The sequence below is a fragment of the Elaeis guineensis genome, chromosome 2 (assembly GCF_000442705.2).
Source record: "Elaeis guineensis isolate ETL-2024a chromosome 2, EG11, whole genome shotgun sequence".
NCBI classification, from domain to species: Eukaryota; Viridiplantae; Streptophyta; class Magnoliopsida; order Arecales; family Arecaceae; genus Elaeis; species Elaeis guineensis.
The window spans coordinates 17045600-17189778 of NC_025994.2; the positions used below are offsets into that span (position 1 = coordinate 17045600).

A 144179-nucleotide genomic window follows, 5' to 3' on the forward strand; every position below is an offset into this window, starting at 1 on the left:
GAGCCCAAGTTTAGGCTAACCTATTCAATTCTAATTGATCAATTGGTGTCTAAAGTAAGTCTTAATCATGATTTTTAATTGGGATCATACTTATCTAGCCATAAACAAATGGTATCTAAGACAAGATCTACAACCCTCCCCATGATCACACTTATCTGACCAACTTGGTCGATTAAATTTTGAATTAGATTGCTTAATAATTCGAACTAGCCCATGCCACTAGGTTAGTCATAATAGTTATGACTAAGTAAGGATGAGACCTAAATCTAAATCTTTCTATTAAATATTAAATCTAACAGTCTTTCACCATTGTAGTTATGCAGGCTCTTTTCAAGATTGATTGTTTCTGACTGGTCACAGTGGTTCAATTGCACCAAAAAGATATAACCACACTATTGGCATGAGATGCTGTAGGGTAGAGATGGGATTGAGCTCAATATTTTGGATACGGTGAGGGTCCCAATGACGAGTCTATTTTACAAAAATGGTGGGTCTGACTTAACTAATAAATGAGCCAATATTCCGGGCATGGTGAGGCTTCATGAATTAGAGATCGAGGTTGGCTACAACATGCTTGAAGAAATATTGGATAAGAGTTGTCCACTCATCAGCTAACCCATTATCAATAACTATTTGGTAAAGTGGTGAGTCAATCAGTGAGACCGTAGCATCCACTAAAAACTCTTAATCGTGGAAATTTTTGTTTCTTTATCTGAAGAGTGTAAGAGATCCAAAAAAATAGTAAGAGCCCTAATTTATTTTAAAAATAAAATTTTTAAAATAAATTAATCAAGTCAATTATAAAATCTAACTAGAACTTTTGTCTCTCTTAGAAAATAACTTCTTCAAATCATCATGTCCGGATCCTAGAGACCAATCGATTGATCAGACCAAACTTTAAGGATTGGCTAGAGAATCTTAAGATCATCTTGAATTTTGAGAAGATAGCCTATATACTTGATCAAGACCTTGCCCCTCTTCCAGCCTATCTAATTATTGATCAGAGAGCGTCTCATGATAAGTGGTTAGATGATGACAATAAAGTAATGTGCTATGTGTTGGCCTCAATGTCTAATGAATTGCAGCACCAACACGACAACATGAAGATTGCTAAAAAAATTCTAACTCACTTACAAAAGTTGTATGATGAACAGAGCTATGAAGTATCCAAACGACTCTTCAAGATGAAAATATGTGATGAATAGTCGGTCCATGAACATGGTCTGACAATGATCAAGGATCTAGAGGAACTTGAGAAACTCGACATGTCTATAGATCAGAAGTTGCAGATTGATCTCATTCTACAATCTCTGACTGATTCATATACACAGTTTATAGTAAACTTTCATAAGAATAAGATCCAGTACACCATAGCTACATTGGTCAATATGCTGATGACCACTGAGGGTACCTTGAAGAGTTCAAGGGGCTCTATTCTCACTGTGGAGCAGATTTCTTCTAAGAAAAAATCACGAGAAAGAAGAAACCCATAAAGAAGCAAAAGGTAGAGAACAAATCAAAGAAAGAAGTTTTAAAGAAGAAGGCTATCGAGAAATGAAAGTATTTCCACTACAACAAGGATGGCCACTGGAAATGAAACTGCACAGTTTACCTAGCGAGCCTAAAGAATAAGGAAGAAGGCAAACCTTCTGAAGATATGCTCATTATAAAAACAAACCTAATGATTTCTTCTACATCCAGTTGGATGATTGACTCTAGATCTAGTGCTCATCTGTGCATTTCTTTGTAGGGTCTTGAGGATAACAGGAGGTTGAGGAAGGGAGAAATGATCCTACGTGTCAGGAATGGAGCAAAGGTTACTGCTGTGGCCATGAAAACATACCTTCTTCGACTACCATCAAAAAATATTTTATTTTTAAAAGATTGTTATTTTATACCTACTGCGAGTAGGAATCTAATTTCTATCTTTTGCTTAACGTAAGATAATTATGTTATTAGTTTTTATAAGGATCACTATAATATTTATTTTAAAAATAATAAAATTAGAAGTGATTTTTTTATTAATGATCCCTTTCAGTTACATGTCGATGTTTTTATGAACTATATCGAGTAAAATGTGAATACCATAGAATCTAAATGACCTAAAGATAATGTTAATGAAAAATACTTGGGGCACCTAAAGCTAGGTCATATAGGAGAAGACAAGATTAACAGGCCAAAAAAATTAAACTTTTGAGTCCATTGACTACTGAGTCATATCCGATCTGTGAGTCATGCCTTCAAGAAAAAATGACCAAACTTTTTTTTGTGGGACACGAAGAAAAAATCACAAAGATACTTGCTCTAGTACACACTGACGTGTGTGGCCCATTTGACCTACTAGTTAGAGAAGGTTATTCCTACTTCATAATTTTTATCGATAATTTTTTATGATATGGGTACGTATCTTATGAAGCATAAGTCTGAAGTCTTTGAAAAATTCAAAAAATTTAGAAATAAAGTAGAGAAATAAATTGAAAAGTTTCTTAAAATTCTTCGATTAGATCAAGGAGGCGAATATTTTAGTAAAAAATTTTTAGGTTATCTCAAGAAGCATGGCATAGTCTCATAATGCACTCTGCCTAGAATGCCTCAACTCAACGAGATTTCAAAATAGAGAAATCGGACCTATTAGGTATAGTTCGATCCATAATGAGCTTCACTGACCTTCCTATTTTTCTTTAGGATCATAGTCTATTAATTATAATTTATTTACTGAATAGGGTTCTATCTAAAATCATTCCTATCATACCATATGAGATATGATATGGCAAAAAATCGACTCTGAGTCATCTCAAGATTTGAGATTATCCAGTCCATGTCAAATGACAATAAACGGATAAATTAGAAACAAGGTCCTTTAAAGCTCATTTTATTGGATATCCTAAACAATCTTTAGGATATTATTTCTATCTTCTAGAAGATCATAATATGATTGTGAGTCGATGTATAGTCTTTCTTAAAAAATAGTTTATTCAAGATTGATGCATGGAAAGACAAATTGGGCTCGAAGAGAAAGTCTTTGAAGAGCTGTGAGCTTCGAAACCTATGGAACTGATTTAGTTAGAGCCAATTTGCACATCTCCTCCTCCACCTCATAGGTCGAGTAAAGTTTTTCATCCTCCTGAGAGATACTTAGGTATTATCTCAAAAGATGTAGAAAAAATATTCCTCATAAAAAATGGGGTACATGGAGATGATCCTAAAATCTATGACGATATAATATCAGATATCGACTTCAAGAAATGGTTAGAGACAATGAAGTCAGAAATTGACTCGATGCACTCAAACCAAGTCTGGACCTCAATAGATCTACCTGAAGGTATTGCACCTATTAGGTGTAAATGGATCTATAAGAAAAAAATTGATATAGATGGAAAGGTAGAGATCTTTAAAGATAGGCTCATAGCAAAAGGTTATAATCAGTATGAAGGTATTGACTATTAGGATACCTTCTCGTTTATGGCCATATTTAAGTCCATTCACACATTGCTTACCGTTGCAGTATATTTCAATTATGAAATATGACAAATGGATATGAAAATGGCATTCCTAAATGGATATCTTGAAGAAGATATCTATATGGAACAACCTCTTGATTTCACTTCCAGTGATAATGATCCCAAAGTTTGCAAACTGCAAAAGTCTATTTATAGACCCAAGCAAGTGTCTTGGAGTTGGAATGTATGTTTTAATGATGTAATCAAATTGTTTGGTTTCAATAAAAAATGAAGAAAAATCGTGCATCTTCAAAAAGGTCAGTGGAAGTACTGTCATCTTCCTCCTACTATACGTGGATGACATACTCCTTATTAAAAATGATATTCTCATGCTGACATCGATCAAATTATGGTTGTCCAAAAAATTTTTTATAAAGACCTAAGGGAAGCATCCTTTATTTTGGAGATTAAGGTCTATAGAGATAGATCTAGAAGGATGCTAAACTTTCACAAAAGATGTATATTGAGAAGGTGCTGAAGAAATTCAGCATGGAGAACTCAAAGAGCGGACTTGTATCCTTCAGACATGGAATCCATCTCTCCAAGAAGATGTATCCCAACACATTAGAAGAGATAAAATACATGAGCAAGATCCCATATGCTTCGATAAGTGGAAGCCTCATGTATGCCATGCTTTGTACACGACCTGATATTGCCTATGCCGTGAATGTCATGAGCAGATATCAGTCGAATCTAGAGGATAAACACTGGATTTCTGTGAAATATATCTTTAAGTACTTGAGAAGGATTAAGGATATATTTTTGATTTTTGATAATAGAGAATTGAGGGTACAAGATTATACTGATTTAGATTTTATGTCTGACATTGATGATCAAAAGTTGATATCAGATAGTATTTTTTCATGCAATGATGGTGCTGTAAGCTGAAAGAATTTCAAACAGTCTGTTATTACGGACTCCACTATGAAAGCAAAGTATATCGCTACATCGAAAATTACTAAAGAGGCATTTTGATTCAAAAAGTTCGTTGCGGAGCTAGATGTGATACCATCAGATGCCGTGCCACTCTTCTACGATAACAACAGCACCATATCTCTATCTAAAGAGCTGCGATTTCATCAAAAATCCAAGCACATCGAGTGACGATTCCACCTTATATACGATTACCTCGAGAAGGGATACGTCGAGATGAAGAGAGTTGATACTGCGGACAACATTGCTGACCCACTGACGAAGCAATTGAGCCAGTAAAAAATTGAAGTACACCTTAAGAAGATGGAACTTAGATTTATAGCTAATTGACTTTAGGTCAAGTGGAAGATTGTTAGATGTATGTCCTAGAAGTCAGATTAACCAATACTTGTAAAATTTTTTTAGGACACATTTTGTAATATTAAATTATAAATTAATAAAATTGAATTTATTTCTATTCAAATCTATGTTATTGTCTCCGAATTGTCCATTAAGTTAATGGGTATATGATACATATTCTCAAAAGTTGTGAATTTGAAACATATATCATTATAATTAATTCATAAATTACTCTTCATCGTAGAATCATCATGGGGATGGTATTTCATCTAGAGAAATTGGTGCACAATCACTTTCTTAGGATAGATGAGTCTTGAATCTACAGTGTGAAAATACTGAAGTGAGAGTACAAGTGCTTGTTAGAAATAAAGATACTGAGCGTGATCAATCACGAGTAGTCACTAGAATGTCTACCTACTCATCAGTGACTAACTCGATGCTATGGTAATGTGACTAGTTCTTTGACCTGCGGTACCTCGGCTGTTCACAATGAGGTTGTTGTAGTTTGACTACATTATAACTCGATCTCCTAGCCATACAGAGTCTTGAGATGTAATTAGCTGCAGTAGACTCACTGTAGGAATAGGGTATACACCAAGATGGGATCTATCGACCTCGGTAGATGAGGAGTAGTCTTATATAAATCATGAGGCTGAGTTCTAAAGCCTATGGTCATGGCAGTGTGAAAAATAAAAAGATGTTTCTATTGAATTTCACATTAAACTCGAGTCAATTGCTTCTAACATACGATAAAAATTAGATTTGATGAGTTATCCTTAACCTATGTCTTGTCAGAACTTATGATAGAAGAATCGAATCACACAGTAACTATACCTAGAGGTTCATCATTCAGTTCTACTGGATTGCCACCACATACTGCTAGGTATCACTGATGGATTATGAGATAAATTAAGAATCATTTTAACGATCAATGATTCTTAATTGGTTGAATTAGAAAGAGTTCTGATCCATCAAAAAAATTTTTGATGATGTTACTGATAGAGATCACAACATATCTCACTATCTGACAGAATTGAACCTATGGGATCACACAAATAAAGATTTTGATCTAGGATTGCACAATTGGACAAGTATAGTCTGATTGGGTTAGGATTAATTAAATTCTAGCTTTGAATTTAAGGAAGCCATGCTCGCATATGGTTAAACCCATTCTCTCCTACTTGATTTGGGTTTCTTATTAGATAGGGTCTAATCAAATCTAAGCAAGCTTATTAGGACAACAAGAGTTGGAGTCCCTGAAGCCTTCCATCATATAAAAATTAAAAGATGGGGGCGCCAATTGTTGGCACCCCACTTTTCTACATGAAATATTTGAGAGATATTAGATGGGACGCCCCAAATGGATGAGATCAAAAATGGATGCCACCTTATGGATAGGGAGCGAGGATAGGGATAAAGCTCATCTGAATTTGAAGAGTTCAAATTTAATTTGAAATGATAAGGATAAGAAGGAGGTGGTTATATCTGAATTCAAGTTCAAATTTAAATTTGGATTTGAATTTGAAGCATTCGAATTTAAATTGGAGAGGATTGACTTAGGCGACAACAACCCTTATCCCTTGTGCTCAACACATCTGAATTCCTCGATGATTTTGTGCTATAAAATGAGGGGAGAAATCAGATGGGGTAGTGTCTTAGCAGAGTCCTTCTGCTTCAAGGTATTTGATCCGATCAAATGTCTATAAAAGGGTCCTTGTCAAATGGTTTGACACTAGTGCCCATCATAACAAAGTCTCCACGCCTTCTCTCCTCTTCTCCACGCCATCTTCACTCTCCTCTCTAATTTTTGATCCTCTCCCACATCCAAAGGTGTTGGGCATTCCATCTGGTAGTCTCGAAGTGTCGATATACGTCCAATCTACGCAAAGAAACAAAAAGGCTGTGATCAAGCACTGATCGAAACCCAGTCAGAGATCAGATTCAAAGCTAATCCAGGAGCTTGCAAATTCATCTAAGAGTAGACAGATTGAAAATGGAGAGAGCATCCTAGTCCGAGCCTGAGTAGATACTTGTGGAGGTCGGGCACGTGCATGGCTCAACAGTGAATCTCAAATCCACGGATCACAATACCTTACATGGACGGGTTCTATCAAAGTACCTAAAATGTCGCTTTTAGGAGAGATACAAACACTCAACATTGATTTCCTCTTGTGTTAAAACAAGGAGAATGGGCATTGTTTTCCTCCACCCAAGAATGGTTGAAAACCCATTGGGAGACAAAATATTATGTCCTAAAGGCTGTTTTTGTCGAGGGAAGCTGATCACCATTCTTCCAAAGCAATGGCACCCTCAAGATCCACTTTTGCAAGCACCTACTCCCCCTAAAAATTACCAAGTCACCTAAAAAAATGCTTGACAATGCCATTGCCAGTTAGCTGCAACCAACTTCCAACGATATGAAGTGTCTTTTTAGCCAAACCATTCTCTACTTTTACTTGAGAAGTGAACTTCTGCTGATTGTGAAGGAACCAGATCTAAGATTTTAGGGTTAGATCTTGAAATTTTTTCAAGATCAGGCAGCGAAAGATTAAAATAAATCAAAATTTATCTTGTAAAATCAGAGAATTCCTAGATCTAAGATCCTATTATATGATTATTACATGGCATTAAATCAAAAATTAAAATATAAAGAGTAAGAACTACATGTTGATCATATCAACATGTTTCTATACTACATCTAATATATGTAAAATATAATAGATCAGATCTATGACCTTGCAAGTTAGATGTTCTAACTTTGCTGATCCAGACTTGAGAATGATGTTGCGAGCCGCACATACGTCCGACCTCTAGGAGTCGTCTACACGAGTTCACGAATCACGATCAGAAGTCTTAGTCCAAGAAATCAGCATAGTATGCTAGTACTGCACTGATCCTTCTTCGATGGTCGATCAGATGCCTCCTTCTTCTTGATTTGGACTCTTCCAAAGATGAGAAGTAGGAGAAGGAGTTTTAGATGAGACACTCTCAAAAAACTTACAGATGGAGGAAGGAAAGAGATGAACCCAGCAACTCTAGAAGAAGACCCTCTTCTTCTTCTCTTTGCTCTAACCCAGACACCTAGTTTTGAGTCTATTAGATCTCTATGCCCCAAGTCTCTTTCTCCTTAATTTTTGGATGCCCAAAAGGTCTCTCAATGCTCTATAATTTATAAAAATTTAATAAAAAAATTTATTTTAAATAGAGAGATATGAAGAGTTCTTATCTAGATCAAATACCTAGTCAAAGATTATCCAAACAAAGCAAGACAAGGGGTGCCCAACTCTTGGGCGTCCCCTCTTTCTTTTTCTGCCGTGGACCACTAGCAAAGGGTGCATATTATATACCATAAAAGCCAAGAAAATCTCAAAAAAATTTGAATAAAATCAGTACCATAAGAAAAAAGTTTTGGTTTCCTAAAACTCTATCTCATAGAATTTGAAATCCAAACTAATTCCTACTTTGACTTGATCCACAACCACACTCCATGTAAGAGAGAAACAGACGAAAGTTTTGGACATATGTGAAGACCTGGGAGAGAGAATTTTATCGCACAAAATAAGAGAGAGTGGGCATGGGATAAGAGAGAGTGGACGTGGGGGGCTAAGGTGGCACAAGGTTGAATCCTAGTCTTACTAGGATTCAATCTATGACTTGTTCAAATTTGATTTCTCAAATCGAATCAAACTAAAATCAAATCAATCTAACTAAAATAGGTCTTAACCCAATTAAGAGCCTAATTTAATCAGATTAAATTAGATTTGAATCTGATTTAATTTTTTAATCAAATTAAAAAATAGGTTGACCCATCCTATTTGAACTAGGACTAGTTTTTCTTTACACTTGGCTTATCTAATAAACCAATTGAACTTGATCCAATCAAGCTCAAACCAAAATTAATTAAATCATATTTAATTAGACTTAATCTCAACCCTTTGGCTTAATCAAATTAAGCCAATTAGCAATCAAATTGCTAATCGATCCTCCTGTAACACTTGCACTAGGTTAAATATCAATCGTATTGATTATTTAACCCTAGAATGATTCTTAATCGTTGATCAACCATCCGATCAGATCGTGAACTCTAATGTGTATGACCTCATAAGTTCGAACCTAAGTCGGTAACACAGAAATAAATTTTTGTACCAATTGAAGTGACCATCTAGCAATGGTATCCGACGGTCGGATAGGTCGAATGTATAGAACAACATCCTTAGAACCCATACGGATATAGTTTTCATATAATTCATCCTCTTGACCAAAATGCTTATAGGACACCTCAGAGTTCAACTGTCAACTCTGATCAGGTTGTCCACATTGTGTTTCAAAATATCAAATCCATCTAATGGATTACCCTGGTCAAGATTTTGCTAAATTAAAATACAGCGACTCATTCTTCTCCAACTCTTGGAGTGGTCAATCCCATCTCGATCACACTCTGACTTCGCAAGTATTTGACTATGTCCAAAAGTCTTCCGTCACTGAATTAGAAATTCAGTTAGTCCAGTATCAAAGCACAGTGAGTTGCTTGCAAGTCACTGAGGCAATCTCAGGTCTAAGGGACACTTATACCTATATCCCATCAGAGATATTTTCGACAGCAGAATGCTCTGAAGTTGGTCACGTTCAATGATGATGTACCCTTACATTTCATCTGTATGCCATACCAGTACCTCCACACTCTTTGGTTGAGAGGACAACCAACCCATATGGCCTACAGTGACCTATGCTCGATAGAAGCTGTCATCCTTATTAACAGTCCATCATTTGGTCATGAACAGTTTTAAGGATTAATCGATAAATTCTCTCTTTATTGAACCTAAATAGTCCTAAGGACTTCATCACAATAACGGAGTTCATTAAAAGATGAAAACTTGTAATGAAAATGTCAAAAATATATTTTATTTATTAACAAATCAATTACAATACAAGGTTGCTCAACTGTCAATAGGTTGACGATTGGCTTTTGGGATATATTTTTCAACATTCATAGCATGCCTCTTCACAGCCTAGTCATAGCCTATAGAGCTGTGAATCCAAGGCATTCATGATACCACTGCAATATATCTCCCTACTCTTGAGTCTGAGAATCAGACAAAGAGAGTACTATTGACATGATACCTCAGACCTAGAGATGTCCATTCACATATCCTATTAAGGTATTAATACGGATGATAGAAGCAATTGAGATAATGATCCTGAATTTTGAGCCGATCATAGGCCATTTGGAGCCAGGGCCAATGAAGAGCCGTTGATAGTTAAGTTGAGGGTTTTTTTGGTTAGCCTTTGTTCGTCTAGAGATTTGAGCCCGAATGATGGTGACGGACTGCTCGAAAGAAGAAGCTCAATGGATTCGGAGGAATACTTGATGGACGACCCAGAGGAAGAAGCTCGATGGATCCGGATAGAGATCGACGGGCTTCTGGAGGTCCTATGGGTTGTCCTCAGAAAGAGATCGGCTCAAAGGAGACTCGACGAGCAGGCCTGGATAGAGATAGATGGGCTATCAGAGGTCCTATAGATTATCCTCTGCTTCTCATACGATTCAAGCTCTATAGGAGTCTGGTAAGTTAGCCCTACCTCAGAGTTGTGGAGATCTTCTTAAGGGTCTAGTAAGTTAGCCCTCGCGAGTGGCATTGTGTGTCTATGGTGATCTTGTGCTTATAGCATCTAGTACTTCTTATCTTCGCATGAGAGATAGTGTGTGCCAGCGGCAAGCTTGTGCCTATAGCATCTTGCACTCTCGACGGTATTCTGAGGGTCTGATTAGTTATCCCTCACTAGTGTCATTGTATGTCTGTGGTGATCTTGTGCATACGGTATCTAGCACTTCTTATCTTCGCACGAGAGGTAGTGTGTGCCAAAGCGAGCTTGTGCCTATGGCATCTTGCACTCTCGATGATATTCTGAGGGTCTGATTAATTATCCTTTTGGAGGTTTTTTCAAGGATCTCCCTTCACTTCTCGTGTGACTCGAACTCTGGAGGGATCTGATAAGTTAGCGCTTCCTTGGAGTCATCGAGGTCTTCTCGAGGGTCTGATAAGTTAGCTCTCACGACTGGCATTGTGAGCCTGCAGTGATCTTATGCCTATGGCATCTAGTACTTCTCATCTTCACGTGAGAGGTAGTGTGTGCCAGTAGTGAGCTTGTGCCAATGGCATCTTGCACTCTCGGCAACATTCTAAAAGTCTGATTAGTTATCCCTCCAGAGGTTCCCTCAAGGGTCTCCCTCCACTTCTCCCATGATTCGGGCTTTACAGAAGTCTGGTGAGTTAGCTCCGTCTCGGAGTCGTCGAGGTCTTTTCGAGGGTCTGGTAAGTTAGCCCTTACGTTAGTTAACCGTAATTATAGTTCAGGGTCCTAAGTAGAAGGAGGAGGCAATTCTTGGAGGACTCGGGCACCCATTGTAAGTTGATGGCCCTGCAAATTTTATTTTCATAGAAAGTATCGTTACATCATTGGTAATACATGCTGAGGTTCATCGAGTTTTATGGTCTGAAAATTGGAGCCCCGTCAAGCTGCTTTAGCTTATAAGTTCTTGAGCGTACCATTTTATCCACCCGATAAGGACCTTCAGTTGGGTGATAGCCCTCATCCTAGCACTTGCCCAATAAGCTGTGAGACTTCGGCTTGCCGTAGCACCAAATCAACAGCTTGAAACTTTTTTAGCTTAATCGAGGCAAAACTCTACTTCTTTTGCTTTATCAATCGATGGATTGGGTCCACCCCTAGATGATGGGATATCACCTCAGAATCGATATCGGACATGTCTGCAATAGCCCAAGCAAAAAGATCCATATTTTTTTGCCAAAGATTAATTAGCCAGCATTTGGTTATCTCATCTAGTCGTGAGCCAATTTTCACCATCCAGCTCGGATTCTCCTTCCTCAACGGGACATCTAAAAGGTCGTCCCTAGCATCCAAGCCTATCGAAAGCTCGGGCTGGATCTCTATCAGGGCCGGTTGATTCTTTGCTTCTTAACTTGGCAACAAAGCATTCATGAGCCATGACTTGGTTTCCTCAGATCTACCCCACTCTTTGATTGAAAACTTTATCATCACATGGTAGCTTGAGACAACAGCTTTCAAAGTCCACAGGCTAGGACGGTTGAGGATGACATTGTAAGTCGAGGGACATTCCTAACCCAGACGACCCCCTGATGATCGTGTAGATTTTTTCTCAGATGAGTCACTCTTCTTCTGCCATTTGCCCTTTGACTTGCTATCGTTCCCGCCGCGCTGGCATTTGCTGTGGCTGAGACAGAGGGAGAGGCTGCTGAGACAAAAGGAGTGGCTGCTGACCTCTCAGAGCTCAACGTTGAGGGACCACTCTCCGAACAAAATGATTCAGCTGTCCCTACCTGACAAGCCTCTTGATCTCATCGCGAAGCTGGTGGCAGTCTTTAGGATCATGATCATGGTCACGATAGTAAAAGCAGTATTTATTCAGATCTCGACGGTGCTTCGGTCTTGTTCTCATCAGCCGAGACTCAAATAACTCAGACCCCACTTGTAACAATACCTCTCTCTAAGGAACAATCAGGGACATGTAGTTATTGTACTGCCCAGGAGGTGATGGTTGCTGAATCTTTCTCGAAGGATAGCGGGATCGATGATTTTGAAGGATCGAGCAGGGGTTTCATGCATGCATTTCAAAATTTTTACAGAAAAATATTAGATTAAACTATTTAATCTATAAATATATGCATAAGATCTAATCTTAAAATTTCTACAAATAGATTTATAACATAAATTTATATGCATAAAAAACTGAATCTAATATTACAAGCATTTGAACAAGAACAGCAATTAGTGATAGATCTAATCTATCACTTCTAGGGTTCCAAATCCAAATCTGAGCATGGATAGTCAATCTCCATAATTGAGAATGTAGATCTAAAAATTTTCTCTGATCGCTCATAGCCGCACAAGCGTCCAGCCTCTACGGATGGTCCACTGAAGTCGTCAAACTGATCAGCCTCCACGGGAGTGCTAGCTCGCGCAGTCGGCTTCTGATGATAGATCTGATTTGATTTCTTTTTTTGATCACCTTAGATCTTTTCAATATCGAAGATAGATCAGAGAGAATGTTGGATGGTAGAGAAAAATCTGATAAAGACTCGCTTCTCTTTGATTTTTCTCTCACCCAAAATCCTAGAATAGTTCTAGGTTGCTCACCCGAGAGGAGATCGGTCTCCTCTTTTGTTCACACCAAAGAAGAAGGAAACCCATCCAAACCTCATGCCCCAAAGAAGTATTTTTGACCCTCTTTCTCCCTGATATCTCACAGTAAAAAGCTCTCTTAGTTTGGCACACAAAATTATGGCATTTTTATGATTGTCTCATAAACCAGATAAGACAGGATAAGGGCTGAAGTTTGTAACAATTCAAATTATTTTGAATTTCAATTTGATTCTAACTTTTTCTCACCCTTATCTAACTTAAAGAGGGACTTATCAAAAAAAATTAGATATAAAAAACTATCAGAAAGATTTTCTTTTCTCACATATAATGAGCTCCTTCAAAAATAGCCAATGTGTGGAAGGATATGGATAAGGTTTTAAGTTCAAATTCAAACCATTTTGAATTGAAATCAAAACCAAACAATTCTTATCCTTAATGGTTGACAAAAGAAGGGTAATTTTTTGATTTTCTTATGTATAAACTAATTTTATATGGTGAGAAATGGTGTGAGATAGTTTGGGTGGCGCAAGGGAGAGAGTCCCACTCATTTGGGACTCTAAGGTTTAACCAATTGAATTTCTTTCAAACCTAATCCAATTAGACCTAAATAAAATATGATGAACCTATCTAATTAAGCTCCTATAACTTTAATTAAATTTGATTAAATCAATAAATTAATTGAGCTATAGATCCGATCAAATCAGAATCATTTCTCTCTTACTGATTAGGTCATCTCATAACCTAATCAGACTTGATCTGATTGAATCCAATTCAATCAAACTTGATCCAGACTTTAATGCTCAATCAAATTGAGTTAATTAGTGATCTAATCACTAATTAATTTTTTATTAATGATAGAGTCCAAGTCTAGTGAGACTCTTCTCTAGAGTCTCCATCCAGTGGGACTCTCCAACAGTCTCCATCTAGTGGGACTCTTCAGCAGAGTCCCCATCCATTAGGACTCTTCAGATTAGCTATGTGATCTGAGAAAACTTCTAATGTATGTGATCTCATAGGTTCGAACCTAAGTCGATATCACAGAAATTGATTCTTGTACCAATCGGAGTAACTATCTAGCAATGGTGCCCGACGTCCGGATAGGCCGAATGTATGCAAAGCAACACTCAAGAACCTAATTGGATATAGTTACCATATAATTCATCTCTTTGACCCTTGATGCTAGGATGACTTAGAGTTTAAACTGTCAACTCTTAATAGTACATCTATTATGTGTTTCAATGTAATAAATTCTGTGACTCCTCACAAAGATTGTCCTGGCCAAGGTCTTACTAAATTGAAGCACAAAGCATTCTCTCCAATCTCTTGGAGTAGTCAATTCTATCTTGACTCATGTACCAACTTCATAAGTACTTGATTATGTCCAAAAACCTTCCAACCTAAATTAAAAATTCAGATAGTCCGGCACCAAAATACAGTGAGTTGCCTGCAAGTCACCGTGGTGATCTCAGGTCGGAGGGACACTTATACCCATATTCTTTCGGAGTGACTCTTGACAACAGAGTGCTCTGGAGTTGGTCACGTTCAGTGAAATATACTCCTACATTTTACTTGTATGCCATACTAGCATCTCCACGCTCTTTGGTTAACAGGACGATCAACGATATATGGCACACAACGATCTATACTTGATATGTCTATCGTCCTAGTAATAGCATATCATTTGGTCGTGAACTCATTTAAGGACTAAATGATAAATCTTCCTTTATCGATTTAAAATAGTCCTAAGGACTTTCATCATAACACAAATATTCAATATAGAAGATGTACCAGCTTATGATGAAAATTATCAAAAAAATATTTTATTAATTAATTCATATACAATTACATCAAATAGAACAACCGTCAACAAGGTGACGATTGGCTTTGGAACATATTTTCTAACAACTCTCACTTGTACTAAAGTCAATTGGAACAGTATCATATATCCATCATCATTTTATGATCTTCAAACTCCTTTACCGCAAGGGCTTTAGTTAATGGGTTGCCAGGTTCTCCTTTCCATCGATCTTCTAAAAGTCAATATCACCTCGATCCATAATTTTTCAGACCAGATGGTAGCGACACAGAATATGCTTGGTCCGTTGATGAGACTTCGATTCTTTCGCTTGAGCAATGGCACCAGTGCTGTCACAGTATAACAAGACGGAGCCATCAAGAGAGGGTGCCACTCCAAGCTTGTTGATAAAGTTTTGTAACCACACAGCTTCCTTCGTAGCATCGGATGCCGCGATATATTCCACCTCACAAGTAGAGTCGGCCACAGTGTACTGCTTAGAACTCTTCCAGCAGATTGTTCCACCATTCAGGGTATAAATATATCCCGACATGCTCTTGCTATCGTCATAATTTGATTGAAAACTAGAGTCTATAAATCTCACAAATTTTCAGTCGGATTCTTCATAAATAAGCCACTGATCCTTAATATTTTTCAAATATTTAAGGATGATTTTTACAACCTTCCAGTGGTTCTCACCTGGATCGGATTGGTATCTACTCACTCTCCTTAGTGAGTATGCCACGTCCGATCACATACATGTCATGGTGTACATAATAGATCCCACTACTGAAACATATGAAATTCTACTCATACGCCCTCTCTCTTGAGGAGTTATCGGACAATCTCTCTTCAAGAGAGAAATTATTTGGTCTATCGGAAGATAGCCTTTCTTGAAATTCTTCATACTAAATCTTTTCAGCACAGTATCAATGTATGTCGACTGGGATAATCTAAGCAACCTTTTAGATCTATCTCTATAGATCTTCATCTCAAGGATAAAGGATGCTTCTCCCAAGTCCTTCATAGAGAACTGAGATGACAACCAAACTTTTATTCCTTGTAATGCAGGGATGTCATTCTCGATTAAGAAAAAATCATCCACATACAAAATAAGAAATACTATTATCGAGTTATTAACCCACTTGTATATGCAAGGTTCCTGTCCATTCTTAATGAAGCCATACGTTCTGATCACTTTATCAAAATACATGTTTCAACTCTGAGATGCCTACTTAAGTCCATAAATGGACTTCTGAAGCTTGCACACCTTTGACTCATCTGTGGATATGAAACTTTCAGATTGTATCATACACACCTCTTTTTCCAGCTCTCCATTTCAGAAGACTGTTTTCACATCCATTTGTCAGATTTTATAGTCCAGATATACTGCAATCGTAAGTATGCTCTGAATGGACTTGAGCATTGCCACAGAAAAAAATATCTTGTCATAGTCAATATCATAACACTGACGGTAATCCTTAGCAACCAGACGGACTTTATAGATCTCCACATTTTCATCTGTGTCTCTCTTCCTTTTGAAGACCCACTTATACCCTATGGGTTTTACTCCTTCAGGTGGGTCAACCAATGTCCATACATTGTTGACTTTTATGAACTTCATTTTAGATTTCATGACTTTCAGTCACTTATCAGAGTCAGACCTCTGCATCGCATCCATATAGGTGATCGGATCCTCATTATTTTCATCGAGTTTAATTGGATCATTGTCCCGGACTAAGAAACTGTAGTATCTATTCGATTGATGTGGTACTCTACCGAATCTTCTTAAAGATGTTTCTATAATAGATTTTGGATTTGATCTAATCAAGTTCAACTCAATAGGTTTACTAGATTGTATCGATTCTTTTATTGATCGAACTTCATCAAGTTCAATCTTTGAGGCATTAGTTCCTTCTCCAAAGAACTTCTTTTCTAGAAAGACTGTCCTATTACTGACGAATACCTTCTGTTCATCAGCAAGGTAGAAGTAATATCTCTTGATCTCTTTTGGGTACCCTACAAATAGACACTTATCAGACCTAGATCCAAGCTTGTCAGTTTTCAGACGTTTGACATAAGTCGGACATCCCTAAATCCTAAGGTGAGAGAGTGCTGGCTTACGTCCTGTCCACATCTCATGTGGTGTTTTACTTACAGATTTACTCAAAATTTTATTTAAAATATAACAAGCCGACTCGAATACATATCTCCAAAAAGAGATCGACAGACTTACAAGCCCATCATGGATCGAACCATGTCTAACAGGATTCGATTCCTCCTTTTTGATATGCCATTATGCTGTGGTGTTCTAAGAGGGGTCTATTGTGAGAGAATTTCATTTTCTTCTAAGTATGTCAGAAACTCACTAGAGAGGTATTCTTCTCTTCGATCAGATCGAAGAGTTTTAATACTCTTCTCAATTTATTTTTCTACTTCATTACGAAATCGTTTGAACATTTCAAATGATTTTGACTTATGTGTCATTATGTAGACGTGTCCATACCTCGATAGGTCATCTATAAAAATAATGAAATAATAATATCCACCTCTAGCACTGGTGTTCATCAGTCCACATACATCAATATGTATGAGACTTAGAACTTTACTAGCTCACTCATCTTTTTCAGTAAAAGGTGACTTGATCATTTTTCTAAGAATATAGGACTCATAGTTTGGAAGTAATTCACAATCACTGACTTCGAAGATTTCTTCTTGTGTCAACCTATTTATTTTGTTTTTGTTAATATGACCTAACCTATAGTACCAAAGATAGATATCGGAGACATCACTAATTCTAGGACATTTGCTGGATGTGTATATTACATTAATAGATTGTGACAATATGTAAATACCATTATTCAGTTGTCCATTCATCACATTAACACCATTCATAATGATATTAAACTTATTTTTTTTATTGAAATTTTATAACCGTTCATGGCCAAGAGACCTACAGAAATAATGTTCAATAAAAAGGAAGGACAAAAGTGACATTCACTAAGAACAATTATATTTGATTTGAATACAAGCTTAATAATTTCTAACGTTAAAATTGAAACTGATCTTCCATCTCCAACATTGAAAAATTTTTTGTCTTCTTCAAATCTCCTACTGACCTGCAGGCCCTGCAAGGAATTACAAATATTAAAAAGACTTTCGATATCTAATACCCAGATAGTAGAATTACAAATTGAGAAATTACAAGGTGTTATCATATAATTATCTTGTGCAGCAACAACTTGCTTCTTTCTCGACCTGTTTTGATCCAAGGAGGCAATATACTGAGGATAATTTCTTTTCCAGTGCCCCTTCATCTTGCAATAGAAGCTTTCCGCCTGACTCTGATCGAATTTAGATTTTTTGGTCTGATTGGGTTTGGGTGCCCCAGCACTTTGCATCCTTTTTCTTGTTTTTCTTATTCTTCTTTTCTTTCTTAAAGAATCGATATCCAGAAGAAAACCCTCCCATTACATTCACCGACTCCTTTTAGAGCTGGTGATCCTTCTTAAAATTCTGCAGTAATCCCAGCAAATCATGGTAATTGATCGCAGGCTTTATCATTCGAAAATGAGTAAGAAAAGGGGGGTAGGACTAGGGCAGAGAGTTCAGAATGGTATCTTTTTCCAACTACTCATGCAGAGGAAAGTCAAGCTTGCTTAAATGCTCAATCATTTCGATCATGTACAGTACATGATCGGTGACTGATGCTCCTTTCCTCATTCGAGTATTGAAGATAGCATAACTAGTCTTGTGCCTCTCAATATCATCGGGTGTGCCAAAAGACTCGTTCAACATTTGTAATATGTTCTGTAGCTGAGCATTCTCGAAACGACAGCTAAACTCATCATTCATTGCCACCAGCATAATGCAGCAAACTGTAGTTCGATCGTTGAGTCACTTCTGATAAGTATCTTTGATCGTGCTATGCGCATTGGGAGCTGGCTCCTCGGGTGTCAGATATGTCAATACATATAAGATCCGTTCGTGCTTCAAGACTATTTTGAACTTTCGATATCAGCTATCGAAATTTAGTCCCATCAATTTATCACTATCTAATAGTGATCGGAGCGACAAGATGGTGATCATAACTGTAAAAGAAAAATCAAAACCTAATTAGTATATGAATTGATTAAGCCTAAAGATATGATTTTTAGTCTAAAAGTTTTCTCACTATTTTATTCGAATTGATAGCCTCTACCTTCAATTTAAGGAATTACACTAATTCCTTAGTAGGTACTAGAATTCACATGGACTGCACATAGGCCCAAGTGTGGTTCGACCAACCCTTGTGCACACATGGGTAGGTTCTTAATCAATTATTTCATCAAATAATTTATAGTATTTTAATTTTATCCCAGCCACCTCTTCAGCAGATGTGTGGCACCTCCACTGAAAGTTCTGGTTAGGTCCAATCATTAATATGTCAGAATTTAGTACATCTAACAAATGAGTAATCAGGCCCAAGTATGGCTCGACCAATCTGACCATCATCAAAAAGACAACTAAATTCACATATTATGAATGATAATTCTGACAGCCAGATGAGCACCAGGCATGTGGCGCTTTCAATGATCATCTAAACTGTTGGACTCATTATCATCCAACTTAATGGGAGGCTATGATCTAGTTATCACCATAACTATTTAATTTTAGGGACCTAATAATTTTGAAGCATTTAATTGGTTGAATTGAGAGATGAGAAGAAACTTGATCAGTTAATCTTAATCCTCCCACTAACTTTATCAAGTCAGATTAAAAAAGATCAGGCATAAGCAGATCCAGCCAACCAGTCATGAATCCTCCCACTGACTTCACCAAGTCATAAAGAGGACTTAAGACAAGTTAAACTAGGGACATCTAAATCAGTCATACTGATTTTCTAGTTAACATGAGTCAACCCCAATCATTAAGTGATCTAATCAAAATATGATTCACCATGTTGGTTAGGTAAGTAAGATCGATGGGAGGAATATGCCATTAACTCGACATAGATTCAATCTATGCGAATAGCTTTCAATTAATGACCACCGATCAAAGCTGCCATACTTACCTTGGACACCAACTGGTTAGTCATTTTCAATTTGACCAACTTATAGACTTGGATTCGACCACAGAGCTACGATCAAAGTCCATATTGGTCTAATCAAAGATATAAACTTGACCAACTATAACTATTGAAATAGATCAAGAGAAAAAATTGATCCAATCAGAATTAACTTTTAATTAGATTTGATCAATTACTAACATGGTCCATTATCAATGATTTTTAACCCTAAGTCTAATCCAGTTAAATGGACTTGACTCGAGCTAACCTATTAACCCATGAATTATAAAACTAATGCCTTAGATTTTTTATTCTCAAATCTAGATCGCTTAATTCTCAATTAAGTTTTGGACTAACATGGATTCGGATTCGTGTTTGAAAATAGTTTTTAATTTTATAAAATATTTTCACAATCAATTGTCTAATGATTAAAACACTAATTTTAGATCTAATATACATTATTTCAGATCTAAAATAAAATTTTAAAATTTTTTTCATTATTCATCATCATGAAAAAGATCGCGCAGCACCCTTACACGCCATAGGAGATCCCATCTAATGGGCAAATAGAGTTGTGATATCTTAATTTCTCCTATGACCGGATGACTATGAGGATCTATCCAATCAGATTACTACATTACTCAGATACTAAATTAATTATTTAGATCTAATCTAATAATTAAAATCAGATTATATGCAAGAATAAATTCATATTATAAGCAACCTGGCTCTGATACCACTGAAAGATCGAGCAGGGGTTTCATGCATGCATTTCAAAAATTTTTTAAAAAAATATTAGATTAAATTATTTAATCTATAAATATATATATAAGATTTGATCTTAAAATTTCTATAAATAGATTTATAACATGAATTTATATGCATAAAAATCTGAATCTAATATTACAAGTGTTTGAACAAGAACAGTAATTAGTGATAGATCTAATCTACCACTTCTAGGATTTCAAACTCAATATCTGAGCATGGATAGTCGATCTTCATAATTGAGAATATAGATCTAAAAGTTCTCTCTGATCACTCACAGCCACACAAGCATCCAGTCTCTATGGATGGTCCACACGAAATCTTCGAACCGATCAACCTTCTGCGGGAGTGCTAACTCGCACAGTCAACTTCTGATGGCAAATCTGATTTGATCTCTTCCTTGGATCGTCTCAAACCTTTTTGATATCGAAGATGAATCAGAGAAGATGTTAGATGGTGAAGAAAAATCTGATGAAGACTCTCTTCTCTTTGATTTTTCTCTCATCCAAAATCTTAGAACAGTTCTAGGTCGCTCACCTGAGAGGAGATCGATCTCCCCTTTTGTTCATGCCAAAGAAGAAGGAAACCCATCCAAACCTTATGCCCCAAAGAAGTATTTTTCACCTTCTTTATTTTTCACCTTCTTTCTCTCTGGTATCTCACGGTGAAAAGCTCTCTTAGTTTGGCACACAAAATTGGGGCCTTTTTATGGTTGTCGCACAAACTAGATAAGATAGGATAAGGGCTGGAGTTTGTTGCAATTCAAACCATTTTGAATTTTAATTTGACTCCAACTTTTTCTCACCCTTATCTGACTTAAAGAGGGACTTACCAAAAAAAATTAGATATGAAAAACTATCAGAAAGACTTCCTTTTCTCGCACACAATAAGCCCCTTCAAAAATAGCCAACATGTGGAAGGATATGAATAAGGTTTTAAATTGAAATTTAAATCATTTTGAATTCAAATCAAAACCAACCAATTTCTATCCTTAATGGATGACAAAAAAAAATAATTTTTTAATTTTCTTACATACAAATTAATTTTTTACAGTGAGAAAAGGTATGAGACAATTTGGGTGGCTCAAAGGAGAGAGTCCCACTCATTTGAGACTCTAGGGTTTAACCAATTGGATTTCTTTCAAATCCAATTCAATTAGATCCAAATAAAATATAATAAATATAATCTAAGTAGGCTCCTACAATCTTAATTAAATTTGATCAAATCAATAAATTAATTGAGCCATAGATCTGATCAAATCAAGATTATTTTTTTCTTACCGATTAGGTCATCTCATAACCTAATCAGACTTGATCTGATTGAATCCAATTCAATCAAACTTGATCGAAATTTTAATACTTAATTAAATTAAACTAATTAGTAATCTAATCATTAATTAATCCTTCATTAATGATAGAGTCCAAGTCTAGTGGGACTCTTCTCTAGAGTCCCCGTCCAGTGGGACTCTCCAGTAGAGTCTCCATCTAGTGGGACTCTTCACCAGAGTTTCGATCCAGTGAGACTCTTCACTAGAGTCTCCATCCACTGAAACTCTTCAGATTAAATATATGATCGAAGAGAAACTTTTAATGTATGTGATCCCATAGGTTCGAACCTAAGTCGGTAGCACAGGATCTAATTCCTGTACCAATCAGAGTAACCATCTAGCAATGGTGCCCAATGTCCGGATAGACCGAATGTATGCAAAGCAACACTCAAGAACCTATTTGGATATAGTTATCATATAATTTATCCCTTTGACCCTTGATGCTAGGATAACTTAGAGTTTAAACTGTCAACTCTTAATAGTACATCCATTATGTATCTCAACCTAATAAATCCTATGACTTCTCACAAAGATTGTCCTAGTCAAGATCTTACTAAATTGAAACATATAGCATTCTCTCCAATCTCTTAGAGTGGTAAATTCTATCTTGACTCATGCATCGACTTCACAAGTACTTGACTATGTTCAGAAACTTTTCGATCCTGAATTAGAAATTCAGGTAGTCCGGTACCAAAGCACAGTAAGTTGCTTGCAAATCACCATGGTGATCTCAGGTTGGAGGGACACTTATACCCATATCCCTTTGAAGTGACTCTTGACAGCAGAGTGCTCCGAAGTTGGTCACGTTCAGTAAAATATCCTCCTACATTTCACCTGTATGTCATACCAGCATCTTCACACTCCTTGGTTAAGAGGACGACCAACGATATATGGTATACAACGACCTACACTTAATATGTCTTTCATCCTAGTAATAGCATATCATTTGGTTGCGAACTCATTTAAGAACTAAACGATAAATCCTCCTTTATCGATTTAAAATAGTTCTAAGGACTTTCATCATAACACAAACATTCGATATAGAAGATGTACAAGCTTATGATAAAAATTATTAAATAAATATTTTATTAATAATTCATATATAATTACATCAAATAGTATAACCGTCAATAGACTGACGATTGACTTTAGAATATATTTTTCAACAGATTTCGACCCCCATTATTCTACCTCGAGGGCGGGGACTGGGAGCGCTAGCATCTTTTCTCCTCTCATCTTAGATGGCGCTCCTTACTAGGTCCCACTGCGACTGAACCGACAGAAGTATCTTCGACAAAGGCCTCTTCAATGTGGGCATACTTCTCCGCACAGATAAGTATATCTGAAAGATCCCAAAGATAAGTCTTAATTAATGACTTTTTCAAATCGTTCTTTAGTAGACTGCTCATCATTATGGCCATCGCGGTCGACTGGTCTAGATTTTGAACCTTCAGAGTCATCATGTTGAATCTATTCATAAAAGAATCGATTAACTCGCTCTCTTTTTGCTTGATAGTATGGAGGTAGTCGAATCGCTTCTGCTCTCATTAGCTGCTGATAAAATGATTGATAAAAGACCGGCATAAGTTTTCAAAGAAATGGATAGACGTCGACCTCAAACTCGAGTATCACTGTCGAACGGTCCCCTTAGGGTTGGAGAGAACGCTCGATAAAAGATTGTATCCAATGCTCCCTGAAGGAGTATGGCTGCTTTGAAGGTCTCCATATGATCGATGGGATCGATGGTCCTGTCATAGACCTCCAGCTGAGGCAGTTTGAAGTGCAGGGAGAGTGGTTCCTACACAATCCTTGAGATGAAGGATGGCTGGCCGTTATACCCTTCGTAGGGCAGCACCGAGGAGCCATTATTGTTGAGGATCTTTTCTATTTTCTGACCCAATTGCTGGTCGAACTCCTAAAATCATCTTTCAAAATCAACTTCATGGACAGTACCATCCTCGAAGCGTAGAGGAGATCGACGTCTGGGGATTAAGTCATGGCCTGACTATGGGCTTGGAGATCACCGCCTGACCAGCTACTGGGCCCTAAGGCAACTTTGATGAGTCAACCTTTTCTCCAAACTTCGAGAATGCGCCTGTAGCTCTGGTTGAGGTGGTGGCTGTGGAGTCGCAGTCAAAGCAAGATTCTGCAGGGGCGTCACTGCGGAAGATACAGACAGCACCACCGAGGAAATTGTATGATGTACCGCTATAAGGGGTGCAGGTACAACCTGGGGAGGCTATGACAGCATCTGAAAGAATGCGAGAAAGATTTGGACCGCTTGAATTGTGGTCGCCAAATATTGAACTTGCTGGAAGAGCTGATCGAATTAATCGATCGTGACTGCTGTCTGCTGGATCGATTGAACCGATGGAGGGACGATCGATTGAATCGACGAAAGAATTTCTGACTCTAGCGGTTCAACTTGATTGTCAGCTTGGCTGGCTGTTTGTCGGAGAGTGGCAGCATTAGAAAGTCAGGAAGATGTCCGTCTTGGAGCCATGAATGCGAATATAGGCCCTTCCTCTATCTATTACTGTTGAAATCGATCAAGATCGAATGAGGACACCTGATCATCGTGCAGGGACACTGGTGCTAGAGTGATATGCAAAACAAGTCCCAAACCAGAGATTATGGCTCCGAGAGGATCCTCCGACGTTCAAATCAAAAAAGTAGGAAACAAAAGAGCAGCAACGGATTCTTTGAGGGAGATTTGATTGAACTTACCTGGGTCTTCAGAGCTCTAGTTGTTTATATAGAAGGATGCCGGACAGTTGGATTGTTAGCTATGAGATCGCACGATCTCGAGATTGTCGAATCATTGGACATGTCAAACTGGGTGAGATAATTCGGCCCTTAATTACTCTCATGAAGTGAGGAGATCGTTACTAGTAGCATATTGAGTGGGAGATTTGAATGGCCCTTTTGAATAACCTCGAAGATCATGCTTAATCTTTTGACTTTGTTGAATGAGTGGTGTCACCTCATGACAGATGAAGGTCTCACTTATTAATCGCATAGGTTGTCAATCAGAAGAGATTTTAATCTTCATGTGCTCTCTACGTGAGGATATTTATTACTTTTAGCCTCAGTTCATATCAGCATAGATTCTCAGGATACCTCGTTTCAGCATAGAGGAGCTCATATCAAGATCCGCTCAGCTTATATCAGGATCAGCTCAGCTCATATGAAAGTAGCTCTTCACAACATGCATATGACTCAGCTCTTCACAGCATATATATAACTCAGCTCTTCACAATATGCCTCTTTGCAACATAATCATAGCTCATAGAGCTGTGAATCTGAGGTATTCATGATATCACTGCAACAATAATGATAGTTTTCATCCATTATTATGAGGATTGTTGAAGAATGATGCACTTGTTAACTCTTTTGGGTGTCTCGTATATTTATGGAGAAGTCAATAATGTCCGGATAGTCTCTTGCGTGGTTAATCATTTAGAAACAACATTATAAATATTCAGCAAGAATCATTCTTTTTAATTTTATAATATTTTATTTTTAAATTTTTTAAATATATTTATTCACGTGTAATCTAATCTAATACATCTATTTTATCAAAGAAAAAAACAAAACACGGCCTGCATATTTTTCCCAGCCGTCCATGTGACGCCTTCCACTTCCACTCCACTTGCGTCGCACTAATTTACTTCATCCTCCGTGCGTCGCCGAAACCCAAGACATGCTAAACAGGCAAAAGAGCAAAGAAAGCCTCCATCTACCCTCCTCATGGCACCGAACCCGCCTACGTTCCTTAAAGAATTCAAGGACAATCTTCATCGTCGTGCAAGCGCTGGTCCAATGGCCGCACGCAACGTTTCTCCCAGCAGCTGTTCCCCCGTGAACGGCTCGCAGAGAATAACCAAACCCACCTCCCCCCGGGCCCACGTCGCGTGTTTGCCGAAAGTCCCGACAGACCAAACCCAACCCCACAGGAAAGAAAGCTAAAAGCCCGAACTGAATCAAGAACAAAAGGGACCCAATCTTACCAAATTACAAGATGGGAAACATCTAAATAAGAAAGAGAGAGACTCGGCACAACATCTCCGAGAAACCCCCTGGCATCCGTATATATTTCCAAATTTCTTTCCCTTTCCCTGATCAGGCATCTCTAAAGGGGTTTTCTTTGTGTTTGGAGAAGAAGAGCAGCGGATCCAATGAGTGCGACCAAGAGACCGTTGCAATGGATTATGAGAAGAGCGATTGGGGCGAGGAGCATGTGCGCCCTTCCCCACAAATCCGCTCCCTCCTCTTCCGAGGAACTGATGAGGATGGAACACCAGCATAGCGCTCATAAGTAAGCTATGTTGCTGTACCCCACCCCACTCCCCTTCTTAGATCCCAGATTCTTGTGGCCTTGCTTTGATGCTTTCCTTGCTTCGATTCTCTGTTATTTATAGATTTACTGTTATGGAATCTTGTGGGATTTAATTGTTATTCGTTTTGAATCGCAGTTTTTTTTTAATTTATTATATGGTTTCGTTGATTCGGTCAATCTTGCTTTTTAAGCTGGAAGAAATGTTTGTTTGTGTTTAGATATTCATCAGGAATCTTTGTTAATGTTTGTGTGTTTTGTTTATGGGTTTATCGATGGTTTTGACTGGGCTTGTTGGTGCGCGATGGTTTGCTGATTGAATTGCGGGGTCGCCATGGCTTTAAGAGTTAGTGATGTTGATTTTGAGCTGATGCTAATTTTTGATACGATAAGAATTGGTGCTATTCTTTCTTTGTTGTTTGGCTTTTTGCTGAGTAAACTTGAATTTTTGGGCTTGATTGGATCTGCTGCTGTAGTTTGTGGTGGTTGTATAAACCAGTGATATATCAAAGCTACGCTCTTGTATACAACAGTACTACCTGTTGATGTTATTGGTGCCTTAGCTTTAAAAATTGCCTAAGAGTCTGCTCGTGGTTCTTTAATAGTAGTTTAGAGGTGCATTTTGCGATTGATATCTTGGTATAGATGGAAGAGTCCTAACTAAAGTTCGAATTTTTGCTTAACCACCATTTTGTGGAGTTTCGCATCATATACTTTAGAGATGGCTTTTTGGCACCATATATCAAGCCTTGCCTACTTCATTATTCAGAATTTCTGGGTATAGAATCACATTCAAGAGTTGCTCCTGGATTGTACAAGTTGTTTTGTGTAACCAAGTAGATTTTTTCCAGGTAGCCTTTTGGATCTATAACCTTCCCCTTCTTGCTTGAAGTTTCCATGCACCAAATTGACATCAGCCCACAAAGGTCGGCATCATTTAATAACTAGGTATAAACTTCTTAGCTTAAGAGGTGATACTGGATCCATAATACAAATGAAATGTAGCTGGCATCAGGCATGGGATTTAAGGTAAATGTAGTATGTGAGCCCAAAACAGAGGAATAAACCAAGTTTTACCGTGTTTTCTGATTCTTTTAATTCATTTCATCTGAAGCACATCTAACGTGGGAGTTAAAATCATCTAAAACCAAATAAAGCCATCCAAAACTGAGTTAAATAAACAAAAGCGCACATATTTATACTGTGGACTATGTCCGGTTTCATTGAAATGCTTAAATTTTTACAAAACTTTTGGACCTTTAGATAACCAGAATATTTTATGATCATATAAATCCACATTAATCCATCATTCACCCAATGTGTTACGTTACTCACTGAAGCCATAATCTGACATTTAATCTGATCATGTTACCATGAAGGATGAAACACTGATGCAACAAGGTACGCATGCACAAATATGGAAAATCCTTAATTTTCTTGTTGATCCTGAATTTTTATGTGTATTAAACCAGAAAAATGATTTTTTATAATTGACAGATCTATTTACTATCTTTAAATGATCCACATAAGCAGGTTCCAGGAGAAAATTGTTTTAAACTAAAACAATGTTTGCTAGCCAGAAACTGGGTGATTGACTGATTGAGCTATTGCCACCAGAATGTGTAAAAATTGTCACTTAGGGTTATCGTGTAAAGAAAGTGAAATCATAATCAACTTTTTGCGGTAGGGTCTTTACCAGTAGCTACTATAGAGCAATCTCTGAAAACTGTTGAATGCTGCATACTCCCATTACCTAGTTATTATTATTTCTGATTTGCTACCTTAACATCTGTCGTTGATAAATACATTATTATCTCATAGTTTGTGATCAATATATTGTCCAATTTATCCACTTTTAGCTGTTTTTATGTAATTCTTGTCCAACTAAATAATAGAATATTTAGTTTAATGTTGTATCTCTTCAATCTGATATTTGGTTCTTGACTGTATCACTGCTTTTCAATTTATGACAAAAAAAATCTATGGTCTGGACCAGCTTCAGTGAGTCAAGCATGCCTTGTTCACTTTATTAGTGGAATTTTATTAGTTTTTGATGATTTTCTTAGTCATAATTGTGCATTTAGCACTCATGATATTGTCACCCTTGCATTGATTCATTGTTGACAATTGTTAATCTTTGACACTACTCTGAGTTATTCTGTGATTAATCTGCAGTTATCATCCAATTCCTATGGTATTTTCTCAAGGGAAGGGAGCTTGTGTATGGGACCCTGAAGGCAACAAGTATATTGATTTCCTATCTGCTTACTCTGCAGTCAATCAGGTCTATAGTCTTGCGAAAACCCATTTTATGTGCTTCTACTAACCAATATTCAAAACTTTGAATCTGTGAGCAAATTAATCTTCCTACACATCGAGCTTAAAAGTAATTTTCTCAATGAAAACATGTTTATGTCTTGACAATATTGATTGTTGTTCTGAAATTGATTTTCATCTTTGGAGATGTGCAAGCAGCCTATTTGATTTCTATTCCAAAAACTCATTTGCCCCTCCCCCCGCCCCCCCCCTCCCTGGCTTTGCTTTTCAGGGACATTGTCATCCAAAAGTCATGAAAGCGTTGATTGAACAGGCAGAAAGGCTTACTCTTAGCTCTAGGGCCTTCTACAATGATAAGTTTCCAATCTTTGCAGAGTACCTCACACGCATGTTTGGTTATGACATGATGCTGCCAATGAATACTGGAGCTGAAGGTGTGGAAACTGCTCTGAAGTTGGCACGTAAATGGGGTTATATGAAGAAGTTAATACCCAAGGATGAGGTAATGCAATTAAACAAACTAGTGAGTTTAGCTTTTCCTCAAGTCTGTGTTTTGGTTGTAGGGCATTCATACAACCTACATCTCATGTCAGGATGTTGATAACTTGATATCATTATTAAACTTTCAGATCCAAGGTGGCAAAAGTGCAGGAATTCAATATGGAAATGCGAAATTATTCAATTAGAGATAATTAAGCTATCAAGCTAAGTCACAGATGCCACATGATATGGCTATATCAATAGGGCGAACCTTGAAAACTAGGATACAATGCGTCTTCAATACACCAACATATATGTGGGTGCATACACACATACATGCATACATATAACACACGCACACACACACATACATGCATACATATAACACATGCGCGCGCACACACACACACACATATGTACGTACGTACATACATACGTATACATACACATGCACGCACGCACACATACATATAGATGTGTGTGTATAATATTTACACATGCATACATAGATATATAGACAAATATGTATACTTATGTTTGTTAAAAAAGCATTCATAAGATCTAGTAGGCTATCAAAATAACATAGTGCATAATTTATACGACATCATCAACTTTTACAAGCTCATCAATTAGTCATCATTCAAATTCATAGACCCCAATCCATACTTATATTTTAATATTTAACATCATAAACTACAAATTTGACCACTTATCATTAGAAGGTTAATATTAAAAAGAACATCCCTCATTTTTGGAGGTAATAGGGAGGTATTTCAAGTGTGTATGGGATGTATCGGGAGTGTTTCTTTTAAATTTTGAAAAAGGGATACTTACACAAGTATATGTAATGACCATGACCTCACCTAAAACTAAAAGGCTAGCTAGAAGGTATCATTTGGGTTCTTTGGCCCCAAACAAATGCCCAAGGTCTACCCAGCATGCTATGATGTAGGGCTAGCACACACCTGCATGGGCTTTTACATAGTCCTCACATTTAAGCACTTATGTTCACTGGGTGAAGGTTCTAAATCTAACCACAAACTCCATGATCAGCCCATGGTCTACCTTGAAAGGATCCATTTGCAGTGTGCCCTAGTCCACATGGGTCATGGGCCAAGTTCATGCTAATACCATTTGTAATGACCCAAGACCTCCCCTAAAAAGCTAGCTAGAAGGTACTATTTGGTTTACTAAGCCGGCCCTATATAAGAACTCAAATCGCCCTAGCACACAATCAATGTAGGACAAACACAAGGCCAACATGGGCTTTCACAATATAAGACATGTATACAAGAAGTACCTAATGAATTTAGACATCTAGGGTCATAGATTTTAAGTATCCATGCTTCCCTGCAGTTAACAAAACATGAAATATATGAAGATACATCAGAATGACATCCTTACGTCTTATTAATTATGAAGTTGATGAGGAAGATATAATAACAGAGCTAGCAATGAGATCGAGAGATTAAAAAAAAATTTTGAATGGGACATGGCAGACATGGAGAGATCTTAACTAATGTAGGCCTTTATTTATCTGGACTTGTTCACAATTTTCTTACATCTGAAATTTATGTCTCCATTTTCATGTTACAGCTTGATTTTTGTGATGATATTTTCATGCACATTAGAGTAACTATATAATTTAGCTGAATGGATGACCTCTATGTTTGTCTCCTGCTATTTCTTCTGTTGCATTCAGACTTTTATTTTACCTGAAGTATTGGATTGAATGACTTATATAAGACATTGCCAAGAATATGGATGGAAAGAGATTACGTTCATGCCATGTTGGGCATAGGTATTGTGAGTAAACTTTCAACCTGAACCTAAACCCAACTCATTTAATAAACACATCAGAAATGAAAAACCCAAACACAACCTATTCTTTTAAATAGATAAGGTGACCCAGTGAGTATAACATTCGATAAATAGGTGCCTGGTGTCTCCAAAGTGACACAGTTAACCTGTTTATCCTATAGGCGTAACTTGATTTGAAATGATTCACCTGGTGTGGACATGGTTATGCTGTTAGCTAATACTGACCCTTTCTTTGAGGAAAGACCATCCAAGAGGGGATTAAGGGATTTGTTGGATGCCAACTTATTCATAGATGAAGAAAAAAATGTTTTTTTCTTAAAAAAAAAAAAATCAAAAGAACTATTTGACTAATGGACAAAAGAAAACATGACAAATAGGGGCAAAAGCAGGTCAGATATATTTTGACCACATCCATTTCTAAAGCCGGTTTAGTTTGGATGCAGATAACAATCCCGGCATCCAATCAGGAGAAGGGAAAAGGGGAAGAGAATAATTGGAAGAGGAGTGAGGATCAACTTGGGTTTCATATCTCTCCTAGAGGGGAGAAGGGAAAAGGGAAGAGTGAAGTATCTAGATTCCAGAAGTTCTTATTTGGATGACTGAACTGAGTCCTTATCCCTACTAGAATTCTAAAAGAAACCAAATTTAGTAAAATGGGAAAAAATGGTTTCTAGTTAGAGGTTGGTTTTAAATGGGTCAATAAGTCAAGTAGGCAAATTGGTCAATTTCAAGTTATTTATGGGTTAGTTTCAAGTTACGTTGACCCAACCTGATTATTAAATAGATTGATCCAAGTCAAAAGTCTCTTGGTTTAGTAAAAAAGTTGGCTATCTAAATGTTTATGACCTAAAACTGATTACCCCAACCAAATTTTGCTAATTTTGTATTTGGTTGGAGAAATGTTCGCCATCTTGATTCCAAACCCCCTACAATAACATCTTGGTATAGTATCGATATGCCCTGTATAGGGATTGGTTCAGTGTACCGGCACTCAGTATGCTTCTTATACCACATATGGTACCTGTGCAATATGGTATGCCTAGTGTGAGCCAATACTGACCGATACAGCATACCATGTTGGAGGTTACCCCTAGTCAAAAGCTATCATATGTTTCCTAATTTTTCTAGAGCTGCAGAGTGAGTTGAACTTCTTAATTTTTCTTAATCTATTTTCAGCACTCATATTACCATCTACCTGGTCTTTTTCACTAGCAAAGGGTCCTGTGATTCCTTACCATCATTTTGTAATTGATGAACTAACTGTTCCATGCATAATACTGACAAGTGACTTTAAATGGCTGAAAAAGACTTGAAAATTATGAGGTCCTTCCCTTCTAGAACTCACATTCATTGCATAAATCCCAATCTACTTTTTACTGATTGATAAAAGGTATTTAGATCAAGGATTATTGTACTGCCCTAAACCACCCAGTATAGGGTATACCGTATTGTATCGGATTGGAACCAATGCGGAAAGCCAGAAATCATTCAGGTTGGTGTAGGCCTTGTACCAACACATATAGGGTTATGTACCAACCCATACCAAGATGTATTGAGATAAAAAGTGAGAAAAATAGCTGGAGAGCTGTCTCAATGCAAGGTGATACCATATTGTATCAATCCATACAGTACCAAAACAGTAATGTAATAGTACGAAATCTGGTATCGAGATTGTGGACCTTGGTCTGGATTGAGTAAAGTAAACTTTGTAGGATAATCTAGTCTATTCAATTCATTCTAGAACACATGTTGAAATTTATTCATTATGGAATATATATATATATACGCAGTGACATGTATGATTATTCTCTAGAACATTAACCTAATAGTTTGGTAATAGGTACATTCATTAGATATTTACTGCTTCTTATCATGCAAAGTGTACATGGAAAATCATTTGTGCTGAACATATTTGAGAAGATATACTTGAGCAAAATTTCTTGTGAGTTCCACTTAGTTAAAAGCAATAGCATTTCCAGCAACTACATCGATTTCATTCCTTAAAAACGGCTGGCTGACAAAAAGAGGATAACTTTTCAGGCTATAATTGTGTCTTGTTGTGGATGTTTTCATGGTCGGACCTTGGGTGTAATATCTATGAGCTGTGATAATGATGCTACTCGTGGTTTCGGTCCCTTGGTTCCAGGTCATCTCAAAGTTGATTTTGGCGATGTTGATGCACTCGAGAAAATCTTTAAAGGTCTGTAAGTTGGATTCCCACATTAAAAACCAACAGCAAGTATATTAGTTCAGTTATTCTTGTATTTGCCATATTCTTTATACATGATTCCACAAAATTGTTTAAATTGCAGACCATGGTGATCGAGTATGCGGATTTTTATTTGAACCCATTCAAGGGGAAGCAGGAGTAAGTATGCTTGAGAAGTTGTTGCATTTTGTTTCAGTTCATCTATGATGTATCAAAAACTTGTTGAATTATGAGAAACTCACTGGTGTTAGTAGGGCTTGCTTGGATAACAAAGTTTGTGTGCCTGTCTTTAAAAGTCATTTAAAACAATTAAAGAGAGATTAATGTTTTGAACTTTTTCTCAAAAATAGTTGTGATGGTGTACTGGATAACTCCGTATTCTTAATGTATTTAGTTCATCCCACAGTCCCTACACAACATCATCACTTACTAGATGTATAAACATACACAGGTTTTGATTGTCTTGTGTTCAAACTTTGGCTTTGTGAGACAAACTCAAGTTTGTGCCATGGGATCAGTGGTGTAGAGGAATCTTAACTGTTGCAATTGGCAACTCAGTGGCATAACAGCATATACCTTTCTGTACATCAAAGCAACATGCTTGATGTGAGTAGATAAGATGGTGAGTTTGATAATATTAAGAAATCTAGGGGGCAAATGTTCAGTGGCTAGTTGTGTAGGTGCATGGTTGGGTACTCTATAGTTGGCTAACTTAAGGGTGCGTTTTATCTAACTTATAGTAGATGAAGACTAATGCTCTAACTTATAGTAGATGAAGATTAATGCCTTGGATGTTATGACGAATTAAAGGTGGTTGCAACGGCTTCGTTCGACTTAGACAAATAGAAAGCTGCAGGCGAACTCCAACTTGTTAATAGAAGGCTTTCTCTGACTTCAAAGTTGGATCGACTGGTTCACTGGGCTTGGCTGGTGGACTAGATAGGGACAGGAGCTATTCATAGAGCCGGGGTGCCCCCGCCTAGGGAAGCAGATCTGTCCTCTGTGCTTCTTTCTATGTCTATGGAGAGCATGAAACCTCAAGATTCATTTGTAAGGTCATAAGAAGTATTGAGAGAGATTTCCTAGTGATCTATTATGCAAGACCTTTAGCATGGTCAACTACAATAGAGCTACTAGAGCACCAGGGTTCGTGCCAATAAACCAAGTGTAATGACATAGGAAGTGAGAAGAGTTTATTACAATTTGGGCTAGAACATGAGTTTGAGTTATCATCTATTATTGAAGATGTGGTGGGTGGTTGAACTTTCAATCTTTTGTAGTGCTTATTTTTAGTCCCTAGGAGATTTGGTATGGGAGCGTACATAGCAAAATAATGGAGCTAGTGAGTTTCGGAGGGCATTATGCTTGCAACTCATGTATGTGCAATATGGAATAATAATTTAGCAAGATGTCTTTTTCACAAAACAAATCCATTCATTGTTTTCTTGGAAATTCACCATCATTTTTTTTGTTAAATAAATGATTTTTTCTTTAGATTATCTCTTCACTTTATTATTGATGCTATCTAAGGGGTAGGATCCCTTATCCAAATGTATGTCAAGAGCAGTGCAGTAAAATGAAAGCAAACTAAGTGAAGGATGTGAAAGAAATAATCAAAAAAGAGGCATTTTAGGTTTTCAAGAAAAACCAAAGGATAGCTAAAGGTGTTGCACCTCCCTTCTTGAACCTTGGTGCTGCAACTCTGGTCTTAATCGGTTGTTGGCTGGAGCTGCCCGACATTGCATCCCTGTTGAACCTTTGATGGTGCAACTTTGGTCTGAAGGGGGCCTCGAGTGGAGCTGCCCGACATTCTACCAAGCTCCTCCTCTTGACTCTGCAGTGTTGCATCGTGGGTTTCTCACACAATATCAGGCCATGCAAAAAAACGAGAACTCAAAGCAATATATTATTGATTGCTACCAAGGACTAGGAGTGTGCATAGATATTTATAATATTCTGGAGCTGTTATTTTAATAGGAATCTGTGGGACCTCAAGAGCATGACTAGAACTAGACAATAAAGCAAAAGAAAATTGAGATTGAAACAAGTTTGCAACTCTAAGGTATATGGCTGTTATGTGCTTATTATGATGGCAATCTGGTTGCCAAAAGGATTGGGTGACTAAAAGCTAGCCATCAGTTTAGTCGTACTTCTTTTCAACTTGGGTGCAGGCCAATATCTGGCTGATGTCAGACCATGGAAACTGGCAGGATACTTGTCAGAAAGTTTTGATGACATGAGAAATACCCTCAGAACTTTATGATTCCTTTTCAACTCAACTTGCTTATGGTAATATCCAGTACAGTGCACCATCAGATGATTTAGATGATTCATTTCTGTTATCTAATTAGCCTTCTAGTGTTTGAATCCTTCAGGCTGCATCAATTTTCAATTTTTGGTTCCAACCAATGTTTGAAATACTGTGATATATGGGCATAGCAGTTATGTTTCGGTATAATATGCCTTTGTATCTGCTTTTGATTCGCTGATATAGGGCAATACATCATGGTACATACCATCAGAGAGGGCTGTATCTATCGCAGTATGATCAGTTTTTCAAATCTTGGTTCCTATAGGTCTTTGTTTGGTGAGGGCAATTTTGCCTTCATGGGTGATCTTGCTTTTTTATTTCCATTATTTTACTATTTTGGTCTTATCAACTTAACCCTTGCAGATCTATTTGTTGATTTTATTAGCTTCCATGTATCACACTGAATTTTGGATTCTAAAATGGTTTCATGACTAGCTATTGAATCATTTAGTTTTCAAGTTCTGAGATCACCAGTATACTGGACCCATGATATTTTTTCCCCCAGTTTATGCAACTTATTTTTAGCTTTCCCAGATTTGTTCAAATTCTAGTTTTCCTTCCGGGAACTTCTAAGAAACTTTCTCCTTTTTGTGCTAACGCACGAAAAGTTTCAAATCTTTTATAGTTGACCTTATGGATACTACTGCAAGCCACTTCCTACAAAATAAGTGGACACCTTTTACTCATCTAGGTTGAATTCATAGTTAAAAGGATGATGCTTCGTTTTGAGCTCTCAAGTCTTAATTTGGACTGTCATAAACTGCAACAGTACATGGATGTCTTTGATTGCATTTCAAAACAGATCTTTATTAATATTTAGGAAGCATCGTTTCTAGCCAAGGCTCTTCTTCTGTTTCTCTTTCATGATTATTAATGTCATGCATTGTTCAATTATTTTTCTATCAACTTTCTTTTCACCTCTCCCAGGTTATAATACCACCAAATGGTTATTTGAAAGCTGTCAGAGAACTATGCTCTAGACACAACATTCTGATGATTGCTGATGAAATTCAAACTGGCATAGCCCGCACTGGAAAGCTGCTGGCATGTGATTGGGAAGATGTTCGACCTGATGTTGTGGTAGGTTCTTGTCTGTAGTTTATGATCACCTGTCTATATTCCAGGCTGAAAATCCATTACTTTGCTGTGGTGATACGAACACATAAAAATGCATCTGAGCATGGGTTCTTTGTTTCTGTTTATGTCAGAAAGCACCTGCCAGTTTTCTGATATGATCACATGCCTCTTTTCTATCTCAAGAATATCCATAGTTATCTTGGCTGCCATTTGAAAGCTCACCCCATCACATTGCATCAGTTTTTAACATCAGTTATTCATGTATAACCAGATCCTTGGCAAAGCTTTAGGTGCTGGAGTGATACCTGTTAGTGCAGTTCTTTCTGACAAGGATGTCATGCTATGTATCAGGCCAGGAGAACATGGAAGGTAACCACTCTTATAGCTCTTACCTATTTCCACGAGTTACACTATATCCATTCTCCACCCTTTTTCCAACTCAATCCTAATTGTGAATTATGGATTGTCAAACCCTTGTGGGAAAAACAACGGAATAATGAAATTCTAATAAGTGAATGTTGCCATCACACTTACTGCAACAGTTTCCTTGATTGTCGTTCATCTCTTGGATGATCTACTCATCTACCTAAAAAATATACTTTGCATCATTATGGCCTATTTCTCTGTTAATTTATTATGAAATATTGCTAGAGCTTATATTTCTTATGTTTAAATTTTGGCAGCACATTTGGCGGGAATCCTTTGGCTAGTGCGGTGGCAATTGCTGCACTTGAAGTAATCAAAGATGAAGGACTAATTGAGAGGTACTGTATTTGCTTAAATGAGTCTCAGCATTGTGCATTTTTGTGATGTGTCTTAATTATGAATATTCTTATTTACAGAACATTGTCATTTTAAGGAAAGAACAAAATATTTGGTATGCATTCTTCTGGGCTGCTGAAAAGATATTCTTGTTTTGATTGCCAGTTATATTATCTAAGATATATTTAATCTTTACAATGTCTCTGGGAAAATCAAGAACCTGGAAAATTGCAGTTCAAATTTTCTCTGTACACAACATTGTATAAAAATCTGATGCATGTTCCTTCCTTCTTCCTTTACTATGTATGTTGTGACTTCTTAAACTGTGTTCAGCATGCCAGCTAATGAGATGCATCAGTAATTTTGTTTCTGTTTTCGTTTGATAAATAATTTGTGCCATTGAATTTTTTCTCATAAAGTATTTACATGATTAAGGGCCTGTTTGGCCAAGCTGTGAAAATCAGCTTATTTTGAAATCACTTCTTTTCAAATGGAGTTTCAGAAGAAGTGTTGCGAGAGAGAAGTAGTTTGTGTTTGGCAAAATCATTTGATAAGCATTTTTATCAGTATTTAAGAAGCAGTTTGTATTTGGCAAATCTTTCAAAAAAAATGCTTTTAACTGTCAAATTATTAAAAAGGGCATGTATCTATGGTAAATAATGGGAGGGTTAGATGAAAATAAATAGGGGTAGTTATGGTAAATAATAATTTTGAGTAAAGATATTTTTGTCTTAAAAAAATTAATTATCTGCTTCTGCTTCCAAGAAGAAGCTCCAATTTTCTGCTTCCTCCTTGCAGTAGAAAAACTGCTTCTACTACCACTTAGAAGCAGATTATTTTTTAAAATAAGCTTGGCTTGGCCAAACATCTTGTTTTTTCAAAATAAATTTTTTTTTGAAAAATAAGCAGCTTCTTTCTCTCCAAAAGCTTGGCCAAACAGGCCCTAAGTGTGCTAAGAAGTTCACAGAACAGTTCATCCAAAATGGGCAGAGATCGGCGCATACACATTTCAGCATGTTGTGCTTTGGATGGCCATTAATCCAAAACATGTAGGCTGGTTAATTTTATGTTGGAGATTGTTTCCTTTTTAAGGGAAGGGAGGAAAGAGCCACCTGCTGGATTGACCTAGGTCCAAGCACTTGGAGGACACACCTCCTAAGTTTTGAACCCAGAACATCCATCATTTAGCAACAGGTGTGACTACTGGAGTAGTGCTCAATTCATCTCTTCCAGGTGAAGTTTCAATCCAAAAATAAAATTAAAAAGAAAACAATTTTTGTAGATTCATTAGTTAACCTTAGATTCATAAATCATATCAAGAGAAACATCAAATCCCAATTTAGGTGGAATCCGCATGAATGTTCACAAAAGCCCTTTTTACACAGTGTTACTCGTGAACAACTCTCGATATTTGATTGGGTGGGATAGATGAACTTTTTTTTTGTCCTCAAGCAACCTGTAGCCACATGCATTCATAGTCCTCGCTGTAGCTTGAAGAAAAATGTTCATACCACAGGATACAAACAATGAATTCCAGGTACATTGTGCAAAATGTTGTAAAAAGGAATCCAGAAAGTTGAGGGGAATCAGCAAGTAGTTATGCTAGTTTACTCACAAAATCAAGGGACAGCAAATGCATAAGAAGGTGGAAGTCAAATCAATCTAAAAGTTTCTCTAATGTTGTGTTAGGAACAACATCCTTGGGCATCTTGCCTTGAAGTAAAGTGAAGAGCAGCCCCTGAAGGGACAAATTTTGTGAAACTACATGTTCAGTATTATGCAGTCCCTTAGAGAACAACTTTTAATATAATAGAAGGGGGCAGCCAGTGAAAGAGGATTCTCTTAAGGTCAGAAAAAGCATAGGAAGAAAAAGAGAATGAAGAGCCTCATGGTCTGCCAATTAGATCAGTAGTTGGCCAAAATATCCTCTATGGTTGTCGATAAACCACATTTTCATTTTCAGAGGTGAGGATAGGATGATAAGAGACCCTCCACCCCCACCCCAAAAATAAATAAATAATAAATAAAAAATCAACCCCTATTTAGATTGGTAGGTTGGGGTTTTGTTTTGTGGGGGGCGCGGTGTCTTTACTTTTTGTCGTCATTTTAAATACGCCAAGTTATAACACTAGTAGGGCCTCTAGATTGGCTTCTGCCGAATACCTAGAACTGTGCTGTTGGTTATTTAGTTCTAAGATATAAACTGCAGAACTCCTTTAATACTGGTAGATTTGACTATATATAGTGAATCACCATATTTCCTCAGCATTATTATTCTTATTATGAATTTTTTTATGAATCATGCAAAATATTCTGCATACTCTAGAACTTGTAAAAGGTTGGAACTACTAATACAACTTGTGGAATGAGTTTCTCTTACCTAGTCTATATTGTAGTTCTATAAAATGTTGGGAAGGTCTTGTGTTGTTAATACAATTTTTGTGTACAACAGTAGAATTTTTATTGACAAGCTTGAGTGAACATGAATTTGGGAAAAAAATTGTAACTGAATCCGATCTTTCTGCAGGGCTGCCAAAATGGGCCAGGAATTCAGGGATCAGTTAAAGAAGGTCCAACACCAGTTCCCCCAAATAATTAAAGAGGTCCGAGGAAGAGGGTTGCTCAATGCAATAGACCTGAGCAACAAAGTTCTGTCTCCTGTTTCTGCTTATGATATATGCATTAAGTTAAAGGAGAGGGGCATTCTTGCTAAGCCAACACATGACACTATAATTCGTTTAGCTCCTCCGCTTTCCATAAGGTAGGCAACTGTCAAAGCTTCTATCTTCAGTTCCATAAGATTTTTAAGTACCAAATTATGGTTAGTGAGCAGCTGACTTTTTTTTAACAAATGGGTAGCAGCTTTATGACGTCTTCCTTCTATTTTAAACCCTCCAGTCGGCTATGGTTTAATGATTTTTACACTTTAGATCCTGTTTGTTTTCTTTTGAAGCTTTTGGAATCTGTGGCTATGTTCTAACTGATGAATTCTCCTACATTCTAATGGTGCTTAATCTTGAATATTCATTTTGACGAATGTGATAGGAGAGGAATTGACTGATGAATCCTTTCAGTTGCTGACATGTGTGAGCGGTCCATCTTTGTTTAGTGAGAAAATGGAGCAGCAAACTAGCAACACCATTGTGAATACATGCTATCAACTTACATTTGGTCTAATATCATAGACTGATTAGTCATGGTGGGGCAGATTCAACTGCTAACCACTATTACCGATAAGTGAGTTTCCCTGGAGTTTTGCATTTTCTTTGGCATGTCAATCTGGCATGCCTGTATGTTGTATACAGAGTGACACATTATATTTGTCTTCCGAGAATGATTCAAACCCTTGAGTTCATTTTATGCTGGATAATTTGTGAGTTTCTACTGGACCATCACCCTGTTCAGAGTACATATTTTCCTCCTATGCTTTTGCTGTTGAATTCATTCGTATCTGCCATTTTTCTTTTCTTTTCCTTTATGCCCCTCATCTTTAAAAAAAAAAATCACTACTTAGTTGACGGTTGACAATGGTGCTGAACTTTGTGAGGCTTTTTAATTCTAATTTCTAGAACTATCCAGTTGTATTATGAAAAAGAGATCATGCTAAATTTATAAATGCACTACTTCTTGATGACAAGAACCATCTCTGTTCTGCAAGGCTAAGTTTCTCCGACATTCTGAAGTTCAGCATTTTATTTATCTTTCATCTATCTTTGATCTTTTTTTCCAGTTTGGAGGAGCTCAGCGAAGCATCAAAGGCTTTGAATGATGTGTTTGAGATTGATTTACCAAAGATGCAGATGCAGAAGCCTAAACTAGAAAGCCCACCAGATGAGCAAGCATGTGACAGATGTGGGCGGCGAATGTACGACACCACCAATATGGACAACTAACTTCATTTTTTTTTTGTTTTTGAGAGAGAGAGAACAAAGAGAAATGGACAAGTCGAATGTTATAAACATTCTATCCCAGTTTTCACCTTATGTGAGCTGAAAAATAGTTGAATAATACTTTGATAGCTCCACCATTTTCATCATTCCATTCGCTAGCGGAATTTTATCCCTTGTAATTGCAGTCTATTAATTTACTCCACCTCTTTTACTTTAGCCAAGTTGAGAAATTTGCTTAAGCCTTGTCAGAGAGGTTCATCATTTTTTTTCACTCTATTTTAAAAACGTATTGTCTTGATACTAGAGTTATGGACCTCTCTATATCATCTGAAAACAATGGGAGCATCAAGACTGACAGCAATAACAATTCACCTGTCATTTTGAACATGGCCTATATCTCTCAATCAGAGTACCATATAGCTGCATTTGTTTTCTGGAGAAGGAATTGTCACCAAATCTATATTCTGATAGTCTCTGATTGATGACTACGAGAGAATTGACTCCTCACTCATCAACAATATAATAAGTTTGGCATCCTAGTGATCTTATGATGCCATCTGTTATTGTATTTTCAAGGTCCACCGTTGCCAAGTGAATGGATTTCCAGACATTTTTGGTCTTGGTTTTTTCCAGTGTCCAAGCCTGCTGCTCGATGAAACAGCTTCTGCTCCTCAACCAATGTTGCGACAGGGCCATTAACCCAATGGTCTAGGCATGCTATCTTTTTTTGGACCATATTTCCCTTTGGAAATTCATTTTATGCCTTTCTCATGTTGAGGATAATATTGATTGAGAGTAGTCTTGGCAGGAATGACCACCTGGCTTTCTCAAAGGCTGGCCATTATGCTGGGTCCAAGAGATTCTAATTTGAACCAATCAATTGGTAGGCACCAAACTCTATTTTCACCTGTCTATTAAAAACAAGATTTAAATTCGTGCTTGTCATCAATCCCTATCAAGGTTTGCATTCTTTGTGAGCATAAGCCATCATCCAGTGTTGGTTTGGAATGGAGTAATTTAAAAGAATATATTGGTTAAAAATTTTAGAGGGAATTGATGTTATCAGGTGTTTGGATCATTGATGCTATCAGTGAATTGAAATTAACCTGATCCCGAGCCGAAACCAATCCAAATATGATCCCGCCTGCTGAAGTTGAAATCAAGAATTGGGACCACAGCCAAGCCAAAAGGTTAGACTCATCTAGATTAATTGATGGGAAAATTAGAAGGAAAGAAACAACTGTAATTGGTCTGCACGGGGAGGACCACAGCCAAGTTAAAATAAATCAATCCTAAAACTAAACTTGGTTTTTGCTTGGAAATGTAGCAACTCCCAAAAGCTAGATTGGAGAGGATTTGTTGGTTGCGAGTAAAAAAATTGTGAAACTATTAAGAAATGGATTGGATTTGCAAATAAATTTTTGAATTTGATAAAGTCAGCATGAGATGTATGGGCTCTGTTTATTTTGGTGTTTTGTTTATTTATTTAAGAGGAACTTAATGCTGACACGTAATTTTAGTCTTAAGGGTTGAATTTGTCATCAAATAATGTATTTTTAAGAAAAAAAATTAAAAAGAAAATACTATAAAGATGAATGAGAAATAAGAGTGCATATTTCTTTGTTTGGTGGAGTTGCATTCACCCAATCTAGTAATAACTAAATTGAAATTAAGCATTCAATACTTTATAAATAATAAAGATTTTGCTCGCTACTATTACTATTATCGAACGTAAACTCCCTGAAATGACGTTCACGCGTCTCTACTCCACTTCAATCTTCTACCAGGCGGTGCCGGCCTCAAAATTTTTCTCTCTTCTTATGTATGGCTTTTGACCCAGTCCCTTTTCCTTTTCCTTTTCTAAATCATGCACTTTGTGACTATAATAGTTATAAATATAGTAATTAATTGTGATCACTGTAGCAAATAAATTCACATACAATCGTATGATTTCTCCATAAAAGCTAGGTTACTTGCATTAATGACCCTCATGGATGAGCAAAAAGTATAACTTGCACAATAATTCAATATACCTAATCTGTGTTTGTTCGTTTTGCGTGACCAACAACTAGAAAAGAAATTGGCAATGGAAAAGAAAGAGCCATGTTAGACAATCCAAAAGACACCAAAAAATCAAAGAAAGAGGAAAGCTAAATGGACTTGATTACAACAACATTTAAACTAACTGACATGCACAGAGGGGCCCACTTTGTTTGATGTGATACAAATGGAGCTCATGAAGATAGAAGAGTCGTTGGGCAATTGAGTATATTCTAAGGACGGTGCAGCCGGCAAGTAGCCATTCATTGTCACTCCTTAGTTTCTATTTTGCCAGCGTACCCACTTTAGCATGTGTGTGTGTGTAAGAATGACGTTGCAAGTTTGAAAATTAATAGAAAAATTTGTTCCTATTAGAAAAAATATATAAATTTATTAAAAATATTTATATTTTAAAAATAAAAATAAAAAATAGAAAAAATATAAGAAGGTATCATTGATTTTTTTTGCTGTTACTAAAAAAAAATAAAAAATAAATTCATTAAAAGATGCTTTAATTTTGCTTTAAAGAAAAATAAAAATAATAAAAAATTTGAAAGTAGAAATCAAAAGAATCATTGATCCGATTTATAGGTAATAATTTTTTTTATCACTATTTATATATCATATCATAAAAAAAAATATTCTAATTGTATGCAACATATCACCGATGTACCATTCAACACAACTTTTTTGATATCAAAAATTGATTGAAATCCATGAAAAGAACTATATATATAAATTTAGGACCTTATTAAAATTTTTTAATTATAAAATTATTTAAAATATTACAAAAACTCGGCCCACTTCCCGCGGATTCCATCCTTCTCCATCCGCCTTCCTCCTGCATCATCGGCCTTTACACCAAAAAAATACAAATAATAAAATAAAATTAAGAAAAAGACAGACAAAATCCATTCCAGATAAATAGAAAATTTAATTAAAAATAAATAAATAAAGCCGGAGAAAGGATGCCTCTTTTCTCATCCCACCACCCTATCGGTCTCCCTAGCCTGCCGAAATAATCCAAATCCCATTTCTTTTTCCTCTTTTTTTTATTTTAAATAACATAAATAAATATTAAAAAAACAATTAAATAACTAAAATTAGGTTTAGGGTTCCTCTCCTCTCTACCGCGTCTTGTCTCCGTCTTCCTCGTCACCACTGCATTAAGCCATGTCTCCATCTCGTCCCCCTCTCCACTTTTATCTCGCTCCACAATTCGTGCTGTAGAAACCCCCCAATCGGTTCCTTCTCTTCTCCGCACTTCTTTGGAGTTGGAGTTAGGGTTAGGGTTACAGTTTCTCCCCCCCCCCCCCCCCCCGCCCAAAAAAAAAAATTGGATTTTATCCTTGGATCCACAGAAGTGTTGCCATTCTCGGGTTTCTACGCTCTTCTTCTCTGCTTGCTTCGATATCTATTGGCATTTAACGCGGTATCGGAATCGAATGGCGTCGTCTGCCGTCCGGGAAGAGTTGGATCTGGAAGGGTCGCCGCCGGGGCGCGGCGATCGGGAGCCAGAGGAGGAGGCGGAGGGGATCGATCACTTCGACCGGTTGCCGGACGCGTTGCTCCTCGACGTCTTCAATCGGATCGGGGATGTCAAGGCCCTCGGCCGGTGCTGTGTTGTCTGCCGCCGCTTCCATTCTCTTGTCCCTCTCGTCGACTACGTCGTCGTCCACGTTGACTGCGTCATCTCCGACGACCCTGGCCCATCCTCCTCCTCCGCCCCCGGATGCGGCGGCGGAGGCGCCGGCCCGGATAAGGGCCGTGGCGTCTTCTCTCATCTTGCCCGCCTCGTCTTTGGCAGCCTTGTCAAGCCCCTCCAGGCTCTCGGCCAAATCCTCTCCCCCGCCGCCTCCGCCACTTCCCGGAGATCCTCGGGCTCCTCTTTGTCGTCTTCTTCGTCTTCCTCCTCCTCTGAGGTCTCCCACCACTCCCCGACCGAGGTCCTGAAGAACTTCAAGGAGATCCGCCGCCTACGGATAGAGCTCCCCGCCGGCGAGCTCCGTGTCGAAGACGGCATCTTCCTCAAGTGGAAGGCCGACTTCGGCTCCACCCTCGACACCTGTGTCATCCTCGGCGCCGCCTCTGTCCTCTCCTCGTCGTCCTCCCCCCTCTCCCCGAAATCTTCCAACCCTGACCCTAACCCTAGCTTCCAGGATGCCTGCGGCGGAGATGACAGCGGGACCATCCCGGAGTCCTTCTACACCAATGGAAGCTTGAAGCTTAGGGTGGTGTGGACAATCAGCTCCCTCATCGCCGCCTCCGCCCGCCATTATCTCCTGCAGCAGATCATCGCCGACCACGAGACGCTGGAGAGCTTGGATCTCACAGACGCTGATGGACAGGGGGTGCTAACCATGAACAAGGGGCAGCTGCGGGATCTGCGGGTGAAGCCGGTCTCACCGTCGGGGACGTTGCAGCGGACGCTCGTGCCGGCCCTCAGCATGCGGCTCTGGTACGCCCCCCACCTGGAACTGCCCGGTGGGGTGGTCCTCGAGGGAGCAACACTGGTGGCCATTCGGCCGAGCGAGACACCAGGTGACGGTGGTGGTGGTGGTGGTGGTGGTATTGGGTCCTCTGATGGATGCTGGGTCTCGAATGCCTTTGAAGAGCCATACAGGACCGCGGCTAAGTTGCTCGTGAAGAGGAGAAATTACTGCCTGGAGATGAATTCCTTCTGATCTTGGAACATGCCGCCCAGAAAATCCAGCCCCCAAAGGTAAATTACAACTTCTTCTTCTTTGATTAAGTGGGGATGAACAAATAGCTTCTTGTGGAGATGGGAAGTCTCCATCTTTATGTTATATGGCAGCAATTTGTAGGTTAGCGAGCACTCTGTGATACTGTGTGATTTTAAATCTTTGTTTCATTTGTTCCGCCATGATGAGAAGAAGATTGGATGAAGGTGAAGGAGATGGGATGTGGAAATGTATGAGAATTCTGTTTGGGGTTGATTGTTTATTTCCATATGCTGAGGGCCTGGTAGGATGTGATATCCTCTTGAGGCCATTGGGGTGAAATTTAATTTATATGCTGTATATTATTAATTTGTTGCTTTTAATTGTGTTCCTTTTTTTTCCTCCCCTTGGGAGGAGGTTTATGGTGATATGATTTTCCGGGGAATTGATTATTGAACTGCTGATTTACTTGTGCCGGAAAAGAAATCTTAGGCTCTACTGACTTCTTTCATTCCTTGAAATGCATGTAATTCTTCACAGAATCACAGTTTTGCAATTGAAGATTATCTGGAATAAACTGTGTTATGCAAAAGTTTGGCATAAAAAAGAATTTGGTGCATATATTTTAGCCCTATTTGAGCGGGATGACAGAATATTTTGGAACCTATAGAAGCACATAAATGGTGAATTATATAAGTTCTAATTTATTCAATTTTCAAGTTATGCTATAGTACCGCATATCATTAAATGGATGGGGATGATGCTTAGGGCCTGCTTGAATTTTTCCTACAGGATTGGGCTGAAAATCTTATAGGATTTGTGGATTGGGGTGCCCATTTAAGCATGGCTTTATCAACCCAACACCTCCCAGCCCAAATCCTGTCTGAATAAAAAAAGACCTCCATAGGTCTTTTTTTTCTTCCTGCAGCCCAAAGGCTGGGATTGGGCTGGGATTTGGACAGAACCTTAAAAGATGCAAGCTAGATGGACCGACAAGTCCAATTCCTGTAGGATTTTCAGCTCAAGCCTGTAGGAATATTCAAACAAGCTCCTAGAGGACTACATTCCTTCTACATAAGTGCTACTATAATTCATCATGCTTAGCTTTACCTTTAGCAGCCATAAATTCTTGCACTACCATATTTCCTTCTTAAAATATGTTCAATGGTCTTCATAAAACAATGATTAATTTTCTCTATATGAAGATTTGGTTGTATCAGTGTCAAATTCGCTCTCGTATCGACAGTGTAAGTGTTGAGCACAGCACTGTGACGGTCTTTTTCATCAAAACTTAATGAAGCTACTATAGGTGGCGTGCTGGTAAAGTTTCTCCATGGTTTTGCCATATCTAGCATCAAGTTCCCCCTTCATCAAGGTTGGAACTTGGAAGGGGTACCCTAAGTCGAATTGCCTATGTGGCTATGCTGCCCCTCATCTACCTACAAACGGAAGTTGAAACTTTCTTACTTACTACTTGTTGATATTCTATCTTATTATTGTCTTTAATGATATGCGAAATTTGGATATTCTATTTTTTGTTTTGAGCTATTTTTGTACTTGTTTCTGATGATGGTCAATGTACAGTGAGTGCATTTTTTTTATGTTATTTTTTTAAATAAAAAATCATAGAGTGCGAGAATTTCAATTTTATATACTGTGTGTGTTCTATTCTCTTTCTGCCTGATATGTTGAGGGTTCATAAGCAATTTTTCCTGTTAAGCTTGAGTAGCTTACCCATTTTATCATTCGAATTTTCAGGGTTTTAGATGTTCTATGGAGAAGACAGATGAAAGATTCAAATCTGTTTGTACCCAACGCTTCCACAGAGCGATTACTCACATCTTTCTGCTGCAATGATGATGAGCTGCAACATCACCTTCATGAACTGACATGTAGCATGCTTTTGTTTTTTTGGGGCCCCATCTTTAAGAATATATAGGGGCAATTAGAGCAGTCTCTATTCCCACCCCCCACCGTTCCTTAAAATGTCAATATGGTACCTTCTGGACATGGTCTTTAGCGGACATATATGTTGTATTTGGTGCATTAGCATAATTGCGCTGGTCAATCTATATGGTTATTCTGTGGTCGAACTTGTACCAAATTATAATTTTTCATAAATTGTCTGTGTTGTTGTATCCTCATGTACAAGCAGTCTGAATTTTTGGGTTGTCACCAGCGCACAGAACTAATACATGACCTATAAATTTGCAAGCTTGCTGATCCTAGTTGTCTGTTCGATTTGATATCTCAGCAACATTACATTTGCTTTATAAACCAGTAAATAGATTTGTGGGTGTAATTGTTACATTTCTGCTGGCTGTGGTTTTTTTTCAATGCTTCGGGATGGAATTATTTGGATAAGTTGACATATGAGAGACTTCAGATTTAGATGAGTACTCCAGATGCTATCTGGGGATCTCCTCGTGGTGGTTCTTTTTCCCATTTTGGTGGCGGCTTTTTTTCATTTAGGAAATTGGTGGCATCACGCTAGTAATTGAGATTTTTTTTTGGTGTGCCATTATTGGGTGCAGGGGTCTCCTCGCTGTCAAAGAAAACTTCTATTTTGGAGTGCCATTGGACGCAGGGGTCTCCCTCCTGTCAGAGGAAGCTTCAGACAAAGTCGATGTGTCAAGGTACCTACCCTTGACAATCAATAGAAAATATGCTTTCTGGTCTTATTTTGCATGCGAAGCGTCCGATACAGTGTCTGGTATTATGCTTGTGTTTGGTTCCCTTCCTCTCATTTTGACTTTAATAATTCGGGAATCTTATTGAAAGCTTGGATCTCAGGAGTATTGCAGATGAGCTTGCGTGCAAAAAATATGTAATAATTAACAAAGATGAGCTCTGCGATGTGGTTTTCATCACTAGTTGCTGTTGCCAAATATCAGTTGTTCATCATTGGTTGCTTTTTCAACTTGGCAACTTGATCGCCCCAATTTGCCAAGGATGCTAAAATGCGAAGTGACCCGAAGCTTTGGCCTTTAGACAGAAACCATAGACTAGCAGTTCCAGAGAATTTTTCAGAAGACAATGTTATAACCATTGTAACGGCCATGAAGATAGTTTCGGCCAACTCCAGTTATATTATTTATATAATAACAAAGAGAAAAAAATAACAGCTCTTATAGTACATTTTTTTTCTATTATTATCGTCCATTATGACATAAATAAATCATCATTTTCATCTGTTCCTTTCCCTAAATAAAACTTCTAATTTAAAAATTAGTTTTTTATTAAATTTCGTCCAAAATTGATTTTGCAGTCAATATAATTTTTATTTAGTAAAAATTGAAGAGGATAATATCACTATGTTCTAGCATCTGCTGTAATAATTATTATTTAAACATTAAAGTTTTAAAACGAGTAGCCATTATAATCATTATAATAATCAACTAACACATTACTTTTATTATTAGGACTAATCTAGTATAAGTACATCCAAAAATATAAAATATCATGCAACTGCTGCTAACTCGGTCAAGAGAACTTCACCAAAATGCTGTGCCACGAAGAAACCATCTAATCCACAGCTTTATTCGGTTTTCGATAGACGTGCCTAACATAATAACTACTCTCCCTTGCCATCCTCCAAATGTCCTGCAAAGCAAAGCAAAAGGTGCGTAGCTGCCACCTCCTATCTCTGAATCCATCCAACCGCCTTAACAAATTCACCCTCTATATAGATAAAGTCAGCCCTTAAGGCCAGCCTCGAAGGGGTCCTTTGCAACTGTTTAATGCCCTACTCAAAACCTTGGGTTCCAGATGCACGGAAATAATAAGTTCAACAAACTATGTGCCCGATTGATTTAACTCAATTGCCAAGGGCGGTCCAGCTGGCAATCATCGTATCATTAAACTGGTATGTGATGCATAACCGGCAAACATTAGAGCACTTGAAACCAAACATGCGCATGCAATCCATGTTAACCAAGCTGTAATCTCTTATTAATTTATTTTTAAGTAAAACTCGCACAACTCAATTTAATTAGGAAAACGGTTATTCAACATCATCTGAAAAAGACAGCAAATGGAACATTTTCTCCAAAATTGCAGGCAGTAATGTAATAGACCACCAGCCAAATTCCAAACTTCCAGGAGGGCTTGGCATCTGAAACACTTGCCTGGATAGAGTACAGCGCCATTTAGCAAACCAAAGTCTTCAGGAACAAAGCCTCCAAAAACACAGACAATGAACATTCTTCAGGGCATCATTATCCACCAGTACAACTGCCACATTTAACATCCTGTTCGGGTCTCGCCATTGGTATAGCCTAAAAATCATTTACAGCAAGGTTTTAGAGCAACATGAACAAACAAACCCTCAGCCGATTCTGTTTGCTTCAAAGATCTCAAATCTACAGCTTGATGAACTCAAGACAGCAATAAAAATTTAAGAAAATGTTTATGGTTCTGATAATGAGGTCTAAACCTAGAACCATACAGATAAAATCATCCAACTCATGAATGACAAAATGGAATTCCTGAGAACAGCAAGGAAGATAAATATAACAGCAATGATTGTTACACTAACACCATTAATATGAATAATATCATATTTCAGATGACCAGTTTGCAAAGGACTTGAGTTCACCATGGTTGCTGTCTTCAGTTCCTGCAATTCTCAATTGCGTACAAGTTAATACAGCTGTAGTAGATTATCATTTAAGGAAATTCAAATAAAGTAATAACCTGGTACAGATAATTTAAATGTACACATCTTGGTGGACATTATGGGATATATATATATATATATATATATATATATATATATATATATATATATATATATTGTGGCAGGACTTCCAAGAAATGAAAGCCATGATTCTGAATATTCTTAAAGTTCTAGATGCCATGCTTAACATTTAGAAGAATGAATTGTTAAAAAACAGATGAAATTCTGAAAAGTCTAGATTAATTACTTGCATTGGACTGGTATCTAATGCGTAATTGTCCTTTATATCATATATATTATTTGCTTGTTACATGATATTATGTGTCTACAGTACAGTTCCATCCTTACATTTCCCTAGGGCTCACCATGGATGGTTGCTTACAGTTGTTCCATTTAGCAATTGTATCAATAACATATGTACCAAGTTGAGTGCTTGGGCAAATAGCACATGCAAAGAAAAATTGACAAAATCACCAGCCAGCATAGAAGTGCAAGCTGCCGCACAAATCTATTTAGCAACTTTCACAAACAGAGAAGTCAGGGGATCATGCTGCTCGTGTATTATAACCCTATCCACAGAATCACCAGAACTTAAAAGAATGAATCTATTCAATAGTTAGTGGAGCAAGATAAAAATGAAGCATGGGACAATCATGGGATCTGAACCAAGGCATCTTTTCTTCTAGAACCTGTCACAAAGCCTTCTCTTATCAGGAAATGGTAGCAATTGGGGGGATGTGATCAAGAACAATACACTTTTAATCTCAGGTATGTTGTTCCATTCTTATTACAATATTATTTGAATCAAGAAATAGAAAATTAGCAAGCTGAGGCAATGCATCTGTTAAGAATATATATGCAAATGTTAGGGAACCAAGAATTATAATCTAAGTGGTATTTTACAAACATAGAGATGTATCAAAAATAATCATTGGTCTATAGAAGGATCAGTATTTTACAATTGATAACTTCAGTGAAAAAAAAGCATGACATCAAAACTACACTAGTTCCTCATAATACAGATGCACAGTACAAGTCATACTGTTTCCCAATGTACAATTTACCAAATTCTACAGTCAGTTGACAAAGAAACTGAATATTCTCTGCTGCAACTATCTCAAAAACAAACTTTGCAAACATATTCTTGATGTAATGGGATGGTAACAGGTGCCAAAATTTTTAAGCAACAAACAAAGTTAGAAAACCAAGATCAAGAGAAGTCCCAAATCATCAGAATTCTGATACATTTAACTTTATGGGGGTTCAGAAAAGCATCTTAGCACCACCAAGATAAACAGCCAGTCGTTCCTAATTCTAATCGTATAAAAATCACCTTAAGCAATATTCTTCCTTTCCAAATTTTACTATTACAACTAATTACCTCTTTGATCACTTAGATACATGCCCCAATCATAAAAAGCTTCTTTACATTAAAGTGCCACTCTTTTCAAACATTTAGACCATAGGCCTTGATGCATTGCATCAATGCTGTGTAAGATTTTCCAAAATCATTTATAATCAGAAATTTCACCAATCAACCAAAATGCAGAGTTAAACAGCTCCTGTACAACAAACAACGACCTGCACTGGTCTAAATACTCTGATCAGGTTTGGTTCTGGATTGACGTCCTATTTGTGATGGCTACCATACTGTGCAATTACACATTCTACGTAAGATCTAACGCAGAATAACATGTAGCACCAGATGGGGATAATTTACTGTTTACCACATATTACAAGCAAAAATTTTGTGACAGCAACACCCCAGTAACTTTTAGTTTTGAAGTGACATGTCTGAACTCCCACATATAGGTTTCATGGTGTAGAAGAAGGCTGACTTTGGAGATGGAAGGCACAGGGAGGTGGTGACTGTGGTGTAACGCAAAGGAGGGAGAAAGCTAGAGGTCATTCTGTACCGAGCGAATGTCTCACACAAAACAAACAAAATGTTAACGACTTTTGGGCTTCATTAGTCAAAATAATTGCTATATTCTTCATGTTGGCAACCAAAAGACCCCAAACCAAAATATTTCAATCATCTGACTTGGATTAACAAATTACAAGATTTTAAAATATATCTGCTTGCAATTAAATCTCAAGAAACCCTAGCATAGTCAATGACTTGTTCCAACACTGACTCCAGTCAGTACCAAACTCCTTTATCAGTGCAAAGACACCATGATGTCTTGTCTGACCTTAAAATGTCACCAGAATCCTTTATCAGGTTAGAGATATCTTAATGTCTTATCTTCGACCCTAAAATGTCTTTTATAGCACTTCTTTAAGTAAAAATGAGTTAGAGGTTCACCCTGAAAAGAAATGCATCAGGTTGTATTTTGGTCCAAACTTTCAAGTGGTGGAATAACCCTTTCTCCTATATTGGATAACTTTCTTTGGAAAGTTTGCCCTTGTGCAGCACAAATACAATTTGCACCTAAGAGTGGAGATGATTCCAGTGAGCAAGGTTTTAAATCCCATAGGACAAGAGCATCCCGATTTTCGCCCAAAATGGGCTGCCCCACGTCCCACCCTGTTCCGATGACTGTCCTGATCAGACATCTTGGTACATGCTTGACATGTCCTTTAATATATAAAAATATTACTTTTTTAAATTTATCTTGAAGTTTTACTAATCTATTTATGGTTTAAATATATTTGAACTTCAAAAGTAATATATTTATAATAGATCAATTCTATTTAATACTAACGCCGATGCATTATGATTTTTCAGGTTATTGAAGATCTTTTCTTGATTACGAAGCAACGTTCTCTCATAATTGGCGCATCCACGAGTACTTGATAAAGTAAAAATATATTGATGAAAAAACTGCAATCCATAATACTTGAGCTTAGTCACTTGTATATGAAAATCACATCGATCCCAGATGAATAATTTTGTGTCGAATGTCGGCAATGCGAGGTTCTCATTTTATTTTTAACTTCCCCCATTTCAATGCATAAGTGTCGGTTTCGTCCTAACTCTCTCATTTCAATGCATGTGTCGGTCTCTTATTTCACTGCGGAATGCATATGTTTGTAAGACTTTTCTTTCCTCATGATTTTTTTTCAAAATCTTCTTTCCCATCATGATATTAATCTCAAACTATCCCATATCTTTTAGGTTGTCATCATGCTTTTAGGCTTTTAGACTATTACCATGCCATGAAGGCCAATCATTCTATCGTGCAACACATGCAGCCAAGTCACCCCCATAGCCAAATCACATCGGTGTCCAAATCTGAGTGCTTTGAGACGCATGGGTGCGATCGAAAAATCATACGCACGGCCAAATCACGCATCACACACAAAGCCAAATCACGCGCACAACCAAATCATGGAGGTCCGAATGCTTTGAGAATCGTGTGGGCATGATCAAACAGATGAGGTCGAAAGAGCGACGAAACCGACTGCCCGAACCTTAGAGGCAAAAACGGCCTCTAGGGTTTCAACTTTCGACCATTCTTCCCCTCCGCCCCTCTCTAATCTCTCCTCCCTCCCAGCCAAGCTCCTCCCTCCCGATGATGATGCCGACGGCGACACATTAGTGAAAAAAATGTCAGTATGTCTCCCTCCCTCCCATGCTTCTCCCTTCCAATGACAAATCGAAGAAAAAAAAATAGGGCAAGTCCTGACCGAATGGCTATACCGGCATGTGATCCAGTCGAAAAGAAGGCAGGACAGCCGTGACAGAGGCCGGATGCTCATTTTGGGGTCCCACACCCATCCCAAATGCCGGAATCTCAAAAGAACGGGGCGGGACAGTCGGGACGGCCCCTATCCCATCGAAACTTAAATCATTGCTAGTGAGCATGATGGTGAATTATTTTTTCGTATTGCATTGTCGAGAGTAAGCTAAGGAAACTCCTATGGATGGCTTATGCACATATCGATCTTCGAGAGTGGTAAGAGAATGGACAATTTCATTGAGATGTATGGTGAATTAAATGCCACTAGCATATGAATTGTCTATCAAAACAATAAAACACTTCAATTTATTACTGAATATCGTGATTAATCTTAAGTAGCAAGTTTATGTATAAAATCATTTTAAGAAAAGGTATATTGCCATTGTATACAGTTAGATGATGTTCAGAGATGATTTCTACTTATATACAATGATCAAGGATGTACCTTTCTGTAGCTTCTATTCGTAAATGTTAAATTGCTTACCATGTGTTCAACATAAATGTAGATCTATTAAATAAGCATGCATTCATTCCAAGTGTTCTGAAAGCATCTATTAGTCTTGACAAACAAAAGACCTTTACTATAATGTTTTATAATGCTCTTGTGAGCAAGGACTGCCAAAACGGAGCAGTTCAAGGCATACCAAACCAGACCAGCCCAAACCCAAGAAGGTTTAGCCACCCATTTTGGTCCAAACTGAGAACCGGGATGAACCATTTGGTTCCACCCAATTTCGAGCCATTTCGGGCTGTTTTGAACCAAACCAGGCTGTTAATAAGTTATAATGAATCGCAAGTTCCAACTCCTCAAGTGTCTCCCATCTCTCCCGATCTTCCTCCAGGCCATCATAGCCATCACCACCATCATAGCCATCAGCATCGACAACAACAATGGCCACATATCACTCTTACGCATCCATCCCTCTCTCTCTCTCTCTCTGCCCCCCCCCTCCCACCTCCATTTGTGAGTTGCAACTCCTCAAGTTGTCTCCCCTCTCCCGATCTTCCTCCAGGCCATTGTCGCCATCGCCACCGACAACAACAATGACTACAGATCACTCATACGCATCCATCCCTCTCCCTCTCTCTCCCCCCCCCTCCCCCAAACCTCCATTCAAGAACGCCTTACATCATGGCCCTCAACACGCTAGCCATCTCCTCCCAAAAAGTCCCACCAATGCAACCCGAGCTTCACCCAAGATCCTCTACCCTAGGAGAGGGGAACCCTAATCCTCTCTATCTCCCTCTTTCTCTCTCTCTCTCTCCTCCCTCTTCCCCCCCTCCTCCCCCCTCCCTCCCCTCGATTTCGATATGCTTCAAATTGGTACAGTACGTAATGTACCAAATTGGTAGTTGGTCAGTACAACTCCCTGGTTCAACAATCCTTATTTGTGTATTGAGGATGAAAAGTTACAAAAAAAATAACTACTTGTATAAGGATTTAAAGGGTGCTAACATGAGAATTTTGCAAAAAGCTGCAATGTTTGCGGCAACAAATACTTGTGTCAGGGGCAAGAATCTATCACAAGACTAACATAACTGGCCCTAAGCACCTAATTGCTTCTAGAAGGAAGCACTGCAATGATTGAGAGTCACTTGTGATCCACGATTGCTTGCTAGGACAACAAAAGATCCATCTACCATTCAAAAGGATGACACGGATGGAAAGAATTGTAATAAGGATGCAACAAGACAACTAAAAAATCTCGTGTGTATGCATAATCAAGCATCTTCTTTCAAATTGTGCAAAGCAATGTTGATCGCTGTTGGAAGGCCAATGAGAAGTCTTTTCAATTTTATGGCAGGCCAACCTAACATTATTGACAAATTTCAACTTCAAGCATATAATTGGTGATGTTGTCTATGAGGATGTCATAGACATCCTCCATGCTACATATGAGAGAGACAGACAAAACCACCCATGCATAAGGCGAAGGGGGCATGTTTCTAATGATAGGCTAAATAGCAAATATTTTGCTGATTGGCCCACCTGCAAGTTACCAGATAGAATTAAATGTGTACAATGCCTCTTTCATGTTATGTTCAGGTTCCTAGTGAACTCCATTTGCTTCAAATCCCAATCAGGATCATTACATGAAAACAAGGTAGATTTAATTTAGAATGCCTATGGTTGTCCAGTTCATAGGAACCTAAATTACAAGGTTGGTTGTTTAGTTCAAGTTTGTGTTCATCATTTAAAATTCACTACCTTCATCATCCGTTCCTTCATCCTTCCTCATTATATAGATTTTGGGTTCACCCAAAAGCTTAAATGAGTCACTCATGTTCAACATTTAGAAAAGATGACTTTCCATTTTTTTTAAATTTAAGTGGCTCATGCTAGGATGATATTTTTACAAGGTAAATAGCAGAACATTGGTTTAAATATTGGAAAAGAAAAGCATAATAAGCTATCACATTAAGTGATCAAGTATGGGTAAAGTCATTGATTCTTTGGCAAGTGGATTGAGTTTTTTAAAAAAAAAAATCTAAATGAGAGAATCAGCTAACTTGAACTTTCTACTATATTTGTCTGATCCATGTGGTTAACACACATATGTGTGTAATTTTAAGACAATTCAACATTTAATTTTACAAAAACTGTAGAACAGCATGGAAGAAGTAAAGGGTTTTAGGGATTTCATAGGTTCTCCACGATCTTTTATGCCCTTTCACTCTGTTTCCTCTCCAATAACATTCCAAGTTTTAATTGCAAATCCACCTCAGGTGCCTCTTCCATTTCAGAAAGTGTTATCAGCACCCATACAATGCATTGCAGTCTCAACCACCAAATCTTGCTAATGAAGTCTTCTTGGTACCCATCTGATGTTAGAATTAAGCATGCATGGAAGTTATGCTCTTATATATTCTGGAATCTCTCATGCATATAATTTAAAAGAAGAAAAATTCCAAAATACACTGAGACAAACAGAAGTACATCAACATCTTGAACATGTTTTAAACATCGAGCCCCAAAACTTCAGACTAATCTTATACCTTGATTTGCTCTCCTTTCTGCAGACATCCATGTCCCCCCTTATATAGCCTTGTCATGACACTTCTGACTTTCATAAAGTTGATTAAATGGATCCTTCATCCACCATTTCATGCATCAGCGCACAACCAAGTTCATCCTTATATAGACCTGTTGCAACCCTTCTTTCACAATGTTGATTACACATACACTTCATCTTCCACAATTTAACTCTTGCACAGCTTGCACACTCTTCGAACTAACATTTAATTAGACTCATGGACTTCCACGCTACTCTTACATGACATTCCTTGACTTCCGAAACTCATGGTCAGAATTAATATTTTGAATACAACACCCAAGAACCCCAGCCTCCAAGATTTGAGATCATGATATCCTCTCCACCTACCACAATCATTTAGCATACATTGTAGGCTTTCACATGTGACTCAACCTCTGTCATACACATCAAAATTGGACTATATCCTCTCATACCTTTCCATCACTATTGCTTCCATTTGGTTTGTCCAAAACAGATAGTCTTCTAAACCATATCTCTACACAGAAACTGCAATTTTTTTGTCCAACAGCAATCTGTTTAGCATGTCAGTTATACAGATATTGACTCACAAAACAGGTGCCCATGAGTGTTCTATATTCATGTTTGAATCAAGCTTTAAAGTTTTGGTCAGGATTGAAACGTTTTGGCCAAGACCAACCTGAAAAATCTCAGCTTTAATAATTTTAGCAGTTCATGTCAGTTGTCATTGAAATTTAGCATCAATGAAAAGTTCTAGTCAAAACTAACAAGTATAATACAGAAAAACTTATGTTTATTTTACTCTCATTTTTTGAGCTAAAGCTCGCTCACAAGTGATATATTCAGCCTCTAGAAAGCATTTTCACCAGATTAAATTGCAATATTGCAAGTTTTAAGTAGATTGGAAGGTATGTGAATGTTGATTTGCAAAATATTTAAGGTACACATATTTGTTCAGAAGATTATTGTTATAAAACTCCATAAAACTTGCTTACTCTTCAGTAGAATCACAATTCGACCAGTCAGCATGCAACATAAAACATATGGTGCATAAGATTTTTTGCTAAATTATACATTATTATCTTCAAATCATATTGTATAGTTTTCTTAGTTGTATAGTCTTTTGGGCTTTACTTTAATAATTCTTTGGGACTATAAAAAGTATCAAATCATTACAATGGATAAAATACATCCTCAAAAAATATCCAGCATTCTCAGTATAAATTCATTTTTTTTTCCTTTTCTTGGGAAAAAAATTTCAAAGTTGAACCAGACTTGCCAAAATTCGAACTTGTTCAGCCCCATCAAAAAAATAAAAATGCAAAAAGAAACCTAGTTTTCAAACAAAGTTTGAAGCTTAGTTACTTGATTTGAGCGGAGATATCGGAGCAAATTCATCTTTGGTGAAGAGGAAGCAAAGCTGTTAAAAATTTAGGGGAAACAATGCCTGAGGAGTGGGTGCAAGGACCAAGATTTTGAAGCGGTTAGAAACATGATAGGCAATTCATATAAAAGATTTCAGCTACTAAGATTTGAATCTGTGTGAGTTTCTTGTTGGAAAACAACAAACTGTATTCTTAATAGGTGCTAAGCCTAATGGTCGGAGTGACGGTTTTGCAGATCAAGATGATTGGAACTCCAAAAAGAATCAAGCTTAACTATCAAAAAGGCCACATCTAAAGATACAGCCCCAAGTGAAAAAGATGTTGAAAAACTCGAATGGTAAGATAATTCCTAGTAATTAAAGAAAACCAAAAATTAAGACCATAAGGAATGGTGGGCAGATAGCTCCATAGCTAATCGTTAACTGCTGCATTGACACCCTTCTTCCAAACAATAAGATGAACAAAACTGCCACATCCATTTTTTAAGGCTGCTGGTGCAAAGCCTCACCTTCAAGAAGCTCCTTTCTTTTTATCATGTTTAGTTTGAAAGTATCTGCCAAAGTAGGAACCATGAGATACATGCCATGGGATATGTGGACTAGATCCAAAGGCCCCTATTAATCACTCTGTACAAGAGTTTAGAGGCGCACACAATTCATAAGGGCCATTTGATCCAATCCATAGCCCTGTCGATTGCATTGCACAATGCCTACTTGTAAAATAAACAAACTGCTCAAGCAAGTACTTTATTACCTTAACTAGGTCCACGTAGAAATCCAACATAGGAGATCTATAAAGGAATTTGGTGGTTGTCTATTATGTTTGAAAAAATTGGAAAGGTGAGCACCCTATTGATCCATTGCTGCTGCTTCCTAAAAATTTCCTAAAGTAGATTTAAGAAGGAATTTTATGGTCACACATTGCTCTCGAGTGACTGTTAGATCCTACTTTAAACAAAAGTTGCAAAGTTGAACCATCATTAGTAGAAATCCACTCAAATTAACTTTTCTGTGAATTATAATATGTAGACAGGAGTAGCCACAAAAACAATTTCCTGACCTACTTGCAAAGAATATAGTGTTCTTTTGATTTCCAAACATCTTATAAAGCTCACTTTTATCTGAACCAAGATTCGAAGATCAAGCATATCACCATACACATGAAATCTTTTGTTTTGTTCATGCAAGAAGTAGAAAAATCAAAAATAGGAAAGACGAGCAGTCAACTCTTTCAGGAGCAACTTCCTAAGAGAAAAGAGAGGGAAAGAGAAGTTCAGGGCAGCTGACAGAATAAAAGAGAATGGAGAGAGAGAGAGAGAGAGAGTTAGAGATACTTTAGGAATTACGAATTCTTCAAATAAATCTTATTTCATCATTAGACATACACAAATGGCTAATAAATGCAGTAGGAAATTATCATATTTGTTTCTCAAAACTATCTTCATCCAAAGATTTCAATTAGATTCCCCAAACTTAGTACTAAATTCTTTGCATTTCCTTTTTTTTCTTTTTTTACATGGACTCTTAGACATCCCAGTGGTGAGGGATATTATTTAAGACCACCTAAGTAGGGGACATCACCAGTTGCCTCGGTGGCTCAAAACACAGCTACATTCAATTAATGCAAACCACCACAGTCAGATAGCATTAAATAATTTGAACAGACCCATATCATATGTAAAATATCAACAATTATTCAATTTCCCTTTTTTTTTTGTTGTTCAAATAATTTTACATATTATATCATGCAACGGTCACATTAACTTCATACTGTGACCTCAGTAAAAAATAAAAAATAAAAATCAAAGTATTAAATGTGATTTTTATTTAAAATTTTTGGGGTAGCATAGTTTACACATATGACGACTGTTTCTTCGGCATTTTCCGTATAGAAAGGCGACTTGCACAGGCTATTTGACACCTGTTCTAATGAACAAAATAAGGTGAGGTGATTACCGGTAGTGGACATCACTCATTCAGTTAGAAAAGCTAGGGAATCAAAGACATGCACCCTCGAGAAAAACAAATATATGCCCAACGGCAACCCAAAATGAGAATCTTGATAAAGGAACGATAAAACACAAAAAGCCAAAAAGCACTCCAAGAAACCTAGACTAAATTGAAAGCAGACAAGTGCTATCAATTAAACTATTCGCTAACAGTCCATTTTGCAGAAAAAGGGCAAGCATTCATCATCGAGGAAGCTATTGCTAACAGGTGAAGCCTCGTACCAGCGAGGAGAAGGTGCACAGGAGGTCTCAGTTCTTCCCTTTCCCCTTCAGGTCCGAATGCCGGTAGCCATCCCCATAGCAGAGTTGCAGGCGGCCATCAAATCCAGCAGAGAACTGGTTCTCCGTGGAGGTGGCAGCCGCAGCTGAAGCAGCAGAACTAAAGAAGAAGGGCAGGTTCGATCCGTCTACCGGAGAAGAGAGCCTCTGGAGGTGGTGGTGAGGCAACTGAGAAGGTGAATTGGACTGAAGGGTCCCCCTGTTGAAACCTGCAAGACCTGGAGAGATGGGGAAGTTGAGGTTATAGTCTCCCGGCCCCGGTGGCATGGCTGAGGCGGGCATGAGATGGTCCTGCAGGAAATAGAACTGCTGCATCTCCGGATGGTCTCCTGCTCCCGCTGCTGTGGCGGCAATGTTGAGCGGCGCCATTCCCATGGGAGAGCTGTTCCCAAAGTGGGCTTGGGATGAGAACCCTGATGGCAGCTGGTGGGACTTCTGTGCCTGGGGAAAGAGACCTGCTTGGCTGAAGTAGTCGGCAGTCGTGGTGACAGCCGGCAGGTGCTGCATTTGCTTCTGGAGACGATTAACGCTGGAATTCGCCTGTGCGGTGGCGACGTCAGCGCCATTGGTGCTGCTGCCGCCAGTGAGAAGCTCAGTGAAGGAGGTCTGAGAGTTGAGGCAAGGGTTCACATTCTGGTGATGAGAGATGGCGACATGGCCGTCGTCTCGGTCTTTCTCCTTGTCCTTCACCCTTTCCCGGGCGCGGTCACGCGCCTTGGCACGGATCTCGGAGCGGGAGAGGGAGAGGACCGACCCCTTGCTCGTTTCGGAGTTGCTGCTGCAGCCGGACTTGGAGAGCGAAAGATGCTGCTGCTGGTTGTAGCCGGGCTCCGCCTCCGCATCAGGCTCGTCCTGCGGTGGCTTTTCTTCGGGGTGATGAGGTTTTGGAACCTCCGGGAAGGTGCCGTCGAGAACCGGGAGCTCATCGATTGCGGCAGCAGCGGCTTTGATCAGCCACTCGATGGCCTTGCTGGGCTGGTCGTAGCCGAGGCGGTCCTGGAGGTCGTAGAACTGGATAGCGGTGGAGACCGAGAGGCGGACCCTCCGGTCCCGGAGGCCCTTGGCGGTGTACACCTTGCTGTGGCGGTCCTTACCGCCGGAGGTCCGAGACACTCTAAAGATCCTGGAGGAAGGGTGGTGCCAAGACATGACGCGGCTCTCGGCGGCGGTGGCCCCACCACCCCTCACTTCTCCATCGTCGTCGTCATCGTCATGGTGCTGCATCTTGCGGCCTATCTTGGCCGCCTGGCTGCTGCTGATGGCGGTGCCGTTTCCAACCCGGGATCGTTTGCATGCGTGGTTCTCCTCCATCTCCATCCCGCTTTCATGCCTCTCGCCGAGACGGGGTGGGTGGGTTGCGCTCGTCCTTATCACCTCCGCGCTCGCTCCGTCCTTATCCCAAGATCTCGTTTTGGTAAAGGGGAGAGACTGTGGCAGGGAGCTGAGCTGGGCTCCGGCTAGGGTTTCTAGGAGTCGGTGGGGCTGTCCTTTAGCATTGATGACGAATTCACACTGCACTACTGGTGGATGGGATAAAAGAGAGAAAAAAGGAAATAGCAAACAAGAGAGAGACAGAGAGAAAAAAGAAAGAACCTTTGGACGCTGGAGAGGGCGTTGGTGGCCGGAGATGTCAGCTCTTAGCCTCAGCTTTTCCACAGCGATATCATAACAACATCTAGAGAGAAGCGCTGGTCTCCACTACCTCTCTCTTTCCATCCTTTCACTACTTGCTCCCCAGGCGGACAGAGATCAGCACTGCCGCCTGTACGCACTGCAGCAGCAGCAGCAGCAGCAGCGGAAACAGGCCTCGAATTCGGACGGTTTTTGAAGCCAGTCCCTCTACATAAAAATACAAACACAAAAGCAGCCAGCGCCTTTAATCCTCGCAGCTTTAAAGCCGAACGACCACGACCCCAAAACCACAAAAAGGCAAAATACAGAAAACAAGACGAGCAACTCTAACCTCTAAACTTGCTCGGTTAAAGAAACCCTACTCAAATCTCAGTCCCAAACTCCCCTTCTCGTCCTTCAATTCTTATACTACAGAAGAAAAAAACAAAAAAGAAAAAAGCAACTCACCTTGACAGCACAAAAGTTCTAATCTTTCCTTGCCGCTTCGATCCAAGTCTTCAGCTTTCAGATCTATAATCTGCTATCCTTTTCCTCTCCGGATCTGTGGCTCCACTCAAGAAACCAAGAATTCGAGCTTCTTGAGACACCACGATGATTGTTTCTCTACCGATTGGACGCAAACGAGCTCCGAACCAGCTGCATTCCTCAGAAAAGGACCTCGATCGCTCCGCCACCCAGCGCCGCGCTTGTGCGCCCCAGATTCCGCGCACGAATGCCGGCCTCGTGCCTCCCTCGGCTCCACCTCCCACAGCGACCCCCTCCGAATGAAGCCACCACACAAGATCCCCCGGCCGGCCGCCCGGCCCCCTCGCTACGCACGCTTCGGACAAGCCACCGCCATTAGTGGACCTCGATCCCTTCCTCCCCGCCGCTCCATGATCCCCTTGAGAAAAACCTAAGAAACCGGAGAGAACGAGCCAGCGAAAACAACGAGCGCTTGGAGCTTTGCAAGAGAAGAGGAGAGGAGGGGGAATCGGAGAGGAGAGATTTTTAGGAGTAGATTAATATATCCGAGAGGAGGACGAGCTGGTGGTTCGATGCCCTAGGCGTTCCCATTCGAGCAATCACCGAGCTTATCGGGAAAGGTCAGACACCCCGCCGTCCCCCCTCTCCCCACCTTTTTATAGTGGAATCCCCTCAATGTTGCCCCTTCTTTTCCCTCCTATTCACTTAATTGCCCTCCATTTCCTTGCCATCCCCTCCCCCCTCCTCGCACAGCCTACACCGCTTTATCCCACTCCTAACTCGCCACGAGACAACGGATAATATAAGTTTCGGCTTTTGTTGGACGAAAATCGTGTTTGGCGTGTCGGTGTTGGTAATATGGAAGTGAGGGAACCGGACGGGTGTGATGGGTTTGGGATTGGGGCTGCAGTTTGACGGAATTACGAATTTGGCCCTCTTCTTCTACTGTAGATTTTTCTTCCTCCTTTTCTCGTGTACAACGCCGGACGGGGTTTGTATTTTTCGTGCGAAACAAGGATTTGCGTTCCTTCGCGCGAATCCACCGTTGGATTTCGCAATACTCGCTTTGATAGCTGTGCAAGTGTCGAATAAATCCTTTCAGAGTGCTTTACGATCTATGTGCAGCTCAATCCAACGGTCGTGATCGCGAAATAAGATCGATCATTATTTGGCATGAAATATACAACCCGAGCCGGGTATTGTGCCAGTCTACCACTGCCGGCTGTAGGGTTGCAGCGTAGGGGCATGGGTTCAGATGGTTAAAAATTAGGAATAGTATTTGATTAATAAAATACTTGTATTAATTATGTACTTAAGTCAGTGTCGTTAGTTTTTGCCCATTTGGGAGTGCAGCAAAGCCACTTGAGCTAATCCACAGTAAGCCTTTGGGTGGGCAGAGTAATGGCAACCAATGAATCATAAATAATTCCATAAGAGGACTGTGATACTGCTAGATTATAAGATATTTATATGCACTTGAAATGAGATGAATAAATGCTACAAATATTTGGTAAAAAATTGACTGCCACAATATTTGAGGACCTGTTTGAGAATATCATGCCAATTCTGGGAAGTTGTGTGGAGAGAGAGAGAGAGAAGGAAAATAGTGCAAGATAGAGAGGGAGAGCACAGGATGTCTTGGTCGAGTGACAAAGTCGGCTATCTAGTTTACCAGCCAACAATGCACGGCACCTCCCCCTTGCTCCCTATATTTTTCTGCTATAAAATATATTTTTTTATTATATCTATACATGTTGCGTCCCTATTTATTTCTACTCTTTTCCTACATACTCTATATCTCGTATTTTATATTTGTCTATTTTTTTTAATTTTTCTCCCGCTTTTAAAAAAAATAGCAGAGAATAAGGGATCATTTTTTTTTGGATATTGAAGATAATTAATTATATGCTTCTATCTTTCAAAATTTTCTATAATTTTATATTAATTTTTTTATATTATGTCAAATATTTTTTTGATCTTGGCAAAGTTAAATCGAGCTTTTTTTTTTTTTTTGATAAATTTTAAGTTAAAATACTATTATCTTTCTGTAAAATTTTTTGTGCATCGTGCACGGTACGCAAATATGTGCACGTATGCAGTGATTAGCTCACATATAGAGTTAGTGAAAAAAAAAAATTTTCGTATGCTGTCCGATCCCATGCATAAACCAATCATCATGTACGATGCACACGGTCCATACCATGTGCGGTGTATAAAACCTTTTTCTTGCGCTCCATATAGGCATCACTCCTTTTGGAGGATAAAAAAATCATATCAATGAATGATATTCTCATGTGAATTTATTATTATGATAATTACTCTTTGACCAACTTCACTGGTTCTTGCATTCTAATATTTATGTTATAATATATATATACAGAGAGAGAGGGAGAGAGAGAGAAAATTTGACCTTCCTCTAAAATCGATATTTTAGTAAGTTGTGTATACCTAACCATATTAAACATCATCATGCACAGGAAAAAAAGTTATATTCCATTCAATAATATCTCAGTCTATACATACAAGAGAAAATATCTGAAATAAAATTTATTATTTTAAAAAATCATATATATCTAACTATTCTAAAGGTCACCATCATGTTCCTTTCAGAAACATTTTCCTCTACACAAGTAGAGAAAAAACAAAATTCAAAATAAATTAGGTGATTTTGTGAAGCAATGTATATCTAAATATGTTAGGAATTATCACACGTAGGAGAAATATATATTTTAGGTGGCCCTTTTTAATTATTTAAGAAAAAGTTGTTGTAACAAAGAATCAAATTTAGATTATTTTGTTAAAAAAATATTAATTGTTTAGAGTCCAACCATAAATAAAAAAATTCAAGAGAATTTTTCCTCCTGCATACAAAGATAAAAAAGACTTGAAATAAACTTTATGATTTTATGAAACCACATATATTTAAATATGTTACAAATCACCGTACATGAGAAAAAATTATTTTAGAAAACCACATTTTTTTTAGGAACATTTCTGTCCATGCACTTAGACTCGAGGACTCTTCTTAATTATTTTAGAAAAAAATTGAATTAAAAGTTATTTTAAAAAGTCGTTAAATAATTCTATGCACAAAGAAAGAAAAAATTCCAAAAAAAAAATCAAAATAAGTTTGAATTTGAGGGGACTCTTCTTCTTCTTGATTACTTTACAAAAAAATATTGTAAGAAAAATTAAATTTAAATAATTTTAAGAAAAAATTATTAGTTGTTTAGAATCTATGCACAAAAAAATAAATTTTGAAAAATTTTCTCCACTAAAAAGGTTAAAAAATTGAAGTATGCTTTTATGATTTTAGGAAGTCGTCTGTATCCAAATATATCAGAAATTAGCAAAAAATATTTTAGAAAGCTTTGTTCCTTTTAGGGATATTTCCTCCCATGCATATAAAGGAAAAAAACTCAAAATAAATTTTGTAAGACTATTCCTAATTATTTTAGAAAAAAATTGAATTTATATTGTTTTAGGAAAAGATTATTGGATGTTTAGAGCCCATATATACACAAAAAAAAATGAATTAAAAAAAATCTCCATGCACACGAAGGGACTCTACTTAATTATTTAGAGAAAATTCTAATTTAAAGTTATTGTAGAAAGTGTTTAAATAATTCCATGTACATGAAAGGATACATTTTCAAAAAAAAAAAATTTCAAAACAAGTTCAAATTTAAGTGGAATTCTTCTTAATTATTTTAAAAAAATATTGACAGTTTAAAGTCAACGTACCAAAAAAATAAATTTAATAAATTTTTTTCTACTAGAGGAAAAAAATTCTTTCAAGAATATTTCCTTCATCCACAAATTACATATTCTTTTATTATATAACTTGATATTTATAATTTCATTATCCTCCTAGGTGTCATATGTACTCCATTAAATACTCCTAATAGAATAATAGATGCACTATAAAGCTATCAAATAACTTCTTACCATATAGGGATCTAAAGACTAAGATCTTTTTCCACAAATATTTTTTGTGTTACTCTATGGTTAACTAAAATGACTATAAATTTAGACCACTAAAAATTTTGTGCATCATAAGTCTATTGAAGTAGATTTTTTTTTTTAAATGAAGTAATTATTTCAATTACATTAATAATATTATATTCCAAAAAAGTGTATTTATGCATGCATGATCTTCTAGCTCTATCCCCACTTATATCAAAAATATTGCCATCTTACTATTATGATTGTTCAACCAAGTCCTTAGAATATATTTATATGTGTGTGTGTGTAAAAATTATTTTCTTGATGAGGATACATATATAATAATGCATACTTGAAATTATATGATGACAATATATGTTGGTTTCTCAACAAAAATTGAATATAGTTGTTGACTTTTGGAATGTATACCATATATGCTATTTAAGAAACCAATGATTTGAAGGATAGATATTAAAATAACCATGCTTAAATTTTGTTTTACAAATTGATTTTAAAACTATGAATAATATAATTAGATTCTAACTCTGGGTTCACAATCATATTAGACAATAGAGTATATTCCATGCTTGTCCTTTTTTTTAGGTAGAATGCTTGTTATTTTTAAAATTTCTTAGCATGATCTACATGCTATGAGTAAATGATGTTCAGTTCTCCGAGCAAAATCTTGAATTGACATGATGGACTATCAATAGTAATAAATCATCTGCAATATAACTTATAGGTTCTCTGTTGTTGAACTTAATAAATTCATGAGTCAGACTTAAGCCATGTCTCCGAATGATTCGGATCTAATTGATCAACTCAATAACTCATGAATGTTAAAACAAATAATAAATATAAAGTTAAGCTGCTAAAATTTATGCCAATAGATATATCACCTAGAAATCACAAAAAATGGTCTTTTTGAAAATTTTGTGTGCTTCACTATTGATTATGCATGGAAATATATGTAGCTATGCAGTATAGCAATCAAAACACTAGAAGATTCCGTGGAATCAAAATTTTAGAAATATAAAAATAAAAAAATAGTATGAATAATACATTCTTGATGCATTAAGTCCAAATTATTCAAAAATGAAGTTAATTAACTAAGGCAAATTTTTGTTCAACTTTGACAGATCATTTGAGTCATAATTGATCTACTTGAGTTGATGTTTCTTTACTTGCGAATTGGAGGTTAGCTTCATGGTTGCACCTTTTCTAAATATATCCATCCATCCAAGTCATATTAAAACTTGATTCTAAGCTTAAAAAATAACTTGACCAAGCCAAATCATGAATTAACTCACTGATCAGTTTTCCAACCTTGCTTGGTAAAATTTGTTAGGCTAAAGAAAAAGTCTAGGTGAGCTTTTCTTTCCACTTTAAACCAAGAAGCATGGAGTGACTGGGATGGATTGCACAGTCCACTAAAAATATTTTAATCAGTCAAGCAATTGCTTATAATTAAGAATTTCCTACAACTAAGGTTATGGAGGATCAACACTCCTTCTAAACTTAAACTAATGTTCTATTTGTGCATCTACTCTTCTCCTCTTCTCTATATATATATATACTAATCCCAATTCTCATAGGTTAATTTATTTGGAAGATTCAATACTCACATGCTCTCCACCCCAACAACATGGCTTGATGGATTTCCTCTTGCGAACTCTTACGTATCCTGCTAAGATGAACTCAACCCACCACCCTCTGGCTTTACGCATGAAGTGCACATGTACACATATCAAGACAAGAGCCAGTAGTACCCCATAAACCACCACTTTCTCACTGCCAAAAAATAAAAATAAAAAAAAGGATCGGCGCATGGTAGGTTCCTTTATTGCCACCTTTTCTCCTACTCTATCAACCAGTCTGTCTCAAAAAGCATCATGAACATAAACATACATACATATATACACACACATGCATGCATGCATGTATATATGTATGCATGTATGTATAGAAAGAGAGAGAGAGATTGGTGTTGAGCCTTGTAGTGAAGTAGAAGAGGCATGTTACCTTCCTCGGTGGCCGTAGTAAAAAGCTAGGGGGCACAACTGCACAAGCATTGCATCCCCTTAAATTTGGTAGCTGACAATTACCCCCACCCATGTCATGTATGAAAGAGAGCAAAGCACACTTCACGTCCGATCACGAGCTGTAGTAGTTAGAAAAAAATACATACTTTGTCGCCATAAAATAAGGTTGAGGCTTTTGACGTATGTGCATATGCCACTGTGTGAGCTCTAAAACAACCAAATAATTTCTGTACAATGATGGAGATTTTGAGAGGACACTATACGTGTCTCTCTGTCTCCCCTTCTTTATTCATGAACCCTCCCTTTGGGTGGCCGTTGGGGCCATGGCACTTAAAGAATCAGCGATACCAAGGCCTTTTGTTCCCATTGTGGCCGATGCTCTCCTCACCCAAGGCTTGAGGGGCGGATCCCACACCATAATTGTGTACTTTCCCGCCACGTTAAAGCCGGTGTACAGTGGGCAAGGCAGGGTGTGCTGCTGGCATGCAATGACCCTAGACGCTGTCCCACGCATAAAACAGTAGGATCCACTGTTCCCCTGTGCTCGTATCCTCCTCTTGCATCTAATGATCCTATCTTTTTACATGAGGTTATTTGCTTCATTTCAGGGTGATCGATCTGATATTTAGTATGTGCCATGTGTGTGGTGAGTTGTGATACTGTCTCCACTTATTTCTTTAGCTGATGAGGATCCAAATCTTAAAATATGATGTCTTTTTGCTAGTGTCGCTGTAGACTCTCGGTTTGAGTTGGAGCGGTTGGAGTAAACCACAATCTGATGAGAGCGACGGTTGTCGGATCTGCAATAAAAAAATTTTTGACGGAGAACGACTCTAATGAAGATCCTCCAACACTTAAGTCGGTAATTCGAAACAAAGGAAAAAAGATGCGTGAGAGTTTTTTTTATCTTACATACCTCTAAGGATCCTCCAATTACCTTTATTTATAGACGAAGATCGGAGCTATTCAGGCCATTAGATGTGCTCTTTCTCCAATTTTTCTGGATCTGGTATCGTCAATTCCCAATAGCCCAACTCGACAAATATGTAGGTGTCTTCGGTCAAACATCCTCCGGACCGGTGACCGAAGCAAAATTAGCCGAGATGGAGGTCGACGGATGGCACTCAGGTCGGTGGCCGACCCTCAGTTCTGAGCAAATGGAGGGCTGCGGCAGGATCATTGGGTTGAGGGATGCTCTTTAGGTCGGTCGTCTCTTCAAATTGAGGACCCGACTTTCTTGCACATCGATTCTTCGTGAGGGGAGAGCCCTATCAATTTACACATTTATAAATTAAAGCTGATTTAAGCATTATATTATGCATATTGGACTCATGGGGCACATACTAGGAAGCCCTGATCAGTAGTATAAGCTAAGTATCGCGGATGCGAACCTTATCTTTGGATTGGAAGAAGGTTGCCACCATTATCCATCGGGAATACAAAATTTTTATCGAGTCACTTGGCATTTAACTTGTCTCGAGCAGCATACAAAGTTACCTGGAAATTTGCAAATCTCAAGACAATCAACGCAGATCCAGTGGTGGGATGTGTAGCATACGTAATGATCATTAACTTGCGATTTTTTTTTTGTTTGGCTGGTATAATTATCTAGTTTTCCCCCTACAAATATCTGAAAGCCAAGGCTATGCTCTTTTCATAATTGATCATAGGTGGTTCCCACTTCATAATTTCAGCAAACAACAGATAAATCTAGAAAAGTAAAAGAGATGCAAAGACTATTCTCAAGCAACTGTTCCTTTACTTGCAAGACGCGATAATTATTTTGACCGTACAGTAGTCGAAGCAGTAATCATCAAAGCAATTTGACTTGCTACAATCCTTTGAAGGAAAGCTTCCAATATAGGTCTGTTCAATTTATATAAATCCAAAATATGAACAATTTTAATCTCTCCCTATATATCCCGATGCAAGACAACAACTCACTACATGACCGTTGACACCTGACCTGAACCCCCATGGGCAAATCTAGATAATAGATGCAGGCTTTGCATGCCCATCAACAATCCATATACAAGACTCTAAGGCACCTTGTTTGTCCAATGACCAAAGGTACAACAATATTATAAGCTCCAAAACACAGTTCTAAGCTCAAAACTCATCCTATTTAAATATTAATCAAACTGTTGAACTAGTGGCATAAATCTCAAAATAAGAAGATAGAGCTCTAGATGATCAGAGCCTAGTCCTAGCCTTTGAAACATAGGGTGTTGGCTTTAGGGATAATATATATTTCAGCATCCTTGTACCCCTGCGGTGAAGCTTGTGCATTATTGGTGGAATATAGAGGCCTAGCCCTTGGTAGTTGCCGAAGAATCGGAGCACTGATGCATTTTTTTATAGGTAATAAAAACTCTAAACCTGGGGGTCGTTGCTTGGCTCTGCGCCCCGATTCTAATCCACGGCACAGCGCTGTCTCTCGGTGGCCAGCCAAGCGCGCAAGGGCGAGCGCCCTTCGAGATTGACGCGTTGCAGCGTGGCTGGATGCCCGGTCCCTTGCCGGAGAAAAAGAGGCCAAAGTGTGATGCCTATGGCTTAAAAAAATAGAAGGGGGGGGGGGGGAGAGAAAGAGCTACGAAATCCAGGCATTGGAAGGAGGGACTAAAGTGAGGGGGAGGCTAAAAAAAAAAAAGAGAGAGGGAGGAGGTGAGCTCTTGGATAGATAAATCAAAAGGCAAAAAAAGAGTTTGCTTGGCACCTATCAATGGCATGTGGGCTAGCCTTTGTTTAATTGCTCCTTGTGCCTGCCACTTGTCTAATTCTAGTAGTTTTCGCGACGACACGTTTCGCAATACCAGTGGATTGTTCGTGTACGTAAAATCTTATCTTGACATGATGAATTTGGCCTATAAAATGTAAGGTTAGTTATGGACGCATATATATGTCGCCTTGCATGCACGAGGGCTAAGTATCAATGTTAGTCTTTGATATGCATAGCAAAGATATATGATTTTTAATATGTTGAAGGACAAATAAGGCATTGAACAGCTTTACGAACCTACGTATGAGTAGCTTTATAAATTAGATTGCATCCAAAATATTGTTGTGCAAACTTATATACGATATTTAGAATTCCTTACTTCTTATTTCCAATCATCATATTCTCTGAATTACTGAAAAAATTTCAGTTATTCTCTAGAAATAAGTTGATCCAAAATTATTTTCAATTATTCTCAAATTGTACATGAATCTTTTAATTTGTTCATAATTATTTATAACTAATTTAAAAAAAAATCTTATGTGTACATATTAATGATGTCATAATTGTTCCTAGCAATAAATTTTTTTTCTTTTCTATTATTTATTATCATATATCTCCATATTTATTTTTAACAAGATAAATTCGAATATATTTTTAAATGCCCGTATATACTTCAGTTTATTATTTTATCCAAATTCTTGAACTTTTGATAAATTTTCAGAGTCTTCCCAAATTTTGAATCATTACGTGTCACGAAGTCATTCCGAAACGCCGAATTTATGGCCGCACAGATTTCTAGAACTCAATGAAATTTCTGCCTACGGGTAGAAGCCAAGTTAAGGTGCAGCTCTTCCTCCCTAATCTAGAGTAACATGTCATGTCTCATCCTGTCATTGTACAATGCATTTTGGGTTTGACACAAATAGTAGTATATTTTGAACATTTGTGGTAAAACATTTCTCTGTGTAGTCTTTAATTCACTAGCACTGTCGTAGCAAACTAACCTGCATGCAAGTTACTCAAATCATGAAAGTTCTTTACAAAGTTGGTACGGTGAAAAGGCATATATGCCCCACTGCGGTGGAACGGATTTGATTTTTTACTAAACGATCTGGGTTCGAATATCGATAGATGTGGGGATTACGATTAAATATCAGACTTAAATGATTTATGAAGATTAAGAGCATCATACTCATTCAATCTCGAAGTCTCTCCTGTGATGGTCCAGAGGGAGTTGCTACGTCAATCATCCTTTCTCATTTATTTTTTTTATCAAATATATATATATATATATAATCAAAAATATTAAAATTATAATATTTTAGATAAATAACAGTGGAACATTACAACCATCACCTATTTATGAGGTAGAAAGCCATGAGCTGGGATAAAAGTTGCCCATAATGCAATAAAATTTGGATACTGACCATAATTTCTCTCTCTTAAGATATGAAGAGAGCTCTATACGTTTGATAAGTAGTATCAAAATTTAAGTTTTAATTTTTATATAAAAAAATGATTGATCTTCTTTTATATATCATCTCTGCACAATTCTCTAAGTACTCTAAATCTTTTCATTCATTTATCTATATAGATCTCAAAGTAATCATCATTGTATGATCTAAAGATAAATTCATAAAAAAAATTAAATTTTTTTTTCATGCAAGATATATAATTTTGTCCCATACTAACAACTCTGGATACTTAAGTCAACTCTACAGTGGCATCTTTTATTTTTTTCAACCTAATGTTAATTTAATATTATTTATATATATATTTGAAAGATTAAATTTTTATTTTAGGAGTATGTTATTATAGGACAAATCCAAACAACTATTATTTGTGTGATAGATAGAAAAGGACTAGAGATATGTAGTGACAAGATTTGTATATGAAAAAATCATAAGCAATTAAGCACTCATAAAGACCATTGACTTTACCCCAACAGGCCCCAACATCCTCTCATTACGCAGCAGTACAGGCTCTTTATTTTGCGTATACGAATGGCATGGCTAAATTGCACTTTTCTCCATGCCAACCATCTTTGTGTTGGTTCTATTATTGTTGATGCAACTATTACAACTCATAATGGCAGTGTTCCCTCAAATGGCAGTGATATTCATTGGACATCTTTATTAGATGTGCTGAATGATTCTTTTGAGGGCCCATTCAGATGTCTAGATATTGCCATCGGAATCTCTTGCTTTATTATTAATCATGTCCATCTTCCATTGTACTTAACCCATCATGTTGTTAGTTGCTTATCTAACTAGGAATTGGGATTTTTAATCCCAACATTTTGGTTATCCCGATAAGTGACTCAAACCAAGATCTCAACCATTACAATTAGCAGGGAGATTTGGAGAAAACTAAAATTTTCCAAGATCTTAACCAATATTTTAGGGTTGAGATATCAATACGAGAAAGATTCATCAATATGAATACATCATATTGGCCATAGTCTTGAATTTTATCGGTTGATATTGGCCAAGATAATAAGGCTAAGATTTTGATGCTAATACAGATATAGATCTTGGTCAAGATAAACACCATGATTGGAGACATATAAATATTTTTCTAGCATATTGTATCCAAATTATGCTCATACTTTTATCTTCTTTACCAATTATTTTCTTGACAATTGATAATTTATTTATATATTTTACAAGATGGCTATTGTCCTATCACAGTCGGCCTTTCACCTTCTCTTTAGCAACCATGGAATTGATATATCTATCCAATTAGAGTGAAGCTAGGAGTTTTGAGTTCAGATTGTATCCTTTGCATGAAAATATGATTTATTGGTGCAGAATTCCGCCAACGCCGGAAAAGCTGGAGTCGACGGGATCGCGTCCACCGTCGGGACCTGCAAGAGAAGTCTAAACCGGAGTTGGGGGTGCTCCGGCAAGACCCTCCGATGCTCAAGTCAGTATTCTACCTCAACAGAAATGGAGCATTCGAATGAGATTTTAGCAGAGTTTCGAAATAGAGTTTTTGAGCTTAGGGAAGAACATATATGGGGGTCTCCTTTTTATAGACGGAGAGCGTAACTGATTGACAGCGACATCTGTAACCGCCTGGTAGTAGGCCGTTCGGGACCACGCAGAATTTGTTACGGAGAGTAGTGGCGTCAGGGGGCCGTTCAGGGCCACGTGAAATTTGTTATGGAGAGTGGAGTGGTATCTGTTGTTGCGACTTGCCAGAGAGTAGTGGGACCACGTGAAATTTGTTACAGAGAGTGGAGTGGGGTAGTGGCCATTGTCGTGACTTGTCAGAGAGTTCGGGCCTGATGGCTGAAGCTCGGCTGGGACGTCTGACGGAGCGAAATGGCTCTCTGTCTCTGTAATCTAAGAGAAGCTCGGATGTTTTCGAGGTTGCTGACGAATCCACTGTTGTCGGGTGCCTTGGGCGCTGATTGGGCATTGATATTGCAAATGGAAGTCATTTGCTGTAGAAGCTCGGATGGAGACTTTCTGTTGGAGAAGTTCGGTAAGAGTCCGATTACTAGAGGAGTCCGTCTGGAGTTTGCCTGATGTAGAATCTCGTCTGAGGACTGTCTATCGGAGAAGTCCGATTTCATGAGGAATCCGATAAAGGGTTGACCGACAGTGGGGTTCAGATGGCATTGTGGAGGTTCGTCCGCTGGAGGAGTCTTGAGGACACTGTTGAAGGTCGAACATTGGAGGAGTTCGGTATTCAATTCTGTTATAGAAGTTCAGACGGAGTCCGGCTCTCGTAAGAGTCTGGATGAAGTCCGCTTATTGTAGAAGCTCGACCGAAGATCAGTTATCGTGAGAGCTCGGATGGAGATTTCTTGTTGTAGAAGCTCGGAGTAGAGATTCGGCTGGTGGAGCCTGTCTCGTTGTAGAAGTTCATCTGTGATCCATCCACTGTAGAAGTTTGGCTGGGATCTGGCTCTTGTAGGAGCTCGGATGAAATTCGGAAGGCGGTCGACCACCGTAGAAATTTGGATGGAGTCTGGTTACTATAGAAATCCTGTTGTCAGAGAAGTTCGGACATTGACGAAGTCCGAAAGAAGTTCGGAGTAAAGTCGTCCGTGGCCGGAAGAAGTCTGGAAGAGATTCGGAGAATAGTCGATCACTATAGAAAATCGACTGATAGTGAAGCTCGAAAAGCGCTTGGAGCAGCCCGGTAGATGAATGGAGGAGCTCATTATCGGAGAAATCTGAATGGTATTATGGATACCAATAACTTTGCCTTAAATAAAAGTTTCTTTCATATTCGTATATCTTTTCTTTTGGCACGAGCTTGTAACGACAGGAAGTAGCTCCTTCAGACAATCGAAATTAAGCATGTCAGGAACAGGAGAAAAACCTCGTCTTGATACGAACGAAAGCCCGATTATTTAGAGACCGGATGGGGGGAGAAGCTCTTGCAACGGCCCTTATGTGCCCCCACAGCCATGTTAGGAATAGGAGGAGAACCTCGTCCTAACATAAGCAAGGTCGAAGACCCGATTATTTAGAGACCGGATGGGGGGAGAGGTCCTTGCAACGGCCTTTATATGCCCCCACAGTCATGTTAGGAACAGGAGGAGAACCTCATCCTAACATGAGCAAAATCGAAGGTCCGATTATTTAGAGACCGGATGGGGGGAGAGGCCCTTGCAACGGTCCTTATGTGCCCCCACAGCCATGTTAGGAACAGGAGGAGAACCTCGTCCTAACATGAGCAAAGTCGAAGGTCTAGTTATTTAGAGACCGGATGGGGGGAGAGACCCTTGCAACGGTCCTTATACGCCCCCACAGTCCTGTTAGGAAAAGGAGGAGAACTTCATCCTAACATGAGCAAAATCGAAGGCCCGATTATTTAGAGACCGGATGAGGGAAGAGGCCCTTGCAACGGCCCTTATGTGCCCCCGCAGTCCAAACATGAGCTGAAATTGACTGTGTCAATAACAGGAGGAGAACCTCATCCTGACACAAATGAAAACCTGGTCGATCAAGATCGGATGAGGAGGGAAGTCTCTTCAACGGCTCCTCTACACCCCTACAACCCCGTTAAGAGCAGAGAAAAAATCCTTACTCGAACACAAAAAAAAAGGGGGAAAGAGAAAAGGGGAAAGTGACGAGCTACGCCGGTGATAAGAGAAAAATAAACTACATCAAAGACACAAGGAACCTCGTCTCAACGAGGAAGGGGACCATTGTCAAAAACCCTCAGTCTCTAAGAGGGAACCCGACACTGGTAGGAGAAAATTGACTTTCTCAAGGTAACGAGAAGTTCGGGCCTCCAAGCTCGAGCACCGGGAGAAAGCGTCAAACTCGAGTGGCCTCGAAAAGACCTTCGATCAGGAACAAAAAAGGATAAATCAACACGGCAACGATCAGGAACCTTCAAACAATGTCAACATCGAACAAGACAAAAGACGAAAGAAGCTCGGTAAACAACAACTCAAAGCAAGACAAGGTAATGAGAAAATTCCTTCTCATTTCATTAGTAAAATGTGCATTACAAAGCCTTTGAAGGCCAAAAAAGAAAAACGACAAGAAAAGAAAAGAATGCATGGAAGAACAAAAGGTAAAAGAAGCTCTAAGGAAGCTCGGCTTCTTCCGACTTCGATCTCTCGATTCCAGTCATTGTCAGAGATTGCTTTAAGTTTTCGACTTCTTCTTCCAGTTCCTTCTTTCTTAAAAGTATATTCCGGTACATCTGGTGGAATCGTCGGCTTTTGCTCTCTGACTCCCGAAGCCTTTTCCTCAGAACCTCGGATTCTGCCTCGGCATCCTTGACCGCCTGCTGCTCATAGGCCAGCTGAATCTTCAGCCGCTGCAGTTCGGCCTTCTCCTGCCCAAGGGCCACGGACAGTTCTTCCATGGCCCCCTCAAGGAGCGGAGATCGTAGGAGCCTTGTGCAGAGACGGCCTGGACTCTCTCAGACAACTACCTCTGAAGGCGGGCAACTTCTTCGGTCGCCGTCTTGAGCTTCTTTCGGTAGTCGTCTATTTGCCCGCACCATCCGACTCGGTAGGCGTTGTAGTTCGCCTCGGCGTCCTGCAGCTGCTTCTGAAGATCGAAGAATTTCTTTGACCAGTCTCGATCGTGGTCGGCCTGAGTTGCAAGCCAAGATGAGCTCCCTTCCAACTGGCCAATCTTCTCCCGTGCAGCCGCCAGCTCGACTTCAAGGGAGCTGATCTTGGAAGCCTGAGTCCAAGATCGGTCGCTGGCACGTTTTCGGAGTTTCTTAAGCTCTGTCACGAAGTCAGCCTTCCTCCGGGTGTAGTCCATAAAATCTTTTTTGTGGAGGTCCTGAAAGCGAGTAGCCTCCGCAGTGACTTCCGAATGGCTCTTTCTCAGCCAGTGAAGTTCGTCATCCAGCTTCTCCGGCATCGATGGAATTTTGCACCAACAGAACACGTGACGGTTGTAAATCAGCAAGAGGAGATCCGCAATCATTACTGTGCCAGATCTTGAGCAATGTTCCAGTGGAAATTCCAAAAAATTCTTTTCGGATCGCCTCGATTTGAAAAGGCTCCGGCACCAGTGCGCCAAACGCCAAAATATCTGGAAACAATCGAGTGCGAAAATCAAGGGAGGCAACTTCGGCTGTGAAAATTTTTCTGTACTTCCTTCATTCGGAACCTGAACTCAGAAGTAGGGGGATTGGTGTTGGGTATAAAAATAACCCAGCCAAAGTTCGTAAAAGGCCGACCCTTCCAGGGCTCTTCCGGCTTCCGACCTTGTGTGGTGTCTTTTCGAACTCCCCCGACCGTCTGAGCTTCCATAATACCATTCGAACTTCTCTGATAATGAGCTCCTCCATTCATCTACCGAGCTACTCCAAGCGCTTTCCGAGCTTCACTATCAGCCGATTTTCTACAGTGATCGATTATTCTCCGAATCTCTTCCAGACTTCTTCCGGCCACGGACGACTTTACTCCGAACTTCTTTCGGACTTTGTCAATGTCTGAGCTTCTCCGATAGTAGGATTTCTACAGTAATCAGACTCTATCCAAGTTTCTACAGCGGTCGACCACCTTCTGAATTTCATCCGAGCTCCTACAAGAGCCGGATCCCAACCGAACTTCTACAGTGGATGGATCACAGATGAACTTCTACAACAGGACAGGCTCCATCAGTCGGGTCTCTACTCCGAGCTTCTACAATAAGAAATCTCCATTCGAGCTTTCACGACAACTGATCTTCGACCGAGCTTCTACAATAAGCGGACTTCATCCAGACTCCTACGAGAGCCGGACTTCGTCCGAACTTCTATAACAGAATTGAATCTCAGACTCCTCCAATGTTTGACTTTCAACAGTGTCCTCAAGACTCCTCCAGTGGACGAACCTCCACAACGTCATCCGAACCCCACTGTCGGTCGACCCTCTGCCGGATTCCTCATGAAACTGGACCTCTCCGACGGATAGTCTTCAGACGAGCTTCTACATCAGGCAAACTCCAGACGGACTCCTCTAGCAATCGGACTCTTATCGGACTTCTCCAACAGAAAGTCTCCGTCCGAGCTTCTACAGCAGATGACTTTCGCCTGCAGCATCAGTGCCCAATCAGCGCCTAAGGCACCCGACAATAGTAGATTCGTCAGCAACCTCGGAAACATCCGAGCTTCTCTTAGATTACAGAAACAGAGAGCCATTTCGCTCCGTCAGACGTTCCAGCCGAGCTTCAACCGTCAGGCCCGAACTCTCTGGCAAGTCGCGACAATAGCCACTACCCCACTCTACTCTCTATAATGGATTCCCCGCGTCCCCACTACTCTCTGGCAAGTCGCGACAACAGACACCACTCCACTCTCCATAACAAACTCCATGTGGCCCTGAATGGCCTCCTGACGCCACTACTCTCCGTAACAAACTCCGCGTGGCTCCGAACGGCCCACTACCAGGTAGTTACAGATGTTGCTGTCAATCAGTTATGCTCTCCATTTATAAAAAAGGGACCCTCAGATACGTTCTTCCCTAAGCTCAAAAACTCTATCTCGAAACTCTGCTAAAATTCCATTCGAGTGCTCCATTTCTGTTGAGACAGAGTACTGACTTGAACGTCGGAGGGTCTTGCCGGAGCACCCCCAACTCCGGTTTAGACTTTTCTTACAGGTCCCGACGGTGGATGCGATTCTCTCGACTCCAGCTTCTCTGGCGTCGGCGAAATTCTGCACCAACATGATTAATTTTCTTTGGCGATATCAATTGTGAAATCGAATATTGTATGGTTTTCAAAGCACTCTAATCTCTTTTTTCCATTCACTACATAGATTACATCATGCTTTGAAAAATATGCAATATGCTATCTAATGGTTGATGTCATGCAAAAAAAAAAAAAAAAAAAAAAACTGTCCGAATCAGGGGTTGCGGTCTAAAAAGGGTTTGCTTTTTTTTTTTTTGTTTAATTTCTGCTTTAGTCTTACATAACCCTAGGCCAACGGCTAGATCTCAGACCTTGGCAGGGCAATTAAATTCCAGGCTGAACCGTGCCCCGACTAACCCTGGTTGGACCGACATCTTCCACAAAGTGGTGCAACCCCGGTCCCGCTAGCGATTTTGCCAGATCCGTTTCCCCTCTCCATCCGTTTCTCGAATCCGTTTCACCGCAAAGTTGTTCTTTTCTGTGGAATCGCAGTTCTCGGGCAACAAAACAAACAGTAACAACGGACGGCCACCAGCCCGGAACGTCACTCTGGGAGACGGAAAGAAGATCCCAGGCAAGTATTTCTTCTTCTTTCTTCTCTTCTTTGTTTTCGCTCTTTTATAATAGATGAATTAAATAGTGTTTAGATTTTCCTTTTTCTCTTCTGATTCTATCCATCTTTTTCATACCCCTTTCTTCAAAACTTTTCATTCTTAATCATGAAAAGCTGGTACTTCTTGAATTAATATACACACAACTTATCCATGTCAAGCCTTCTCTTTAAGAAGATGAAGATAAACAGCATGATCACAAGCCTAATCAGAGATATATAATTATAATTAAGTGAGAATAAAAAACCTCCTCTTTATTGCTCACAAATTATGCTAGCTCTGTAGATTATTACTCTTTTTTTTTTGTTGGTCGAGTATTTCGTTGGTTTGGTTTGACAAGGATGTGTCATATGAGAAACATGTGATCATGCTCTTGTGCTTCGCAGAGCCAATGCAGTGTACGCTTATGAACATGGGCCATTCATGTGGACTCATATTCATGTACATGTCGGATAAATCAAGCATGGGATGTGCGAGCATGTTGTAGTGTCTCCTGAGAATCTGCTTGAATCTGTCCCTTGTGGGATCCACAGAGCTTTAGCATTTCATTTTGTTGTCTTCAGTTGGTAGCTTTGCTCTTTTATGGTAATGACTAATGAGCAACATTTCTTGCGGCACTGGATTAAATAATTTTGTTCTATGGCATTCTTAGGCTTGGAACAATGCCCATATAGAACCGGTTAATAGGACTTCAATGGGACTTGGTTGGAAAAGTGTAGGTTGCCTTCCATAAAAGTTCTCTCATGTACTGCCAATTATGCTTTGCTCGCTACTAGATCATAACATTTCAGTCCATGCATGTTCATGTTCTCTGTCAGATCCACTTTGAGGGTGGAGCCTTGATATTACTTTCTTCAGTAGCAAACTGCTATGGTATATGTGCCTGACTTTTTGTCTGTGCCATCAGACCTATCCATTTCCCTCTTGAGTGTTTGTCTCATGGGATCTCCTTGTCACCTCTAATTCTAGTATCAGGAGGAATTTTTACTAGTGATTATGATTATTGTTGAGAGGATCTAGATGGTTGCTTTTCACCTGAGAGTGTATGAATATGTTCTGACATTTTGTAACTGTAATATCATGAACACAGTACTAGTGGCCAAGGTGACTTTGACTTTTGGTTTTTTGGCAAGGTCGGTGGTGATTGTAGCATGTTATTAACAAGAAGAAGCATAGATTCAGTTCTTTGAATTGTAAGGTATTGAATGGACCATCAGATTGTGACCTAAAAAGATGTTCGAGGATGACAATCATGGTGAGAATGTGTTTGGGAGCACATAGTAGGGCCAGGTTGCATGTAACCTATATGTCGCAATGGAAAACTTATTGCATATGTTTTCCTTAATTTTGCTTTCTTTTAAAAGTTCCAGCAAGCACCTTTATGAGATTAGAGCATGAAAACAATTCCATTGACAAAAAAATAGAGGGGTAGATGGAGGAAGCATGCCATCTTTCTGTTCTGAAGATTGAAAATTTTTCCTTCAATGAGCACAAAGTTTGGAAATTTTTATTAACATATGTAGGGAAAAAAAGTTAGTATGTGATAACTCTGCACGTTAAAGCAATCCTTTTTTCTAGAAATAGTAACTCATCTAGACTCAATTATAAACTTCTGAATTCCCCAATCTTCTAAAACTTGGCATAGGAAATCAAAAAATATTATAAGAATAGTTTATGAGGTTTATAATCAATTCAATTATTGTGTGTGAAACTCAAAATAATTGACTGTTTTGTGGTTCCTCCAAATAAGTGCCGCAACTTAAAAAAAGATAAAGAAGGAAAAATATTGTTACAGAACAGAAATATTCCCTTTGACATCTGTTGATTGCAACACTTAAAAAATTATCCTCTAGGACAACCATCTGGTTGCGTGGGTTTATCAAGAAAAATTATGGTTTTAAAGAAGGCCCATTTTCTTTGTAGTGTCAAAAGTTTAAATTTTCAAGCTCGCCATCGTGGGAAGCCTCCCATGCCGTTGCTCCCTCATTAAAGCAGAACAAAAATGTAGTAGTCATGATGTTGTTCAGGCTTAATGAAACTTCTATTAAAGAAAACAAAGAAGCTTCGGAATCCACCAGGAGTCAAAAAGATTTCAAAGAAAATGTTTTTAACATTTTCTATAATTCAGCAGAGTACTGTTAACTGTTTGGTGGTTTCACTAGATTAATATAATATCAACTTTATATAGATTGGAATGCATTTTTTTCTTTGTTTTTGAGAAAAATATGGATTGGAATGCTAAGTAGTGCCAAGGGTACATTTTCAATATAATCTTAATTCTTAAGATAGGGATTTATGTGGTTGTAGTGGAAATAGGAAGGACTTAGTAATGAATATCATGATGATTTATGCAAATCCGAACAGTACATATAAAGAGTAAATATTAAAAAGTTGTTTATCAACAAGGATGGAATTAGTTTGGTGAGGAGAGACCAAAGAATCGTTGCTTGGAAATAGTGTGTTGATGTGAGAGTACTTGAATAATATGCTTGAATATGATATGTATGTGAAACCAGGTTTATTAAGTCGAGCATGGTAAGATGATACAGGGCCTATTAGTCACATGCAAATTTTTAAGTTTTAGATGTTGTACTTGTATCATTCAGTGCTTGGCAGAGTATATATTTTGTGCTGCACTTGGTAGGCACCAACACAGAGATATGCAGACTTTCATATGGATGGACAAAGATGCATGAAACTACACTAATTCAATGATACCAACTCCTGTAGGCCTCGGCTTAGCACTTCTTCAGCTAAAATCAACAGGCTAGGGTTGGAAGCCTTGTTGCAGCCCTCGAGAAGCTGGTTGTAATCTATATTTCTTTGGCTTACTTAGCAGTCCTACCAAGGCATGTGATCTTTTAAAGTTATTTTTGTTTGTGATACTGATCTAGGACCATCAAAGAGATGAATCTTAATAGTTGAATTATATTAGACAGGAAAAGAAATAACAATTTCTTGGGCTAGATGGGATTTAGGTAATTAAAGTTGGAAATATGTCTGTTATACTTTAAAATTGAATAGGAATTTTGAATGTAAGTGGTTATAGTGGTGGATTTCTATGGGAATTTTATGTTGGACATGTCAGGCTACGGTTAAACCAGAGTTCTATTAAGGATTTGAAGGATTTTACGAAGCTATAGTTAAGTCACACATTTGCTGTGATTTTAAGACTTCTGACGTTGTGAATATGGCAAAATTGTTCTTTTAAGAGATTGTATGGCTGCATGGTGTTCCAAAATCGATTACTTCAGATAGGGATTCAAATTTTCTAGATCACTTTTGGCTTTGTGGAAGTGATTTGACATAAGTCAGAATTATAGCAACACTGCTCACCCTCAAACTGATGTACAAAGGTTACAAACAGAAACTTTGGGAAATTTGATACACAGCATTTGCGGAGATGAGCCTAAACAATGGGACGATGCACTTGCAAGGGCTGAGTTTGCTTCAATAGTTCAGTCCACAGTTCTACTAGTTGGTCACCCTTCTCCATTGTGTGCACAAGAGTTCCTAAACATGCACCAGACTTAGTTTAATTACCTAAAGTTCCTGGCCTGAGCATAGCAACAAATAATTTGGCAGAGCAAGTTCAATCCATTAAGGTAGAAGTAAAGAAGAAACTGGTGGAGGGCAATGCAAAATATAAGGCAGCAGGTGATAAGCATCAAAAGAATAAAGTGTAAAGAAGGGGATATGGTTATGGTCTTTCTGCAGAAGTCCCATTGGTCCCGAAACCATCAAAGAACAACCATTAACTTATTGGGCACTATGCAAACTGCAGAGTATTTGAAATATAGGAGAGATTCCTTCTGGCACCTACAATAAGCTAAGACAAAGGAATATGGTCCCTACTAAGAAGATTAATGATAATACTTATGTGGTCCATCTCCCTGAAAATATGCCCATCTCAAAGACATTTAATGTTGTCGATCCATATGAATACTATCCACCTGGAAAACCCTTCTACCCGGAGGCTAACTCGAGGACAAGTTCTTTACAGGTGGAGGGGACTGATGTAGACCAAGGATGAGTTACTTGAGAAGCAAGTCTATCTGAAACTGTTAGACCTTGGTTATGTTTTTAGTTGTTTGCTCGCATGATTTAGTATGGTAATTAAGTTAGAGTGTAAGTCTAATTATTGAAAAGTCTTAGTAAAAAAAGTTATCTTTTAAATTTTTTTGCTAGGATAGTAGTTTACAAGTCAGATAAGGTTTTCTTGTAAGAAGAGATGGATCAAGCTACTGTAAATATGCCTTGTGCTATACTGGTTAAGATAAGCCTCTTTTTTGATGAGTAAGCTGTCTTTTTGGAAATGTGCATAAAAAAAGCAAGATGATAAACACAAAGAAAAACTGGCTAGAGGTTATATGCTAACCTGGCTGCGATATCCCACCACAGACTCAAGGCATCATGTGTTGAATTCAAGGAGTTGCACTTTGAAGTTTGAAGTATTAACTGATACATGTAGATGAAAAGATATAAACTCATGCTTTATCACTTCATGTGTACTCTAATAGAAGGTCTCTCTTTTATATGTCTTTATGGGTCGATTCTAGCATAGTAAAGCAAGACATAAACAGGAAAGTTCCTCTTTCTCTTAAAGAAACAAGGGCTTACCCTTTTTTGTTATAAAGAAATAAAAGAAAGACAGAAATAAAAAAATGGAAACAACTCACACAATTCAGATTCTCGTGGAACACTACAAAAACACTTGTAACCTTCTGAAACCAATCCCTATGTTTTAACATTTTACCAGCCCAGTGTGTATATAAAATGGGACCTTTAAACAACAATGTTACCATTAATAGATTCTAAAGCTATATAAAATGAGCACAGCCAAAACTCAACCACAAACTTGCACTAATCTGAAAAAGTTAAAGTTCCTCAAGGCAATTCAAACTAAAACCAGAATATCCACTTAAGTCATAAAAAACACTCCCACATGATATAAAGTTATAATTAAATACTTTGAAAATATGTCTCTTATTTTAATGAATATCATTGGTATGTGGGGCTTCCCCAGTGGACATGTGCACATTGACTTCACATTAATAGGTAAAGCAAATTGTAACAAAAATACATTTTCGTGAAGTTGGGATCTACCTAAATACATACATATCAATATCTGTTCTTGTGTATCACACTATAGTCACCGTTTCGCTATAATACAAGGCAATACTTAAACAAAGACATTTGATACATCAATGTTTGTGGGCTTGTAGCATGTTGATGGGACCATAACACGATACATATGGCACCATGGGATACAAACTCACTGTTAGTCATTGCTTTTGTCTATGTTTCATCTCTATTTAAAGATAATCCAGTTGTCCAGAATAAAATATCGATCTTGTTAGATGCCTGATTGAACATGAACAAGAGTAGGTCCTGGAAAATTAACTAACACCAACTTCAGGTACATGCTTCTGCCAATATCCTTGATGTGTTAGGAGCATGCAAGGAATAGAAGGCTAGGATTTCATGAATGTGACTATATTTCTTTGATCATCACCATATAATTAAGAAAAATTGATGCTTTGTGCTACAGTATCTAGATGCTACTGGGACTTGCAGGCTTCTGGCTTATACTGTAATGCTAATTTTTGATTAAAAAAGAAACATGATGCTTAAACAAAGTAATTGTTTGCTTATTATGAGACTTCTGCCAATATCCTTGATGTGTTAGGAGCATGCAAGGAATAGAAGGCTAGGATTTCATGAATGTGACTATATTTCTTTGATCATCACCATATAATTAAGAAAAATTGATGCTTTGTGCTACAGTATCTAGATGCTACTGGGACTTGCAGGCTTCTGGCTTATACTGTAATGCTAATTTTTGATTAAAAAAGAAACATGATGCTTAAACAAAGTAATTGTTTGCTTATTATGAGACTTAATAATTTGGTTGAATGAGTTTATCTTTTATGATATCCAGAGGTTCTAATTGTTCACATATATGCACAAGGAGAGCCTTAGTTCTAAAGGTGGTTCACTTGATGTGGCCAGTTGGAAGGGGGTAAATAATGTGGCAGCTTTTGTTCATTGTCTTTAAATTATTGTTATGATCATCATATTGTCATTAAATATGTTTCAATGTCCAATTAATTGAGTTCTTGTTGAGTGGGAGGCCTCTTCCCTCACTTTCTAGTTGAGAGTGCATTTTTCCTTTTCATTTTTATTTTTTCCCCCTTCTTAGCTCTCTCTTATTGTACTTCTCTACATTTGATAAATTCTCTTTAGTTAACTGGTTACAATGAAGACCTTTTCCCTCATCTAACTTGAAATCACAATTAGGCCATTGTAAAGGTGATTTCTCATAAATTACAAGTTTACAGGGAAATCTTTTTATTTTCTTCTTTTTGTGCAACTTACTAGGTTCTGTGATCTTGCTAATATATACTATTCCATTCTTCTATCTTGGTAGGGACTAGCCAGAAGAATGAGTACAAGTTTTACTTCAAAATTGTTAATAGGTATGTGCTATAAAATATGTTTGGAACCATTTCCTTTAGGGTATAGTTTATGCTATGGTGGTCATCATTCATCATTATTATTGATGCTCATAATCTCAAAATCCCTTATGTTTTTATGTCATATTAATTTCCTGACTTGCTTTTAGGAAACAATGAAAAGGATTTATCATTTTAGAGGTCATCTCATTTCCTTTACATTTGTACTACAGTGATCGTTATTTGTACTACAGTGATCGCTATTTATCATTATTATTGTAGCTCATAATCTCAAAATCCTTCATTTTTTAAAATTTCTGTAATATTAATTGCTTGACATATGTTTTGGAAACAATGAAAAAAGCTTTGTTGGTGCACCTAAACGATCTCTTGCCATGTGGCAATACCAGAAAAGATCCACATTATACCGATCTGAAGGTGAAGCATAATTTCAGATCGGGTCGGGTGAATACCAACCTCATATCGATGTTCAGTTGATCTGCCCACATCTACATCTAGTTGACGTCGGAAGCATATCAGGTATTGATTGACCTCCCATAAGCAACAGTAAAATTTCTAAGCTTACTATTCTCCACATGGGTCAACCCACGATCTTTTTATAGCTGATCAATCTGTTATAACCAATGGCTAATAGACTAGGACGGTTATCCAAAACCGCCTGACAAATACGATCCTCCGAATGAGGTAGTTATCAATGGCCTAACAAACTCTATCAACGGCCTAACAAACTCCTTTACATAAAGAGAAGCAAAGGTAAGTTGGAACTTGATTTTGAAAGTAGAAACTCTGTCGAAACTTCAGTTCTCTAGTTCCTCCATTGAAAGGAACTTGAGTTCTCCTATTTCTCTCACTCCACTCTGCTCCTCTTTCTCACTACTTTTTTTTTTCCACTATCTGCTTTTGAGCTCTGGCTAATTTTACCATTGGAGGGTCCTGAATCGGAGGATCTCCCCCTTTGGCTTATGGACTTCTTTGTAGGTTCATCAATGGATCACACCATTTCGGTTCACCATCGGACTCCAACTCGGTATTGGACCGACCTTGTCAATTTCGCTCGGAGCATCGTAGCAACAAGCTTCATCATTTTAGATGTGATTGACAACCAACCTAGGTGTGCCAGCATACATGCACGTGACACATTCTAGTAGAAAGATTTATATTACTAAAGAAAGCCTATTTGGTTATATCTAATCAGTTAGTACATCGATTGCATTATTGTTTTTTATGAAGGAGATGGTACAAATGAACTTATCAATAGTTATTTCAGGAATGTTATCCTCTAAAGATGGAAAGGGTGGACAACTTATAAGCTGGTTCGATACCATGACTTCATATATTTGTTATCCAAGTAAATCATTGAGCTGTGGCCCTAAACCCTAATTAGTTGAAGCTCCCTCCAATTTTTCATCACTGTTAAGCTTCAACATCAAAGCAATAAATTTTTTTTCTTTGATAAAAAGCTTCAATTTTTCCTAACCTGCTTCTGAAGAAACTGCACAGAACTAATAACATTATGACAAGAATGTTTATGCTCTAATTTTCCCTATATTTTGCCCTAATCCTTTTCTTTTGCTTTATACATTTTCCATCAAGAATAGTTTCCATGAGGTCCAATAATGGCTCATTAATATCACTTCCTCAATCAATGATTCAAAATTGGATGTATGGAGGTGCATTGCTTGAGGGCTGGCATGATAATTGACTATTTGTATAGAGTGCCGGCAAAGAGTCCAGATGGGTTGTTATGGATAATAAACACCCATTTATGGCCTATTTCGACTTTCAAGATTATATTTTTTTTCTTTTTATTTTTTAGTGCTGTGTATTTGTGGAACTTTGATAAATGCATTGATTTTAATGCTCTAATCATCTTTTTTGATGTTTTTTGAACCTTTTTCTTGCTTATTTAATATAAATCTTCACGCTATGCAGTTAAAGATTCATTGAGAAAAAACCAACTATTAATCCTTCATAATCTCAAATTTTCATGAATGCTAATGATCTCAATTCATAACAAAGCATTCCATATTAACAAATAACAAAACTTGTTCAAGTTACAAAACTAAATCACCCGATTGGTATTGATGATACTCTATCTACTTAATTCTTTCAACCGCGATCCCATCCATAGCCAAGTACGAGTATCATATAACTCTGAAAAAGGAAAGGGAAGAAGAGGGTAAGCTTTATAGTCTAGTAAGAATTCCCACATATCAACATCGATATAATAATAAAAGAGAAAGTTTTTATGGTTGTTACTCATATAAATCTCATGCCACAAGATATTACGATTATAAAACGTGCATAACAACACATCTTTTGGTGCAATAAATCACATCAAATAATTATCTTAACTTATCGTATATCAGATCCGATAATATTTAGGCGCTCAGCTCTAGACTACCATAACCACGTTTTTGATCGATGGTGGGGCATCAACATAGTGGCTAGTCTTGTGGACTATCAAAACTATATTTCCGACTTATAGTAGGGCATCAACAAAGTGGCTAGTCTAGAGGACCACTAGTACTCAATTCTGACTACCACAACCACATTTTCAGCCTTTGGTAGGGCACCAATAAAATGGATAATTTGGAGGATCACAAGTGCTTAATCTTGAACTACCATAATCATATTTCTGACCCATGGTTGGGCATCAATACAGTGGCTAGTCCCACAGACTAGCATAGCCATATTTTTAACCTGTGATGGAGCATCAACAACATGGTTAGCCCAAAGCACCACAACCCATCATTCAGCTACATAATTCAAATTTATGCTTGTCAAGTAATTATAATTAAATATCACTCTTTTGCAAAATTTGATGCACACAAATGCTAAGTCCATCCAAATCAGGATCAGTAATATATGATACATAACTTCGTACAAAGCCATGTATACTTAACAAATGAGTATATGGTATATAGCTATTAAAAACCATATAGAACAAAATCACTGATGCACAAAATAGTTTTTATAAAAATAGGTGATCAATGTTGAGGAATTCTTATCTTTATCATTAGCCAAATCCAGATATAATGTCTATTAATGTACGTCTAGCATATCCATCTATATAATTTCAACTCATCCTCGATCAACCATAGACATAAGAAATAATAAATTATTATTAGATTTTTATTTTCAAAGTTCTAATATCCAAATTATTCTTAATCCCTAAATTTTTTGACCTTACCTAATACATTACTAATTAATTAATAAAGATTTAAAAATTTATCTTGATTTAAGATTAGAGCATAAATTCTCTTGCTCAATATCTTTTCATCCAGTTGATTGCTCCCATACATAGCTGAAACCAATAACTAAAAAAAATCACAAAGTGACTAGAATGTAGTGGAAAGATTAGGAGAGAGAAAGGACACGACTATCCTGATAATGATGCCTGGCAGCTCGAGTAGATCAAATCTTGATGACTCGACCAATTGATCATAAAGCAAAAATCCAATAAGTTCAAATCTAATATGATAAGTATTGTCAATGATGGATGTTTTACAAAAATCAGGATAGAGATCAATACAGGGGAAGATTGCTGTGATTTTAGTCTAGGAATCTCTATCAGGGTCAACTTGGAATTCGTAAGTAAAGGTCTCAGACTCGCCATTGGGTTTGGTAAATCATGTAGAGAGAGAGAAAGAAAGAAAGGAAAGAGAGTATGAGAGAAGGAAATAAGAGAGACAGGGAGTCTTTCTCTTCTTCACATTCAAAGAAAACTAGATGGCTGCCCCACAATGGCCATGGCCGGATGGGTGGTGGCCCATGGAGATGTCCATAGCAACAACGGCGGTGTCTAGCGGCTACTGATGGTGGTGATCGGGCAGAAGAAAAGAAAGAAAATAAAAATAGAGGAACCGACCATATATTGGATCAAAATAGAGAAGGGAGGCCAGTTGGCTTGCTGGTCGATATGGAGCTCTACCCATGGTCGCTGAGAGCTTGACTGGAGCTTCGACAAAGGTCTTGGGCTTGAATCACCAGTGGATTAGGTCAAGGAAACCAAAATAGGGGAGCACAAATGGAGCATCCTATTTCAACCAAATTTGATGACTTGTCGGTGACAATCCAATCGTCAGTGACAGCTAAGAACGATGGAGATAGAAACTAAAACCCTCCTACCTTAACTCTGGTGATGAATCAAGCTAGATCAATGAAAAAATCTAAAAGCTTTTGACGGAAAAACACACTTGGAATCATGACTTTAATCGAGATCGACGACGGAATATGGTGAGATGCTAGAGAAGATGCAAGGGTCCCATTTATAGATGAATTTCTAGGGTTTCAAAGGATTTCGGTATGCCCTAAGAATCCTTCATCTAATGGGATCAGGGAAGGAATCAGACTCCATCGAGAGTCCTCTCTTTTGCCCCATGTGCTAGTCGTGTGAGGTTTTGAATTTCTCTCTTTTTTTTTAAAAAAAAAAAGGCTTACACCAAAATTTTGTGCGCACTAATATTCATGCTACTTCATGGGCTGGTCAGCCTATTACAAAACTAGGCTGCTCTTTGTGGTCCATGCCTAGTTCCTGGGCCAAAAAGGCCGGATCTTATAAAAAATCTAGCATTTGCAATATTGAAAAAAGAAACTCGAGTTCCATAAGATATACTTACTCTTTGAGAACAACAATCATGATCATGAGATGAACTCAAATGTTACCAAATATATCAACTTACAATGAGATGTTACAAAGAAGTAGTTGTATATAAAGTATTTCTTATGTGGTATTATCCAAATTAACTAAATATTTACAGAAAATTAGTAATTTCATTAAATCTGAACTTTGTTAGCTATTGCAGCTAACATTGACAAAGATTGAACTTTCTATATAGTAGGCAAGCATAATCTTGATTTCGAATAAGAGGAGAAGAAAGAGGAGGAAGAGGGGATAAAAACAAAAAAAAAAGGATAAGGGGAAATTAAGAAGAGAAGGATAAGAGATTGAAAGAGAAAGGAAAGTTATAACAAAAATTCCATAGGACGAAGGAGAATGGGAAGAATTAGACGAATGGAAGAGGTACTAGAAAACAATTGAAGGGGAAAAGAGAAAAAGAAAAGACTTTAGTGAAGAGTTTTGCTTGACATTGAGTGGTGCTAAGCAGTTAGGGCTCAACTTGGTCCAACCCAGTTTGAGCAAGGTGGTCCAAGCCCATTTGGCCAAATAAGGCATGCCAAGCCCCAAAGTTTGGGCACTCAAGTTGACTGGCTGGTGACTATTTTCTAACTATGATCATGACATCAGTCTTTATGCAAATGCCAAGATTGTGACTTGTGAAAGCATGTAGACCACTACTAACATAGACCTTTGTAATATGTTAACCATGGTTTATAATTTTGAACTGGATTAGATATTAATTTTTTTGAAAATTATAAATAATAATGAAGGTCTTTTTTCCTAAAATAATTAGAAGATTTATGGTGGACCAAATTGTCACGCCCTGACCCGATGGCTTGAGTCGAGGGTGCGGCAGATGGCTGCACATCCTTAGGGTTTGATCCCATAGGACATGCAAGGCCTGCCTTTTCATTCATACATATTTACATCATTCCAAACTTAAGCAATGGTAGATAAGCAATAATCGACTTGACATAATTATTCCAAAGGAGTATAACCTCAAAATTTCACATATAAATATCCAAACAATTTATTAAAAGAAAATTAATTTAATTTCTTTTATATCCTAGGCTCCTCACAGCTTGATCCCAAGCCCTGACTATTCTGTTGCATCTGAGAAAAATAACAAGGAGGTAATGAGCTTTACGAGTCTAGTAAGTTATCAGAATCTCTAGTTTAATTAAATATTTTGTATATGAAATATAAATTTTCAGATTGCGTGATTTTTCATAAAACATACCAATGTATACATAAAACATATTATATCAATCAACATAATCCAAAATATGCATTTGGTCAAAATAATTTTCAAAACAACTAAAGGTCGACCATCCACTCTCACTCTCCTAGTGTGTCTGACTATGGCCATGATCGGCCTATGGCTAGCCTTAAAAGAAACTAAATCCTGATTACAGCATGCCATCCATCGATTATGCACTAGTGATCGTCTCACTGGAGGCTCAAAAGAAAAACTAGTTCTAATATCATATAGAGAGAGTACTCTCATTAGCATGTATCAACGATCAATCCTGTTTGATTAGGTCTGAAAGAAAAACTAGCTCTTGACCATAACATATTGTCAGTCAGCATGCGTCAATGATTGTCCCACTGAAGGTCTAAAAGAAGACTAGATCCTAAATCTATGTGATCATAGTTGGACTAGAGAGCAGTGAACCGACACATAACACATTTAATGAAAATATTTCATGTCTAAGTATATCATGTAAATTCGATCCAACATTTATAAGTATTTCATGTAGAGCATATAAAATATTTAATTGACACAATTTATCATAGCATTAGATAAATTTAGAAATCAAATCACATGTATAATAAAACATACTAGGGGTAAAAGTAACTTATAAATTTTCATCTTAGAATTTCGTGAAACTTTACCAACCAGGAATATTAACCAAAATCTAAAATAATTTGAATACCTTATTAGACTTCCAAAATGCAGTAGATAGCTTGATTTATCTTAAGTTCTAATTTGCACCATTGAATTCGGTTTGACATCTAGGGGTCTCGACCAACCCTAGAATCTAATAATTATCGAATACAAGTATTTTAAATGGAGTTGATGGTTATTTGTATGCAAGGATTTGGTCGCAATCATGCTTTCTCACTATTCGCATCTGCGAATTTCACTTGATCAAATTAAAATCTCTAGGTCAGATCTAATTTCAGAAATTAAAGAAAAATTAGATATTTAGGCTTGATTTGGATGAATCAATTGAAATAGAAAGAAGAGAGATACTAGATCTAGGCTAATTGGGTTACTTAGGCTTGTTCCGCTTGGTTTAGGTCTAATTAGGGGCAATGGATTTTCTTCTCTCTCTCTCTCTCTCTCTTTTCCTTTCTTTTTAATTCTTTCTTTTTCTTCTTCTCTTTCTTCCTCTTTTCCCATGTCGAACCAAGGATTTCCTTGAAGCTTTCTAAGGGAGAGTAGAGGGGAGAAGGAGAGGTGGGGTTGGCGGTGTTGGTGCGGCCAGAGTGTCGATGGCTAGAAGCAATGGTCTGGCCATGCACAAGGGAGCTGAGAGAAGGAAAAGGGGCGCTGCCCCTTGCTGCCAAGGCCGTGGCACTCAAGGCCAAAAAGAAGAGAAGGGAAGGAGAAGAGCTTACTGGAGGTGGTGGTGGCATAGGTCGCAGTTGGCATTGCCGATTCCTAGCAGCCAAATAAACCCAGAATAGGGCATTTTGAGACAAAAAGGGGGGCTTTAGGTGATTGAGCTTGGTTCTGGCAATGGATGGCTACCGATGGTGAGGAAGAAGAGAGAGAGGCAGAGAGGGCCTCAGTGGTGGCTTGATTATAAAGGGAGGAGGTTTAAATAGAATGGGATTCGGAGGGATAGACATGGCCTAATGGTGGATAAGGCCAGCTGCTTGCCAGGTGTAACCACCCCCAACGGCCAATGGTCATTGCATATTGGCCCCCGACACCCTCTCTGGCCGTTCGCACAGCCTTATCTCTTCCCACGATGAGGTATCAGGTGGAGGATCAAGCTTCTCTTGCTCTGATCATATATATATATATATATATATATATATATATATATATATATATATATATATATATATATATATATATATATATATATATGCTTGAATTTTTAAACTAAAGTCGACAAGGCTTGACGACTTCAGCCCAAAACAGGCCCAGTTAGGCTTGGCTTCGCACAAACACTCCTTAAAGAAAGTTTACCATATTATAAGCACCATTAAATTATCAAGACGATACCTGATCAGCTTCTAAAATTAATCTTGAAATATTACTTAAAAATGCCATGGGAATTAGCTGAGAAAGGTGAGGACATTTTATATGATATTTACTTGGCCCGAAAACTTCCTGCATGAAGGCTTAATTAGAGGCAAACCAAATTTCATAATATAATGTGGAAGCAATTAATTAAACTAGATAGTTTTCCTATTAGGCTTGGACGTTTACTCTCTATAGTCTATTGTTTGAGTAGAATAAGCATGTTTGATTATTGACTCAATTTACTGAGAATTACATTGGCTATATAACCAAATAATTCAATAGACTGCACATGACATTGAGAGTTATGATGATATGACTGAGGAACATCTATTTCAGAACATTTTTGCTTCTCATTTTGGGCAGCTAACAATAATTTTTCTATGGATGTCTAGAAATCTATTTCATAAAGCTGGACAAGAAAATTTTGAGTCATCGATAAAGGACCCTTTACATGTAAGACCTATTGCTCTTGCAATTTAGGATGCTCATTTTGGTCAACCAGTTGTAGAAGCCTCTGCTCGAGGGTGTGTTATCGGCCTAGTGAATATCACTTATTCCAGGTTTATCAATTGAGGGCTCTCTCGAGCTATGGTGATAGGATGGTGGCATATATTATTTGCTCCTCATTATGGGATCACGTTAAACTGTACAGAATGTGGCATTCACTTAAGTTCAATAATGCAATGGTTTGTTTTACCTGATCCAAATCAATGTTGCAATCTTGTCGCCACATCCTTAAAATGGGATCAAAATGAACATCAAATTGGATTTGGTCCTCAACTCCTCATGTTGGATCTGAAAACTTTTTGGTTCATTACTGTATGCATGTGGGTCCTAACCCTCCATTTATTAACTATAACCTATATTATGCCTTCATTTTTTTTCATCTCTATGCCATTAAGCAGCCAGAATTAGATCCTACAATAGAACTTCCTACCCCTTCCTCCCCCCTCACCCCACAAACCAACCAAAAAAAAGAACAACTCCAAAGGGGAAAAAACCAGCAATAGATTTTTATTTTTATTGTTTTAATATGTGGTGTAAGGCCTGGGTTTGGACATCTAATTCCTAGACTCTTTCAATTCCTACAAGAGTAGTAGGTGGTGGTTGTGGAGGTGGAATTTGGACTTGGATCTTAGTTGAAATGTTGACTATGGTGGTGGGAGGCAAGAGTATGCTTGCTCATTTCCTCTCTTTATGGAACTTTCCTTTATATTTTAATTATCCACTGGTGTCAATGTCTAGTCTTCAATTTCCTAATAAGACATGGTGGGGATTGGGGACTGAACCCTGCTCGGTTCACTTGGACTTGTGTCAATATTTGCAAGAATGGAGCGTTTAGTAATATAGATGCAAGGCCTTGAGAGATAGAGTAGATGATTATGGAGGCTAGTGATGTGATTCCATCAAAGGGGAGCCTTTAATAGCTAGATGGAAGAAAGGTGATTGAAATGGAGGGGCACGAAGCAAAGGGATAAAAAGGAAGGAATTAGATTGCTAGAGAATAACAGTCAAACTAATCCGATCAGGGAGAAGAAAAGTTTTCTTCAACACACTTAAGTTAGATCTCTCAAAAGAAATTTAGAAGAAAATAGAAGAACTATGAAAGTGGGGCTTAAATCTCCTTTTCTTTCATTGATTTTCTATACACAAAAACTGAGATACATATGAGGTCTTCCTTTGCATAAGTTTGGTCAGATTTTTCTTTTTATCTTCTAGAAGGACGTCCACCATTGAATAATTTGGTCAGATTTTTCTTCTTATCTTCCTATTTTAAATAGGACTAGATCTCTAAAAAAATAATAAATATAAAAAAGCATAAAAAAATACTTAAATTTTATAAGATATAGATCTCGACTTCAATATCAACTTTGTCTTCTATCACTCTACTTAATTCTTCATGAATTGGAAGATAACCTTTGATCAAAGTCTTTCTTAAAAAGAAAAGTTTTGGTTTGACCCGTCTGTTTTGAGGCCTAAATGATGGAATTTTGGTCTAATTTAACCCTTTTAAGGGATGGCCAAAGTTATAGATCTTAAAAAGATATCCAATTTCAAAAAAAAGATCATCTCAATTAGGCATCATATGATCAAGTTATGATTTTTTGAAGTTTGGCGCATGATTCAACTTTCTGATGTGGTGGATCTTGCTCCAGAATTTTATCTAGTTGTTACTCGTAATGGCCAAAGTGGTTCACATCAAGTGCGAGGATCCTCTTGGATCACAAACGAAGCAAAGCTGCTTTGTCTTGGTACTGTTTGATGAAATATCTAAGATAATTGTGTAGGACTAATCAAGCACATTTGAAATAGATATTTTTTTTTTCCAATCATATGCTTAGGTGAAAGTGTCATATTGTTTAATCTGATCATTTCATTCAGAAATTTGAAGTGTTTTAAGTTGAATTGACGGTCAGGGCAATGAAGTTGGAGGAGATTTAATATGACCAGCTGCCTGATTCCTATGTCAGAATTTTGCAATGTTTATATTCAACAGTTAACTATTCACTGACTGTAATCTGTCTCTGTAGTCATTTGCCATGTGAATTTGCAGACTATAACCAGGTGGGCAGAACTCAAGTAGCTGCAAAGGAGATGGTTGATGAAATGCCTGAAAGGGAATCTTCATGGGAAGCAACAAATGTGCTGTGTAAGTGAAGAAACTTGGCAACCAACCATTAAGAAAACCCCAATTAAGTGGATCTGGGAAAGCTATTGAGTTGGCCCAACAAACTTCTTGACTTGTTATAGAAACTTTGGGGAAAACCAGAAAACTTGGTCCTGAAGAAGCCTGATGGGATATCTGATAGCCATCCAAGTTTAAACTGACATTTAATTTTCTGGATCAATATCATCTACAGATGTTGCCCCTTTCTATTGTAAAACCAGATCTATGTTCTGGTCCTTCCGAAACAGTTCTGATGCAGATCCATGGAGGATCCAACCTGAGCTCTGATTAATTGATGCTTGACAGCCCAAGACCTTAATGATTTTTTTTAAAAAAAAAATTAATTTGACCTTAAAAAGTTAAGAACTGCAGACTTGACTCTATTAGAAGACAACTCTTTTGTGAACATATGGTTAGTTAATTATTGTCTCTTATCTCATCCTTTGTACAAAAGTCACTCCTATTGCCTTCATAGAGCTAGGCACTGCACCTCACCTACCTTTGTTTTTTGCAAGATTTGCAGTCTTGGAGCCAGGAACTGTACTGGGCTAGTAGTGTGGCCATATGGTACGGGGCTTACGATATACTTGCTATGAAGAAGCTTACTAACATGTTTTGCATTTTTTTTTAATGTTTTATATATTTTTGTTTATGAGTATCTTTAGGCTTAGGGGTCTTTTAAATATGATTTTAATATTGTTTTATTGTTATTTTATTTCATATTGGTTCTAGGCGCGTATGATTGCTTGATAGTTGCAATTGTAAAAATAGACAATGCATAATTCTAGCTTGACAATATATGTCAAATTGATTTTGAATTATAAAATATATAACAACGTTTAGTCTCTTGTGGAGTGTCTATGCCGCTTGTAGAAATGTAGGTCTCAATCACAGTTGAGGTCTTGGACTTGACTCCACTTAGAGACCATACCTGCTTCTGCATGGGATAATCTAGGCCTCCTGGATAGCTATTTTGATACTAATACTATATTGGCCATCCCATCTGAGAGAGTCAAAATATGGAAACTTGACCTATATATTGGCTGAGGCTTTGGAGGGTAGTAGCTGCTTGAATATGAATCCAAAGAAGCTTCCTCATCACATATTCTCGTCATCATTGCATAGAACAAAAGTATTTTGTTCACAACATTATTCTCATTGGTAATTATTTGCTGGAACTTACATTGATACTGGGACTTAACATTTGCTGCAGGTTCAGAATCATATGAAAAAGCTCCAATTTTTATATATATTATGAACTCAGTATTACTACCAGAACCCTCAATTAATGCTGAGAGAAAGTCCTTAATACTACCTTTTTCTTTTTCTAACATATTATTTCATAATCCTACTTGGCAAGATCATATGGATGAAATTTCCTGTTACTGATATCCAATTTTAAGAAGGGTTTTGTTGATACATGATAAAAATTCTTGTTATGCTGCCTAGATATGTGAAAAGTAGGAGCAGTAAACAGCTCCTTTATATATTGGAGTACAAGGACACCAGTTCCTGAAAAACTGAAGAGTCAAGCAATGGGCTCCCAGTTGTTCCTTGTGGGTTGATTGCATGCAGTTTTCTCCATGATTCCTATACCCTTTTATGTGATAGAGGAGAATATTGCTTGGAAAGGTGACTGGGAACACAAGTTTGGGAAACATGTGCATCCCTTTAATTTTCAAAATGGAACCTTAATTGGAGGAAAACTTGACCCAAGCATTCATATGTGTATTTCCATTTTGTAAAATGCTATTTTTTGGTATAATATGGTTTAACAGAAGATCTTACATTCAAAAAATCAATGTTTCAGTTTCAGCTGAAACCAATCATCTTCGACTGGAACCGATCAATTTTGGTTGAGACCAAATGGAAACTGACTCCCAATTTTGTTTTTCATTTAGCTTTTTCTGAAACTAAGAGAAACTAGACAGATACACCTTTTTAAATATTTGTTTTTTTGTTTACTATCATATTTTAGTCATTTTTTTTGATTTATTCAAGTCCTTAGGCTATATGGTACCAATTTTCAATGAATTTTTCCTTGAGTTAAAGGGTGATATATAATAAATATAATATTTTGATAGGCTAAGGTCTCTAAAACAGCATTATTATAGTGCTTTACAAGGACTGTTGACAATAACTAAGACAATACAGTTTGTAAAAATACTTTTGTTTATATGTAATAGTTATAACATTTCGTAACTGCATGGATTGGTGGTGAGCTATTTCATTGTATACTCATCCTCATTAGTTTTCTTACTTACATGATGTTAATGATGGCCACTGTTGTTTATGTGGTCCATCTTGCAATGGCATGCGGTATTGAATGGTAAATTTAATTTATTGTATACTCTTATGTACTTGTCTGGTTAGTTTCTGCTTGATTGAGTGATATTCATATTTAGTTAAGAGACTAGTACATTCATATGATATATGAAAGCTCATAAGCTTAAATGTAGTTAAATTTCAGCTTGAAATTAGCTGATCTATATATAGTATGATCGCCGATAATTTAAAATGCAATCATATGCTATGAAATAACTTGTCTTGAATTTTTTTTTTCTCTATTTTTTTTTGGTTTTTCCCTGACCTTTTTGACTGAAGCTCTGAAATTTAGAGTGAAACCACCGAAACTAAAACCAAGTTTTAAAACCTAGCATAAAACAGCTTACGATCAGAAGATATGATTTTGCCATCATTTTCCTTAGGTTCATGTTAGAGAGATGCAATCTGTCATGTTTCATATCAAATCAGAAATCATTTCATTATTAGACTTGTTGCTTTCATAGACATTTCAGTTCTGTGAGTGTTTTCATTCACATACCAAGTAATGTGATGGTATGCATATGTTTGTTTGGCATCAAGAAAATTTGCTAAATTACATTTCGTTAAATGCAAGTAGAAGAGTGACCAATAGGGTCTCATGGTGTGGATGGACTCATGCTGCTGCTGTGCCCTCCTTCAGGAAAGACTATGGTATAATTGAAGAGGATCTCCGTGCTTAACCAACTACAGCACTTGCAGCTTCGGGGTTAAGAAAAAGCTTGTTCTTACAGCATCCAATTTCATTGGGATGGACTGTATGGCCATAGGTCTACCTTCATACTGATCTGAAGTCTTATTTGCATTGATCCATGTGAAATATCCAAGGTAAATTTCTGTGTTACATGATGGTGTTCCCTTTAACATAATGAGGTGTCTTGATAGATTGCATATTACAAAAATGTTGATAAAAGCTGTATATCATGATGATATCTGTATTTGTATCCATTATTTTTTCATGCAATTAATCAATCTCAGTTATGATGTATTAGTTTTGCAGATTGACAATTGTTGGCTTTGCATCAGTAACCTTCTAACTAATGCAGTGATGCTATATAGCAATACATTAAGTTGTACCTTTCCCCTTGAAACTGAGAGTTTATGCTTATGTTGTCACCTTTCATTTTTTTGGTTGCTGTTTACGGCTCTATGGTGATCCAACTTATTTATCTTGGACCAGGAAAGAAACACCAGCTAATGTGAGGTTTGAGGACCAACATCTCGGTTGTTTGAACCTAATTTATATTTGTCTTTGACGCATAAGCTTTATGATTGAAAACTTGGTTCCAGACAATTGGTGTTTTACCGAGCCACTGGAGTGGCTTACTGTCTGAATTCTTTCAGCTTCATGTGGCTGGAGATAATCCGGATTAGTTATGGTGTCATTTAAGCTTAGCCTCCCACCAACATATATGTTTTGGTGCTGGTGCAATCAAGGGTGACAGATGTTGGGCATCTTAGCTTTTTCTTGTAATTTTCCCAAAATTCTCCATTTCGTATATCTACCTGCCGGGCTATTCTCAGCTCAACAAACGGTATTATTTTGGTGTATAGTTTCATGTAAATCTCTTATAAGTTAATGATGGAAGGTGGTTTTACTGGTTAGTGGAGCTGTTGCAGGTTAATATGCTTAAATTCTTAACCATAGTCTAACATAAGCCAAAGTTTTCCTTGTGTTCATCTCCCAAATGCCGATTCTAACCAATAAGTGGTTGGCGACTATGTTGTGTGCTATTGGGTACTATAACAGATTGCAGTTCTTTTTGGGGCCTTGATCTTAGTTGAGTAAAGAGAACATCATCTTAGTAAGATGGAAACCCTGCTATTAAAGGCACCTCGGCATTGTGAGCTCTATTTTTAGTCATGGAGATGGAACATCTACTATGTTGGCCGAGAAGAGACATACATTTGATCTACCGGTATTCAGTATGTTGATGCATGTGTCCAGTAGGTAGGTGGGGGTGAGAGAGAATGTATTGGATAAGATGGTTGTGATAACATTAGACTATAGCCAGATTATTATTTTGTAGCAGTATCTGGATGAAAATTTTCGTCCTTCTCCTATATATCATCTTTAGACAATTTTGCCCCTTCATATCTATCTCAACATGGTATCTTATGCATGCCCACTAGTATTTTCATATATTAGTACTGAGTGTGTACATACATATATGTGTGTGTATATATATATATATAAAGAGAAAGTCAGATTAGAATCAGATCGATCAGATCTGAATGTAGATTTAGTCAGATCAAAGTTCTGTAATAGGGGTCTTATATCAATGGTCCAAATTATTGAATATGATTTGCTACTTTAAAATTGCTTGCACACAAAAAATTATATGATTTGGAGATCCCTAGTCTTACATCAAGTAGTCAAAAATTGAACAGTCTAAATAAAATTGAATTAGATATATTTTTTGATCACTTGATGCAGAGGTCAGGAGTTTTCAAATTATATCATATAATTTTTGATGTGTAAACAGTTTTAAGATAATAAATCATATTCAACAGTTCGGATCATCAATGCAGGATTCTCATTGTTCATTTTTGATTTGATTAGATTTGAGTCTAAATCTGATGGATCTAATCCAAATTTACTCCTATATGTATATACACATACTATCAAATCTCGCATGCTTTCTTATGTATCGCATGGATCCCTAGAATCACACTAATCTCCATGCATATGACATGTCAATGATACAGTTTTTTGGAGGACCTTTTGTGTTTTCTTTAAATCTTAACTAACTTCAATCTCTATCATACATTCTTTTTGGTTTTTGTTCTTTGAAAGAAAAAAACTCGTAGGCGGTGGGTGTCATGAGTGATCGTATGGTCAGACGCTGTGAAGAGTCTGTTGTTGGTTCAAATTCTAAACGTCACCCACTGTTGCGTGCTGCCCAACCAGTGTTTGTTTTCCTCTCTCTATCTCGATTGGTAGCACACTGATCACGTGGCCTAGACTGTACGGCCTCCTCGCCTTCTAATTCTGGTCACGCCCATATATATGATACCCTCCCGCCTCACCGTGAATGGCATGGAGCCTTTTTTTTTCCCGGAAATGGAACGGCGGACGCTGCAACCCCTCCTCCTCCTCGTCTCATTGACCGCGCTTCAGCTTTTAACTTGTCTTCTTGCAGGGAATAGTGAGTGCACCGCAAAAGAAAATGTACTAAAGATGAAAGAAAGGGAAAAAAAAAAAAAAAAGGCTAACGGCTTGGGTCGTGGGCCCACATGCATGACGTTATCCTATCCGACATCCCTATTCAGGTCCGGATAACGTTATACCGGAAGAATGGAGATTAGATTATTTTTAATAAAAAAAAGTTAAAATAAACCCAACCTTCTCCATGGGTATTAGGTGCAAGCCAGAGTTCTGCAACTAAGGAAAAAATTTCCATGTATTCGAATACTACCATTGCGACGGTTGCAGAGGATAACACATCCACCACCGTATCCAACATCACTGTTCGTGTCCGGGGGAGGATAAATCACATCCAATGATCAAGAACATAAAAATCGATTCCACAGAAACGGAGTCATGAATAATGAAATGCTTGCAACTTTACTAAGAAACCCTTGTTTAACAGAATCTCTCGATCGGTTACACTGCCAAGGGTGTACATTTTCACTGTACAGTAGCAAGAAGAAAAGAGAGACGGAAAAAAAGGTGGAGGAAAGGGGTTGGGGTTAGATATATATTGTAGGGAGAGAGAAAGAGAGAGAGTTTTAGTGTAGTTTAGAGCCAGAGAGCACCGGCTTGTTTGAGGAGTGGGACGAGGGAGCCGTTGATGTGGCACGACATCACCTTCTCGACCCCGCCCAGCAGCTTCCCTCCCACGAACACCGCCGGCACGGCCGCGTTCATCTGCGCCGCGGCGGACGTTGTCGTCGTCGACGGAGAAGGAGAAGAAGACGAGGGAGCGGAGAGGAGCTGGGCGAGGACGGCCTGGATCTCGCGGCCACCTAGCTCCTGGTCGAGCTCGTAGACGGTGGGCCCCACCCCCAGCCCCAGCAGCAGTCGCTTCACCACGTGGCACATGCAGCAGCCGCTCACACTGAACACCACCACCGCGTTCCCGCTGGCCATCCTCACCACCCTCTCGTACGGACTCCTCCCCACCACCAACACTCCCCCCTCCTCCTCTTCCCCCACCTCCACCTCCACCTCCTCCTCTTCTACCATCCTCATGTTATCCCTCTCTCAAGCTAGGAAAACAGTTCCTACTATGAAGTCGAGTGTTTGAACGTTAAGGTAGACGTTTGAGAGAGATGGAGGAAGAAGGAGAGAGTGCACTTTAGAACAGCAAGTGATATAGCCTAGTATGGGAGTGGGTCTGGCTTTTGGATGTTATCTATATAAGGGGAGAAAGGGAGTCAAAGCGACACGATTCGGTAGCCTTTTTAGGCAGGGGCCGTCTCTGGAACCCGGCAATCTCTGCACCCCACCCCGAGAGAGAGAGAGAGAAAGAGAGACGAGGGTTCTTATTTCTTTTGATTTATTAGCCGGAGGCCTAGAGGGAGCCCTTGGGTGCTGTACGGTGCCAAAACGGAAGGAGACAACGGGTTCCACATTTGGGAAACGTCCGTCACGGAAGAGCAACCGACAGCCCGACATCCATCCTCCTCCCGCCGCCGTTTGACTCTTCTTCCTCGGGACTCGAACGGAGACTCCTAACGTCGTCAAATCGCCGTCCACTACTGACGGCCCCAAGGACGACGAGGTGGGTTACTTTAAAGGTGCGGATGACCCGGCGAGGCTGCATGCGGACCGTCCGCATCTAAAAAGCCCGTACCACGGGCAATCCAGTCATTTCACCTTTCACGTGATTCGCTTTCCTCGGCCCCCGGAGCGTAACGGCCGTACACCTAAAATCGGATGGTCCCAACCATCGACCGTTGGAAGCATCTTCGACGGCGCGGATGGGTGAGCCCAAAGGGCGCAGAACAACCGGTTTCGGTCGCGAACCCAAAAGGCGTGAAACGTCACGCGAGTCGGCCCCAGGGGACCGAGTCGAGCGAGTTGACTCGGGGGTGGGGACAGGATTGGACGGGCTTGTTTGGTGGGTAGCGGCGGTCGGTCAAAGCGGGGAGGGTCAAAGATCACGCCTCTTCTCTGTTCGACGCCTCGCTGTTTGTATGCGATTCGGCGGGTGGCAACATGGACGTGATATAAAAAAACGGTCCGCCTTTCTTTTCGCGCACGCGGCTGACACCTACCGCATGCGGCTGGATCGGATGCGTTTCTTCTGTTGGTTGCTTCTCGCCGGTCTTATACTCCTCTCTCTCTCTCTCTCTCTCTCTCGCCCCCTGGGAGGGTGGAGCGTCGGAGTGCAGAAAGGCATGCACTGCTTTGAGAACTGTGTCTGGTTGGCCCTTTTGGTAGGATCTGGTTGGAACTGGAACTGTAGAAGGTTCCTTTGTGGTCTGCGCCAGGTCCTGAAAGGATGAGTGGGTGGGCTAGCTAGGTCTTGGTTGCTACTTACCATACATCCCACAGGCTGGTTAAACTAGTCTTTTTTTGGTAGAAGGTTAAACTAGTCTTTAGAAGAGATGCCATAGATCTACAAATCTTTGCACGAGAGTTTGATGCAATGATGTAACAATTTGCCATTCATACAAAGCAGATTGACACCTATCTACACGGAAACTTTTTGCAAAGACTTTTCGGCTGGTTGTGCTAGAAAGTTTATGTTAATCTATGTGTAAGGATGTGATTTATTCATCATTATAGAGGGAAAGGTGAATGTGATGCAATGCATGTGTCAGTGTGAACATGTTTAGGGAACAACTGGATGATTGTTTAAGAGTTTAGACAACGGCATCATTTTTAAAAAGGTTACCCGAATCATGGTATTTATTAGTATATTTGCATGTAATAAAGAACACTTTTGGGATAAACAATGCCATGCCTCTTGCATCATAAAGTATATAGAAATGCGGCTGGGTTTTATCATGCTTGGTTGGCATACGTACAATACTACATTGTTATGTCCACTGGTTTTACATCTAGTAACTAGCTTAATAATTTCCTCATAGAAAGGAACTCCTAGTATTTCCCTATTCTTTTTTCAAAGAATATATAGGTGTGAGGTTTAAGGCAGGGTTGGGGAAGGAGGGCAGCTGCGTGGACAACATCATCAGTTTCTACAGGAGTGGTACTCAGAAAGCGAGCATGTTGTTCATACATCAAAGCTTTTGCCCCCTCCCTTCTCTCTTTCTGTTTTCTTTTTGGTCTTCTACTCTTCATTCTACGACTTGTTGAAGTCCTAGTTTGATGCAGGAGGAGGATGGCCAGGGTTTAGATGTTACGGTTCCTGCTTCCTGGTGACAGGGGGGTTGTTTCTTGAATTAGGGTTGAGGTTGTTGTTTCCTGAATTGAGCCTTGTTATGGTTGTTATTTCTCCGGTCAGCATTATTCAGGGTTGAATTTGACCAATGAGCGATCTTGGACCATGGCATTTCAAATTCTTTGTGTTCTACCAAAAAAAAAAAAAAAAAAAAAAAATCCTTTGTGGCCTCTCTTCATATTTTTGTCAATAATTTTTTTAGTTCAAAAAAGAAAAGAAAAGAAAAGCAAGGATCTATTAAAAGAAATTATGTTAATTTTCCTTTGTTTGATTCCGTCATAATTTTCAGGTCTTCTAGTAAAGTCAATGTGATTAGCAAAAGTATTGAAAAAAATCAAAATTTTAATATTTTTGTATTTGTTATGTGTTTTATTTACGATATGGCTGCTTGCGATGTGGTTGGTGGTGGACTTGGGTTTGAACCAGTGACCCGTGACCTGCTGAGGTCATTCGGGGTTAAATAATGAATTTGGAACATTTATGCATGTGCCTAATTAATAATAGTAGTTTAGTTTTTTTTTTTTTTTGGTAGAAAATAAGAGTAGTTTACTTAAAATACTAATCAGAGGCTTGCAAACGACAAACATCTCCTCTTTTGCTTGCTCCGCTTGAACCATGGCTAGGAATTCCGGATTAGCTTGTTATACAATCTTTCAAAATGAGTTTTTGCTGACGGCTGATGCAATATCCATGCACTTCACAAATTACGTTTCATGTCAGTGGCTCCATTTCTTCTTTTTAATATTGTTGGGGGGGGAGGGGGGGGGGGCATCCACCATCCGTATCATTTTTTTTTTCTTCAGAGTACAATCAAATATCTGCAAATGATTCGATAGGACTACCTCGGACATCAAAAAGCGATAGATGGCCAAGCAGACCAACCACCCTATCGCTCTCTTTCCAACCTTCGGCTCAGTCATCGATCGATCCCATGGTCAAAACCTTCCAACCATGAGGTCGTAGGTATACCGAATCGACGGTCTGATCACTCCAAGGATCGAAGACAGAACTCTCATAAGTTGATAGGAGATAACATTCAAGTCCTAGATACAGGCATCAGTAAGAGGCCTCGACTCAACACCGACCACTGACCACTAGCTTTTCGGTCCATGTGGATACAATCCACAACCGCCTAATAACTTTGATTTGTATTATAGTAGAAAGATTCTCTATTCTAACGATCTATTAGAACGTGACCTAGTGTCCTAATGAGACTGGTATACCAGACTAAAGATTTTGACTAAATCATCTATAGCTCCATTTTTATATAAAAAGATATATTGTGGGGGGTTTAGTCCTACATCGGTTGTGAATCAGGAGTATTCTTCCTTATATGAGATGGGAGACCCTCTCTCTATCAATAGGCATCTTTTGAGCCAAAGCCTAGAGGATAAAGCCATGAGATTCGGCAGTCGCAAGCATACTAGCTATGGCCCAAAGGCCACAAGCCTATAAGCTACGGTATGCATGTGGCAAAAACGGACAATACTTTTTGTTGGGATGAGCTCTCCAACTGTATGAGCCCCAGAGTCCCTTGACCATAATAAATAGTGCTAGAGGAAGGGCCCTCCAATAAGATAGAGTCTCCCTGACTGGAGGGGCTACAGTTGTGGGGGGTTTAGTCCTGCATCATTGTGAGTCAGAGATACTCTACTCTATATGAGATGGGAGATACTCTCTCTCTCAAGAGATACCTTTTGGGCCAAAACCCAGGGGATAAAATCGTGAGACTCAGCAATTGCAAGCGTACCAGCTACAGCCTAAGGGTTATAAATCTATAAGCTACAGTATGCACATGGTCAAAGTGGACAATACTTCTTGTTGGGATGAGCCCTTCGTCCGTATCAGCCCTAGAGTCCCTTGACCATAGCAGATATCAAGGAGACCTTCAGGTATGCTCCATTAGAAAAGAAAATAGCACACCATTACTCTCTCTCTTCTGCTTTCACTCTTTTCTCTATTATTCTCAAGACTTTGGCTAACTAAACATCAGAGGGTTCCCCACCGAAAATCTCCCAATAAGTGTGGACTTTCTTTGTAGGTTTTCTTTGATGTCTTAATTTCTGGACGACATCCAACTCTAGCCACATCATTAGCAATCAGAGACTTACAGTAATAGAATTGGTGCTAGAGGAAGGACCAAGCCCATTTCAAGAGAAAAAAAAATGGTGCGGATAAGAGCACAAACTCCACCACATCTCATCGATAATTTATCTGAGGCAATCAGAGCAGTGTCGCTCTAGGGTGCATCGTAGTGCAGCCCCCTATCATGATGGATTCACAACCCCTTAATGTCCTGGATCATCATATCTAGGCTTTGACTGGCGCTGTGTAATGGCTCCAATAAGTGGTGGAGCAGTAGTAGCAATGCCTAGAGCTGGCCCCCTAGGCAGTTCCCTCCCAATGCAGTTGACAGTCTCGCTCCTAGAGCCTAGAGCCTGCCTCTCCTCGATGCCTCCATTCTGCTCCTACTTCTCCACCCCAGTCATCCTCCCATCAGAGCTTGAGGGAAGAGGATTGACAACGATACTTTTCTTCTGATGGAGCTTCGATTTTGGGCTATTCTTCCGGATCTGAAAAACCATGGCAGGAAGAGGAGCTCGAGAAGAAGGTCTAAGATATCGAGCACTGCCTTGGTGAAGTCTAGAGTGGACCTTACAGGAGTAATGATGGCCTCAACTTCAACTCCCAACCTTCTTTCTCCTAGACCACTATGAGGGAACCGGTTCTGAGCTGGTTCAAGATGCCTTAGGTGGAGCTGTATGATGGCTCCTCAAATCTTTTTGACCATCTGAAGGGTTACAGAACCCTCATGATGTTGCAGGGCTCCTCGGATGCCCTCCTTTGCCTTGCCTTCCCAACCACCTTGAGGAAATCGGTGCAGCATGGTATTCAGGACTTCAGCCTAGATCTATCTATTCATTCGAGCAACTTGGCAAGTTGTTCATTGCTTACTTTGACAGCAACCGAGCTCCATCTAAGAATTTTGACAGTCTTTTCTTTCTCTGACAAGAAGAGGAGTTGTTGCACAACTATATTGCATATTTTAACACCATCATGTTAGAGGTGCGCAACCTCGATGAATTAGTCATGATGATGGCACTCAAGTGAGGACTCTGGAATGAGCGTCTCATCTTCTCCCTCGATAAGACCTTTCCAAGGGATTATGTAGACTTGCTAGTCTGAGCCCAAAAGTACGCTCAGGTGAAAGAAGCCTGGATGACATGCAAGCAGGCCGAAGGAAAAAGGACCCCTTCCAAGAAGTGGGATCGAGAGGATTCTCGGATGACTCAGGTAGAAAGAGAATCCTCTTGACCACCGAAGAATCATTAGCCGAGGAGCCCATCTTGGCAATTCAACAACTGTTGCCTAGAAAGATGGCAATTCAAAAGAGAGGGTGAATTAGGTTCTTTAAAAATTTAAACAAAATCTGATATCTAAAATAAATATGTGTTTAAAAATAATCTAGTTTGTGTGATTATGAGGTGGAGACAATGTGCTACAGCAGAATTAATATATTAAAGGCAATAAAACAAGAATTAAAATAAATAAAACTAACAAGAAAAGCAAGAAGGCAAAGCACAATACAAATATAACTAATTTATAGTGATTCGGTGCAACCCCACACCTATATCTACTCCCTAAGAGCCTTTTGAAAATTTTACTATACTCTTTTCAATTATAGCGTGTTTGTTTTATCTGGCATCACAAATAAATTCAGTTGATTTTTCGGGATCACCAACCACAATCTATATACTGATTATTTTTCAGACTTACAAACAATCCAGTTAGTTTTATGGGCTCATCAACCAAAATCTACAATATCCGATTCCGAACTTGGACTGGCCTAATCTCAAGTTTTTTTTTCTAAAAAAATTGTAAAGAAAATAAAATATAAGATGGAAAGTTTCAGCTCAAAATAAAAATAGAAAAAGAACTCTTTGAAGTGTGGAGAAGAGGTTGATGAATTGCTCACTTGATGCTTCACTTCTCTTCTTTAATGCTTGAGAGGATATAGAAGATGATGAGGATGATCATACTTGAAAGCTCTCTCAAATCTGTACTCAAATCTTTCTCTTTCTCTCTTTTCAAATATATGCAATGAAGCTCTCACCAAAAGAAAAGTTTTTCTCTTTAGTTTCCTTTTTCTTGCTTCCTAATTTGATTCTCTACCTTTTTTTTATAGATTTGATATTGACCAAAAAATGAGTTTTGATCATTGGAAGCTTGGATTAGTCGTTGGAATGAAAAATTAGCCATTTAGAGTGTACAGAAAATTAATCGTTAGTGCTGTCGGTCGACTCTAATTTTTTAGGGGTCGACTCCAACTATCCACGAGTCGACTCGGCCATATGATCTGAAAAATTAGTTTTTTATATTTTTTGAGAGAGTCGGCTCATATTATTCATGAGTCGACTCATCTGCATGCTAGTCTTGATCCAACATTTCAGAATCGACTCCTCTTCACTGGGTCGACTCCATAATTGTCTGAACTTAATTTTTCATCTATTTTCAGTCTGTTTCGGTGCAAAGATTGGTTATTTGACTCTTGGGGTCTATTCTACTAAGTCTGAAACTTGAAAAATCATCTTTAAAATCTTTGACTTAGTTTCTCTTGAGAAAATATTTTTCATGGATGAATTTTTTAATTTAAATATCTTGAAAAATCTACATTCATTCTTGAAACATATGATTAGAATCACAAGTACTTAAAGTTTGATAATCATCAAAATCGATCATAAGATCAACAATCTCTTTCTTTTTGATCATGACAGAACTTTGAGTATATGCATAAATAATAAACATAATATATTTTAATTAAATTACCTACATAAATTATGAAGTGAGAGAATAAACACATGAATACACACTTCATGAATGCTTCATTGAAATTACACATTTGAAATCAAAATACTCATTTTATATGATTTCAAGCAAATACATGAGCATATCAATTAATTTAAGAACATTTCAAGCATTTTCAGTATATACTCATTCTAACTTTCTCTCTTTTTGATTGTATTAAAAAGTACAAGGGGAGAATTTAAAAATAATCATCAAAATCAATTCAAATCAAATATACACACATTCAATTTTTAGAAATAGATTTGAGTTCTTCCTTTTTCAAAATTAGCTTGAATTCAACTATTAAATTTAGACTTCTCTCCTTTCTTAAAAGCATAGATCCAAAAATACTTCTTAATTTCAGATTTGAGACGTAGCATATTTTTTTTTGCCAAAAGATAAAGTGATGGAATTTAAAGTGAGAGTAAGCTATTTGATACCAATTTTGAGAATTATGATATTAATTATAATAATATTTTTGAAAAATTCTATTTGATACCAATTAAAAAAAGTTCAAATTTGTTTCTTTGAAAAGCAATCAATCTAAAACTTTTTGATACCAATTCAATTCAAATAATAACTATCTAAAAAGAATTATAATTTTTTTGATCAATATAGATTTAAAAATACATCTTCTCCTTTTTGAATAAAATTAATGCATTAATCAGACTCTCAACTTTAATTACAAAAAGATTTAAGCTTCAAGGATTCAAGGAGGATAGAGCTTTTTAGAATAAAAAATTTAGGGCAACAAAGTGGAGCATAAAATATATTTGAAAACTCATCTCTTCATTTTCTTAATAAATATTAATCAATTAAAGTTAAAAATTATATCATAAATATATTAAAGAAAAATCAGAGCTAAATATAGTATCAGAGCAAAATAAATTTGAGATAAAATATTTTTTTCTTTTTGAAATCAATTGTAAAAATCTTTGATCGAAAAAATTGAATTGATTAAATTCAGATCAAAATAATAAATCACTTTAAATTGATACTAATAGTTTATTGAAAATAAATCATAAAAAGATATTTTATTTTTTTAATAAGAGCATCTCTTTCTTTTCTTAAGAAATATCAACTAATTAACTTCAGAAAAGATATGAAATTTTTTTAATTTATCTCAAATAACATTATGTCAAAATATATAGCTATGATAAAATGATATGTGAGACCAAGATATTTTTTTTTATTTTTATCAAAAAGAATAAATCAATAAAATATAAGGTCAATAGTAAGCTGTATGATACCTAGTGATTAAAATTATTTTTTTTTTAAATATTTAGATTTAAAAAAAAAGATAGCTTTCTTAAAATATTTTACTTGATATCAATTTCAAAACATTCAAGAATAGTATTTTTCAAATTCATTTTTCGATATCCATCAATTGGAACAAAAAGTATGAATGTTTATTAATAAATTATCTTTTAATATCCATCAATTGGAACAAAAAGTATGAATGTTTATTAATAAATTATCTTTTAAGATAAAAAATAATTTTTTGACATCAATTAATCTTAAAAATTTGATGATATGATCAAAATATATGTAGTTTGAATGGTTACTAAAAATGAATTAAATAATCAAATCAACAAGAATGCTCAAATAAATCCATAAGATAAGCAAAGTGTAATTATTTATCAATGATCTCTCTTTTAAGATTAATAATGATTTCTCTTATTAAGTTCAAAAATGATTATGATTTCTCATATAATTTCAAATAGTATTTTCTTCTCCTATTTTATATAATAAATGTCAAAAAATTTATTCTTCTAAATTCTCTCCTTTCATCTTTCAAAACAAACATATTTATTTTAAATATAAGCTTTGCAAGAACATATTTTTCTCTCCATTAGTTCTATAAATAAAATAAATATTCAAAATATGCACATGTACAATCATCAAATATATTATATTTTCATAAAAAATTATATTTTATTGATTTACCCAGACAAGATTATAAAAGTGATATAAACATAAAAAGCATACAGAATAAATGAAGGCTATATCCTACAGATGCCAAAAGTGGATAGCCAGGGTCACTAATGTTTTAAGAAATGAATCCTAGCATCGCAAGAGAGTGGGTTAGTATAGCTCTAAGGAGATAGTCTAGGCTGGCTAGATGGTGAGGATTGCCTAGTATCTCTGAATAACTGACCCCGTTGAACAACCCTTGCTGTAGTGATAGTCTGAATCAATCTGGCAAACTCCTCTCTGATCAAAGATAGAACTTTCAATAAATCTCATTTTGTCTGTTTTGCCTCTGAAGTATATTTTTAAAGCTCTGTACAAACTAAAGTGACGATCCTGATGGAAACTCTCTTAATAAATATATCCTCATCCAGTCTATCAGATAATCATGAGCTGCTCTCTGAATTGCTGGTCTGTGACGTGGAGCTATCTCTATCTAGACTACTAGTCTACTGGCTCCTCGGTCCTATCATCAACTATAGCATGAGTGTCATAATGTGAAGAATGTGAAACATAATCATGATGTCTCCCTTCGATATGAAGAAGGTCCTACTAATTATTCGATGTAGTAGCCCCATTTCTACACTCAGCTAGCTGGCATTGATATCCCTGATACTCTCGACATCATCTTAATCCAATATAAATTTTAAATATGTAACAGCTTGAGACAATCCGAAGTGCTCCCATTGGTCTATATATGTAGTGTGTATCTAATGCTATCAACATCCATCTCAATCTATATGCCTTTTACTTTGAAAATCATATTTATGATCATTCTGATGCTCGATCCTTTTTGCACAGGAAAACTTCTTGGAGAAGCCCTAAATTCTTAAATTTCTATATGAGACTTCTTCTTCTTTTATGCGAGTAGCTTTCGAGGTGCCATTGGAGAACAAGGACTAAAAAAATTAGATAGAAATAGAGAGGAGAATTTAAAATTTGGTGGGAGAGGGATTTAAAGTAAATTATGGTTTGAGAAAATTAAAAATAGAATGACAGAGCCTTAAGATATTTCAATTAAGAAATCCATCTCAGATGCAAGGGTCAACTCCTACTAAACATGAGTCGGCTCCTGAACCGGTGTTAACTCCAGTAAAACTAGAAGTCGGTTCCTTGCAGAACTATTTTTCCTTCTGAAATCATGAGTCAACTCACTAGGTCCAAGAGTCGACTCCTCAAAGTAGAAAATAGTTTAAGGAGTTTAGATCCAAAGAAAATTGGCTCAATTTGAATAGGGATCAATGGCAATCAAATAAATGATAAAGAAAGATATTTAAATCAATTTAGGAGATCAAGAATTAATCAATTGGGGTGTTTATAATCAATCAAATCAAAGAAGATCAAATTAAGGAGAATCTAGATGAAAGCTCTAAGGGTGAGGTTCACTAGGAGATTTTCAAATCTTTAAAGGTCAAACTATAATGCAATATAAATCAACAATATTAAGCACATGATCTTTTACGAATAGGTGACTTATCTTGAAGTTCTTTGATCATGTAAGTTTAGATAAATTTTTATAATTAGATGTCTTATGAGAATGTCAATATTTGTTTCATAAGATTTATACACAATTAATCTCCTATGCAACCAGGCTTATTTTGATTCAACTTTCTTTATGATCAAAATAACATGATATAAACAATTTAGGAACCATACAAATTTTTAAAATGAATAAAAACTTATTATGATTCAGCTTTTACAAACACTTATCAATCAAAATAATATGATTCAAGGGGTTAAAGAAATATGCTGATTTTATGGTGAAAATATAAGCTTATAACAATCAATATGATACTAGAATTAAGAGAATAAATTTTCAATGCATTCAAACAAGTAATGAGAAATCATCATCACAATATCATGCATAGGTATGAAGTATTAAGATCAATCATTCAAGCAAAATAATATGAGAAATTAGTAATAGTATGATGTGAGAAAGATTTAGCTTTTACCAAACATCATTATCCATTCACTCTAAATCCTAAGCATCCAATTTCAAGAGTTTACTCCTTTTATATCTTTGGATGCTTGACATATCTATGAAATCACTTCTTCATCTTTAGTACTCAAGTCATCTTGGATCTATTGTAGTTAGTGCATATGATTTTTTTTGGAATCCAAATTTATTTAACAAAAGTATGATAATCTCTATTGACATTGCATTCAAAAATTTTATAACCTACTTTGTTACATTTAAAGCAAGTAATAAAATAATTTTTATGTGAAGATCTAGGACATATATTTTTGACTAATTTTTGTTTTCTCAAATAATTAAAATCAATTCCAATCTTGTTGAAAATAGCTTTTTGATTATTTAAGATCAATTGAAGCTTTTAAGAACTAAATGTAAACTTTTCAATTATAGGCTTTAATATTTCAATTTTTTTTTTGTTTAGCATTTTCTTCCATAAAAGATTTTTTAGATTTTGATATTTTTTTTTCAATCAAAGAGTTTTTTTCTTTTGAAAGTTCTTCTTTTTCTAATGAAAGATTATTCTTTTTTTTAACTAAAAGGAGATTTGATTTCTTTAACTCTTTATTTTTCTATCTTATCTTTTTAAATTCATCCATTAGATCATTAAGGATTTTAAATTATTTTTTAAAAATAAATTTAGAAGAGATTTTAATATTTACCTCATCGTTATGAGTCATGAGGTAAGGATTTATAATACTTTCTTCTCTTTCTTATTTTGCTTTTCTTTATCTTACTCCCCTTTAATCATTTCTTTCTTTCTCCTTTATTTGTTCTTCTTTTTCTTCTTTTCATCCTCACGAGCCATGAGCATATGTTGCGGTGAGCTTCTTTTTCTTCTTATTGGTTAGCTCCCTCACAGGTTATTTTTTATTTCTCCCATACTTATTTTATTGAAATATAAGAGAAAACTAAGTTAAATTCATTTAAATTCAATGAACAATAAAGCATATTTATGGCCTTAGCATTCAAATGGATCATTTTTTATCATCAATAAATGTATTGGGTGTGTGTGGGTCATTGACTATAATTTTTTATAAATTATAATTATGTACTTGTATAAAAATTTTTATCCTAGCTTTTCAATAGATATAATTAGAGTCATTAAAAAATAAGCATTATCTATAGAATGACCTTCATTAAAAAAGATTCAAGTTAGATTGCCATGATGTTTAACCCAAGATCGCTACATCAACAAATAATATTAGAGCATCCACTCTGATACCAATTATTGCTCAAAAAGATAGCAACCCAAGAAGAGGAGGAGAGATGAATTAGATTTTTTAAAAATTTAAACTAAATCTAAAATCTAAAATAAATATATGCTTAAAATTAATCTAGTTTATATAATTATGAGGTGGAGACAATGTGCTATAGCATAATTAAGATATTAAAGACAGTAATACAAGAATTAAAATAAGTGATAGGATCATGATACTGTCGTTAGAATACCGTACTTATCAAATTAATTTTAACTTCTATAAAAATTAAAAAAATACGTAAAAAATAGCGAGTCGGATCGAATCCATAGAGAAGGTAGTATTTTAATCTGAAATCTTTGATTTTATGAACAAAATAAAATTTTAAAGAAAGTAATTTAAGTCAAAAAATAAAAATTAAAAGTACAAAAAATAAATCAGATACTAAGATCTACTATTTAAATCCTAACTTCTATTTATAATAAAAATAAATAATAAAAATTTAAAGAGTATAAAATAAATTGATACTAAGATCTACTAACTAGATCGTAGCATCTACTTACAATAAAAATAAAAGATAGGAATTTAAAGTGTAAGAAATTAAATTTTATACTAATTAAAATTAAAATTTAAATATAAAAAAATTAAAAAAATAATAAAATAATATAAAATAAAAATAAAAATCTAAAATTGATCAGCACAGCCTCATCGGAAAGATGGTTGATGACCTCTCCTTCTTTCTTCATATTCCATAGAGTGAACTGACTTCTCTTCTTCTTCTCCTTGGGTCCCTAAATCTCTTTAATTTTTTTTATTTTTTTTATTTTTTTACTAATATTTTTTATTTCTAGATCTCCTATTTATAGGTAAATTTTTCACCTTTTTCTGATAGCAAAAGAAGTCCTAAAACCTTTAGAATTCGTAATATATTTATATCTTAATTTTCTGATTATCGGATCTTCATTGGACCACCCAGATCAGCCCAAAACATGTAGATCAAGTCCTTCTTTCGATCGAGAACGATGCTGGCCATCAGATCGCATCCTTGATGGAATTCTGGCCGTTGATCAGTGCTCAGCTCTCCTATTCTCAGTCGGGAATAGCATTAGCCATCGGATTAGACTCTAAATCAAACTTCGACTGTTAGATCGTATGAAAAAATCCTTCTTCGGGTTAGTTTTCAACCGACAACAAATATGAACCATCTGATCTCGCTCAGAATCGATTTGAACCGTCGGATCGTGCACTGAAAGTGGGCCACCACTGCTGGATATGGGATAACATAATATCAGCCATCCGATCGCGTATTCGGAGTGATATCAGTCATCAGATCGCATGAATTTCTTTCGCCCACCTTTGAACCATGCCAAATACCATGAACTATTTTCGTGGATCACGACCTTGAATTCGTGGACCGATTGGTCGGTCCACCATACACCGAAGGCTGTAAAAATTATTTTTTAAGATATTTTGGCTTGATTTCTACTCTGATTTTATGCCTAAAAAATAAAAAAATATGTATTAAATTGCTCATTAATTCTTCATTATTTTGGTACTTAAATTATTCAATTAAATTAATATCTATTTTTTATAAATATATTCTAATTTTATATTTTTTAAAATTATTTATTTTTATAAAAAAATTAATTTATTTATGAAATTAGATTTTTAAGAAGATGTTAGCATCATAAAATATCAAAAATATTTAAAATAAATATAAAAATATATTACTTATCAATAAGCCAAATAAGAAAAGTAAGAAGGCAAAGCATAATACAAACACAACTAATTTATAGTGGTTCGATGCGAGTTCGTACCTATGTCCACTCCCTAAGAATCTTTTAAAAATTTTACTATAATATTTTCGATTACAATATGTTTGTTTTACTCGATATCACCAACCACAATCTATACACCAATTATTTTTTGGATTCACAATCAATCCAGTTGATTTTAGGACTCACCAACTAAAATCTATAATATCTAATTTCAGACTTAGACAGACCTAACTCCAAGTTTTTTTTTCCTCAAAAAAATTTATAAAGAAAATAAAATATAAGATGAAAAATTTTAGCTCAAAATAAAAATAAAAAAAGAATTCTTTAAAACTTGGAGAAGAGGTTGATGAATTGCTCCCTTGATGCTTCACTTCTCTTCTTTGATGCTTGATAGGATGTAGAAGATGATGAGGATGATCACACTTGAAAGTTCTCTCAAATATGTACTCAAATTCTTCTCTTTTTCTTTTTTCAAAGATATGCAATGAAGCTCTCACCAAGAGAAAAGTTTTCCTCTTTAATTTTTTTTCTTGCTTTCCAATTTGATTCTTTAACTTTTTATAAGCTTGATATTGGTTGAAGAATGAGTTTTGATTGTTTGGAGGCTTGGACTTGTCATTAAAATGAAAAACTAGCCATTTGGAGTGTGTAAAAAATTAGCTGTTAGTGCTGTTCTATGCCTGAGATTGACTCCAATTCTTCAGAGATCGACTCCAACTATCCATGAGTCGACTTGAGCTCTACATGAGTTGACTTGACTATAAAATCTAAAAAATCATCTTTCTATCTTTTTTAAGAGAGTCGGCTCATATTGCTCATGAGTCGACTAGTCTGCATGCCAGTCTCGATCTAACGTGTCAGAGTCGACTCCTCTTCCCTAGAGTCGACTCCAGAACTATCTAAACTTAATTTTTCTTCTATTTTTAGCCCATTTCGGTGCAAGGGTCAGCTTCTTGACTCTTGGGGTCAACTCCATTATGTTTGAAACTTGAAAATCATCTTTAAAATCTTTGACTTAGCTTATCTTGAGGGAATATTTTTCATGGATGAATTTTTTAATTTAAATATCTTAAAAATCTATATTTATTCTTAAAATACATGATTAGAATTATAATTACTTAAAATTTGATAATCATCAAAATCAATTATAAGGTCAACAATAATTATACCCCTTTGTCTGCTTTTTGGGTCCAGATCTTGATAGAGATTGAGGGCCAAAAGTATCTTTGATGGCCTAAATCAATGAAGGCCCCTTCAAATTAAAAAGATGATTAAGAGAAAGTACTACTACTTCCATCGAGCCATCATCATGATATCGAGGAATACCTCTAGCTCAAGGATAATATTGAAATCCTGATTCGAAGAGGCTACCATGGTAAATATATTCGAAAGCAATGGAACTGAGCCTCTGAAGAGTCGCAACAGCATTAGCTCGATGAGGAGAATAATGGCAATCGATCGATGGCTGGTGTCATCAATGTAATTTTTGGCCTCGCTGGTGGTGGGGGGTAGAGGATCAAGCCAAAGAGACGAAGAGAGCACATCGACGATGTTATTTCTTTTTTTGATGATGATATCTGAAGGGTGTAAACCTCTCATGATGACACTATTGTCATCTCAATGACGATAGTGAATTATGATGCAAAATAATTTTAGTTGATAATAGAAGCCAGCTGATATCTTGTTTTATGATGCCTTCTAAAAAAATAAAATTATCTACTAACCAACTAAGGGAAAGTCAACACTCCACTGATCATATTCTTTGTATATTCTGTGATTGTGGAGGACGAAATAACTCTTCCAGTGATTGTTGGATAGGAGTCTCAGAGTTGGATCATGCAACTAACCTTCTTGATTGTTTGGGTGCCCTCTACCTGCGAGGCAATTCTTGGACTACTTGGATTGAACACTCTACGGGCTATCATCTCCATGTACCACCTACTTATTAAATTTTCAATTCAAAATGGGGTCGGCGAGGTATGAGGAGATCAGGCTAGGCCCATCTGTGCTTCTTGGCAATAATAAAAGGTAAGTGTCTAGTGGAAGCTTTGCTGATCGAAGACCACAAGGAGATGAAAGAGGTTCGGGGTGAATCAGGTGAACGACTTATAGTTGTTCTACCCGATGATGATCTAAGTAGAACCATCCAGCTTGGAGCAAAGTTAGCACCAGACCTTAGGGATCGACTAGTGTCATTTTTGTGCACCCATGAGGATGTCTTCATTTGGTCAGCATCAGACATTCCAAGTATACCTTCTGATGTTATTATCCACAGATTAAATATGGATCTTAGCTGTTGCCTTGTCCAAAAAAAGAAAAGAAGCTTCGATCCTGAGCGATAGCGGATGATCGAGGAGGAAGTTGGCAAACTTTTGACAGTGGGATTCATCCAAGAAGCCCATTATCCAGAGTAGATCATTAATGTTGTCATGGTGAAGAAGGTAAATTGAAAGCGATGAATTTGCATCGATTACACCAATTTCAATAAAGCCTACTCAAAGGACAACTTTCTCCTTCGAGGATTGATTGACTCATAAATGTCACTTCGGGACACCAACCCATAAGCTTTATGAATGCCTTCTCTGGTTACAATTAGATTTGGGTGGCCCCCAAGGATGAGGAGAAGATCATGTACATAAAGATTTGTATTGCTATAAAATATTATCTTTTGGATTGAAAAATGCAGGAGCTACATAGAAGTCTATGTTGACGACATCAAAAGCATGAAAGTTGATCAATACATTGCCGATCTGGGAGAAGCATTTGTTGAGCTGAGGTGAAATCAAATGAAGCTCAATCTAAGTAAGTGCACTTTTAGAGTGACCTTAACAAAGTTCTTCGGATTCATGATAACCCAGTGGGGGATTGAGGTGAACTTGGAGAAGATTCAAGCATCGCCAGAGATGAAGCACCAGAGGATCAAAAAGGATGTGCAGTAGCTAAAAAGTTGCATAGCCCTTAGCCGATTCATTTGAAGGTCGGTCGAAAAATGCCTCCTATTCTTCAAGACTTTTAGGCAAATGAAAAGTTTCAAGTGGTCGGATGAATGATGAAGAGCGTTCGAAGAGCTCAAGCAATACCTTGGTTCACCTCCACTGCTCTCCAAACCAAACATAGGTGAGGACTTGTATTAATACTTATTAGTTTCATCTGTTGCTATCAGTTCTGTGTTGGTCTGAAAAGATGCAGGGGTCTTAAGACCTATCTACTATACTAGCAAGCTTCTCTAGGATGTTGAAATGAGATATTCTAAGGCTGAAAAGATGATCTATGTGTTGGTCACCACCGCCCAATGATTTTGGCCTTATTTTCAAGCCTGCTGGGTAATCATCTTGACCGACCAGCTCTTAGAGGCTATTCTCCAAAGAATAGACACCTTGGAGTGAGTGGCTGAATAGCCAATAGAGCTCGAAGAATATGACATCCTCTATCATCCTCAACCAGTAATGAAAGCCCAAGTTCTGGCCGACTTTTTTGTGGAGTGTGCAATCTCTGATAAGGAACTGACACTGAAACCCCTCAAGGAGATAAGGGTTTTATGCTATATCTCCATATGGATGGAGCCTCAAATTTTTAAGGGTGCAGGATCGGACTAATCCTCGCGAGCTCAAAAGGAGTCGTGATGGACTATGCACTCCGATTCGACTTTAGCACCTCCAACAATGAGATTGAATATGAAGCATTGCTTGCCAACCTCGATATCATCAGAGAGGTTAAGCTAAGGGTCTTTACTGACTCGTAGCTCATTGTCAAACAAGTTTGAAGAGATTACGAAGCTCGAGGACTGAAGATGGTTCACTATCTGCAGAAGCTTAAAGAACTCATGAAGATTTTCTCAAATCTAGAGGTATAACAAATATTAAGATCGAAGAATGTTCGAGCTGATGTCCTATTTACCTTGCTATCTCAAGATTTTCCAACCTCAATAAATGGGTCTTCATTGAACACCTACCAAAATCAAGTATGAAGAAGAATCAACTATCCTATAGGTCAACCATGAGTCGAGTTGGATGGACCCACGAATCAACTACCTCCTTAATGGTGCCCTACTGATTGATTCTATCGAGGCTCGAAGGATCAAGTGCCAAGATCCCAAATATATCTACTTAGAAAGAAGACTTTACCAAAAGTCATTCTTACTGTCTCTACTTCGGTGCTTGCAATAATTGATGCACATTATGTGCTTTGGAAGATCCATAAAAAGATCTGCGGCAATTACTTGGGGGCAAGTCGCTGGCTTACAAAGCAATCCAAAAGGATACTACTGGCCCACTTTACAATAAGATGCAGTCGAACTCGTCAGAAAATATGTGCAGTGTCAGAGGTATGCCAACATCCAATGGATATCGATGATTGAGCTCACACCAATCATCACCCTTTGGTCCTTCACCATGTGGGGTATCGACACCCTCAAATCATTCTCGATGGTGACCAATTAGAGAAAGTTTTTGATTGCTGTGTTTAACTATTTCACCAAGTGGATGAAAGCTGAGCCCTTAGCTCAGATCATTGAAAAGAAGGCCCAAGATTTCATCTACAGATCCATCATTTGCCGCTTTGTACTCCCTTGAGCTATCATCATCGATAATAAGTGGCAGTTTGATAATCAAAAGTTAAAAAAATTCTACACTGAACTACACATCGATTATAGGCTCACTTTGGTTAATCACCCTTAGTTGAATGGAGAAGCTGACCTGGCTAACCGAACAATCCTATAAGGACTGAAGGCAAGAATCAGCCAAGCCAAAGGACTGTGGGCCAAAGAATTCTATAACATACTTTGGGCCTATCGGATGACTCTTTGGATTCTTACTTGGGAAACCATGTTCAACCTCTCTTTCGACATTGAAGGGGTCATTCCGATGGAGATTGGGATGCCAACAACTAGGGTGGAGAACTATGATGAATAGGAGAATTCGAGCCAACTGCGAATGAACTTGGATCTGCTCGAAGAAACTAGGGAGTGGGCTCGAGTCAAAAGGTGTCGCATTAGTAGTGGGTGGCTTGCTATTATATGCTTGAATGTAAATTTGATCATTTGCCAATCCATTACCCCAGCTTACCTCTTGATCATTCAATTTTGAACAAAGGCAAATGAAACTTTCTACTGGAGAAGATTAGAAAGAAATTGGAGGGATGGAAGAAAAAACTTTGACATTGATGGGTAGGCTTATGTTGGTTAACTCGTTTCTAAGATCCACTCCAATATATTGGATGGCTGTCTTCAACCTAGTGATGGCACTAATCTAAAAGATCAACAAAATTTGTAGGGATTTTCTTTGGTGTGACCAAGAATAAGGTAGCAAGATCAAATTCTTGGCTAGTTGGAGCCAAGTGTGTTGCCCTAAGAGAATGAGAGGGTTAGGAGTCTCAAATCTTACAATGGTGAACCAAACTCTTTTGCTCAAATGGTTGGCAAGATTTCATGATAATCGGCAAAGACCATGAAAATGACTCATTCACTGAATGCATTATGGGTCCAAGGAATTATCAAACTTCTTTGGAATCTATCGAAGAACTATCTCCTCTTTCTAGAAGGGAGTCCTTAGAGTATACAACTTATCCAGAGAAATTTCGACATCGAAGGTGAGGAATGGTTGGCAGACCTCTTTCTAGTATGATGCTTGATTGGATGGTCCCTCCTTATGATATCAATTCCTTAACTTATTTCTGATGATCCTAGATTAGACTCAAAATGTGGTTGATTTTTTTCACAGCAACAATTGGATAGAAACCTTTAGGATTCCCATGATGGCTGCTGTAACAATTGTGTTTCATAAACTAGCTTTGAAAATGAGATCGGTGACTCTTATAATCAAAACTGATAGCCATGGGTGGAAATGGAGTTCATCAACAATTTTTCGATGAAACACTATTAATCCTTTTTAATGCATGGTGGTATAACATCTCAGTTTGGAAAAATAGTCTGGATGCTCCCAATTTTGGAGAAAATTAAAGTTTTCAATTGGCTTCGCTATTATAAAAAGATACTCACAATTGATATCTTACATCAAAAGGGTGTAAGAGTGAATCTATTATATTTTCTATGTGGTGAGGAAGAGGAGAATAGTAACCATCTCATGTTCGGCTGCAACTTTGCAAAAATGTTTCTGACACTATCTTCTTGAAAAGCTGGATATTTATGAATTACCACCGGATGTTCAGAGAGCTTGGATTGAATGGAGATAACAAACTCATGTGAAATAACTCTTTCCAGCAATTGAGAGTTTGCTTACGATTGGATGTTGGACACTGTGGAAAAAAAGAAACGATCGAAGATTCAATTTTGAGGTTAAGGCCTTAGCTGAAATGATAAATTTAGCTATATTCTTGTTTCAACGATGGACAACAACGGCAAAAGATGATAAGTGTAAGTCAGTAGCGGCCTCTTTGGGTTGCTTAACAATTTAGAAGAAAATAGCAAACCAGTCTTCAGAGGAGAGGGAGGTTCATAATGGAAACTCACTGCATGGGATGTGCTCAATTACAATGTAAACTCTAGTGCACATCCCATGTAATGATGCACATATAGTGAAACAGTGGCACAAGATGGTTTGGACATTAAAAACTAGATCTATAAATTAATGTATTTTGAAGGAAAATGGGGACGCCAGTGTAATGCAAAATCGAGAGAGGGAGGGGACGTCGAGGCCTCTTTATGATACTTAAAAGGTCCTAAAGTTATACTTTGCCTCCTATAGACTGTGATGATTGTTTACTGTTGGTGCAAAAATTCGCTTACGCCGGAGAAGCTGGAGTCGAGGGAGTCGCGGTCGCCGTCGGGACCTGCAAAGGAAGTCTAAACCGGAGGTGGGGTTGCTCCGGCAAGATCCTTCGACGCTCAAGTCAGTTCTCTGCCTCAACAAGAATGGAGTGCTCGAACGAAGAGTTTAGCAGAGTTTTTAGATAAAAACGAGAGCTTATAGAATAACGTATCTGGGGTTTTCCTTTTATAGACGGAGGAGGCAACAGATTGATAGAGACGCCTGTAATCGTCTGGTAGTGGGCCGCCCAGAGTCAGGAGAAATTTATTGCGGAGGGTAGTGGAGTGGGATCGTGGCTATCGCCGTGGCTCGCCACGTGGAATCAGTTACGGAAATTGGAGCGGCGTCTGCTGTCGTGACTCGTCAGGGAGTGGGGGATTCGCACAGAATCCACCGCAGGGAGTGGAGCAGGGTTATGGCCGTTAATGCGGCCTGTCAGGGAGTAATGGGGCTACGCAGGGTCCGTCGCAGAGAGTGGAGCAGTGGTGTTCGTTACTGTGGCTTGTCAGGGGATCCAGACTTGTTGGCCGAAGTTCGATTGGAGTCGGTAACGAGGCCCGGTATCCGTAGGAGTTTGGATGAGGTCTTCTTTGCTGCAGAGACTGTGGACGGAGCCCGGCTCCCGTAGGAGTCCGGACGGAGTCTTCCTTGCTGCCGAAATCACGGACGGAGCCCGGCTCTCGTAGGAGTCCGGACGAAGTCTTCCTTGCTGCAGAAATTATGGACGGAGCCCGGCTCCCGTAGGAGTCCGGGCGGAGTCTTCCTCGCTGCCGAAATCGCGGACGGAGCCCGGCTCCCGTAGGAGTCCGGGCGAAGTCTTCCTTGCTGTAGAACTCGCGGATGGAGCCCGACTCCCATAGGAGTCCGGGCGGAGTCTTCCTCACTGCCAAAATCGCGGACGGAGCCCAGCTCCCGTAGGAGTCCGGGCGAAGTCTTCCTTGCTGTAGAACTTGCGGACGGAGCCCGGCTCCCATAGGAGTCCGGGCGGAGTCTTCCTCACTGTCGAAATCGCGGACGGAGCCCGGCTCCCGTAGGAGTCCGGACGAAGTCTTTCTTGCTGTAGAACTCGCGGACGGAGCCCGGCTCCCGTAGGAGTCCGGGCGAAGTCTTCCTTGCTGTAGAACTCGCAGACGGAGCCCGACTCCCGTAGGAGTCCGGGCGGAGTCTTCCTTGCTGTAGAACTAGCGGATGGAGCCCGGCTCCCGTAGGAGTCCGGGCGGAGTGACGGGGGTTCACCAACAGTTGTTGAAAAATGGAAGAGACTCGCGAGGGTCGACCCCGCCAAGAACTTCGACCGAGGGTATTTTATGTCCAACACCAGTCCCCCCACTTTTGAGTTTGAATTTCGAATGAAGGAAGTACGGAGAAGTTGTCACAACCGAGGTTCTCCCCCTGACGTTCGGGTGCGACCGTCCTTGGATATGTCGGCATTTAATGCGCGCATGCCAGAGCTCTTTTTCCGATTATGGCGACCCGAAGAGTCTTTTCGGAACTCCCACCGAGATGTGATCCCATGCGTCGCACCATGAAAATTTGCGAACAGTCAATCCTCGATAGCGGCGAGTGGGACACGCGGGACACGTGGCAAGCACCGGTTGGACTAAAGATGTCCGCCATCATAATTGCGCTAAGATCCGCTGCCTATTTAAACCCCCTACCCTTCCCTCGGGGCTTTACCCGCCAAAAGGACAGCACCTTTCTTCCGTCTGAGAGCCTAGCTACTCAGCGACTCCCTTGGTGTCCCTGCCAACTCTGAGTGTCCTCTGCGCCGGTCTCTGCCGTCTTCAGCCCCTCGATTCCTCTCTAAGGGGTTTCCCCACCATGTCCTCCACCCCGGAGGCCATCCTCAAGGGGATGTCGAGGGCTTGGAGGAAGGCGAGGAGGAGAGCGACGGTCCGTGAGTTCTCCGGTCATTGAGCGGCCGCTGAAGGTCCCCGTCGTTTCAAAGGGGGCTCGAGGAAGAATTCCTTCAACAACAGAGGTTTAATAACGGAGACCGTCGGTAAAGGTGTTCTGCCCAAGAATTTCGGAGTAGCAAGGCGGGGTGAAACTGGTCAGGAGGGCAGAGCTATCGTCACGAGTTGTGGCGGGATCCTTGATGCCGTCGGGGTCGAGGGATCAGAAGCGGTCGGCGTCGACGGTGGGGCAGTAAAGCTCATTGCGGGGGCGGTGGAAGTAGCGCATGCCGACCTTGCCGAAGCATTTTGGATGGCGGCTGTCGTGGAGCATTCGGTGATGGCGCATATCTCTGGCACCACCGCTGCCTCCAGGGTGACTCCGGTTCTTCTTGAAACAGGTCTTCGTCGCCGCTGCCGTTGCCCTTACTGCACCCTAGAATCTATCCCATCCTTTTCCCCCTGGGGTTGGGACTTCGGAGATGGAGCGAAACGAGGCGGGGCAAGAGCCGATAGGCCTGCTACACGCATTGAAAAACATGGCTGGGAAGGACAGAAATGGGGAGAGAAGTTTGCAGCTTGAAGCGGCCTCCGGTGTGTCCTTTCCAAGCCGTATTCTCAAGCCTTGTAATAATGTATTCTTTTTTGGCCCTCCGGATCTTGTAACGTACATCTTGTTAGTTGAAAAATGAGAAGGAGACTTTGTTACCTCGTCCGCACCTCGCATCGAATTATTGTCTGTCGAACTTCCTTCTTCTTTTTCCTCTTTTTCCCCCTCCTTTTTTTTTTTTGATGTCATTTTAAGGTCACCGGTGGCCCTTTTATCCATGTTGAATTGTCGTTTGCCGAGTTTTTTTTCAATTTTTACGTCGTTCGAAGGTACCCGGTTGCCATCGTATCCACCCATCTTTTCTATCGGTGGCCGCAAGCTCGCCTGGGGCCATTCAGGTTTGGTGTCCCCCTTAGGGCTTGAGCTCCGAGCTTCTGTCACCCTGAGGAAGTTGTCCTATTTTGCGTCGAAAGCTTCCTTGAAAGCTGGGACTCCTGATGGGAGCCCCAATCCTTGCTGTGATAGGGTTCTCTGCACCTTGGACGCTGTTTGTTTTTCAATCGTCGCAGATGTGGTCCATCACCTTTTTTTTTCTTTTCGCTTAGAATTTTTCTCCGCTCTCAGCGAGGCTACGGGAGTTCGGCTCCCGTAGGCGAAGTCAGGGCGAAATTTGGCTCCCATGGGAGTCTGGACGAAGATCACCAGCAGTTGAAGTTGGTGACAAAGCCCGGCTCCCGTAAGAGTCCGGACGGAATCCTTCCTGTGATTGGAGTCGCGGACGGAGCCCGACTCCCGTAGGAGTCCGGGCGGAGTCTTCCTGCAATTAAAGTCAGGTGCAAAGTCTGGCTCCCGTAGGAGTCCGGACGGGGTTTATCAGCAGTCGAAGTTGGCGACGGAGCCCGGCTCCTGTAGGAGTCCGGACGGAGCTTACCACCGGTTGAAGTTGGTGACGGAGCTCGACTCCCATAGGAGTCCGGGGGGAGTCCTTGCGGTAGGAGTTGCGGACGGAGCTCGGCTCTGGTAGGAGTCCGGGCCTTCGATTTCGCTCAATCTAGGACGAGGTTCTCCTCTTGTCCTTAGCAGGGCTGTGGGGGCGCGCGTGGGCGTTGCAGGGCCTCTCCCCCCATCCGATCTAAATGGAACCGGACCTTCGACTTTGCTCAAGTTAGGGCGAGATTTTTCTCCTGTCCCTAACAGGGCTGTTGGGGCGCATATGGGCATTGCAGGGCCTCTCCCCCCATCCGGTCTAGATGGAACCGGGCCTTCGACTTTGCTCAAGTTAGGGCGAGGTTTTCCTCCTGTCCCTAACAGGGTTGTGGGGATGCATATGGACGTTGCAGGGCCTCTCCTCCCATCCGGTCTAGATGAAATCGGGCCTTCGACTTTGCTCAAGTTAGGGCGAGATTTTCCTCCTGTCCCTAACAGGGCTGTGGGGGCGCATATGGGCGTTGCAGGGCCTCTCCCCCCATCCGATCTAAATGGAATCGGGCCTTCGACTTTGCTCAAGTTAGGGCGAGATTTTTCTCCTGTCCCTAACAGGGCTGTGGGGGTGCATACGGGCGTTGTAGGGCCTCTCCCCCCATCCGGTCTAAATGGAACCGGGCCTTCGACGTTGTCGGGATGAGGTTTCCCTTTCGTTTCTGATACAGTTTGTTTGAATTGTCCAAAGACATACAGGTATGCAACTTTCAATTAAAATGAAGTTATTGGTAGTACATCCGTAAATTTTTCGAGCTCCACGGTCGCGGGAGGTCGGCTCCTCCGAGTTCCTTAAGATAATAAGTTTCGGGTCGGACTACTTCTTTGACTTCATACGGTCCTTCCCAGTTTGGGGCGAGTTTCCCCCGGTCCTGAGGTTGCGAGACAGCAGCTCGTCGAAGTACTAGATCTCCCGCTCTAAAGGCTTTGTTCTTGACCCGGGCGTTGTAATATCGAGCGACTTTCTGTCTGTAGGCTGCCATTCGAACCTGGGCTATCTCCCATCTTTCTTCTAGCAGGTCGAGGTTGGCTCTAAGACTTTGTGAATTTTGATGTTCGTCGAACGCCACGACTCGTGCCGACAGGAGTTTAAGCTCGATTGGGATGACGGCTTCCGCACCGAAGGCTAAAGCAAAAGGGGTCTCCCCCGTAGGTAGCCTCTGGGTAGTTCGATACGCCCACAACACATGATAAAGTTCGTCCGCCCAAGTTTCCTTTGCTTTTTCAAGCCTTGTTTTAATCCCCTGCAAAAGGGTTCTGTTGGTCACCTCAGCTTCGTCGTTCGTCTGGGGATGGGCTACTGATGTGAAGTTGTGGGAGATGTTTAGATCTTCACAGAATTCGACGAATTTTGCTCCCGCAAATTGCTGTCCATTATCAGTGATTAGGGTTCTAGGCAGACCGAACCTACACACGATCGACTTCCAGACGAAATCTTGCACTTTTGCTTCTGTGATTTTCGTTAGTGGTTCGGCTTCAATCCATTTGGTGAAGTAGTCGATCACTACAAGGAGGAACTTCCTTTGTCCAGACGCCATGGGGAAGGGGCCAAGTATGTCCATCCCCCATTGTGCAAAAGGCCATGGGGCACTCAAGGGTGTGAGCTCGGTGGCGGGCTGTCTCTGGATGTTGGCGTATCTTGGGCATCGATCATACTTTTTGACATATTCAATTGAATCATGATGCATCGTTGGCCAGTAATATCCTTGGCGGAGTAACTTGTGGGATAAAGATCTAGCCCCCAAATGGTTTCCGCAAATTCCTTCATGTATTTCCCAGAAGGCGTAGTTAGCTTCCGAGGGCCGGAGACATTTCAAGAGGGACAAAGAGTATGATCTCTTGTACAATTTGCCCTCATAAAGGATGTACCGGGAGGCTTGATTTCGGAGCTTCCGAGCTTCCTTCGCATCCTGGGGGAGAACTCCATCTCTGAGATAGATTATCAGTGGATCGATCCAGCTGGGCTCGTGGTCAATCTCCATCACGGGCCGCGATTCTTCTGTACTCGGGTGTTTTAGAACTTCAAAGAGGATGCCTTTGGGCAGTTCGACCGGAGCCGACGTCGCCAGCTTGGAGAGAAGGTCAGCCCTGGTATTTTCCAACCTTGGGATCCGTCTAATGTTGAAGCTGCTAAAGGCGGGAGTGAGCTCCTTTACCTTCTCAAGGTATTTGGCCATATTGTCCTCCCGCGCTTCGTAACTCCCGCTGACCTGCCCCACCACCAGCTGAGAGTCACTGTGCACCCGGAGCTGACTTATTCCCAGCTCTCTGGCGATTCTTAATCCTGCGATCAGAGCTTCGTATTCCGCTCCATTGTTTGTTGCGGGGAACTCGAAATGCAGAGCGTATTCCACGATGACTCCCTCCGGACTGACCAAGATCAGGCCCGCACCTGCGCCCGACATGTTGAAAGATCCGTCCACATAGAGGGCCCAACAGCGATCAGAGGGATCGGCCTCCTCTTCAGAGGAGTTCGGTTGAGACTTCAGGTCGTCAACTTTGCTTTGTTCAGGTTCAACCTCCTTTGAGATGGTACACTCTACTATGAAATCTGTCAGTATTTGAGCCTTCACTGCTGGCCTGGGTCGAAGTTGATGTCGAATTCTGTGAGCTCGATCGCCCATTTCACCATCCTCCCAGAGGTGTCCGTCCGGTGCAAAACCGCCTTGATTGGTTGGTTGGTGAGTAGCATCACGGTGTGCCCTTGAAAGTAGGGTCGGAGCCTCCGGACTGCAATCAACAAGGCGTAAGTCAATTTTTCTAGTTTGGTGTATCTGGTCTCGGCGTCCCTCAACGTGTGGCTAACATAGTAGATCGGTCGCTGGACTTTCGTCTCTTCTTTGACAAGGACGGCCGCAAGGGCCATGGGAGAGACCGCCAGGTATAAAAGTAGCTCCTCCCCAGGCTCAGGCTTTGCCAACAGCGGGGGTGATCCAAGGTAGCTCCTTAATTCTTCGAACACCTGTTGGCACTCAGAGGTCCAACAGAAGTTCTTCGGCTGCTTGAGGGTTTGAAAGAAGGGCAAGCACCATTCGACCGACCTTGCGACGAAACGATTAAGGGCCGCTATCCTCCCCGTGAGATGCTGAACCTCTTTTATCGACTTTGGGGTGGCCATCTCCTAGATGGCGCGAATTTTCTCTGGATTGGCCTCGATCCCGCGCCCTGATACCATGAAGCCCAGGAACTTTTTTGAGGTTACACCGAAAGCACATTTAGTTGGGTTCAGCTTCATTCTATATTTTTGAAGAGCGTCGAAGGTCTCCTCGAGGTCGGCGACATGATCTCTGAAAGATTTGCTTTTTATGAGCATGTCATCCACGTAGACCTCCATGTTACGGCCGATCTGCTCCTTGAAGATTTTGTTCACCAACCGCTGGTAGGTTGCGCCCACATTCTTGAGGCCGAAAGGTATGACCCTGTAACAGTAAAGGCCACGATTAGTGATGAAAGCTATCTTTTCTTCATCTTTCGGCGCCATTCTAATTTGATTATAGCCGGAGAACGCATCCATGAAGGTGAGGAGCTCGTGGCCCGAGGTCGCGTCCACCAGTTGATCGATTCTGGGAAGGGGATTGCTGTCCTTCGGACAGGTCTTATTCAGCTTTTTGAAGTCTATGCACATCCTCCACTTGCCGTTTGCCTTTTTGACCAGGACAACGTTGGAAATCCAATCAGGATAATTGACTTCCTTAATGAATCTGGCCTTAATGAGCTTATCCACTTCCTCGGCTATCGCCTTCTGCCTCTCCGAAGCATGACTTCGGATTTTCTCTTTCGTCGGTCGATGCTTTGGATCGACGGCCAGATGGTGCTCCATGACTTTCGTGTCGATCCCCGGCATGTCTGCTGGAACCCAAGCGAAAACATCCGCATTCTTTTGTAGAAAATCAATGAGACGCGTCTGCACCTCCTCCCCTAGGTTGGAGCCGATCATTGCTACATGCTCCGCGTTCCCGTCGTTCAAAGGGATTGGTACCAGATCTTCGATTGGGGCACCCCTCTCTTCGGTGAGGTCATCACGAGCGTCCAGTCCATCGATGGGGCAGGAGTCAGATTGATCGCCTCTTTGCAAGGCTATATTGTAGCAGTGTCTGGCCAGGGCTTGGTCTCTCCGGATCTCTCCGGTCCCCTGGTCGGTGGAGAACTTCAACTTCAAATGGTAGGTCGATACGACGGCTCGAAGAGCATTGAGGCCAGGTCGGCCGAGGATTGCATTGTAGGCGGATGGCGCCTTCACCACCAAGAAATTCATCAGAGCCCTGGATTGCCTTGGATATTGACCTGTGGCCATAGTCAAAGTTATTATTCCTTCCGTCGGAACGGCGTCGCCGGTAAACCCTACCAAGGGGGAGCTAATTGGCCTCAGATGACCATCAAGAGTGGACATTCTTGAAAAGACATCGTAGAATAAGATGTCGGCCGAACTTTCATTGTCGACAAGAATACGACGGATGTCATAATTTGCTATATTCAAAGAAACTACGACCGCATCGTTATGAGGGAATTGGACTCCCTGAGTGTCTTCTTTGGTAAAGGTTATGGGCTCTTCAGTCTTTTGTCGCTTGGGGGATACAGCCGGTATGTTGGTCGTTTCCTGCCGGGATCCTTCCGAGATGGTATTGGCGGAATCCGTCGGAGGCCGATCGTCCGGTCGCTCCATGCTGGCGACCATAGCCGGAGAATGCGGGGCCTGGGAAACCAAAGGCGAGATCGGGGTCTGGGATATGGCTGCGGAGGCTGTGGGTAACTGCGCAGATGCTTCGCGAGAAGGCATCAGGCGAGGATCTCGTGGGGGAAAGAAGGAGTGGGTGCCGGAGAAGTCGATCGGAGGTGGCTCCGTTGAGCGCTCCTTTAAGAACAAGGGTACTGCGGAGGTTCAGCCCTTATTCTAGCGCCAATCCTGTTGGTGCAAAAATTCGCTTGCGCCGGAGAAGCTGGAGTCGAGGGAGTCGCGGTCGCCGTCGGGACCTGCAAAGAAAGTCTAAACCAGAGGTGGGGTTGCTCCAGCAAGACCCTCCGACGCTCAAGTCAGTTCTCTACCTCAACAAGAATGGAGTGCTCGAACGGAGAGTTTAGCAGAGTTTTTAGATAAAAACGAGAGCTTATAGAATAACGTATCTGGGGTTTCCCTTTTATAGACGGAGGGGGCAACAGATTGATAGCGACGCTTGTAACCGTCTGGTAGTGGGCCGCCCAGAGTCAGGAGGAATTTATTGCAGAGGGTAGTGGAGTGGGATCGTGGCTATCGCCGTGGCTCGCCACTTGGAATCAGTTACGGAAACTGGAGCGGCGTCTGCTGTCGTGACTCGTCAGGGAGTGGGGGATTCGCACAGAATCCGCCGCAGGGAGTGGAGCAGGGTCATGGCCGTTAATGCAGCCTGTCAGGGAGTAATGGGGCTACGCAGGGTCCGTCGCAGAGAGTGGAGCAGTGGTGTCCGTTACTGTGGCTTGTCAGGGGATCCAGACTTGTTGGCCGAAGTTCGGTTGGAGTCGGTAGCGAGGCCCGGCACCCGTAGGAGTTTGGACGAGGTCTTCTTTGCTGCAGAGACTGTGGACGGAGCCCGGCTCCCGTAGGAGTCCGGGCGGAGTCTTCCTTGCTGTCGAAATCACGGACGGAGCCCGGCTCCCGTAGGAGTCCGGGCGAAGTCTTCCTTGCTGCAGAAATTGTGGACGGAGCCCGGCTCCCGTAGGAGTCCGGGCGGAGTCTTCCTCGCTGCCGAAATCGCGGATGGAGCCCAGCTCCTGTAGGAGTCCGGGTGAAGTCTTCCTTGCTGTAGAACTCGCGGATGGAGCCCGGCTCCCATAGGAGTCCGGGCGAAGTCTTCCTCGCTGTCGAAATCGCGGACGGAGCCCGGCTCCCGTAGGAGTCCGGGTGAAGTCTTTCTTGCTGTAGAACTTGCGGACGGAGCCCGACTCCCGTAGGAGTCCGGGCGGAGTCTTCCTCGCTGTCGAAATCGCGGACGGAGTCCGGCTCCCGTAGGAGTCCGGGCGAAGTCTTCCTTGCTGTAGAACTCGCGGACGGAGCCCGGCTCCCGTAGGAGTTCGGGCGAAGTCTTCCTTGCTGTAGAACTCGCGAACGGAGCCCGGCTCTAGTAGGAGTCTGGGCGGAGTTTTCCTTACTGTAGAACTCACGGACGGAGCCCAGCTCTCGTAGGAGTCCGGGCGGAGTGACGGGGGTTCACCAACAGTTGTTGAAAAATGGAAGAGACTCGCGAGGGTCGACCCCGCCAAGAACTTCGGCCGAGGGTATTTTATGCCCAACATTTACCAAGTTTATTGCATTAAAAGAAGGGATGTGTGTCACTTCTACCACTTATTTCTTAACAAAAAAAAATATTTCGATTAGCCTTTTTGGATGACATCCTTGATTGTTACATCTAACACCACCTCATCCTTTTCTCTAGACCTCACCACCGTTCTCATCTCTCTTCTCTATTAATATGGTTTCACTTGAACCCTATCCACTCCCATCATCTCTTTTCCAACACAACATCCTCCTATCCAAACCCTGCCATATTACTTAGCACTCCTCTTCATTCCTCCTTTCCATCTAACTTGATCTCAAGCGCCATCCACTCCCACCGCCTCCTTTTCTTTCAACATCTCTTTCTTTTCTCTAAACTCCACCATTGTTCTTATCTTTTATGTCCATCTCTTCTCTCCATCTAACTTGATCCTGAGCCCCACACGAGTTCCATCCACTCCCACCACCTTCTTTTCTTCCAACACCTCCTTCTCTCTTTTCCAAATCCTGCCATCATTCTCATCTCTTCTCTTCATTTGACTGGGCCCTTGGTCCCAGCCAATCCCTCCACCTTTTCATCTTCAAACACCTCTCCTCCTCCTCTCTAAACCTCATCAGTACTATCTTCATCCCTCGTCCATCTAACATGGTCCTAAGTCACACCCGCTCCTTTTCTTATCTCTTTTCATCAATCTCTACCTCATTGCATCCTTCCTCTCCCTCCTTTCTTGCATCTTCATTTGAAGGGAAAGTATCTGATTCGATCGGATCATCAGAGTGTGTTTAAAAATTTTTCTATTCTATTAACTATAAGCCTTTATAGATTATCTTGGTTCACAATGGAATAGGGATCAAAATCCCAAAAAAAATTTGAATCCAATGCCTCGTGAGGCCTAAAAACATAGGCCCTCTACTTCGCGCATATACTAGGCTCCGTAGGGAAGAGAGATGATGTTCTGCATGCCAAACCTTTTGAAGGCAGCAAGGAAAGAAGGAGATCTAATCTCACAAGTGGTTGTGATCTTGGATGGGATTCCACATGGCAATAAAGAAGATGCCTTGAATTTTCCACGCCAAGAAAGAAGAGACCGGCTCTCTTCTTTTCCCTGTGCACCTCACCTCTATTCACCGATTGGTTTGTTTATTTTTTGTCGCACAAAAATTTTTCTCTTACCAGTGGTTAAGAGGTTCCCTTTAAATAGGTGTGGTACCCCATGTCCCAACTAAATTAGAACATCTAATCCTACCCAAAGAAAGAACCATATATGAGAAAGGAGTGTGCCAAAAAGTCTTCACGCAAGACCCTTCATGCACGCCCACTTTTGGATGAAAAAAATATGACGCCTCCTCTCCTTTTTAGTCAGCTCTCATGAGAGAGAGTCTCAAGTTTCATGGACTCTTTGGTTTTAAACCAAATGGACTCATATTTGACTTATTTTGCATTCGATTCGAACCCGATTCGAATCAGATTTGAAGAGCCTGTCAATCTTAATCTAATTAGGATTCTGATCTGAATCTAATTTAAAATTTTAATCCAATTAATTTTTAATTAAATTAGATCTAATCTGAAATTAATTAGGATATAAATTTAATCTCTTATAAATCTCTTAGATCATTGATCAGAACAGTATCATCCCCCGAATCAAACCTGAACCTCATGTCTAGTGCTAGCTAGACATAGTCAGTTTGTTTAATCCCGTATGACCATTAACTTAATTCTTAATGAAGCTAATCAATTTGTTCCGTCAAGTCAGGTACTTTCAAATTGAACTTATAGGCTTAGGTCAATTCTTTTCTACTTTGTCTGACTTTGTGCATGACTCTATAGGTTCGTATATTAAATTGGTAGCATAAGAACTATTTTCTATACTAATCGAAGTTACCATCTAGCAATGATTTCTGATGTTTGACTAGGTTGAATATATGCAAGACGATATTCAAGAACCTATGCATATGGTTACTGTATAATTCATCTTTTTGACCATGAATGCTCAAGGATGATCTAGGATTCACTGTCAATCCTGGATGAGTCATCTATATTGTATTTCAATCTTTCACATCCATCATATGGACTATTCGGATTCAGATTTTACTAAATTAAAATACAGTGATGTATTATCTTCTATAATCTAGAGAGATTAATTTCATCTTGATCCATGTATAGACTTTACAAGTACTTGAATGTACCCAGTAGCCTTCCGTCACTGTATTAGAAATGCAGGTAGTCCGATACCAAAGTATAGTGAGTTGCTTGTAAATCACTATAGTGATCTCAGGTTAGAGAAACACTTATGCCTATATATTTCGTGAGCTGCTCTTGACAGCAGAGCACTCCACAGATGAGTCACTTGTTCCGTGATGATGTATCCCTACATCTTACCTGTATGCCATACCAGTGTCTCCACACTCTTTGGTTACGAAGACAACCAACCTATATGGCACACAATGACTTACACTCGATAAACATAATCATCCCTTAATGACGTATCATTTGATCGCGAACATATTTAAGAATTATTCGATAAATTTTTCTTTATCGATTGTCATATAGTTCTAAGGACTTCATCACAATACATGAGTTCATATAAGGAAGATGTACACCTTGTAATGAAAATGCTAAATAATTTTTATTCATTGATAATTCATATATAATTATAAAAAGTATAATCATTCAAATGATTGATTTTAGGACATATTTCTTAACAACTCTCACTTGGATTAGAGTCAATCGGTACAGTATCTAATACCTATCTTCTATTTATATTCATCAAATTTTTGATTTTGAGGGCTTTAGTAAATTGATCAGTCAAGTTCTCATTTTCATCAATCTTCTGAAGCTCGACGTCATCTCGATCCACAATCTTTCAGACTAGGTGATAGCGATTTAGAATTTGCTTTATTTTTTGGTGGGACTTTGATTTTTTAGCCTGAGCTATGGCTCCAGTGCTATCACAGACAACAGAATAGAACCATCAATGAAGGGTGCCACTCCAAGCTTGTTGATAAACTTTTGTAACCATACTGCTTTCTTAGCAGCATCAGATGCCGTAATATACTCCACCTTGCATATTGAGTCAGCTACAGTATGCTACTTGAAACTTTTCCAGCAGATCACTCCTCCATTAAGGATAAACACATAACTCGATATGTTCTTGCTGTCATCATGATCTGATTAAAAATTAAAATTAGTATATCCCACAAATTTAAGTCAGTATCTCCATAAATAAGCTATTGGTTCTTAGTATTTCTCTAATACTTAAGGATTGTCTTTACAACCTTCCAATGATTCTCATCTGGATTAGACTGGTACCTACTCACTACTCCTAGTGAGTGCGCTACATCTGACCTCATACATCTCATGGCATACATGATATATCTCACTGTTGAAGCATATGGGATTCTACTCATATGCTCTCTCTCTTATGGAGTTGTCGAATAATCTTTTTAGAGAGAGTAATTCCATGGTCTATCAGAAGATAGTCTTTTTTGAAATTTTTTATGCTGAACTATTTCAGCACGGTATCGATATACATGGATTGGGATAATCCAAGCCGTTTCTTAGATCTATTTCTATAGATCTTCATCCTTAGGATGAAGGATGCTTTTTTCAAATCCTTTATGGAGAACTGTGAAGACAACCAAAGCTTTACATTTTGTAAAGCAGGAACGTCATTTTCTATTAACAGATGTCATCTACATACAGTATAAGAAAGATGACTACAGAACCATTAGCCCATTTATAAATGCATGGTTCTTCTTCATTCCTAACAAAGCCATACATTTTGATCACCTTATCAAAATTCATGTTCCAACTTCGAGATGCCTGCTTCAATCCATAAATAGATCTCTAAAGTTTGTACACTTTTGATTCATCTATGGATGTGAACCCTTCAGGTTGTATCATATACATCTCTTCTTCCAGCTTTCCGTTAAGGAAAGTGATTTTGACATCCATTTGCTAGATCTCATAATCAAAGTGTGTCACTATCACAAGTATAATCTGGATGGATTTGAGCATTGCCACAAAAAAAAAATCTCATCATAGTCAATACCATAACGTTGATGATATCTCTTGACAACCAAACGGGCTTTATAGGTCTCCACCTTCTCGTCTGTGCCTCTTTTTTTTTTTTAAATATCCATTTACACCCTATGGATGGATCAACAAGTATCTATACACTATTGATCTTTATGAACTCCATCTTGGATTTCATGGCCTCAAGCCACTTGTCAGAGTCGGCCCTTTACATGGTATCCATGTAGGTGATCGGATCCTCATCATTTTCATCGAGTTTAATAGGATCTCCATTCCAGATAAAAAAATCATAGTATCTGTCTGACTGACATGGTATTTTACTGGATCTCCTTAAAGGTGCTTCAACAATGGGCTCTGAATTTGATCTAATCAAATTTGGTTCTATATTTTTACTGATCTGTGTCGATTTTTCTATCTATCGAACTTCATCAAGTTCAATCTTAGAGGCATCAATTCCTTCACTAAGGAACTCATTTTCTAAAAAGACTGCCTTATTGCTGATGAACAACTTTTGCTCTTCAGCAAAGTAGGAATAATATCTTTTAATTTTTTTTAGATATTTCATAAAATAACACTTATCGGATCATGGTCCAAGCTTATCAGTATGCAAACATTTGACATAAGTCGGACAGCTTCAAATCCTAAGGTAAGAGAGTATTGGCCTGCGCTCAATCCATATCTCATATAGTATTTTTGTGACTAATTTGCTCAAAATTCTGTTCAAAACATGACAAGCAGTCTTAAGAGCATAACTCCAAAATGAGATCGACAGACTCGCAAACCCCATCATGAACCGAACAATGTCCAATAGTGTTCGATTTCTTCTTTTCGAGATGCAATTATGTGGTGTCCCAGAAGGGGTCCATTATGAGAGAATTTCATTCTGTCCTAGATATGTTAAAACTCATTAGAAATGTATTTACCTCCTCAGTCAGATCAAAAAATTTTAATACTTTTTTTAGTTTATTTTTCTACCTCATTACGGAATCATTTGAATATTTCAAATGATTCGGACTTGTGCTTCATAAGGTACACGTACCCATACCTCGATAGATCGTCAGTAAATGTAATAAAGTAGTGATACCCTCTTCTGTCATCTATGTTCATAGGTCCATATACATCATTATGTACTAGATCTAGAATATCATTGGCTCGTTCATCCTTTTCAATAAAAATGACTTGGTCATCTTCCTAAGAAGACAGAACTTACAGGTTGGCAATATTTCACAATCATTGATATCAAAAATTTTCTCTTTAGTTAACCTATTTATTCTATTCTTATTTATATGATCGAGCCTATAATGTCAAAGATAGACATCCATGATATTTTCTATTCTAGGACGTTTGTTCGATGTGTACATTATACTAACAGATTGTGATATTATGTAAATATCATATTTTAATTATCCATGCATAATTGTGACACCATTTATAATGATATCACAGTAATTTTTTTTTATAGAAAAATTATAACTATTCTTGATCAAAAGACCTATGCAAATAACATTCATAAGAAAAAATGGACAATAATGACAGTCATCTAAAATAATAATATTTGAATTGAGAGCAAGCGAACTTTTTCTAGAGCTAGAACTGGAATAGCTCTTCCATCTTCAACATTTAAAATTATTTGCTCTTCTCAAATTCTCTACTAATCTGAAGTCCCTGCCACGAATTGCAGATATGAATTGGACTTTCAATATCCAATACCTAGGTAGTAGTATCACAGATAGAGAAATTACAAGATGTTATCATATAAGTACTTTGTCCAGCAATCCTTTGCTGATTCTCTTCCTAGGCCCATCTGTTTCTGCCTGACTCTGGTCTGCATTAGACTGCTTAGGATCATCATAATTTTTCTGCACCTTGCATTTTCTTTCCCTCCGAGAGGATCTATGCCATGTTGAGGATAAATCTTCAAGTGTGCCAAAAGACTTGTTCAACATTTGAAACATCTCCTTCGGTTGAGTATCAACGAATTTACAACTAAATTCATCACTCATAGCTGCCCTCATTATGCAACATACTATCGTACAGTTATTGAGCCATTTCTGATAAGTATCTCTAACTATCGTATTAGCATTAGGAACTGATACTTCAAGTGCTGGATCCGTAATCACATATAGGATTCTCTCATGCTCGAGAACTATTTTTAACTTTTGATACCAATTATTGAAATTGGATTCCATAAACTTGTCACTATCCAACAGTGAGCGGAGCGATAAACTACTAGCCATCACTGAAAGGAAAAATAAAAGGCCTATTAATATATGAATTATTTAATTCTAAAGACTTAGACTCTAGTTTAAAGTCCTCCCACTATTTTATACGAATTGGTAGCCTCTATCTCCAATTCGAAAAATTACCTTAATTCCTTAGTCGGTACTAGAATCCACATAGACTGCACACAAGTCTGACTTTGACCGGCCAACTCATGTGTATCTATAGATAGGTTCTTAACCAATTATTTCTCCAAACAATTTCTAGTAATGATTTTACACTAGGTTTCTTTTCAGTTAGCTTTGGCCATCTTTACAAGTTCTGGTTAGGTCCAACCATTAACATGATTAAACTCAGAAATCTAACTAATGGATGATCAGGTTCAAATTTGGTCGGCCAACCTGACCACCCACTAGAGAGACTCGACTGAGTCATCATATTATGAATGATAATTTCAATTAGCAGATAAGCACCAGGCCTTTGGGCGTCCAATGATTATTAGACTAATGGACCCATTATCACCCAACCTAATGGAAGACTATGATCTAGTTATCTCTATAACTAGCTTATTTTAAAGATCTAATAATTTAGAAGATTTTATTTTCATGGTTTGAGAAGTAATTGACCAGCGAGTCTTAAATCCTCCTACTAACTTCATCAAGTCACGAAAAAGACTAGACAAACTGATCCATTGGACTGACGAGTCTAAATCTTCCCACTAACTTCACCAAGTCATGATGAGGACTCAAAACAAGCTTGTCCAAGGGCATCTAACTCAGTCGAACTAATTGAATGATTTGAGAACAAGAGAAGAGATTAACTAGTAAGTCATAAATCCTCCCACTATCTTCATCAAGTCATGAAGAGGACTAGAGACAAGCCAGATCTAGAGATACCTAAATCAGTCACACTGATTTATCTTAATGGTATGAGTCAGCTCGAATCAATTAGTAACCTAATCAAAACATAATCTATCAAATTGATCAGGTAAGTGAGATTCATAGGAAGGTCTGCCTCGATTTGTCTTAGACACCATCGAAATAGCTAGGTAAGTAGACTGCCAATTAAAAACTATCGATCATATTATCAAGCAATATTGTCAAATTTGTCTTAGACATCAATTGATCGATTAGTTTCGATTTGATCCACTAAAGAACTCGGGCTAAACCATTGAGCCACGATCCGATCCATTTGGTATGGTCAAAAATATGGACTTGATCAAGCTACAACTATTGAGATTGATCTTAGAAAAATTCTGACATAATCTAACTCAACTCTTGATTAGATTTAATCAATTTTTTTAATTAGTTTATATTTATTTCTAATCCTAGGTCTAATCTAGTTAGAAGATCTAATTCATGGTAACCCATAATCTATCGATTTATGAGGCATCTTAACATCTTTCAGTTCTTAAATCTAGATTACTTAATTTCAAATTAAGTGTGTGAAACATATGTTTTAGTCTGTAGAACTATTCTACTAGGATTTCAAGTGAAGCATACATCATATATCATGCAATTTTCAATCTAATTTTTAGATTTATATTTAACAATTAAACATACATAAATTTGATCTAAATTACTTTCATATGCATTATAGTATAATTTAGATCTCTACCGACTACATCATATGTAACCTATAATTCAGATCTTAAAATAATTTTCATATCTGAATTAATTTTATTAAAATTATAATAAATCATAAATCACTTTAGATCTAATCTAAATATATTTATGATCAAAGTAATTTTAAGATCTTTTTTGCTATTCTTCTTTATGAGCTTGATCACAGCGGCACCTCTACACGTCATAAGAGAACCCATCGAATGGACAAGAGAGAGACTCAATCTCTTCTTTCTCTTATGACCGGACAATCTGGTGATCATCTTAATTCAAGTACTAGACTACTAAGATTTGAAATTTAATTTCAAAAATTAATTTTATGTATGCAAAAATTTAGGCATGCACTGAACATGATCATATCATACATGTTATGTATCTAATCTAATTAGATCAATGCATCGATTAATTTCAGATAAATTTCATATAAATTTTAGATCTGAAGATATTTTTATACAGCATATAAAATATTTAAATCAGATCTGAAATCTCATAAAAAAATAATTCAACACACACATGAATGCATAGAAAAAATTTTTTTGGTTAGACCTGATTTTACGTTGTACAGAATTTTGCTTAAAATCAGATCTAAAAATCTATCAAAATAGATTCAATTCAGATCTTAATTAAGTCTAACTTCTAATCCAAAATAATATCATAAAAAATTTATTAAAATAGATTTAAAATTATATTTTAATTTGATTATTATTTAAGTAAAAATCTATATCAAGAAAATTCTATTATAATAGATTTATAACTAACTTCAATCAACTATTAATTTTATTCTTGAAATCTGATCAAGTTTAGATCAAATAATTTTTAATTAATAGGTCTAAATCAAATGTAATATCCTACATAAAAATTTGATCATATGTCTCATATAGAAATATAAAAAAAAATTAACTATGCATAGCATGTATCAAACCTACTCTAATACCATTTGAAGGGAAAGTATCCAATCGGATCAGATCGTCAGGGTGTGTTTAAAAATTTTTCTATTCTATTAACTATAAGTCTTCATAGATTATCTTAGTTCACAATGGAATAAGGATCAAAATTTTTAGAAAAACTCGAATCCAATGCCTCGCGAGGCCTGAAAATACAGGCCCTCTACTTCGCGCGCACGCCAGGCTCCATAGGAAAGAGAGATGATGTTCTTTGCACCAAACTTTCTTAATACAGCAAGGGAAGAAGGAGATCTAATCTCACAAGTGGTTGTGATCTTGGATGGGATTCCACACGGCAATGAAGAAGATGCCTTGAGTTTCCCATGCCAAGAAAGAAGAGATCGGCTCTCTTCTTTTCCCCACACACCTCATCTCTATTCATCAGTTGGTTTGTTTATTTTTTGTCACACAAAAGTTTCTCTCTTATCGATTGTTAAGAGGTCCCCTTTAAATAGATGTGGCACCCCATGTCCTAACTAAATTAGGACATCTAATCCTATCCAAAGAAGGAACCATACGTGAGAAAGGAGTGCGCCAAAAGTCTTCACTTAAGACCCTTCACGCATGCCCACTTCTGGGTGGAGAAAATATGGCACCTCCTCTCTCTTTTAGTTGGCTCCCATGAGATTTGACTAGTTTTGCATTCGATTTTCAAATCCAATTCGAACCAGATTTGAAGAGCCTATCCATTTTAATCTAGTTAGGATTCTGATCCAAGTCTAACTTGAATTTTTAACTTAATTAATTCTTAATTAAATCAGATCTAATCTAAAATTAAGTAGGACATAAATTCAATCTCTTATAAATTCTTTGGATCATTGATCAGAACAGTATCATCCTCGAAATCAAATTTGAACCTCATATCTAATGCTAGCTAAACATAGTCAACTTGTTTAATCTCATATGATCATTAACTTAATTCTCAGTTAAGCTAATTAATTTATTCAATTAAGTCAAGTACTTTCAAATTGAGCTCATAGACTTAGGTCAATTCTTTCCTACATTGTCTGACTTTGTGCGTGAGTCCATAGGTTCGTACACTAAGCCGGTAGCACAAGAATCATTTTCTGTATTAATTGAAGTTACCATCTAGCAATGGTTTCCGAC

At 38.5% G+C, this 144179-nt stretch overlaps 5 protein-coding genes and 1 long non-coding RNA gene across 9 annotated transcripts; 3 read left to right on the forward strand and 3 right to left on the reverse strand.

Annotated features, from left to right (window-relative positions):
* Positions 1-25929: 25929 nt before the first annotated feature.
* On the forward strand, positions 25930-41274 carry LOC105059404 (ornithine aminotransferase, mitochondrial). The gene is made up of 10 exons (XM_010942686.4): positions 25930-26208; positions 28402-28510; positions 28775-29005; positions 32845-33004; positions 33117-33172; positions 36252-36404; positions 36673-36770; positions 37085-37165; positions 39691-39924; positions 40894-41274. The coding sequence occupies exons 1-10, from the start codon at positions 26069-26071 to the stop codon at positions 41054-41056; spliced, it is 1425 nt and encodes a 474-aa protein (XP_010940988.1). The 5' UTR covers positions 25930-26068; the 3' UTR covers positions 41057-41274.
* A 2957-nt stretch (positions 41275-44231) lies between these two features.
* Positions 44232-48000, forward strand: LOC105059395 (F-box protein At5g46170). Its single transcript, XM_010942674.4, has 2 exons — positions 44232-45815; positions 47533-48000. The coding sequence occupies exon 1, from the start codon at positions 44539-44541 to the stop codon at positions 45775-45777; it is 1239 nt and encodes a 412-aa protein (XP_010940976.1). The 5' UTR covers positions 44232-44538; the 3' UTR covers positions 45778-45815; positions 47533-48000.
* A 1772-nt stretch (positions 48001-49772) lies between these two features.
* LOC105059374 (transcription factor TCP2) lies at positions 49773-63558 on the reverse strand. 4 transcript variants are annotated; one of them, XM_073251618.1, is made up of 4 exons: positions 62904-63558; positions 62418-62663; positions 60768-62336; positions 49773-50051 (listed from the first exon to the last, which is right to left on the reverse strand). In XM_073251618.1, the coding sequence occupies exon 3, from the start codon at positions 62139-62141 to the stop codon at positions 60795-60797; it is 1347 nt and encodes a 448-aa protein (XP_073107719.1). In that variant the 5' UTR covers positions 62142-62336; positions 62418-62663; positions 62904-63558; the 3' UTR covers positions 49773-50051; positions 60768-60794. The 4 variants fall into 4 exon arrangements, with proteins under 4 accessions (XP_073107719.1, XP_010940967.1, XP_010940963.1 ...); XM_010942665.4 differs by lacking the exon at positions 49773-50051 and adding an exon at positions 50087-50392 and having other exon boundaries at positions 62904-63557; XM_010942661.4 differs by lacking the exon at positions 49773-50051 and adding an exon at positions 50087-50392 and having other exon boundaries at positions 60768-62341; positions 62904-63557.
* Positions 63559-69033: 5475 nt separating this feature from the next.
* Positions 69034-71612, reverse strand: LOC140855586 (uncharacterized). Its single transcript, XR_012138538.1, has 3 exons — positions 70300-71612; positions 69825-70176; positions 69034-69708 (listed from the first exon to the last, which is right to left on the reverse strand). It is a non-coding gene; the product is annotated as an uncharacterized lncRNA (long non-coding RNA).
* Positions 71613-73630: 2018 nt separating this feature from the next.
* LOC109506021 (uncharacterized) lies at positions 73631-101303 on the forward strand. Its single transcript, XM_073251103.1, has 6 exons — positions 73631-73846; positions 80228-80309; positions 86777-86825; positions 97240-97358; positions 97900-97943; positions 100342-101303. Exons 1-5 carry the CDS (start codon positions 73631-73633, stop codon positions 97926-97928), a joined length of 495 nt encoding a protein of 164 aa, XP_073107204.1. The 3' UTR covers positions 97929-97943; positions 100342-101303.
* Positions 101304-103288: 1985 nt separating this feature from the next.
* On the reverse strand, positions 103289-103821 carry LOC105060262 (glutaredoxin-C9). Its single transcript, XM_019852698.3, has one exon. The coding sequence runs from the start codon at positions 103789-103791 to the stop codon at positions 103441-103443; it is 351 nt and encodes a 116-aa protein (XP_019708257.3). The 5' UTR covers positions 103792-103821; the 3' UTR covers positions 103289-103440.
* Positions 103822-144179: the final 40358 nt, after the last annotated feature.

Excerpts from the sequence above, each read along its gene's own strand:
- LOC105059404 (XM_010942686.4), top strand. The coding sequence starts at position 26,069 with ATGAGTGCGACCAAGAGACCGTTGCAATGGATTATGAGAAGAGCGATT. Across the intron at positions 26,209-28,401 it reads CACCAGCATAGCGCTCATAA|TTATCATCCAATTCCTATGG; the intron begins GTAAGCTATGTT and ends ATTAATCTGCAG. Across the intron at positions 36,771-37,084 it reads AGGCCAGGAGAACATGGAAG|CACATTTGGCGGGAATCCTT; the intron begins GTAACCACTCTT and ends AAATTTTGGCAG.
- LOC105059395 (XM_010942674.4), top strand. The coding sequence starts at position 44,539 with ATGGCGTCGTCTGCCGTCCGGGAAGAGTTGGATCTGGAAGGGTCGCCG.
- LOC105059374 (XM_073251618.1), bottom strand. The coding sequence starts at position 62,141 with ATGGAGATGGAGGAGAACCACGCATGCAAACGATCCCGGGTTGGAAAC.
- LOC109506021 (XM_073251103.1), top strand. The coding sequence starts at position 73,631 with ATGGCATGGCTAAATTGCACTTTTCTCCATGCCAACCATCTTTGTGTT. Across the intron at positions 73,847-80,227 it reads CTTGCTTTATTATTAATCAT|TTCTCGGGCAACAAAACAAA; the intron begins GTCCATCTTCCA and ends GTGGAATCGCAG. Across the intron at positions 80,310-86,776 it reads AGACGGAAAGAAGATCCCAG|GGACTAGCCAGAAGAATGAG; the intron begins GCAAGTATTTCT and ends CTATCTTGGTAG.
- LOC105060262 (XM_019852698.3), bottom strand. The coding sequence starts at position 103,791 with ATGGCCAGCGGGAACGCGGTGGTGGTGTTCAGTGTGAGCGGCTGCTGC.